Raw genomic sequence first — 126152 nt, 5'->3', positions numbered from 1 at the left:
TTAGTATATTTAAAGGCTAAAATTGAGTTCCAAGCTCCCTTATTTTAAAAATACAGTGCAAGTCACATGAGAATTCTGAATGTAAAATTGTTTTTGAAACCTTTGGATAGGGGCCACAGTGTTACCTATTTGAAGATTGTCTTCCCACATTTTAAAGCTATATATTCAGATGAAGCCTCCTATTGAATATTGTTTTCGGATAACTGCAAGGAGTGGGATTTATCTCACTTGTGGATTTTTAAAGATTCACTCATGGGATGTGAGTGTCTCCTGAGATTGTGGTGCTGAGTTACCTTCTTCAACCACTGCAATACATATACTCTAGTTGACCCACTATGCTGTAAGGGAGGGAGTTTGGGAGTTCCAGGATTTTCATTCGGTGACCTTGGGCAAATTCTGAAGCCAGGATTGTCATGCCCTAATTCAGCCATGAGCAGTGATTGTGAACCTGATGGTGGTTCTAACTTTCATTATACTAATTCCCCATGCAGTGTTTAGGTAAATAAGACACTCTGTAAGCAGTTCTGCTGGTGTTATCAAAATGAATGCCTTGAAGGAAAGATAAACTGAAAGATTTCAAGATTAAGGATAATTTTTAAAAACTATTCACAGTGGTATTTGTGTGAAGAAAGTAATGTTTGTTCTTTTAGATTTTGATAGTGACCATAATCCAGTTACGTTTAGTTTAGTGATGGAAGGGGATAGATACATACCATAGGTCAAGATTTACCGATGGGGCAAGGGCAATTATGATGCAATTAGGCAAGAATTAGGATACATAGAATGGGGTAGCAAAATGCAGCAGATGCAAACAATGGAAATGTGGAGCTGGTTTAAGGAACAGATCTTGCATGTCCTTGATAGGTATGTCCCTGTCAGGCAGGGAGGAAACGATAAGGTAAGGGAACCGTGGTTTACTACAGAAATTGCATTTCTTGTTAAGCAGAAGAAGGAGGCTTATGTGTTGATGAGGCAAGATGCTTCAGATGAGGCAATGGAGAGTTACAGATCAGCTATGAAGGATTTAAAGAGAGAGTTAAGAGCAAAGAAAGGACATGAGCAGTCTTTAGCAAATAGAATAAAGGAGAATCCTAAAGCTTTCTATAGGTATGTGAGGAATAAGAGGATAACTAGGGTAGGAATAGGGCCAATCAAAGACAGAAATGGCAAGGTGGAGATCAGAGAGGTGCTAAATGAACATTTGTCACCAGTTTTCACCCAAGAAAAAGAGAATATTATTGAGGAGAAGAATCAAGTACGAGATATTAGACTAGAAAGGATCGAGGTTAGTTATGAACAGGTGTTATCAATTCTAGAAGGAGTGAAAGTAAACAAGTCCCCTGGGCCAGATGGGATCTATTCGAGGATTCTCTGGGAAGCTAGGGAGGAGATAGCAGAGCCTTTGGCTTTGTTATTTGAGTCATCATTGTCTACAGGTTTAGTAACAGAGGACTGGAGGATTGCAAATGTGCCCTTGTTCAAGAAGGGCTGTAGAGATGACACAGGTAATTATAGACCAGTGAGCCTTACTTCTGTTATAGGAAAGGATTATAAGAGATGAGATTTATAATCATCTAGCAAGCAACAATTTGATTTCAGATAGTCAACATGGTTTCATCAAGGGCAGATCGTGTCTCACAAACCTCATTGAGTTTTTTGAGAAGGTGACCAAGCATGTAGATGGGGGTAGGGCAGTTGACATGGTATACATGGACTTCAGTAAAGCATTTGATAAGGTTCCACGTGGTAGGCTGTTGGAGAAAATGCAGAAGCACGGGATTGAGGGTAATTTAGCAGTTTGGATTAGAAACTGGCTTTCTGAAAGAAAGCAGCGAGTGGTGGTTGATAGAAAATATTCAGCCTGGAGTCTGGTTACCAGTGGTGTGGTACAAGGGTCTGTTTTGGGACCACTACTGTTTGTCATTTTTATAAATGACTTAGACACAGGCATAGGTGGACAAATTAGTAAATTTGCAGATGACACTAAAGTCAGTGGAATAGTGGACAGTTTGGAAGAATATTACAGATTGCAGGGGCCTTGGATAAACTGCAGAATTGGGCTAAAAGGTAGAAAATGGAGTTCAATGCAGCTAAATGTCAGGTGATTCACTTTGAGAAGAATAACAGGCAGGCAGAGTACTGGGTCAATGGAAAGATTCTTGGTGGTGTGGATGTGCGGAGCGATCTTGGAGTCCATGTACATTGATCCCTGAAAGTTGCCACCCAGGTTGATAGTGCTGTTAAGAAGGCATACGGTGTGTTAGGTTTCATTTGTAGAGGGATTGAGCTCCGAAGCCACAATATCATGCTGCAACTACACAAAATGCTAGTGCGGCCACACTTGGGATATTGTGTACAGTTCTGGTCGCCCCATTACAGGAAGGATGTGGAAGCATTGGAAAAGGTGCAGAGGAGATTTACCAGGATGTTGCCTGGTCTGGAGGGAAGGCGTTATGAGGAAAGGCTGAGAGACTTGGGTCTGTTCTCATTGGCAAGAAGAAGGCCAAGAGGAGATTTGATAGAGACATACAAGATGATGACGTCAGCTTGTACAAGGGGGCATAACTACAAACTGAGTGGAGATAGATTTTAGACAGATGTCAGAGGCAGGTTCTTTACTCAGAGTGGTAGGGGCGTGGAATGCCCTACCTGCCAATGTAGTTAACTCAGCCACATTAGGGAGATTTAAACAATCCTTGGATAAGCACATGGATGGGATAGTGTAGGAGGATGAGCTGAGAATAGTTCACAGATCGGCGCAACATTGACGGCTGAAGGGCCTGTTCTGCACTGTATTGTCCTATGTTCAATTTTAGAAGTAAAACTATATCTGTCTTTCCTGCAATTTCATATTTGTGTCCTCCTAATCATGTTCGTTCTTGCCAGACTATTGAAGCAGCCTTTTTCAGAGTCATAAATGGCACCCTCCTGAAACTCCAATTTGTATCTTTGTTCCTTCTGGACTTGAATATTCCAATACAGTTGTGGCTGGCCTCCAGTCTTCCATCCTACGTGTATGACCAAATGTCTGCCGGTATTCTTACTCAAATCAAGTCCAGTAAATCCCCAAATATTCATGTTCTCATTGAATTTCTTTGACTGGTGGTATGGCATTGCCTCAATTTTTGAAATTCCCCTTACCCTGTTTCAAATTCCTCCTTGACTTCCTCCTGCCCATTTTCTATTATACCCTACCACCCACCAATTCTGTCAGCCAGTACATCCCTGATTAGAATTGTTCTACGGTTGGCAGTCTTGTCTTCAGCTGCATAGGTCCTAACATCTGGAATTTCTATTGTCAATGTATCCATCTCTCCTTCCTCCTTTTAAAAATTTCCCCTTAAAACTTACTGCTTTGACAGAACATGCCAAAACTTATTACAGGGATACATTGCTTTCTTTGTGTCTTAGTATCTAATTCTGTTTGTCCCTATGAAGTGCTTTTAGATAAATATAAAGCATGATAAATGCAAGTTCTTGTTTTATTTCCATCTAATATTCCTGATTTGTATGTAGGCTCAACACCAATTTTTTTATTGGGGTTTGTATCTCAGCCAATTTCATTGTTGCAAAGGCTGTCTTAATAGTACAAAAAGCTGTTTGGGTTGTGGGTGTTTTTCTAACAGGATCATTTCCTCACTTTCTTTTCACAATAAAGCCTTGTTAGCTCCATTGGAAGCTGCTCATTTGATTGAGGGGAGATGATGATCCAATTTCTGGTGTGAACATTTTTTTAAAATTAAAGGTAACTTTTATGAAGCAGCTTCAGTAATAAAACTGTTACAGTCCCTCCATTAGCCTCTATCACATCTACGACTCATGTAAGTAATATCCAAGGACAATATTGCACTGTTTTTGGTAAATCTGTTACACTTCAAAGAAATCTAACTGTGAATGTAGTTCCTTTCAAACATTTCTCTAAAATAGTTCATGTGAAGTTGAGCACTTTCAGCTTGCTGTCAAGTTCTAATTGAAATTTTCATTTAGTCAGTCAGAAGAATACTACTTGTGTTCAGATAGATAATCGTGATGTGGGAATAGAAGCTTACTTTGAATATAAATACACTCCCTGGTTCATTCTAATACATACAAAGAAATTTGCCTTCATTTGTTGATTGTAGTGATAATGTGCTTTGGTGTTAACTTTACAAGAACATTTGTAATGCACCCCATAGCACATTATTAATTTCCAACTAGGTTATTTTTTAAACTGAGATGGGTACATTCTGGGTGGCACGGTGGCACAGTGGTTAGCACTGCTGCCTCACAGCGCCTGAGACCCGGGTTCAATTCCCGACTCAGGCGACTGTGTGGAGTTTGCATGTTCTCCCCGTGGGTTTCCTCCCACAGTCATGCTAAATTGCCCGTAGTGTTAGGTAAGGGGTAAATGTAGGGGTATGGGTGGGTTGCGCTTCGGCGGGTTGGTGTGGACTTGTTGCGCCGAAGGGCCTGTTTCCACACTGTAAGTAATCTAATCTAATCATTGAGGATGCAGTTGAGGATAACTGTGCATATTGACTTGTACCCACTTTAGAACTGGATTGAGGCAGATCACACTGACTTCATTTGTAAACTTTTACAAACTACAAGCTGGATAAACATGTCTCCGTTTGGGATTTACCAAAGATTTGCTTCAGTTAACTTTTATTACTGTTGTGTTATATAATCATGTTATATATTGGTTGACAATTATGAAAATAAATCTAGACCATTAGTGTTTTAGGGATTCCTTCAGGTCCTTTTTCAGATTTGTTTGAACAGAGAATCTGTTTCAATTGGACAAGGAGAATTACAAATGCAAGAACGTGAGAAGGGCAGTGGTACGCTACTTGGCCATTGAAGCCTACGCTGCCATTTGATAAGATCCTGATTGATTGTGGCCTCCACTCCAGTTTTCTGTCTACCCTCCATGATCCATAACTCCCTTCAAAGAGACCTGCGGAGCAACATTTTCACACAGAAGGTGGTACATGTATGGAATGAGCTGCCAGAGGAAGTGGTAGAAGGCTGGTACAATTGCAACCTTCAAGAGGCATTTGGATGGGTATATGAATAGGAAGGGTTTGGAGGGATATGGGCCGCGTGCTAGCAGCTGGGACTAGATTGTGTTGGGATATCTGGTCGGCATGAACCGAAGGGTCTTTTCCATGCTGTACATCTCTATGACTCGATGAACTCAATCTTGAATATATTCAATGATCCAGCCTCCACTACTTTCTGCCAAAGAGTCAGACTAATGACCCCTCGCCCCCAAATAAATTGGGGAATCGGCTAATTTTTAAATTGAGGTCCAGGCCCTACACTCCCCAACAAGGGGACAATATTGAGGCAATATTCTCCCAGCGTCTGTGTTGTCAAGATGCCTCAATCTTCCACGTTTCGATAAGATCACCTCTCCTTCTTCTAAATTCCAATGGGTATTTAGCCCAACCTGTTCAAATTTGCTCATACTTAAGCCCCCTCATCTCGGGAATGAGTGGAGTGAACTGTTTCTAATACAGTTATATCCTTCTTTGAATAAAGAGACCAAAATTGTACAGAGTATTCCAGATGCAGTCCAGACGAAGCCCGATAACAACTGCAGAAGCACTTCCCTTCGTTTATACTGATTCATGTTGTTTGAAATGCCACAATTCCATTTGCTTTCTAAACCACTTGGATACCCACTTGGGTGCTTCATATGGAGTCATAAAGATGTACAGCATGGAAACAGACCCTTCAGTCCAAACCGTCCATGCCGACCAGATATCCCAACACAATCTAGTCCCACCTTCCAGCACCAGACCCATATCCCTCCAAACCCTTCCTATTCATATACCCATCCAAATGCCTCTTAAATGTTGCAATTGTACCAGCCTCCTCCACATCCTCTGGCAACTCATTCCATACACGTACCACCCTCTGTGTGAAAAAGTTGCCCCTTAGGTCTCTTGTATATTTTTCTCCTCTGACCCTAAAATCTATGCCCTCTAGTTCTGGACTCCTCCACCCCAGGGAAAAGACTTTGTCTATTTACCCTATCCATGCCCCTCATAATTTTGTAAACCTCTATAAGGTCACCCCTCAGCCTCTGATGCTTCAGGGAAAACAGCCCCAGCCTTTTCAGCCTCTCCCTGTAGTTCAGACCTTCTAACCCTGGCAACATCCTTGTAAATCTTTTCTGAACCCTTTCAAGTTTCACAACATTTTTCCGATAGGAAGGAGACCAGAATTGCACCGACCATGCAGCCTCCGCGATTGCTGCCTAGGCAACCACCTCCATGATCGCCAGGAATTCCATCGCCGATAGATTCGCGGCCTCCGTGGGGTCCACGGCTACAGGGAACCACACCGTTTCTGCCGTCGCCGCACCTACTTCTGACCCCAGTGATGTCACTCACCTGTACAACGGCCACGCCGCATGCGTCTCCACCTCCACGTCGATCTCCACCCCCACGCCTAACCCCGCCCCCACGCCTAACCCTGTCCCCACACTGATCCCTGTCCCCACACCCATCCCTGCCCCCACGCCCAACTCCAGCCCCAAACCAGGTCCTAGCTCCTAGCCCTGCCGTGTTTTCACCATCCCTCCAGACCTCCCCCTCTCTGAGGATGAAAAATCAGTCCTCAGCAGAGGCCTCACCTTCATCCCTCTACACTCCCACATTAACGAGTTCAACACGCGGCGAGACGTCAAACAATTCTTCCACCGCCTTCGTCTCTGCTTCTATTTCTTCAACCAAGATTCTCGCCCACCGTCTGACGACCCCTTTTCCCGCCTTCAACATACCCCATCCACCTGCACACCCCGTGCTGGCCTCTTACCCGCCCTCGATCTCTTCATAGCCAACTGCCACTGCGCCATTAACCGCCTCAACTGTCCACCCCACTGACCCACTCCAACCTCTCACCCTCGCAACGTGCAGCCCTCCACTCCCTCTGCTCCAACTTCACTATCAAATCAGCAGACAAGGAAGGCGCAGTGGTAGTTTGGCGCACTGATCTTTACATTGCTGAGGCTAATCGCCAGCTCGCGGGCACCTCCTCCTACTGCCCCCTTGACCATGACCCCACCTCCCACCATCAAACCATAATCTCCCAGACCATTCATAACCTCATCACCTTAGGGGATCTCCCATCCACCGCCTCCAACCTCATAGTCCCACAACCCTGCACCACCCGTGTCTACCTCCTGCCCAAAATCCACAAACCTGACTGCCCCAGCTGACCCATTGTCTCAGCCTGCTTCTGCCCCACCGAACTCGTCTCTGCATACCTCGTCACGGTCCTGTCCCCCTTAGTCCAAGAACTCCCCACCTATGTTCGGGACACCCATGCCCTCCACCTCCTCCATGATTTTTGCTTCCCCGGCCGCCAACGCCTTATCTTCACCATGGACATCCAGTCCCTGTACACCTCCATCCCCCATCACGAAGACCTCAAAGCCCTCCGCTTCTTCCTTTCCCGCCATACCAACCAGTACCCTTCCACTGGCATCGTCCTTCGACTGACTGAACTGGTTCTCACTCTGAACAACTTCTCTTTCCAATCTGCCCATTTCCCCCAAACCAAAGGAGTAGCCATGGGCACCTACATGGGCCCCAGCTATGCCTGCCTCTTCGTCAGATATGTGGAACAGTCCATCTTCTGCAGCTACACTGGCACCACCCATCTTTTCCTCCACTATATTGATGACTACATCGGCGCCACCTCGTGCTCCCACGAGGAGGTTGAACAGTTCATCCACTTTACTAATACCTTCCATCCCAACCTCAAATTTACCTGGACTGTCTCAGACTCCGCCCTCCCCTTCCTAGACCTCTCCATTTCTATCTCGGGCGACCGACTCAACACGGATATTTACTATAAACCGACCGACTCCCACAGCTACCTAGATTACATCTCCTCCCACCCTGCCCCATGTAAAAACGCCATCCCATATTCCCAATTCCTTCGTCTCCGCTGCATCTGGTCCCAGGAGAACCAGTTCTAATACCGAACAACCCAGATGGACTCCTTCTTCAAAGACCGCAATTTCCCCTCAGATGTGGTTGACGATGCTCTCCACTGCATCTCCTCCACTTGCCGCTCCTCCGCCCTTGAGCCCCGCCCCTCCAATCGCCACCAGGACAGAACCCCACTGGTCCCCACCTACCACCCCACCAACCTCCAGATACATCGTATCATCTTTCGTCATTTCCACCACCTCCAAACAGACCCCACCACCAGCGTTCTGGAAAGACCACTCCCCTATCAGTGTTCTGAAAAGACCACTCCCTCCGTGACTCCCTTGTCAGGTCCACATCCCTCACCAACCCAACCTCCACTCCCGGCACCTTCCCCTGCAACTGCAAGAAATGCAAAACTTGCGCCCACACCTCCACCCTCACTTCCCTCCAAGATCCCAAGAGATCCTTCCATATCCGTCACAAATCTGTCACAAATCCGTCACCTGCACCTCCACACACATCATTTACTGCATCCTCTGCACCTGATGTGGCCTCCTCTACATTGGGGAGACAGGCCGCCTACTTGCAGTACATTTCAGAGGACACATCTGGGACACCCGCACCAACCAACCCAACCGCCCCGTGGCTGAACACTTTAACTCCCCCTCCCACTCCGCCAAGAACATGCAGGTCCTTGGTCTCCTCCACCGCCAGACCATGGCAACATGACGCCTGGAGGAAGAGCGCCTCATCTTCTGCCTAGGAACCCTCCAACCACAAGGGATGAATGCAGATTTCTCCAGCTTCCTCATTTCCCCTCCCCCCACCTTTTCTCAGTCCCAACCCTCGGACCCAGCACCGCCTTCTTGACCTGCAATCTTCTTCCTGACCTCTCCACCCCCACCCCCTCTCCGGCCTATCACCCTCACCTTAACCTCCTTCTACCTATCGCCTTCCCAATGCCTCTCCCCCAAGTCCCTCCTCCCTACCTTTTATCTTAGCCTGCTTGGCACACCGTCCTTATCCCTGAAGAAGGGCTTATGGCCGAAACCTTGATTCTCCTGCTCCTTGGATGCTGCCTGACCTGCTGCGCTTTGCCAGCAACACATTTTTCAGCTCTGATCTCCATCATCTGCAGTCCTCACTTTCTCCTCCTTGCATGCAATTTTCCAACAGTGGCTTAACCAATGTCCTGTCCAGCCACAACATGACCTCCCAACTCCTGTACTCAATACTCTGACCAATAAAGGAAAGCCTACCAAACGCCTTCTTCACTATATGCTAGCACTCCGAGCTTTCTCTGAACCACAGAGTTCTGCAGACCTTTTCCATTCAAATAAAATGCAGCCTTTCTATTCTTGGTGCCAAAGTGGACAAGTTCACATTTTAAAAATTCTGCCCATTCACTTAAACTATCTAAATCCTTCTGTAGTTTCTTTGCCCTTTTGATAACTTGCTTTCCTACCTTGCTTGGCATTATCAGCAAATTTGGCTACTATACATTTCATCCTTTCATTCTTTCTCCCAAGTCATTGGTCTCGATTATGAACAGTTGAGATGCCAGCACTGATCGGTATTGTTCCAAGATACTTTAAGTTTGTAAAGAAAACTCAAAGCAATTTAATTTTTTTTTACATGAGGTGTAACAAATATTTACACTTGAACAAAGTAGTTTTCTGCGCTTTACTGACAACATGTGAATGGGTCCCATTTACATGTACAAAGGACACAAGATTTTGCACGCAATTCATTCAGGTAATCAACTGCAACATTCTTCATTCAAGTGATACGTTACTGGACTTTATGCACTTCTCCACCAAACCTCCCCCCCCCCCCCCACTCCCCATGATTCTCTACACATTATTTTAGAGGACCATTTATTGTGATTAAACAATGGATATATAAGAACATGAGAACTAGTTTGTAGAAATACTGTTCAGAGCAATGTTTCCACTCATGCGTCTCTCAAAATCTGTTTTAGTAACCGTTCTGTTGGGCAGAAGAAAAAGCCAGCATAAATTTCTAAACTAATATATACTAACCAAGCTATTCTGTACAAACCATTCCAACAGAAAGAACAAAACAAATTGGGAGCCTTTTAAGAATTAAAAACACTTCCAGCAAACTTTTGTATATTTCATAAATCTACTGCCATTAGCTAAAGTTGAATAAAATTAAAACTAACTTTAAAGGGGCTTTCATGATGGTGTGAGTTAAAGTTCAACCATATAAATTGTCATTGTAAGTGATTGTTTTCAGGGATTTTAAGTTCAAAATAAATTAGATAGAAAGGAAACCCAGAATGTATAAATTGACTTTACTGTAAATCAACCAAGGCTTGCATTTATGTGATAATCAGTCACTGACAAATCTGGACATGCATCAGAGGCTGTGGACGTTGCTTTAAAGATTGTCAGTAAACTTTACACTTAACTTGTTGTAATTGAGCTCTAATTGCTGCTGCTACAGTCCCTCATGTTGAAGATGGATGTTTAAAAGATTTGAAAGCTTCACTGCGTGCAGTGGCCATATTGCACATTCAGCAGTCTCTATTCCGAAATGGGGAAAGAGAAGTCGGCTCAGGTGATCAGAAGGATCTGTGCTTCCAGCAGGGAGCAGCATTGAGGGAACAGCCAATGCAGCATTCTTTCTAGCTTCCCTGCCTGACAACATAGTTTCTCCACTGGCACCCATAAAATCATCCCCTTTGGTCTTCGATTTGTATTGACTTTGATCCCCTATTTTGGTTAGAATCTGCTTGATGTTGCAGAATAGCCAAGGAAAAGAAATCTATTATACACAGCCTAATGTGAACTAGAATTCAGAAAAGTGGCATTGCCGGCCATTTTTGAAGGATTTGACAATCAGGACGCTTCCCTCTTGCATTAGAGAATGTCACAGGCTTTTGTAAATACGTTTGATTACATCTCCTTCTGCCTTCTCCAGGATTCCTTTCTGGATATAGGTGTCAACTTGTTGATCAATGATGTCACGCAGCTTCTGAAGGTCATATTCTATAATAAATTATACAAAGCCCATTTTAGCCGTATGTTCACACAATGGTCTAGACCAGGGATCTGCAATCTATGGCTTCAAAGTTGCATGGTTGCTTAAGCAGTCCCTGACTTTGAACCAGTTTTAATGATAATTAAATGGCTTGTTTTGAATTATTTTTGAAGTTGTTCATGATGGAATGTGGACATCACCAGCTATTTATTGCCCATTCCCTAACTGCCCTTTAGATAGTAGTAGTGAGTAACCTTGTTGAAATGTTGCAATGCATGCAGTGTAGATAGAGCAAAAGTGCTGTTTGGGAATGACTTCCAGGATTTTGACCCTGTGGCAGTGAAGGACAAGCAATTTAATTCTAAGACAAAACATTGTATGACTTTGAGGGTGGAGGTGCTCCCAAGTCATTCCTAGTCCTTAACCTCCTTAATAGTCAAGCTAGCAGATTTGGAAAATACTGTGGTAGGAGTGATGAGTTGTCACAGTGCATCCTATGGATGGCATGCAGTGCTACTACTGCTTGAGCAGTGGAGGGTAAATGTTGTAAGTGATGGGTGGGCTGCCAGTCAGGCAAGCTGCTTTGTGCTAGATTTCTATAAAGCTTCTTGAATGCTGTTCGACTTGCATTCAAATGCTAGCAAATCCTGAGAGGCTTTGGGATGTCAGGAGGTGAGTAAATCGACACATCATTCCAAGCTAGGACTGCAGATGTTGGAGGTATGAGTCAAAAAGTGAGGTACTGGAAAAGCACAGCCAGTCAGGCAGCATCCGATGAGCAGGAGAGTCAATGTTTCAAGTAGGAGAGCTGCCTGATGAAAAGCTTATGCTTGAAACGTCAACTCTGCTGCTCCTCAGATGCTGCCTGATTGGCTGTGCTTTTTCAGACCACACGTTTTAACATAGTTCCTAGCCTCTGATCTTCTTTGTAGCCAAAGTATTTAAATGGTTTGTTCAGTTATATTTCTGGTCAATGGTAACATCCAAATAATAATGTTGATAAAACTTCTATTCAATTAACTTCTTCTTTTAAAAAAAAGTGTCCTTGAAATGTGTCGGTCTTTTTCATTATTATTAACAATTGTGTAACAGCATTATGGTTCAAGGTAATTCTTTTTGACTTTAACAAAAGGAGCCTTTTTTTAAAATTAAGGTTGCTGACCCCTGGTCTAGATGCAGAATACACAGGACTTGTGAAGATCTTAAGTAATACACACCATCATGAAGAAATGTTTATACCCAACTCTCATCTGGGGAGACAATGGCATAGTGGTGATGTCCCTAGAACAGTTATCCAGAGACCCAGGGTAAAGTTCTGGGGTTATGATTCAAAACTGGATGAAATTCAAATTCAATAAAGCTGGATTTAAAAGCTAGTCCAATTATGAGTAACTATTGTTATAAAAGTCCATCTGCCCTGTCCTTTAATGAAAGAAATCTGCCTTCCTTTCCTGGTCTAGCCTATGTCCAACTGCAGGCCCACAGCAATGTGGCTGACTCTTAACTGCCCTCTGCGCAATTAGGGATGGGCAATACATACTGGCTTAGCTAGCAATGCCCATGAAAGAATAAGGCAAGCACTTGCATTCTCTATAGTTGGGTCTAAATAATTGCAAACCAGCTGTGGCTTACCTTACACAGCTGCCTTATTGATATGTTGGCTGACATATGACCTTTAAATATGAAATGTGATTAACCATTAAAGTTATTTTAAAATACCTGAAGCTGGCCCTCAATTAGAACACATTGAGGGGTCATGCAGATTACAATTAGAAGCTTGTTAGATAGAGTGAAATTCTTTCACTTTTTCTATTTGCAAGGCTTATTTTATCTGTGGAGTGCAGTTAAACTGAAATAATTAATCCCACTGTGATCAAAGGTGAGTATGATGCTCTTTTAATTCATTCATAGGATGTGGCATCACTGGCTAGGCCAGTATTTATTGCCCATCCCTGATTACCCAGAGGGCAGTTAAGAACCAACCACATTGCTGTGGGTCCAAAGTCATATGTAGGCCAGACCAGGTAAGGATGGCAGATTTTCTTCCCTAAAAAGGATGTTGGTCGACCAGATGGGTTTTTTAAAAACAACAATCAACAATGGTTTCATGCCCATAATTAAATGGATAAATTCCAGTATTTTTTTGATTGAATTTAAATTCCATTATCTGCCATGACAGGTTTTAAACAACGGTTTCCAGAAAATTTCCTCAATCTTCAGATGAATAGACTAATGGTAATACCACCAGGGCATTGCCTTTCCTTCTGATAGGACCTAATCAAAAATGCAATTTTATTATATGCCCAGTACATCATATCCAGTACAAAATCAGTTGTGAATCTATTTTTCCATATTTGGAATTAAACATAATAAAATGGAGTCCTTTCTATCAATGAGTTTTTTTTTAAATGTAAATTACTGTCAATCTTAAAAAGGAAAGAGATTGTGTTATTTACGTACAGATAAATTAGACAGTGTGATTTTTATTTTATATTTAACTACTGAAAATGTGTTTGTTGTCCAAGACTATCAAACATACCTTCTCCATTTCCTTGCTTATTGTGTTTCTTCAACCATTCAATATTCTTTCTGATTGCTGATAAATAAGATTCAGTTTTGTCAAAATCTGTTGACCGAGGAGGGAAAAAAAGAGCCGTTGTTGCTGAGTAACAAGAATTATGTGCTGTGACTCGTGTTTAAAAGTGAAAGATTTGTGCATTTGTAAAATCTCATGATGCAGTTCGTATAAAACAATACATGGCAAGTACCACATGTTGTGCAAACAGTATAAGTGAGACTGCTCCTTCAGCTGTTCTTTTACCTATTAACCAACATGGAATTTCTTGTGCTCTGTAGTGGCAGTACATAATACTGGGCTTGAACTAATGGGGAAATGGAATTGGGTGTGACGAGTCATTCCAACCAGTATTTCAGTGTTCTTTGTCGAAATACTCATAAATAGTTATGGAGCAAAGTATAATAACATCTCTGAATGAGTTGATTAGCAAATATCTATACAATGCCACAAATACTTTACATATGAAAAGGAAAACAAAACATTGGATTGATAAATCGTATCTGCAGTTTCAATCTATATACCAGTATGTCCGATTTTTTCTTTAAAAAACTTCATTTTCAGGCTGAAGGCTGAGATGATCTTACTTTGTAATAAAAACAGAAATGGCTGGAAAAACTCAGCAGGTCTGGCAGCATCTGTGGAGAGAAATTGGAGTTAATGTTTCGAGTCCAGTGGCTCTTCTTCAGAACATCAAAGTGTCGTAGTTCAGAAGTAGGGTAATTGTACTCGAAAGGCTAACTCTATTCTCTCTCCATAGACCAGCTGAGCTTTTCCACCCATTTGTTTTTTGTTTCTGATTGCCAGCATCCGCAGTTCTTGTGGTTTTTACTTTGTAACACACTGGACAGCAATGAGAAACGAGGGGCCCATCTCTGGCATCATTCCACAGTGAAGTGGGTCATGAATGGACGTACTCGAAGATTTTAACCTACTGCGAGCATCTGCAGACCTCATTTTTTACTCGAAGATTTTAACCTACTGCGCATTTGCAGCTGTGATCTCCAGCATCTGCAGACCTCATTTTTTACTCGAAGATTTTAACCTACTGCGCATTTGCAGCTGTGATCTCCAGCATCTGCAGACCTCATTTTTTACTCGAAGATTTTAACCTACTGCGAATCCTCTTACAAGGATGCCTTCCTTGAAGAAGCTCTCTTCCTCCCTCTACAAGGATTTCAGTGAGTCCCTCTCTCACTGCACCCCCCCGGTCATCTCCTGCTTGGCTCTCTCTCTCTTATTCCTGATGAAGGGCTTATGCTCGAAACGTCGAATTCTCTATTCCTGAGATGCTGCCTGGCCTGCTGTGCTTTGACCAGCAACACATTTGCAGCATTAATATACAGAACCACATTTTCTATTTTGATTTTAGAAGAGACTAAATTAAGTATGTAATGTAAAGCAGCAATGTCCTAATGGATTGCTGGTGTAAAACTAACAAATTATCTTTCACATTGTGATTCCAGCTACTTTTAAATTATCCTGCCTGTTTTTCATTGATCAACGCTGAAGTGTTCTGTTCCACATTTTCCAATGTATAACGGGGTTCCGATGGACAGTATGCTGGGAATGTCATTCTGTCCTAAACAACTGCAGTGACCTATCTGTGACTGCAATAGAACTGATCTTGTTCATTGAGCAGCTGGTAAACTCCTCAGGGAATAAATGGAGCGCAGCCAACAGGACTGGGGCTTGGATCGGCTATAAGCAGAATTCCAAATCAGGATTAAAATGAGCATTTTTGCTTGTTGGCTACTTACAGTAGTCATACAAAAACAGCAGCCTCAAATAAATATGCAGGGAGTGTTACTTCACATCCAAAAGTAGTGATAATAAAAATTATCATTTGAAACACAACCAGTTTCACCACAATCTGTTAGAGAATGCTTAATATTCATCTTATGATTAGACAAACATCAACAAGAATGGTGATGCTTAAATGATTTTTTTGTGCATGCGTTTTTTTAAAATCATAGAATCTTTACAGCGTGGAAACGGACCATTTGGTTCAACAAGTGCACTGAAGAGCAACCCACCCAGACCCTCTTCTTCATTTCCCCTGAATAAGACACCTAACCTACACATCCCTGAACACTATGGACAATTTATCATGGCCAATTCACCTAACCTGATTGTGGGAGGAAACTGGAGCACCCAGAGGAAACCCACGCAGGCCCAGGGAGAATGTGAAAACTCCATACAAACAGTCACCCAAAGGTGGAATCGAACCTGGGTCCCTGGTGCTGTGGGGCAGCAGTGCTAACCACTGAGCCACCCCAACATTATTTTGAAACATTCCTTGATTTCTGTAAAAGAAATATTGTCACGCATGCCCTTAGGTAATCGCTCCATAATGGCCGGGATAAATTGGCACAAAATCAGAAGTTTTAAAAAATGCCAGAAAGCACCTCACATTATGAATTAGCTGATGTTTTAAATAGAGATCATCTGTCCTAGTTCTGATGCTGACTGATCTTTTGTATTTTCAGGATTTTATTTCAGCCCTTTAATTTCCAAAGAAAAAAAGTTTTATATATATATATATATATATGTTTCATAATTGAAAACTCTATTCATCTTGTTCTCAGCAAATTTCTATGACAACGAGCTGCTTGCAATCTCCTGTGAATTGTTCCTCTGTTGAGGATTTTAATGGGCGTAAGGACAGTTGTTCTCACTTATTCAGTTGCTGCGAAGAGAATGTCACCTCTAGTTCAAAGGAAAATTTGCACCTTTAGAGTTTTCGGTTTTTTCTACTTCTTTTGTGGAGTCCTCAGAACTTGCAGACTCTTTCTGCAGCTTTCCAAATTCACTCTTGGTGCTGTCTATGTCTTCACTCCAATCTGCAAAAAACAATCAATCCTTAATTAAGTAAGATGTGCTATTTGTACAGAAGTTACACTCCTGTGAGCCAATGTACTCATTTCAATTCTTTAAAATATATGCATTTAGATCTGAATGTTACCTGCTGATTCCTTACTCATTGGATAAGCCTTGGCTTTACTAAGCTTTGTCTTCGTTTGCGCAGCTATCATTGCATCGAGATTTTCTGCAGAAAAACAGAGTTAATTTTGACAAAAATACAAAGTGAATCAGAGTGTTTTCACACATTCTATAAACATTCAGTAGTAGAGAATCCGGTCGCAGCTTGGGATGGGTGATGATTATTCTCTCCATGCTTCCAGCTCACTGCCTTTATTCCTGATGAAGGGCTTTTGCCCGAAACATCAATTTCGCTGCTCATTGGATGCTGCCTAAACTGCTGTGCTCTTCCAGCACCACTGATCCAGAAGATGATTATTTTGTTTCTAGTCAAAAAACAGCCTTTTTCAAATCTTCTTTTCCCTTCTGTCCCTCAAACACACAAAGTCCTTGTATCTCTCAAGTAATATGTAAAATAAAACATTATATACCACAGGTAAATTCAGTCAACTGAATAGTTGTGTTCCCTTGTCATTCGATATAGATGTCACCTTGCTCAAGCCTTCAGAAATTACTAGCTTAGCCTTCCCCTGACAACTCATTTTTCATCAACCTGCTCAAACATGGCACATTTTTGGGGCATGCAAGACTTAAACCTGGGCTCGAGGTAGGGAACATTACCACAGTGCCACAAGACCTTTTTCCCTTCCCCCATTACTAAGCTGATTCAAATGGACATTCCGATCTCGAGATTAATATCCAAATGGTTCAAAGTGAGGACTTATTCTCTAGCCTCGGATGCACTAATTAAGTAGCAGACAAGCTTCTCCAAATAACAGATTATATTGATGTCCTTTCCCCAACAGATGTTCAAGTCTCCAGGTAGAGAGAGAATTCCAAAGTCACAGACCTCAAATATCAGTGTCTATTTCAACACTCTTTGCCTCACCTCCTTCTCCCCAGCCCAAAGATATACATCCTAGCTCTAAAGAAAGGTGATGTATTTATTTGCATAATGAGCAACAATTTTCTAGTGTTTAATCTATGTTAAAAGGATTCACATTTAACATACTATGAGTAACATAATCTAATTCAAATGTGAATACAATTAATTATAATAACTAGTTCACAGCTGTAGAGTAGCAAATAGGATGGTTACACAGCTATTCAGCTTCATCTTAACACCTCACTATTCACCTTGGGGTTAATGACAGGAATAAATCAGTTTAATTTAGAAACTGTCAGCATGAATGACATTTGCTCCAAATTAAAATTAAAGCTACTCTTTCCAAATAATCCATTTAGGGACCTGATAACAACTGAATCACATAAGTTGCTCAGCACTACTGAATTCTAAATAGCATACAGCCTGGACATAAATAGAGGCTCAGTATCCAAGCAACTGAGGTATTTATCTGCTGATTCTTGTAGAATCATACAATGCTGTGACTTTAGTTCCCATAGCAACTAGCATCCCTTGGAGAAATATGAGCATTTAGTCATTGTAGTTCTCCTCATGGCCTTGTTCAATGTATGAAAGATCTGAGTACATGTTTTTGGAATACTTTGTTTATCATGATGATAACTAATTTTGTTCCCTCACTACAATGTGTGTTTCAAAAGATTTCTAGTGTTTGTGTTCCATTTTTTTCAATCAAAATCCTTTGCACTGGTACTATTTGCTGAACTGTCTATTCATTTCAGTGGAGACATTTACACTTTGTGACTTGTGCTGAAGCTTTACTTGAATATTTTTTAAAACTCTCTTTTGGAAAATGTATGATATTTAAATTAGCTCAATATTAGGTTGCTATTTAAAATATGATTCAGTAAATCTGTATACTGGCTTAATATGTTATGACATTATAAAGGTCTATGATTTTGTTCATAGTCAGAAAATAAAATAGAATTGTTCTTTGAAGAATTATGTACCTTGCAACAAACAACTTATTTTTTCCCAATTCAATGGCCTGTTGTATCATGTTACAGGAGTCTATTAACTATGGGCAGAGATGCAAAAAGACAGAGGAGATGTTAAAAACTGTCATTCTTTCACCTCTGATCAAATCCATTTCAGATTCATGTTAACCATCTAGCTGTAAGTGTTCTAAAGGTTATTATTTAGCTTAGAATGCTAAATGTTTGAAATAAATTACAAACCAAAAATTATGGTTATTTTAAAAATCTAGATTCCATGACGAGAGCTAGTGTGCAAGAAAGAAAGGTTTGAAGGACCAATTGACCATATCCTGGATTTTCTTGTATTCTTATGAAGCACGTTTCAGCCACATTAATCAAGTTTCTAACACAAGTGGGACCACAATACAAAACTACCACAAATATGCACCAATTGGCACTAAATTGGCTACTTCACTCGGAATGGTAAAACGGTAGTTGATGTGACAGATGGCAAAATGCTATCATGTGTATTTGTGTTCAAGCTTGAGACACTTCTTTGCAAATGTGTAAATCAAAATGATTTATTGATATAAACTGTCCTCTTTCAAGATCAGTTGTGTTTAATCTGGTATTGTTGCACAAAATAGAAAGTGTTCCATTCTCCAACAATAACATCGAACACTTTGGGGCAACAAAAATTAACCTGAAAAACTTGAAAAATAAATAAAGTCCCATCACTGAGCACAAATGTTATGCAAGTGCATGTTGAACAATTAAGGAGAGACTTGCATTTATATAATGCCTTATCATATTATGCAGAACTGTTTCAAAAGGCATCATTTGTATAGAAATAAATTGACATTGCAGTACAGAAATTGCCTCTTTGTCCAAATAGTTTGCATTTGGACTTATCCTTCATTTGAGCATTTCTGCTGTGTTTCAGTATCATCTTTTCTATTCTATTCTTAAGTGTTAACATAGAGCCTGGCTCAGTCATTAACATCAATTGTGTATTTGACAACTCAGCAACCCCTTGTGAAAAGGCCAAGTTTCTTCTGCTCCATACAAACTTCCTTACATTTAGTTTCATACCTAGTAAGTCCTCATTTCAGATTCCTTACTCACTGGAAACAGGCTGGATCAATCTGCTCTGAGACTCATAATTCTATGAAGTCAGCCATTTAAGACCAACATGAGGAACTATGTCTTTACTCAATGCGAGCAGAAGGGGTCTTCAGCAGAAAATACTAACGGGCATTTTTAACCATTTCTGATCACTGTGTGAAATTGTCCTTTTCCTTTTTCATGTTTTCTAACCAATTTTTAACTCAATTTGTTGCCTTTTCTAGAATTACACAATCCTTAATCTCTTCCCTGTTTGGCACCTAATTGTTGTTATCCTGAAACTCCATCCACATTTTTAAAAAGCTCAGTCAGTAACTTTGAACAGCAGTGAAATGTGTTATAGAATAAATGTAGCAATTAGTTTGTACACTGCAATATTCTGGAAAATCACTGATTGGAGTAACCTGCAATTAATTTGTGTCTTATAGTGTAAGGTCTACAATATAAGGTGAGAAATGAAAGTTAACCAGACGAGCAATGCCGTAGGATACTTAATGTTCAACAGAACAGATACGTGGTGCGTAGGACTTCAATTGAACGTCTTTCAGAAGAATATCATCAAAGCTGGTGCTGCATCAGTGTGTCAGTACAATTATGAGCTCAAGCCTCTGGGATGAACCTCATAACCATAGTATTCCAGCTTAGTAATGGTACCATTGTAATCTGACAGAAATCAACATTTATGATGCATGTATGCTCAGGACTAAGTTCATTCTAATCTCTGTATTAACTATAGGTTAAATTAACTAACACTAAAAATGGAAACAGTCACTGGACTGATTGTTAAAGACATTTTTTGAATATGTGCATTTCTACTTTTAATGTCTTTCAGTAAATAAGTCTATAAGTCATGGACAGCATTGCAAATGTAAACATACAGTTAAAAACACTACTCTTTGTAAGTAATGATGAAGACAGGTCTATTAAAGTGCTCCATTTTAAAAGTTCAACTGCAAAGCTTTCCCATCAACAAAATTAATATTTAATGTGCACTTAATATGTTCTCCAGTAAAGTAAGTGTGCTCTATATTTACCAGTGGCACCATTCTGCTCCTGTATGCCCTTGTGATGTATAGGTGAATTTCAAAGTGATATGCTGTTAATTTATTGAATTTAATGATGAAGAAATTGCAGCTTCTATAAATTCTTTATATATAACATAGAGACCCTCTTTGTAGGATTCAATGCACTAAGTTCCTGGTATTGTCACACTATTACTTTGCAAATAAAACATTGGAGCTGTGCAAGACTTATGAATTATATCTTCTAGGAGAAAGTAAGGACTGCAGATGCTGGAGATCAGAGCCGAAAATGTGTTGCTGGAAAAGCGCAGCAGGTCAGGCAGCATCCAAGGAGCAGGAGAATCGATGTTTCGGGCATGAGCCCTTCTTCAGGAATGAGGAAAGTGTGTCCAGCAGGCTAAGATAAAAGGTAGGGAAGAGGGACTTGGGGGACTTTGGTATTGCAATAGGTGGAAGGAAGTTAAGGTGAGGGTGATAGTGGGGGTGGGGGCGGAGAGGTCAGGAAGAAGATTGCAGGTTAGGAAGGTGGTGCTGAGTTCGAGGGTTGGGACTGAGACAAGGTGGGGGGAGGGGAAATGAGGAAACTGGAGAAATCTGAGTTCATCCCTTGTGGTTGGAGGGTTCCCAGGCGGAAGATGAGGCGCTCTTCCTCCAGCTGTCGTGTTGCTATGGTCTGGCGATGGACGAGTCCAAGGACCTGCATGTCCTTGGTGGAGTGGGAAGGGGAGTTGAAGTGTTGAGCCACGGGGTGGTTGGGTTGGTTGGCCCGGATGTCCCAGAGGTGTTCTCTGAAATGTTCCGCAAGTAGGTGACCTGTCTCTCCAATATAGAGGAGGCCACATCGGATGCAGCGGATGCACTAAATGATGTGTGTGGAGGTGCAGGTGAATTTGTGACGGATATGGAAGTTTTGCATTTCTTGCGGATGCAGGGGAAGGTGCCGGGAGTGGAGGTTGGGTTGGTGGGGGGTGTGGACCTGACGAGGGAGTCACGGAGGGAGTGGTCTTTTCGGAACGCTGATAGGGGAGGGGAGGGAAATATATCCCTGGTGGTGGGGTCCGTTTTGAGGTGGCGGAAATGACGATGGATGATACGATGTATATGGAGGCTGGTGGGATGGTAGGTGAGGACCAATGGGATTCTGTCCTGGTGGCGATTGGAGGGGCGGGGCTCAAGGACGGAGGAGCGGGAAGTGGGGGAGATGCAGTGGAGGGCATTGTCGATCACGTCTGAGGGGAAATTGCAGTCTTTGAAGAAGGAGGCCATCTGGGTTGTACGGTATTGGAACTGGTCCTCCTGGGAGCAGATGTGGCTGAGACAAAAGAATTGGGAATATGGGATGGCGTTTTTACAGGGGGCAGGGTGGGAGGAGGTGTAGTCTAGGTAGCTGTGGGAGTTGGTCGGATTATAGTAAATGTCCGTGTTGATTCGGTCGCCCGAGATAGAAATGGAGAGGTCTAGGAAGGGGAGGGAGGACAAGGGAGGCGCTGTAGTAGTTTGGCGCACCAACCGTTACACCGTTGAGGCTAAATACCAACTTGCGGACACCTCCTCCTACTGCCCCCTTGACCATGACCCCCCCCTTCCCACGACAAAACCATCATCTCCCAGACCACCCATAACCTCATCACCTCAGGGATTTCCCATCCATCGCCTCCAACTTCATAGTCCCACAACCCTGCACCGCCCGTTTCTACCTCCTACCTAAAATCCACAAACCCGACTGCCCCGGCCGACCCATTGTCTCAGCCTGCTCCTGCCCCACCGAACTCATCTCTGCATACCTCGACACAGGCCTATCCCACTTAGTCCAAGAACTCCCCACCTACGTTTGGGACACCACCCACGCCCTCCACCTCCTCCATGATTTTCGCTGCCCCGGTCCCCAACGCCTTATCTTCACCATGGACATCCAGTCCCTGTACACCTCCATCCCCCATCACGAAGGACTCAAAGCCCTCCACTTCTTCCTTTCCCGCCATACCAACCAGTACCCTTCCACAGACACCCTCCTTCGACTGACTGAACTGGTCCTCACCCTGAACAACTTCTCTTTCCAATCCTCCCACTTCCTCCAAACCAAAGGAGTAGCCTTGGGCACCCTCATGGGCCCCAGCTATGCCTGCCTCTTCGTAGGGTATGTGGAACAGTCCATCTTCTGCAGCTACACTGGCACCATCCCCACCTTTTCCTCCACTACATCGATGACTGTATCAGCGCTGCCTCGTGCTCCCATGAGGAGGTTGAACAGTTCATCCACTTTACCAACACCTTCCACCCTGACCTCAGATTTACTTGGACCATCTCAGACTCCTCGCTCCCCTTCCTAGACCTCTCCATTTCTATCTCGGGTGACCGAATCAATACGGACATTTACTATAAACCGATCGACTCCCACAGCTACCGAGACTACACTTTCTCCCACCCTGCCCCCTGTAAAACGCCATCCCATATTCCCAATTCCTTTGTCTCTGCCACATCTGCTCCCAGGAGGACCAGTTCCAATACCGTACAACCCAGATGGCCTCCTTCTTCAAAGACCGCAATTTCCCCTCAGACGTGGTTGATGATGCTCTCCACCGCATCTCCTCCACTTCCCACTCCTCCGCCCTTGAGCCCCGCCCCTCCAATCGCCACCAGGTCAGAACCCCACTGGTCCTCAACTACCACCCCACCAACCTCCATATACATCGTATCATCCGTCGTCATTTCTGCCACCTCCAAACGGACCCCACCACCAGGGATATATTTCCCTCCCCTCCCTCTCAGCGTTCCGAAAAGACCACTCCCTCCGTGACTCCCTCGTCAGGTCCACACCCCTCACCAACCCAACCTCCACTCCCAGCACCTTCCCCTGCATCCGCAAGAAATGCAAAACTTGCGCCCACACCTCCCCCCTTACTTCCCTCCAAGGCCCCAAGGGATCCTTCCATCTCCGCCACAAATTCACCTGCACCTCCACACACATCATTTAGTGCATCCGCTGCACCCGATGTGGCCTCCTCTATATTGGGGAGACAGGTCACCTACTTGCAGAACGTTTCAGAGAACACCTCTGGGACACCCGGACCAACCAACCCAACCACCCTGTGGCTGAATACTTCAACTCTCCCTCCTACTCTGCCAAGGACATGCAGGTCCTTGGACTCGTCTATCGCCAGACCGTGGCAACACAACGGCTGGAGGAAGAGTGCCTCGTCTTCCACCTAGGAACCTGCCAACCACAAGGGATGAACTCAGATTGCTCCAGTTTCCTCATTTCCCCTCCCCCCACCTTGTCTCAATCCCAACCCTCGAACTCAGCACCACCTTCCTAACCTGCAATCTTCTTCCTGACCTCTCCGCGCCCACCCCCACTCCAGCCTATCACCCTCACCTTAACCTCCTTCCATCTATCGCATTTCCAAAGCCCGTCCCCCAAGTCCCTCCTCCCTACCTTTTATCTTAGCCTGCCCAGCTAAGATGATTCCTCATTCCTGAAGAAGGGCTCATGCCCGAAACGTCGATTCTCCTGCTTCTTGGATGCTGCCTGACTTGCTGCGCTTTTCCAGCAACACATTTTCAGTTCAGTTATGAATTATATCATATGCTGATTGTTGGCTCTCTCTATCACCTTCAAGTGCTACACACACTTTAATATGACGTTGATTTCTAGCTGTGCAGCATCTTATTACTGTAATCATACTTATCAGAGATTTGCCTTGATAGCTTCAAATGACTGAATTGAGAAAACATTTCAAGGGAGTGATTGCTTATCCTAAGCATGCAGTTTCAAGTTGATGACTGACAGGAAATGAAACTGTGGGTAGCATAAATGGCAACTGAGGAATTCAATCTGCCAATCTTTCAACGGCTGACATGACTATTTTATCAAGCATAATTTTCTTCTTTTCTAAGAACTGTCATTTCTAATATGTTAGAATAGTTAGAAAATAGCTCTAACTTAAAGCACGTAGATTGAGCTGAGAGAAGAAACAGTAATCAATAGCTCTTGCTGTAATATTTCAAAGTGCCTTTGGTCATATTATCTACTGGATCCTTAACAGAGTGTTATAGTGCTGGGGCTAGAATATATTATCGATGATATAAATTGATTCCTTAAGGTGTCGAATACCCACAATCTATTTTTCGCTATCATAATAATGATATCCTTTCTGTACAAGAACAGAAGAAAGGCAAAAAACTAGGAATGATCATTCAGTTCTCCAAACTTTCCTTGTCCAGCAAAATTACCCTATCATGGATTGGTTCCAAACATCCACACATATTGGTTTCCTGTTTTAAAAGACCAAAGTTCCTTTTCCTATATCACAATGAGAAACAGCAAGCAGTTCTATTGGTATCATAGCCATCAATTTATCAACATATGTTGATACAATTCATTTTTTAGAAATTGGTCATAAATAAACATTCTTCAGTAAAGAATCCCTATAGTGTGGAAGCAGGCCATTCAGTCCACACAAACCGTCTGAAGAATATCTCACCCAAATCCACACCATTCTCATAACCCCACATTTCCCATGGCCAATCCACCGAACCTCGTCCTTTTGGCGATGAGAAAAGCAGAGTCATTCTTTCATCATGCCTTGTGTTGATGAAAGACGATCAATCTGCAACATTGACAGTGTCTCTCAGCACCAACTCTGCCTGATCTGATGAGTATTTCCAGCATCTTCTGCCTTTATTTGTCTCTGACAAGATGTCTCACATATGGCATGGAATGCATTGCCTGGAAATGTGGGGGAGGTGAGTTCAGTTAAGGCATTCATGACACAATGGGTTGAATGGACTACCTCTACTTATTAACACTTCTGTGATTTTGTGAAATAAAATCATTGCTCACATGGACAAAAGTAAACTTAGTCGCACAAAACCAGTGCTTCTCAATCTTTCCAAATGTAGCTTTGTTTACTTGCCCCATGTCATGTGAACCCAGCGTTAAAATTTGGGCAATATGACAGTCATTGAGTTTGATTGGTGCAGACATCTGTCTGTTGAGTGGTAGGTTGAACCTATAGGAAGTGTTTAAAATGCAGAGTTTATATAAAAAGCTACACCAATCTTTTCACACTGTTTTTGCAGCAGCAGCAATAAAACCACAAACATCTGTCCATTAGATCATACCCACCATTAGAAAATACATCAAGTTAAATAAGCTTTCCAGCTCTTCGTGTGCTGTCTAAGCTCCACAATATTCATTGCTGCTGCAGAGTTCCTCATCCCACACTCTTGTCTCATAATAACACTGGGGTTCCAGTAGTCACTATCCAGTTTGGGAAGCCTTGCACTAGAATAAGTAATACTCAATATAGAAAACTAAAATGTCACCAAATGTAGCTTAGTTCTTCAATCTAATATTCAGGTCATGTACTAGTGTTAATACTTTCCCAAGATTATAGAAACAGACATTAATTCTGATATTCTTGGTTTTATCTGTGACATTTTATTGGCAGAGATCTTACAGCATCACTGTTATTGATATTAGATACTTCTGGAACTACAGTGAAGCATTTATCATTGTCTTGTACATTTTTCAACTTGAACAGCACCTGACACCAGACGTTACTGACTGAAGACTGCATTTATTGCTATCTAATTTCACTTTAAATTACTCGCTTTGTACTGCATTTGATGGCTGATTCTCTGACCTTTTTTAAATTCCCTGTTCTCGCTCACATTTTGTTTCAGTTTCATGTCAATGACCTTGGCAACTAATCATCCAACTCGATCCTCTTAACAAATCATTTTAGTCTACATTCATCACAGAAACTTGCCTCCAGTCCTAAATCACTATAATTTGAGCTTTTTGTTATAAAAAACATTTTTAAAAAACTTGTACTTCTTCCGATTTTTCAGACGTGTTTTATTTATATTTCTTACAAATCTATTCAAAGGCTACTGACTTCCCTTTCTGTTGTTGCTACACTTAGTATTTCTTTTCTGTCAAGAATTCACAGCTCTACTCTTGTCTGACCTCAACTGCATTTTCTTCCATTTCTAGACATCTGAGATGTTTTAATACAAACGGTTTCTTTTATTCTGGACCACACTTAACTCAACTGCACCTGAAGCTGAGGTCTAGTCAAGACTGGAATACCAATCTTGTAACTGGGAATGTTTTTCTAACACTTCTCTCACACAACTAAGACACAAAAAAAAATCATCATCTGATAGGCAATTCCTTTCTCACCTTTTGCCCTGATCTATTTCTCTTCATCATAGTGCTTTCATTTCTCTATTTTAACAATTTTGTTATGATTTGAGTGTTTCTAAGAACTTGGCCCTATTCTAAAAAGCTTCCCATACAAGCTTCTGATGCAAATGTACAGAGTCAAACACTTTCATTCACTGTGACATTTAGTTGAATACTTACTGCTTTGTTTGTTATAGTAACTTCATTTTTACCAGGATTCCTAAATTTTCACTTTATCTCCCTTAATAGTTAATTCCTTCTGCAATCTCTAAGCAGTTAAAACTTAAATTTGAACAGCTATACCATACTTGATGACTTATGCTTTTAAACTTTAACTTTGCATCTCCTCTTGCACAGTTTGTTATACCAACTTAAAAGCATCACATAAAAGAATACTATTCTGATTTTAACTCACTTGCTTATGAGCTTATAGGGTGAGTTAAATTGAGTAAAAATGTGGGAAGCCATTCTGTCACTCTTAACCTGATTATCCTTAAAAATCTCCTTGACGTCCTCATCATGTCATCTAACTGCATCTTGAATGAATCTAAGATTTTGCCTTCTACCATCCTACTTTTGTCAATTATTACAAGTGTTCATCACTCTTTATCTGCAGATGATCTTCTAAAACTCTTGTCTAAACATGTATAATATAATTTAGAAATATAATCTAACTCTCTACCTGCATGATTTAGAACATAGTTCTGGAATTCTGATATAACAAGAGGTATATCCATATATCAGTTAGAAACAAAATGAGACATTGCTGGAAAAATTCAACAGGTCTGTGGAGACAAATCAGAATTAACATTTTGGATCCAGTGACCCTTCTTCAGAACTGAATTTTTTTCAGTTTTTCCAACAATTTCTGCTTTTGTTTCTGATTTCCAACATTCACAGTTCTTTTGCTTTTTTAAAAATGATTTAGAAATAGTATCAGCTCTCTATATTTAGCTTCATAACCGCACTACTGCAATGGAGCTAGTGCACTGTTCATTAAAACACCAGCCGGATATTAAACCGTAGAGTTCATGAACATAAATACGTGATTTGAAGGAGCCGGTGTTGGACTGTGGTGGACAAAGTTAAAAATCACACAACACCAGGTGTAGTCCAACAGGTTTATTTAGAAGCACGAGCTTTCGAAACGCTGCTGCTTCATCAGGTGGTTGAACCATCTAATAAAGAAGCAGCACTTTGAAAGCTAGTGCTTCCAAATAAACCTGTTGAACTATAACCTGGTGTTCTGTGCTTTATAAATACATGAAAATGAGAAAGGACCACTCAGCTGATTGAGTCCACTGTTTTGAACCAATTCTACACTATTAACAATGTAACAATTTAATGCCTGAAAATCTTTAAGAAGAAACTGCCTGAAATTAATACCTGAACTTCAAAAACAATTGAACACAAACCAATAGGTGAAATGCTGTCTACGTATTTGTTTATCCATGCAACGTTTACAGGAACCACATTGCTGTCACAGTGAAAGGTACGGTTCATATTTGATCAGTAAATGTATCCTCACCCAAGTATGTAACACCTTCTTCAGGCGTGATTGTTCCATATTTCACCATCATCTTCACAAAATCAATTAACGTCTTCATTATGGTTATTAGTGTTTCTTTCTCCTTTGCGTCTTGTTCTGTTAACAAAAGATAATCTGATGTGTTATCTAAAACTTGTATACAGCATCGGTTTTCCACAAATCCAGACACATAATGATGAATTAACAGGCACACCTCAATATTTAAGACAGCAAAGGGATGGTCTGATTGAAGCAACAAGTTTGCTTTCGTCATTTATTTTCCTGTAGGTTAACAAGTCCCCAGATCCAGATTGATTTCATCCTAGAATCTTAAAAGAAGTGAGATAATTGATGCATTGGTTTTAATTTCTCAACTTTCCTTGGATTGTAGGAAGTTTCATTAGGATACAACTTAGAGAATGTAATTCATTTATTCAGAAAAGAGAGGAGAACAGAAAGCTGGGAACTATAGGTTAGTCAGCTTAAATCAGTCATAATGAAAATGTTAAAAGCTGTTCGTAAAGATGTTTTGGCAAGACACTCAGAAATGTTTCAGATAATCCGTCAGGTCTTTGCAAGAGGGAACTCATGTTAAACCAATTCTTTTGGAGTTCTTTTTAAAAACAGCATGCGCTCTGGATAAAGGGGAAATCAGTGGATGAAGCACGGTGGCACAGTGGTTAGCACTGCTGCCTCACAGTGCCGGGTTCAATTCCCGACTCAGGCGACAGACTGTGTGGAGTTTGCACGTTCTCCCCGTGTCTTCGTGGGTTTCCTCTGGGTGCTCCGGTTTCCTCCCACAGTCCAAAGATGTGCAGGTTAGGTGAATTGGCCATGCTAAATTGCCCATAGTGTTAGGTGAAGGGGTAAATGTAGAGGAATGGGTCTGGGTGGGTTGCTCTTTGGAGGGTTGGTGTGGACTTGTTGGACCGAGGGGCCTGTTTCCACACTGTAAGTAATCTAATCTAATCTAATGTACTTAGATTTTCAGAAAATCTTTGATAATGGGCAACATCAAAGGTTATTGCAGAAAATTGTTACGTAGGGGGTAACATAATGGATCGAGGAAATCAAATGTAAACTTGGGGAATGATTCACCGAACATCTCACCCACTCCCTTTCCGACATGACCATCCTTGGCCTCCTCCATTGTCACAATGAAGCACACCACAAATCGCAGGGACAACACCACATCTTCTGCCTAGGCAGCCTACAGCCCAGCGGACTCAACATCGAGTTCTCATATTTCAAATAACCTCCCTTCCCTTTCCCCGACTTCCTTCCCAGCCCCTCCCCCTCCCTTGCACTCCTCCCAGCCACCTACCAGATTCATTCTTCCCATTGACCAACCAGGTCAGTACCCTCTACCCATCTTCACCTATCCCCACTTCACCACCCTATCCCCATCACCCCCTTTATTTGCAGCTCCCCTTACACCCACACCCATTCCTGAAGAAGGGTTACACCCAAGATGTCAACATCTCCACCGCTGATGCTGCCTGACTTGCTGTGTTCTTCCAGCCTCCTGCTCACCTACCATGCTTGGCAAATGAATAGGACACTGAGAATCAGCATAAATGAGTCATTTTCTGATTGGGAAAATATAACAATCGGTGTGCCACACTGATCAGTGCAGGGAAACTAACTGGTTAAAACTTATAAAAATGACTTGAATTATGGGACGAAGGTATGGTCACTAGAGTTGCTGATGACACAATGGTAGGTAGGTTAGGAAGTTGTGAAGACGACATAAGAAAGCTACAAAAGGATATTGATAGATCAATTGAATGGTAAAATTCCTGCCAAATGGAGTACAATATGGGAAAATGTGAAATTAACTATTTTGGAAGGAAAAATAAAAAAGGACGCAGTATCTAAATGGTAAAATATTGCAGACTCAGATATATACACTGTATATAGGAACCTAGGTGTGCTTGTGCATGAATCACAAAGTGGACTCAGAACTAAAGGAATAAATCTTCGAGTAAAAAATTAGGTCTGCAGATGCTGGAGATCACAGCTGCAAATGTGTTGCTGGTCAAAGCACAGCAGGTTAGGCAGCATCTCTATTCCTGAGATGCTGCCTAACCTGCTGTGCTTTGACCAGCAACACATTTGCAGCTCAGAACTAAAGGAATCAAAGGATATGGGTGAAATGCAGGAACAGACTAATGAGCTGGTTGAACAGCCATGATCATAATCAATGGTAGAGCAGGCATGAGTTAAAAAAAGGCTACTCCTGCTCCTATTTTTGAAGATTCTAAAGACTTACAATGTATGTACAGCAGTTAATTTAGAGGGCTGATAGAATATTAGTGTCTCAGCCTGCTCCTGCCCCACCGAACTCATCTCTGCATACCTCAACACGGTCCTGTCCCCCTTAGTCCAAGAACTCCCCACCTACGTTTGGGACACCACCCACGCCCCTCCACCTCCTCCATGATTTTTGCTTCCCCAAACCCCAACGCCTTATCTTCACCATGGACATCCAGTCCCTGTACACCTCCATCCCCCATCATGAAGGACTCAAAGCCCTCCACTTCTTCCTTTCCCGCCGTACCAACCAGTACCCTTCCACAGACACCCTCCTTCGACTGACTGAACTGGTCCTCACCCTGAACAACTTCTCTTTCCATTCCTCCCACTTCCTCCAACCAGAGGAGTAGCCATCGGCACCCGCATGGGCCCCAGCTATACCTGCCTCTTCGTAGGATATGTGGAACAGTCCATCTTCTGCAGCTACACTGGCACCATCCCCACCTTTTCCTCCACTACATTGATGACTGTATCAGCGCTGCCTCGTGCTCCCACGAGGAGGTTGAACAGTTCATCCACTTTACCAATACCTTCCACCCCGACTTCAAATTTACCTGGACTGTCTCAGACTCCTCCCTCCCCTTCCTAGACCTCTTCATTTCTATCTCGGGCGACCAAATCAACACGGACATTTACTATAAACCGACCGATTCCCACAGCTACCTAGACTACACCTGCTCCCTGTAAAAACGCCATCCTATATTCCCAATTCCTTCGTCTCCAATGTATTTGCTCCCAGGAGGACCAGTTCCAATACCGTACAACCCAGATGGCCTCCTTCTTCAAAGACCGCAATTTCCCCCCAGATGTGATCGACGATGCTCTCCACCGCATCTCCTCCACTTCCCGCTCCTCCGCCCTTGAGCCCCGCCCCTCCAATCACCACTAGGACAGAATCCCACTGGTCCTCAACTACCACCCCACCAACCTCCATATACATCATATCATCCGTTGTCATTTCCGCCACCTCCAAACGGACCTCACCACCAGAGATATATTTCCCTCCCCTCCCTTATCAGCGTTCTGAAAAGACCACTCCCTCCGTGACTCCCTTGTCAGGTCCACACCCCCCACCAACCCGACCTCCACTCCTGGCACCTTCCCCTGCAACCGCAAGAAATGCAAAACTTGCGCCCACACCTCCCCCCTTACTTCCCTCCAAGGCCCCAAGATATCCTTCCATATCCACCACAAATTCACCTACACCTCCACACACATCATTTACTGCATCCACTGCACCCGATGTGGCCTCCTCTATATTGGGGAGACAGGCCGCCTACTTGCGGAATGTTTCAGAGAATACCTCTGGGACACCCGGACCAACCAACCCAACCACCCCGTGGCTCAACACTACAACTCCCTCTCCCACTCCACCAAGGATATGCAGGTCCTTGGACTCGTCCATCGCCAGACCATGGCAACATGACAGCTGGAGGAAGAGCGCCTCATCTTCCGCCTGGGAACCTTCCAACCACAAGGGATGAACTCAGATTTCTCCAGTTTCCTCATTTCCCCTCCCCCCACCTTGTCTCAGTCAAATACCTTGAACTCAACACCACCTTCCTAACCTGCAATCTTCTTCCTAACATCTCCGCCCCCACCCCACTCCGGCCTACCACCCTCACCTTAACCTCCTTCCACCTATCGCATTTCCAATGCCCCTCCCCCAAGTCCCTCCTCCCTACCTTTTATCTTAGCCTGCTGGGCACACTTTCCACATTCCTGAAGAAGGGCTCATGCCTGAAATGTCGATTCTCCTGCTTCTTGGATGCTGCCTGACCTGCTGCGCTTTTCCAGCAACACATTTTCAGCAGTATTAGTGTTTATTGTAAGGAAAACAAAATACAAATGGTCATGATTCAGTTATAATGGGCATTGGTAAGACCACAACTGGAGTATTGGTCCCCTTATTTAAGGAAGGAAGCATTAGGAGCAATTCAAAGAAGGTTTATTAGATCAATATCTGGAATGTGTGTGTTGACTTGTAATGAAAGATTAGACAGTTTAGGCTTGTATCTGTTTAAGTTTAGAAGACTAACAGGCATTTTTAAAAGATTCACTCAGAATCTGAGTTGCTCTGATTAGATCAGCATCTAATTGCCCAGAGGAAAGTTAAGAATCAACCACATTGCTGTGAATCTGTGGTCACATGGAGGCCAGGTAAGGATGGTAGACATTAATGAACCAGATGGGTTTTTTCCCAACGTTTGGCAATGATTTCATGGTTAACTTTAGACCTTAATTCAAATTCTAGCATCAGCCATGTCAGGATTGAATATGAGTCCTGAGAACATAAGCTGAGTTTCTGGATGAATAGACTTGTGATAATATTCATGGATCATTGCCTCCCAATTTGATTGGAACATAAAAGATAAAAGGGGTTTTGACAAGGTTGATGTGGAAAGGCTGTTTCCACTTGTGGGAACATCATGAACTAAGAGAACACAGTTTAAAAGTGAGGAGTAACCCATTTCAGACAGAGAGGAAGAGGATGTTTTTCTCAGAGGGTCATGCATCTTTGAAGACTCCATGAAAAAATGGTGGAAGAGAAGTCTTTGAATTTTTTTAAGGCAGATATTGATAGATTCTTGATATGCAAAGTGGTGGGTTCATGTGTGTGCACCAGAGTTTGATGGGAACGTGGAGTAATTACATTAGCCATGATCGTATTGAAGATAGAGGAGGTTTGACATAAGTGCTCATTCCTACTCCTAATTCACATCTTCCTTTTTATTTTGATTAACATTGCTAATGCATCTAGGATGATGTGGAACAGAAAACTATTGGTTCATATATATCAATTGCAATTTTCTTGCTACAAAAATTCATTCATGGCATGTAGCTAAACAGGTTTACCATGTTCACGTGACTATATTGATGCAAGGCTTCATTGCTGTAAAGGGATGGATTGTTAAATTCCTTCATCAAATGTGCCATTTCTACTATTTTCCATATTTAGGATGGTTTTCATTGCCAATTAGCTTTGATGAGTAGCTACGCAACAATCTGACAATAACATCCGACCATATTAATTATTGAAGTAATAATTTATTTTCTGAGACTATATAATGGGCCAGATTCTGTGGTTAGCAGCGAATGAATGGCGCCAGCCCTTTTTCCCTCTTGGCATTTGCCCATAGATTTTCTACAGATGTTATTATTGCCAGTTCCTGTCAGACAAAAGCATGGCACCTCCGGAGGTTATGTATGAAGAGCCAGCCACTGTGCATTTGATTAACCAAATCAGATTAAAGTACTGTTAAAGTGCAGCACAGAATCTGAACGAGAGAGTATCAGATGGAATATTTAAATTCAACATTAAGTCAGGTATAGAAAGCAAAAGAAAGATTAAAGAAGAGAGATAAATGAGAAAAGAAAAAAAGAAAAATCATTTTTATGTCTCCAAAAATAGTTAAAATATGAAAGAATGACACTTTACCCTTGTAAAGGTTAATTTTCTGTAGCAGGTTTTTGGTAATACTTAAGGGGAAGTGTGCCATTAAATTTCAAAACTACAAATACACTTCTCTGTTAAATGTTTCAACTGATCACAAATGAACATTATTCTCTGAAAGTCTAATTTCACATAACTGGCATGAAATTAAGTTGTTGAAAAATGTGCAAAAGCAAATTCAGTCATGCAAGGATGATTAACATTTGATAATGAAAATTACATGTCAGTATAATGAAAGACTAAAAAATTAGCATTACTGTGAAATGAGCAAGCTTTCAGGTGAAATTAATATGTATATAACAGCAAAGTGCAGCAACTTCATTTCATTCCAAATAATAGTGGGCGGCACGGTGGCACAGTGGTTAGCACTGCTGCCTCACAGCGCCTGAGACCCGGGTTCAATTCCCGACTCAGGCGACAGACTGTGTGGAGTTTGCACGTTCTCCCCGTGTCTGCGTGGGTTTCCTCCAGGTGCTCTGGTTTCCTCCCACAGTCCAAAGATGTGCAGGTCAGGTGAATTCGCCATGCCAAATTGCCCGTAGTGTTAGGTAAGGGGTAAATGTAGGGGTATGGGTAGGTTGCGCTTCGGTGGGTCGGTGTGGACTTGTTGGGCCGAAGGGCCTGTTTCCACACTGTAAATCTAATCTAATCTAATTTCAATAGCAAGGCTTTTGATAAGACATTATTCTCATGCAGTTTTTGGAGAAGTAATGGTGCCCTGGACAGCAACACCCTGCCTTACCCATTTAATTGTGAAGAAGCAGTCATTGCAAGTTACATGTTACTCTAAATGGCAAACACTGCTATTTCCACAACTAGATCTATCCCAAAATCTGAATTACCTGTGTTCAAACTCTTCAGCAGGTTGTAGAAGTTTGGGAAATACTGAAGATCACTCAGGTCATTAGCAGCAAGTGCATTGCTTTGTTGATTCATGTTATTGGTTGAGACCCGGCTGTTGCCTGGAGTACTATCACCTCCTTTCACAAGGTCCTCTTCATTCTTCTTAAGTTTTTTGATCTTCTATGAAATGCAAGAAATTAAGTAAAAGAAGTAATAAACATATGCTCATTAAAACTAGACCATTCAGCAGTGAAATTAATAACCACATAAAAAGTGGTAGAAATTTGTAACACTATCCTCCAGGAGGCTGTGGAGATGGGGTCATTTGGAGTTAACAATGGAGAGGAGTGGGCGGCACGGTGGCACAGTGGTCAGCACTGCTGCCTCACAGCGCCTGTAGGCCCGGGTTCAATTCCCGACTCAGGCGACTGTCTGTGTGGAGTTTGCACGTTCTCCCCGTGTCTGCGTGGGTTTCCTCCGGGTGCTCCGGTTTCCTCCCACAGTCACAAAGATGTGCGGGTCAGGTGAATTGGCCATGCTAAATTGCCTGTAGTGTTAGGTAAGGGGTAAATGTAGGGGTATGGGTGGGTTGCACTTCAGCGGGTCGGTGTGGACTTGTTGGGCCGAAGGGCCTGTTTCCACACTGTAAGTCTAATCTAATCTAATCTAAGGATCTGCGGTGTGTTCGGAAATTACATTCACAAATTCCACTTCAAGAGTAGAAATAATTGCTTGTGCTACCCAATCACTTGCCTGATAGACAAGCATTTGGGTAAGGAGTACAGTACAGTCAAAGAGTATTTAAAAAAAAGTTGCTTCCCCACATTGAAACCTATGCCAATATTTCATTGAGCTATTAATGGAGATCTCAGAATAGTTGATTACATAGTGTTGTTTCATTCTTGTAGTGAAATCCAAGCAAGTAAATATGTTACACACTACTAATCTTGAAATGGTAGTAAACGTGTTGGTATCAACATTTCCCATTGAACAGCCTTTACCTAATCAAATCAATCTAATTAATTAATCTAATCAAAACAGGTCAACAGTAAGGCTGACTCTCTGTTTGGACAGGAAAAGAATTGAAGGTAGAAATGCAGAAGAGAGGAATCAAGTCATTTCTACTTAGGTAACTTTTAGCGAATGGTTTAAAAAGTGAATTGGCAACATCGCAAGACAAACAAACTGCCTCATTCACTGTAATAAATTGAAAAATGACTTAGGAAGTTTAAAAATGTGAAATACCTCTAAAGTTTCAGGTTATTTTCTTTCAAATATGATAGTATTACTCTTATAATTATCAAAAAGTAATTATATATCTGCAATAGTGATGGTGCAACATGATGTTGAGCATATAAATATAGGTCATATTTCAATTAATATTGCTTTCGAAACATAGGGCATCGCACAAGTATTTTTCAGTTGTCGGATATATTTTGCCTTGCATTGAGCAAGGCAGCAAGTTTTGAAATCTCTTCCATCTGAAGATATATCAAGAAACTTGTGGACATGTGTGACTATTTCCTGCATTTCGATGAGGGAGCATTTGGTCTCTCCTTACCAACTTGCTGCAGTGTTTTGGCTGAAAGAACAAGTTCTATTGATGGACATATTTTGAACCTATATCTTAATTGTTGAAGTGTACCACAATGTAGTTGAACTGCACTTTAGACTGCAATAATTAAGAAGACAAAATAACTTGTTTTCAGGATTGTGTCACAGTCAATTATTCTTAACAGTAAACATTTTGCCCCTGAATAGTGGTCACTGATGAGGAGAAGCATGGAAGACAATTTTCACACATTAAGGTCTCACAAACAGCCTACATTACTGGATAATCTCCTTGAATGGTGTTGGTAAAGAACCACCAAGGAAGCTGCACTGCTCTTAAAAAGTATGATCGAATCTGGTACATACATCTGAAAGGTCAGATTGGATCTCAGTTTAATGTTTAATTTGAAAAACAGCACTGCTGCCTTAAGCAATCTAGAATGTATGCCCAATTACTTGAGTAGGGCTTGATTGCAACACCCTCTGACTTAGAGGTGAGAGTGTTATCCACTGAGCTATGGCTGATACCTTACATTTTATGCGATGTTAATGAACAAAGGAAAACTTCCACATAAACGTAAGAGTGATGTAGGCAATTTGAAATTCTAAATTATTACTTGTGTTCCATAAATAATAAAAATAATTAAGCAGACAGTAAGGATGATGTGATTACCACAGTGTAGTTGCTAAGGAGCCATGAATGAGAAACTCTGTGCTTTATTACCCAATCCAAGAGGGATGATGCCATTTGTCTTGTGACTAATAATATATTCCACACTTGTAGGAGCATTTTTTTCCTTAAAAAATATTTGATAAACATCAAATCACCAGAGCTTTCTGATTCCACATTCTTATTGTCATTGGAAGTGAACATCACATGTACAATGATATTTCTGTATATGTGTTGCCAACAACCCAGCAGTATTTTTTATGACAATCTCTTTTGCCCACTGCTACAAGTTCATGAATTGCTTCAGTTTGCTTTCTACTCCTTATCTTCTCAACATATTAACTCTTTAAAAGGGTATGATTCTGTGGGCACTAACTGTATTCTCTCGTAGCTCAATGTAGCCCTTGTGTGCCGCGTCTCTTTGTTATTCAATTAGATGCAGCTTACAGATGAGCATGCCCTTTTGCACATCCAACATGAATCAGCATCTAGCAATCAGGACTGAAAATACTGGGGAATGGTTCTCCTTCCTGACACAGTGTCAAGGTCAACTATAGTAACTTTAGCTTGATGCTGTTTAAGAATATGTTACCCAGCATGGACCTGGGATTTCAGTTTTACGATCAATAGGGAAATACTTAGTGATAAACTCAGATTATTGGAAAAGCCATTTCCATTCTTTAACTAGGGTTTTAAAATGATTTTAGCTATGCGTAGTCAAATATATTTCAAATAGAGCAGTGTTTCATCTGCAGATCAAGGAGTTGTCTTGTGAGCAATAATGTGGAGGTCTGGTGTTGGACTGGGGTGGACAAAATCAGAAGTCACAAAATACCAGGTTATAATCCAACAAGTGTATTTGAAATCATAAGTTTTTGAAGCACTGTTCCTTCATCAGGTGAAGTCTGACAAAGGGACAGTGCTCTGAAAGCTTGTGATTTCAAATAAACTGTTCGACTATAACCTGGTGGACATGTGATTTCTGATCTTATGAGCAAGAATGATTGGTGTTTAGCAAAATGAGCAATCTCTTTGAAACCAATGAATGATGGGGGATTTGGTAGGATAGATGTTGAAATAATATTACACTTCTGAGGAAATGTATAATTGGGGGCATAGTTTCAGAATAAGGAATCATCTGTTTAACTGGGAGATTGGGAGGATGTCTTCTCCCAGAGGTTTGGGAATCTTTGGAATTTTCCAGGATTCTCTCAAAGTAAACCTGCAAATTGAGTCAGTAGTGAGGAAGGCAAATGTAATGATGGCAATTGTTTTGGGAGGACTTGAATATAAAAGCAAGGATATACTTCTGAGGCTCTATAAGGCTCTGGTCAGACCACATTTAGGGTATTGTGTACAGTTTTGGGCCCAATATCTCAGGAAGGATATATTGACCCTGGAGCAGGTTCAGAGGATGTTCACGAGAATGGTCCCAGGAATGAAAAGCTTAACATATGAGCAATGTTTGAGGACTCTGTGTCTAGACTCAAAGGAGTTTAGAAGGACAAGGGGGATCTAATTGAAACTTACTGAATGGCCAGGACAGAGTGGATTTGGGGAGATGCTTCCGTTGGTGGGAGAGACTAGGACTCAAGGGCATAGCCTTAGTGTAATGGGAATACCTTTTAGAACAGAGATAAGGAGGAACTTCTTCAGCCTGAGAGTGGGGAATCTATGGAATTCACTGCCACAGAAAGCTTTAGAGGCCAGGTCATGGAGTGTATTTGAGGCGGTGATAGATAGGTTCTTGGTTGTCAAGAGGATCAAGGGTTATGGGGATAATGGGGTTGAGAAACTCACCAGGCATGATTGAATGGTGGAGCAGATTCGATGTGCTGAGTGGCCTAATTTCTGCTCCTATGTCTTATGGTCTTTACCCTAGAGAGCTATGGAGGCTTTATCATTGAATATATATATAAGGCTCAGTGAAATAGATTTTTGAACTTTAGAGAATTAATGATTATGGGGAATAGACAGAAAAGTCTTAAGGTCAAAATCAAAACAACATGATATAATTGAATGGAGAGGAGGCTTGAGTAACCATGTAGTATAATCCTAGTCCTATTTATTATGTACTTAAGTTTGTCCTGTCTGACTGCATATTGCTAGAGCATGCTCAGTTTGGGGATATAATACAATGGTCCCCTTGATGGAAATTACACTCAAACAATTGTATTTATTGTATAAATAATGACTGATATTGAAGCTGTTTATTGTTAAGGAAAGCAAATCCTTAGTTTGCTGTAATGAACTTGCCAGTTTCTCCTCTTCTCTTTCATTCAAGTCATCATCGACCTTCATACTTGGATAATCAATATTTCCAGCCTCCACTTCATTCTTATGAGCTTCATTGGTAATAAGTTGTTGTAGAGCTGCTGCTACTTCATCTTCCAGATTGTAAGCCTGATTTTCTGTTATCTGCAACAGGAATGATTGAACAGTGGATTAGGTTTAAACAGTAGCTGCATCAATGATGTTTCATTTTCTCTTTTGTCTGATCAAACTCCTGCCAAAAAAACACTGGCTCTGCTATAGAGTTTCACAGCCACTGGACATCTTCTAGTGCTACAGCCAAATGGGCCATCTTCATTTGTAGGGTCAATAAGATTTAAGCAGTACTTGGGCCATTGAGAGTCTGATTCTACTCTCACTGGGCAGGCACATTTACTTGGACGGCAATCAGACACCCTGACTAATCTTAAAAATAAAACGTTGGAAATAAAAAGAAACAAAAGTGCTGCAGAAACTCAGCAGGTCTTTGAACCTCTGTGGAGACAGAAACAGTTCACATTTCCTGGAGTTCCAAAAAGAGTCATATTCGACCTGAAATGTTAATTCGGTTTCTCTCACTGTTAGGGAGGGAGTTGTTCCACAGTATCTAATTTATTGTTTAAATTGTATAACCACGAAGCTTGCATTCAGACTATGTTTCATGTCTTCTCAAGTTGTTATACTAAATATAATTGCATTTGTTCGTTCTCCACTTCAGGGACACCTATAGTGTTCCAATTAGCTGTCAGGGAACCGACAATGATTCGGAAGAAAAGCTTTAAATCATTCAGTCGAATCAATGCAGTATTAATCCACCATTCAAATCATGTCACTACCTGTATGATGTCGAGACAATACATTTGTTTTCTTGTTTGATTATAGGAAATCCGTTTTTGGATTTTATGGGTTCAGGCACCTACCAGTCCCAGGTTCAAGAGTTTGGAAACGATTCTATCAAAAACCCCTCTATCGTTTTCTTCATAAATCCTGTTGGCAATTTTTTGGACAATGTCTTCCGCTGTTAAAGGTGTCCCGTCCAGTTGATGAAGGCCATCGGGGTCATCTATAAGGATAAAGGTCACTGGATTACAATAATATCTAAAGGCTTAACATTTATTTTAGAACGTATGCACAATAATGGTGGATCCAAAATATGCAAACACCGTGAACATAGAGTTGGACCAATGCCCCGGAGAGAAAGTGTCCCTTAATAGGTATAATGAAGACAACCATTTCAACTAAACTAACAAGACCTTCATTTTCGTAATCCATTGCATTTTTGGTGGAATCGCCGTAGTCCTCCGCTAGTCTTCTGTTTTTGGTTGAGTCTGTATTGGCAGAGGGAGGTGATGAACCACTCAAAAGGGGTTTTGTAGCATGGTTTCTCTTCTGACTTCTTTCTTTCTCGGCCAGGGACTTGAGCAGGAGGAAGTCATCCGCTGCCGAGTCATTCTGTTGCAGGGAATGGTTCTCTAAAAGGACATTAAATCGACATGAGGTGAAAGGTAACCGCGGAATCCCAGGCGTTTGATATCCAAAGAATGTAAGGTACAAGCATAGCAATGAATTCAGGTAGCGCCTTTAATGTCTCACATTTTCACAAAGACAGACGAGGGAGATTAAATCGAAGGACGAAGAGTGGGGTTGGGAGGGAAGACTCAACATTTGGCTGGACAGAGAGACTTGTGAAAAGCAAACTAAAAGATAGCGTGACGGTGAATTGCGCTCATAAGGGATCGGAGACAATGCTGCCTCTGCTAGGGTGAAAAGAAAGGCCAGTATTAAAGGATCAAGTAGGTCAATCTTGGTGTAGGACTGGAATGCGTAAGAGGTGGGGAAGGGTGGGCATGTTCTTTTTGCAAAAAAATGAGGGGTCCTAATTGAGAACTTCTGCTATATCATTCGGTTTGAGTGTGTGACAAACACCAGCATTTGGACCGAGTGGCCTGTTTCTCTTTGTACAGTCTATGTAAATAAAAATACCAATAAATACCAACCTGTAGTTGTCAACTGACTGGTGCGTCCGGCTTCAGCAATCTGGAGAAAAAAATAACATTTCTAAAGTGAATTTTAATATTGGTTTCTTGGTAGTTTTGCCCCAAATCCACTTAAAAACAATAAATGAAGACCGAGGTGAGAGAGAATACGTACTGACACCAGATGTTGTTTGTCCTTTATTGTCTCGAAAGGACGACGATTAAATAAGGCATTGCAGTGCAGTTCATTTTTCAATCAGATTTTAATAGAGAACACTACAGCTGGGGAACAGGTTATGAACACGTTCAATGAACTAATAAAAAGTAATACAGCGAAAATAGGAAACAACTTATCAGGTTTCATCTCTGAGACAAAGCGTTACTATTTGGAAATCATTTACCTGTTCCTCTACTGGTCTTTCCGCTGATAATTCCCGATTGTATTCAGTTTTGTCTGGAATGAATAAAACATGCATGATTGGATCATGAAATGTTAAAAACATGTTTCAATGCACAGAATGCTCCATACACCTTACAAAGACTTAGTTACCGACCGATCAGCATAACACCGAATCTCACTTAATTTGAAACGATGAGATCGTTGACGCTTAAGAACCTGATTTAAGCAAATTCCTACCAATTGTATGACAATTTGTGACCATCTTGAGTGTGAAATCCTCCCACGACCTATTACGGCGTTATTAGCAAGTGTGGCGGTTAGTTTTATTACACATTATAGGATTGAATAGTGACAGTATTATTGATGAAGGCATATACGTTTGTCAGCAGTGCTTGACAGGGGACAGTTAAGCCATTTTTCAACTATTTTCTGAGATCAAGATTTCAAAGCCCTTATTCCGAAATGCACTTATAATCCCCCATTGGCCCCTGTTCGCTTTGACGAACTAAAACACATTCCTATTTTTAAATTACAGCCTTTCATTTAGACCCTCAACTTGTGAGAGTGAAATTTACCTAAAGTAACCAGGTTCACGAGTTACCTCTCTCCCAGAGCTCGGGAAACCCCCCCAATGATATTTAGTAAGTTTGTGTGAAATATTTATGAGACGGTAACAGACTCTAATGAATTCAAGATATGTTAGTGTAATCGCAGCACACAACAGAGGGTGGAGCAGCCTGACGACATATATCCCGAAAAATTTGATAATTCGGAAATAATTGCAGCAACTCCCTCGCACAACAGCCGGACTGCAACAGAATCAGAGCTGCCTGGTTACCAGAACTGGAAAACGCAAACCCACACTGACTAGAAGCAATACTTGACCGAATAACCAAACAAAAAATAAGCTCAGCTACTCTCGTCTTAACATATGACATAATAAATATAGGCCAATCTATTGTTCGAGCGAGAATGTGATTTTAATTTTATGCGTCTGAAATTGGACTTACCTTTCGATCCTCCAGGTGTGGGGAATGCATGAATCTGGTATGACACCAGTGCAAACGCCTGGAGAAAAACTGCAAGTACTGCACATTTAAAAGTCATCATCGGGCGAGGAGAAAGTCCTTTCCCGATCTGGGAGCGCACTCGGCGTCTGTTTCAGCACCTTGGAGAGCGCAGTCCGTGCGGCGCTGGCTCCTGCACTGAGCGGCGCTGTTCTGCAGATCGGTTGGAGCTCGCTTCTGCTGGCAGCTTTCAGGAGGTGGACTCCATGCAAATCCACTCCTGTGCGTCAGCTCGCTGCCAACCTGCGTCACCCGACATAGAGACAAAAAAACCCCCAACAACCCCAAAGCAAACGATTAGATGTTTCCATTTCATCCCAGTGGTTTAACAGGAAGCAGCCTGCACTTAAACATCTTTCATTGTTTACTCCCACCCCCTCCACATAACAAAGACACCGAATGCCGAATAATTCCATGACGAAAAGTGAAATGCATAAATCAATAATTGAAAGGATTTCTTATTGAGAGCCATTTGTTCGGTCGACACTTTAGACCAACAGAACAATGATTAATGTTTATGTACCCAACTTTTCAGAAGAGAATCTTGACATTCCCTGAATGAAAGGGCTGAGCATGAATTAATGAAGGAGGCCTGGTGAGATTCTCCAGAAAGTCCTCTCTTTCATACGCGTCTCACAGTTCACTGTAATATTCCACACCATAAATTCCTTTAATACATAAGCAAGCCGACTTGTGTCCTAGAGCTGTATAATACTGTGCACAGCCCGATTTGCTGTTCATTTGTAATTCCAAAGAAGGCTGATGGAAATTCGAAGGAAAGAGAAAAACGAGAGATTGGAAGCTCTGAGCAGGTCAGGCAAGGTCCATGGGGACAGCACATCTTTCATTGGATGTTAAACATAAGCAGAGATGACTGGCGTGGGGGCGGGGCGCTGGTGGGACAAAAGCTCAGGCCTGCCAGGGGCTGGAGATATGGAGCGAGTAACAAAAGCGACGATAATGCAAGGTGATAATGGGAGATAATAGCATTGTAGAGGCTTTTAATGGTTATGTTTGTTTTGACCAAAAAAATAAATTTGTATAGATGTCCAATGAAGGGATTAAAAATGTCCACGTAAATTTTGAGGAATGGCTTTTACCAAAGAGATTCCCCCCCCCTCCAACGTGAAACAAGAATTTCGAACTCAAGTGCGTTCAACGATGGATTTAACATAAAGCATTTTCAAATCATGGAAAAGCTTGTGAGCACGCATATAATTAGTAAAGCGAATATTGTTAATATTTTGCAAAGAAAAACGAAGACACTTTCTGTAACCTAAAACGTGATTGCATAACTAAAGCTTTGCCATTGGTCAGAAAGAGAGAATTAAGTGTCTCAGTTCAGCATACGATATATATCTATATCTTACTATATTGTGCACCTTCCCAGACATTAGGATACTGTAGGTTTTACACAGATATACCGAAAGCAAAGCAAAACACATTGATAACTCTGTACAACAATGGTGAGAATACATGTGCAGTGTTGGATTGGTTAGCGTTCAAACAAAGACAAGATGGTGCTACATTTAAACTCACTGAGCTCTGTATGAGAACTATATTTGTTTTAGATGGGAAATAGACAACTCAAAGGGTCAGGAGAAGAAGTGATTGTGAATGTAATGTGTTGAGGTAGGTGAACAAAATTAGAGGAGCTAACTGACAAGTCTGAATATGGTAAACAAAGAAAGCACTATTAAGAGAAGTAGCAGTGCTGTGGACGTTATAATGAGCTTCAGCACCTTTTCATTAAGTAGATAATTCTCAAATGTAGAGCCATAGGGTCATACAGCATGGAAAAAGACCCTTTGGTCCACTAGTCCACACCAACCATATTCCCAAACTAAACTCGTCCCACTTGCCTGCATTTGGTCCATATCTGGAGGGATAAAACCTATCTTATTCATGTACTTACCCAAATGTCTTTGAAATGTTGTAACTGTATCTGCATCCACCACTTCCTCACATACAAAACCACTCTCTGTGTAAAAAAAGTTGCCCTTCATGTCCTTTTTAAAACATTCTCCTCCCAACTTAAAGCTATGCCCCCTAGTTTTGAATTCCCCTACCCTAATAAAAAGACCCCTGCTATCCAAGTATCCAAACTATGCAACCACCCCCCCCCCCCCCCCACCACCACACTAGGGTCCTCCTCAACCTCTCAGAATCTCAGTACATTTTCCCACCAAGGAGGGGCACACGGACATAATTTTCACTGTTCAACAGCTGCAGAAGAAATGCAGAGAAAATAACTTACCTCTATGCATGGCCACCTTTGACCTTATGAAGGCTTTTGACACCATGAACAGGGAGGCATAATGGAGAAAATTTCTCTGCTTTGGATACACCACGAAGTCTGTCACTATTCTCTGCCTGCTCCATGATGACATGGAAGTTGTGGTAATGGCAATGGCTCCACCACCAACTCATTCCTCGTGTCATGTAGGGTTGGGTCATTGCCCCAACGCTGTTCTTGATCTACCTCACTGCAATGCTTCACCTCACTGTCAGCAAGCTCCCCACTAGAGTGAAGCTAACCTACAGTTTCAGCACAAATTGTTCAATCTCAGGGCAAAACCAAAGTCATTGACCTGAAATACATGGATGATGTTTGCATATTTGCTATAAACCATTGTGAGCACCTTTACAGAGGCAAATGAGAGCATGGTCTCATCCTGAACATCCACAAAGCAAAGGTCCTCCACTAACCCAGCTCGGCATTGTGGAGCAAGCCCCTGATTATCAAGGTCCATGGGAGGCTTTAGAGAACGTTGACGACTTCCAATAGCTGAGGATGTTGTACAACAGTTCAGGAATGTCCTGTCAACCAAAGCAGTTATTGATAAAAAGATCCAGCACCGCCTCCAATGTGTTAGCATGCCTTCGGCCATCAGAGGAAAAGGGTGTTCAAAGACAACAACATCAGATCTGACACCAAACACATGTTATACAGAGCTGTGGTGCCTCCCACCCTCCTGAGATATGGACTGTTTACAGCAGGCACCTCAAAGTGCTGGAGTAACATCAACACAAGATCCTGCAAATCTACTGTGTAGAAAGACACAGCATTATCACTGTCCTCAAGAAGGTCAACATCCCGACATCCCGAGCTTCAAGGCACTGACCCCTGCCCCTCATTAATCGGCTACAATGTGCTGACTACATTATCCACATGACCAACACGAGTCCCCAGGCAGGTGCTCTACTCCCAGCTCCGAAATGGCAGGTGAGTCCCAGGTTGACAAAAGATTCACTTCAGTGATACCCTCAAGGTCTCATTGGCACGGCGTGGCATTCCCACTGACATCTGGGAATCACTGAGCCAAAACCGCCCAAAGTGGAAGAGGAGCAACTGGTAAAATGTCAAGCGCCTCAAGACTTGCCATCAGGATGAAGTGGAAGTCAAGGGAAAACAGTAAGAGGAATGTGTGGCCACACCAATGCCCCACCCACCTCTTCATATGTCTGCCTTCTGCCCCAAATGTGGCAGAGTCTGCGGAAGACGCATCGGGGTATACAGCCACCCACAGACTCACCATAAGAGTGGAAGAGAGTCATCCTCATTTACAAGAGTTGGCCAATAATGCCCTTCATGCTTTTATAAACTTCTATAAGGTCACCCTCTCAACCTCCTATGGTCCAGTGAAATAAATCTCAGCCTATCCCACATATTTTTATAACTCAAATACTCCATTCCCTGCAACATCCTGGTAGATCTTTTCTGAATCCTCTCCAATTTAATAATGTCCTTTCTATAGCAGGGCAACCAGAACTGTACACAGGACTCCAAATGTGGCCTCACCAATGTTCTGCACAACCTCAACATGATGTTCCAACTCTTATATTCAGTAGTCTGATCAATGAAGGCAAATGTGCTAAATGCCTTCTTAACCACCTTATCTACATGTGATGCAAATTTCAAAGAGTTATGTAACTGACCCCCTAGGTCTCCTGTTCTACAATACTACCCAGCGCCCTACCGTTAACTGTATAAGTTTGCCCTTGTTTTGTTTTACCAAAATGCAATACCGCACATTTGTTCAAATTAAACTCTGTCTGTTCTATAGTTCCCAGGCTTCTCCTTACAGCCTTTCTTAAATAAAAGCGCAATATTAGCCACCTTCCAATCCTCTAGCACCTCACCTATGGTTATAGATGATACAAATCGTACTGCTAGGGGCCCTGTAATTTCCTCCCTAACTTCCTACTGCATCCTGGGATATACCTGATTGGATCCTGGACACTTACCCAACTTTATGTTTTCTAAGACCTCCAGCACTTCGTCTCCTGTAATGCCAACTGTTTTCAAAAGATGAGTATTTATTTCCCCAAGTTCTCTAGCCTCCACTTCCTGCTTCACAGTAAAAACTGATGGGTGTCTTGATAGCTCAGTGGTTAGCACTGCTGCCTCAAAGTGCCAAGGACCCAGGTTAGATTCCAGCCTTGGGCCACTCTCAATGTAGAGTTTGTACGTTCTCCCTGGGTCTGCGTGGGTTTATGCTAGGTGCTCCTGTTTCCTCTGACAATCCAAAGATGTGCAGGTTAGGTGGATTGGACATGCTAAGTTGCCCATAGTGTTCAGGGATGCATAGGTTAGATGCATTAGCTATGGGAAATGCAGGGTTACAGGAATAGAGTAAGGAATGGGTCTGGGTGGAATGCTCTTCAGAGGGTTGGTGTGAACTTGTTGGGCTGAATGGCCTATTTCCACACTGTAGGGATTCTACATAAAGTACTCATTTAGTATCTTTCCCATCTCCTGAGGTTCAAAACACAGATAATCACATTGAAAATTTGATTACTGGTGTCCTATAATCTGGTTTGTTTTTGAATGGGTTCCGGCTCAGCTGTGACAATTTCCAAAAAACCGCTGCTAATTAATGTCCAGGATCACAAACAAAGACTTTGCTTTCTATAAAATACAAGAAAGACCCCAGCATCAATCACAGTATTTAATAAATTAGATAAGACCAAAAAGCTAGAAAGTATAACTATAGACTGGGTTGAGGCTTTGTTGAACATTTTATAAAAAAGAGGTAAGCTGATTCTTGCCTTTATTGAAGAAGGAACATAGGAAAAGTAGTATTCCACTCAGCGCATCAATCCTGCCCTGCCATTCAATACAATCATGACTGATTGAAAATTTCAAAAGCTTTTACTCATCCCATCCTTGTAACCCTGTATGTCATTGGTAATCAGTACCTTGAACACTCTGAACTGCTGGTGCCCCCTGGTCGCAGAAGTTTAGGACTCTCTGAACAAAAAAAAATTCTGACCTTCGACAGTAAGAGGTAGCCCCCTTATTTTTAAATTATGCCCCTCCCAGTTCTAGATTCCCCAACTTGGGGAAACATCTTACCTGCATTTACCTTGCCTACTGTTTTAAGTATCTTGCCAGTTTTAATGAGACCACCTCTTCTTGAAAGCGTAGTGAATACAGGCTCAGTTTGCCTAGTTTCTTTGTAGGACAGTCCCATTTCAGGAACAAATCTGGTGAACCTTCATTACATTCCTCTATGGCAATATCGTTCCTAAGATAAGGAGACCAAAACTCCAGTAGTCCAGGTATAGTTCAAGCAAGTTCCTTAATAACTGAAGCAAGACTTTACTACTCCTGTGCTGAAACCCACTGTTAATAGAGGCTTATATTCCGATTGCCTTCCTTATTGCTTGCTGCATCTGAATGTTGGCCTTCAATGACTTGCTGACAAAAACACCCAGGTCCCTTTGCACTTTCCAACACTTTAACATTTAATACCTTTCTCTGCACATCTGTATCTCCTGCCAAGGTGGTAACTTCATGTTTTTCCACATTATATTCCATCTGCCACATTCTTGTTCATTCACTCAGCCAATCCAGGTTCTCTTGAACTTATTTTACATTTTCCTCACAATTTATAAAATCTGGAAACTTTACATTTGGTCTCCACCTCCAGATCACTGACATATATTGTGAACTGTTACGTAATGATAGTGCAGAAACTGGGTAATATGTGGTATGGGGGCAACTAGACATTACACAAACAGCAGGCTGAGCTAAATGGCCAAGAACACTACATTTAGGAGAAATAAATAAAGTCAATAATTGGTCAGAAAAAAGAGAAATATGGGCAAAAGGTACATCTTATTAATTGACATTTATGGATTTTCTAATTAGAATGGACCAATTAATACCACCATGGGAGATATCTTGAAATTCACAGAAAAAAAAAGTTGCTAGGTAACCACTCTGTAGGGTTCATTGTATAGAATCCCCACAGAGTGGAAACAAGCCCAACAAGTCTATGACAATTCTCTAAAGAGTAACCCATTCCCCTACATTTATCCCCTGACTAATGCACCCAACCTACACATCCCTGAACACTGTAGGCAATTTAGCATAGCAAATTCACCCTAACCAGCACATCTTTAGATTGTGGGAGGAAACCCACACAGACATGGGGAGAATATACAAACTCTATGCAGACAGTGGTCCAAGTCTGGAATCAGACTTGGGTCCCTGGTGCTGTGAGGCAGCAGTGTTAACCGCTGAGCCACCATAAATGCAGATGGGAGCTTGTACTCAGTTTGGAATTATCAAATTTGTGAGGATTTAGAATGAGTTTGAGCATTTACCTAGATTGAGTAATGGGGAGAGTCTGCATGAAAAATAAAACATTGATCATGAATTCTGGGGTTAAAACTTCCTACTGAGAAATAGAAAGAATGGAAGTTAAACTCTTGAGAGCTAATGATACTTTGACTGGTCCCAGGATCTTGAATATTTACCTAAGAGAAAGGGTGAGGCATGGGATTTTTAGTGTGTTCTATTCTCTAATTAAAGTCGTTGATTGTAATAGTGTTTAGTTTGTTACAATAAGGCCTAAAAACACAAAATGTTGTCATGTGATCCTTTCAACAATTTACAGCAAGTTTAATTTATTTTAAATGTTGTCATAGAGTCATGGAGATATACAGCACGGAGACAGACCCTTCGGTCCAACTCGTCCATGCCGACCAGATATCCCAACCCATACTAGACCCATTTGCCAGCTCATATCTCTCTAAACCCTTCCTATTCATATAACCATAAAAATGCCATTGTTTTGATCCTTTTTTCCCAAAGTTCCAAACTTATCAGTCTCAACAGGAATCATAACATCACCCCCTTTGAAAAATGAAAAGAAGGATGTGCGTTTGTTTAATACCATTTATGACCACACAATCAACAAAAAATCTTTACTGTAGAATTAATGGCAGCCAACCTGTGCACAGCAAGATTCCACAACAATGATCAAGTAACCCCACAAGTAATGATCAAATGATCAATTTTTGAGATGTTGACAGCATAAAGAGATTCGTATTGCCCAGGACTCTGAAGGTAACTGTTCTCCTTCGAAGGAGTGCCTTGGGATCTTTTTAATATCCATTTAAAAGAAATGTTGTCAGTTTATGAAGGAATATTAACCAAGGTAGCAAAAACTCTCCCTGGATTACCAAGCCAATGTTATCTCAACTTTACAGCTTACCTCCAGGGTGGCCTTGGGAGGTTAACCCTTATTGGTATGTGCCTTCATTTATTTTCCAAAACCTTGTTTAATAAAGTTTTTTTTAAGTTAAATTCTTGTTTACTATGGGATTTCATGCTCAACAATAATTTCTCTTTGTAATTCTTTTATTGTCTTAAACAGAGGCAGAGAAAATAACCACTTTTTCCTTCGTCCTGAATATATAACATTCAGTTAGGTTCTTCAGTTTTCTCTTTCTCTGTCTATTCTTTGACTGACACAATTTAACACTTCTCTTTGATAGTTGTCTGATTTTGAAGTCTGGGCATTTTCTCCTTCCTTTCACTTTTTTTTGAGTATTAACTAAAAAGCCTGTTCATCAGTTAAATCTCAGAAGTGCATAATTTCAAAACCCGTTGACTGCTCTTTATAGTGATCCTGTCTGACATCCTGTAATTTTGAAGCTTTTCTATTTTTGATGCAGATTTTTATCACTGAATCACAGAATAGCTACAATATACAAGAGTCTTCACTGGGTGAAAATGATGATTCTTCTTGCAAGAGAATCTAGAATTGGTGGAGGGATGTCACTATTTAACAATAAGTGGTTGACCATTTAAGACAGTGACAAAGAGAATTTATTTCTCAAAGTGGATTCTGAGTCTTTGGAACTAGAGTCGCACAGCATGGAAACCAGCTCTTTGGCACAACTCGTCCATGTTGAGCAGGTTTCCTACACTGAACTAGATCCATTTGCCTGCATTGGCCTCAAATCCCTTTAAACTCTCCCTTTTCCATGTATCTGTCCAAATGTCTTTTAAGTAGTAATTGTACCTGGCTCTGCGACTTCCTCTGGCAGCTCATTCCATACACGCACCACCCTCTGTGTGAAAACTTTGCCTCTCCGATCCCTTTTAAATCTTTCCCCTCTCATCTTAAACCTATGCCCTTTAGTTTTGGAGTAGTTTTAGTTTTGGAACTCTTCCTCAGAAAGCAGAATATTTGAATATTTTTAAGGAAGGGGTAGATAGATTCTTCATAAGCAATGAGTAAAAGATTATCTATCAAGTGTAGGTGGGAATGTGGAATGATCAGATCAGCCATGATCTTATGGAATAGAGGTACAGGTTCAGACAGCTGAGTGGCCTATCCTTGCTCCTAACTCATGCATTTGTAACACAGAAGGCCGCTTGGTCCATAGTATCTGTTATGATTATTGTATGAAATAATCTTAGTGACCTATATCCAAATTTTTTCTCCTTACAGTGTCTGTGCCAAATTTTTTGCAAGAACGATGAACCTCCTGCCAATCTCTTGCCTCCTGCCCTGTAAGTTTTTCCACTTCAGATAATGATCTAGTTCTCTTATTTTTTGAAAGACGCACTCGAGTCTGCCTCAACTTCATTCTTGGGTAACCTTAACTATTCATTGTCTGAAATTGATTTTCTGCACGTGGCCATTGCTTACATAAAACATAGATACTTCTTTTGAAAATGTCCTTAAATTTGGTGTCCTCACGCTCATGATCTTCCCAAAGATGGGGAACAGTTATTGTTTATTCTGTCGAGAAGCCCCTCATGATTTTGCTTTTATTTGATTTAGTTTGTGCTCTGGAGTTTCTCTCAGCACACAGGGAACTATCGAGCAATGAGCCTGACATCAGTTGTGGGCAAGTTGTTGAAGAGAATACTGAGGGACAGGATTTACATGTATTTGGAAAGGCAAGGACTGACTAGAGATAGTCAGCATGGCTTTGTGCATGGTAAATCATATCTCACTAATTTGATTGCGTTTTTTGAAGAAGTAACAAAGAGGATTGATGAGGACAGAGAGGTGGACGTGATCTATATGGACTTTAGTAAGGCATTTGACAAGGTTCTTCGTGGTAGACTGGTTAAGCAAGGTTAGATCTCATAGAATACAGGGAGAACTAGTCATTTGGATACAGAACTGGCTTGAAGGTGAAAGGCAGAGGGTGGTGGTGGAGGCTTGCTTTTCAGGCTGGAGGCCTGTGACCTACGGTGTGCTACAAGGATCGGTGCTGGGTCCATTGCTTTTTTGTCATTTATTGAAATGATTTCAATGTGAATATAGGAGGTAAATTTAGTAAGTTTGCAGATGACACCAAAATGGGAGGTGTAGTAGACAGCAAAGAATGTCTCCTCAGAGGACAACGGGATCTTGATCAGATGAGCCAGTGGGCCAAGGAGTGGCAGATGGATTTTAATTTAGATAAATGTGAGGTGCTGCATTTTGGAAAGGCAAATCAAACAGAACTTGTACACTTAATGGTAAGGTCCTGAGGTCGTTGCTGAACAATGAGACCTTGGAGTGAAGGTTCATATTTCCTTGAAAATGGAGTCATAGGTAGGAAGGATAATGAAGAAGGTGTTTGGTATGCTTTTCTTTATTGGTCAGGGCACTGAGTTTAGGAGTTGGGCGGTCATGTTGCAGCTGTATAGGACATTGGTTAGGCCACTTTTGGAATATTGTGTGCAGTTCTGGTCTCCCTCCTATCAGAAGGATATTGTTAAAGTTGAAAGGGTTCAGAAAAGATTTATAAGGATTGGAGGTTTGGAGGTATAGGGAAGAGGCTGAATAGGCTGGGAATGTTTTCGCTGGAGCATTGAAGGCTGAGGGGTAACGTTAAAGAAATTTATAAAATCATGAGGGGCATGCATAAGGTTAATAGACATAAGGTAAATGGGGTGGAGGAGTCCAACACTAGACAGCATAGGTTTTAAGTGAGAGGGGAAAGATATAAAAGGGACCTAAGGGGTAACGTTTTCACACAGAGAGTGGTATGTATATGGAATGAGCTACTAGAGAAAGTGTTGGAAGCTGATACAATTGTAGCATTTAAAAAGCAACTTGATGGGTATATGAATAGGAAGGGTTTGGAGGGATATAGGCCGAGTGCTGGCAAATGGGACTAGGTTAATTGAGGATATTTGGTTGGCATGGACAAGTTGGACTGTTTCCCTGGTGTAAATCTGAGTGTCTCTATTTGTGTTGCAGTTTCCATTCTGATGATTTGGGGATGCCGGTGTTGGACTGGGGTGTAAAAAGTTAAAAATCACACAACACCAGGTTAAATAGTTCAACAGGTTTAATTGGAAGCACACAGAATGATGAACTCCATTCTGGTGGATGGTGTTGTACTGAGGTGCAGAGCTGGCTCAGTGCTGCACCCCCTTGGCTGATCCTGGAATGACAGTGTTCCCAGACCCGGATGTTAATAAAGTTTCCTGATTCACACCGGAAGTGACTGACTGGGGAAAGATGGCGTGAGCCAGGGCCCCGGGGAGGCAGCACCCTCACTCTGTCCCTGCTCCCTCCGGCAGGCAGCGCCATGAGCGACGTGATGGAGAAGACCCTTTCGGCGCTGCCGAGTCTCCTCTCCCTCGAGCCCGGCGCCAAACTTGCCGCCGCCTCCAGGCTCGGAGCTTTGATCAGAGGAATCACTGAGCTGGCGTCGAAGCAGGTTAGGGGAAGGGGTCAGGGGTCAGGGAGCGGCTAGGGGAGCCAGGGGTCAGGGAGAGGCTAGAGGAGTCAGGGGTCAGGGAGCGACTGGGGGGGTCAGGGGTCAGGGAGCGACTGGGGGGGTCAGGGGTCAGGGAGAGGCTAGAGGAGTCAGGGGTCAGGGAGAGGCTAGAGGAGTCAGGGGTCAGGGAGCGACTAGGGGGTCAGGTAGTGACTGGGGGGTCAGGGAGTGGCTGGGGAGTCAAGGGTCAGGGAGTGGCTAGGGGGTCAGGGGTCAGGGAGTGGCTGGGGGGGTCAGGGGTCAGGGAGTGGCTGGGGGATCAGGGGCCAGGGAGTGGCTGGGGGGTCGGGGGTCAGGGAGCTGGAGGGGTCTCGGAGACTTCACCTCCCCTTATCCCCATCAGCACCATGTCCCCTTATCTCCCTGAGCACCATGACTCCCTTACCCCCATTAACATCATGAGCCACTCTTACCTCCCTTGGCAGCATGACTCCAGCCCCCTCCCCATTACCATCTATTATCTCCAGACCCATCCCCCAATCAACATTCATTACCCCAATTCCCCTCCCCCATTAACCTCAGGTCCCATTACCTCCATCCCTCATTGCAGCCACCCCCCCAAGACCAGAATTGTACACGGTATTCCAAAGGTGGGCTGTGAAGGCTCAGTCTTTCAGTATTTTCACAACAGACATTGAGTTGGACCAAAGGGTCTATTTCCATGCTCTATGACTCTATAGTAGAATTCCAGATATTAAATATATCAAAGGGATATGGGCAAACTGCATGAAAGTGGTATAAAAGCAGAAGATCAGCCATAATCTAGTTGACTGATAGAGCAGGTTTTTCATCTATTTTCCATGTTCCTGAATTCAACCATTCAGGCAACGTATTCCCGATCATCATAGTTCTCTAAAAAAAATAAATCTTACAATCAAATTAAAACTTCCATAAGAATTTGTTGTTATATTGCTTAAGTGTATGATCATAAGATAAATGTTAATAGACATTTATCTTATGGGGAGGGTGGGCATGGTACTGATGGGGTAAGGAGGGGGTGTCATGGTGCTGATGGGGTAAGGAGGGGGGGTCATGGTGCTGATGGGGTAAGGAGGGGGGGTCATGGTGCTGATGGGGTAAGGAGGGGGTCATGGTGCTGATGGGGTTAAGGAGGGGGTCATGGTGCTGATGGAGGTAAGGATTGTCATAATTGGAAGAAACCCATAGTTCCTCAGCACACCCCGTGCAATCACGGTATCCAAAGTTTTAATTGGCGCTGCTCTGCCCAGAGTCCCTTCGAAGTGTTGATATTCTTTGCAAAAATTAGTTAGCTAACATTAAACAAACTAACATTGAACCAATTGTTAAACCAATAGCCTCTTGTTCTATTAGCATTGTAGAATTCCACGTACAGTAGTTTTCTTAATTTCTGTGTCTGTATTGCTGAACTCTGAATAGTTTCCACAGTTCCTTTCGTATTCCTTTTTTTTTGTAAAATGTAGCTTCATTTATGTGGATTTTGAAACAAATTTATGTATAAAAACGCATCTTGTCTGTTCTTGTAATATTGCATTCTGGGGTAATATCAGCTTTCATGTTTGGATTATGAACTGAACACAAGTTATTGGTATTTGTTTGAGTGCTGTCTTCGTTACTAAATCAATATGATATAGGTTGAAATTTGTTACGCTTGAATGCTACTTTTTGTTTTAACATTTAAATGTTTTTGATTTTAGGATGAGGAAAAATTAATAAAGAAGGAACTAGCTGCATTAAAAGAACAGGTTTCTGCTCCTAGCATATCACTGGTAAGAATTCGTCAACTAAAGCAAGAGATTAACTCCACCTTTTTGTAAATACAGCACAGGTATCGACCCTTCAGTCCAACCAGTCAATGCCAAAATCTAAACTAGTCCCACCTGCCTGTTCCTGGCCCATGGTAAAAATAATGACTGTAGACGCTGGAAACCAGATTCTGGATTAGAGTGGTGCTGAAAAAGCACAGCAGCATCTGAGGAGCCGGAAAATCGACGTTTTGGGATTCCTGATGAAGGGCTTTTGCCCAAAACGTTGATTTTCCTGCTCCTCAGATGCTGCCTGAACCGCTGTGCCTTTTTTAGCACCACTCTAACCCTTTCCTATTCATGTACTTATCCAAATGTCTTTTAATTGTATCCGCATCCACCAGTCCCTCAGGAAGTTCATTCCACACGCAAATCATTCTATGTAAAAAAAAAATTGCCCCTCATGTAAACCTCTCTTTTCTCACCTTAAAAATGTGCCTGTAGTTTTGAAATCCACCATCCTAGGGAAAAAAAAACAATTACCATTAACTCTACCTATACCCTCATTATTTTATAAACTTCTTCAACCTCCCAATGCTCCAGTGAAAAAAAATCCCAGCCTATCTTTATAACTCAAACCTTTCATACCTGGCAACGTCCTGGTAAATCTCTTCTGAACCCCTTCCAGCTTGTGTTATCATTTTATAGCTGGAGAGCTGTGGTATGAAACAACTGCAGTTGTCCTGCATTTATGGGGGCAGGTAAATATCGGATGTGAACAAGTACAACAATGAATGTGACTTCATATTTTTCTTTGAAATGGGAATCTATAAACATTTTTCTTGTTTGAGAGTTTGTTATTGTGAACTAATTTTTCTTTTGAACATCAGGCTTACAGGGTTTTTAGAAAAAAAAGTAAGCCCACTTGCATGACATTACATTTAGGGAGTTAAGATTAATCTTTCGGTGAAATGTGAGTGGTGGACAGTGGATAATTGTTCAAATGTACACCTCCAACACTACTGCTAATTTTCTAAAGGTCATTACAAATTACAATATCAACATTTACAATGAAAATTACCTTTGTAAACTTGTTACAGCAATTTCTCCTGCTAGTGGTCTCCCTGAAGTACACATTTGTATCAATTTGTTTGGAATTTTACTGACAAAACTTAGCTGACATTGTGGAACGTGGGAACAGCAATGTTAACTGGTGAATGGATAGATCATTTAGTTTTTAAAACTTGTTTGATTTGTGTTAGTTCGTGGGCACTCAGCATCTGACTTATGGAGGAGTGTCAAATCTTGGGCAGTTTGCTGCATTGTTCCTTCTGTTTTATGAAAGGAGGGAGCTCCCTATTTTTGAAAAGAGATTCTAATTCAGGCTCCTTTGGGAATGTGGAGCTGTGCTTCCATTCTGATAGCTTTTTCCTTAGTGCTGAACTATCAGAGGAAGTCAAACTACGCAGGTTGGAGAACCGTGAAGCCCCTCTTTGAGTCCCCAGCAGACTGGTGGGAAACAGTCAAAGGGAACATCAAGGTTCTTCATCCTCAAAAGTGTTCAGGAGGCGAGAGAGTGGTGGGGAAAACTGTCCCAGCTCCAGAAAAGTATGCAGAACCTGCTCCTGCTGCAGATAATGGGGGTCGATGTCACGGAGGACTCCTTGAGGTGCCAGCAAGCCTCGCTCTTTGCCTCGGAGGCCTCCAAGATAATCTTCTGGTCCAGGGTCCACTCGGTGGAGCAGGACGAGACGTGCTCACGTTTCCTCTTCCAGAAAGTGCACAAAGAGAGCTCCGTGCTCAGCAGCCTGAAGGAAGAAGACGGCTCGATAATGTCATCTCAGGCTGACGTCATGAGGATCAGCAAATCCTTCTATGCCAGTCTGTATGACGTGAAGCCAACTGGCAGCGTGGCCTCCCAGTCATTCCTGTCCTCTATCACGGAGGTCTTAGACAACAGAACACGGGGGAGGCTGAACCAGCCGCTATCTCTGGACGAGCTGACCAAGGCCCTCGAGTCCTTCAAAAAGAATAAAACTCCTGGAGGCGATAGCTTACTGATTGAGCTCTATTCTGCTCTGTGGGACTTGATTGGCCAGGACCTGCTGGAGGTATATGTCAGTGTGCTTCGGGCAGGTACCATGAGTGAATCCATGAGGAAAGGCATAATGACCCTCATCTACAAGTGGAAGGGGGAGAGGGAAGAAATCAGAAATTGGAGACCAATCTCATTATTGAATGCAAAATACAAAATTTTTCCAGAGGTTATCGCCAACCGGGTCAGGTCTGCTCTGGGGTTGGTGATTCACCCTGACCAAACCTGTGCTGTACCAGGCAGGAAGATCATTGAGGGCTATGATCGCCTACATGCAGCACAGAGGGTTGGACATCTGCCTCATCAGCCTGGACCAGGAGAAAGCCTTTGACAGGATATCACACAGGTATATGAGAGATGTTCTCTCCAAAATGGGCTTTGGGGAGGGAATCTGCAATTGGATCAGATTGCTCTACACCAACATTGTCAGTGCAGTCTCAATCAATGGGTGGGAATCAGATAGCTTCCCAGTCAGATCTGGAGTCTGTCTCCTGCCTTGTTTGTGGGCTGAATAGAGCCATTTGCCGAGTCCATTAGGAAGGATGCGAGCCTGAGAGGGGTGACTATTCCTGGCAGCGGGGGTGTACAGGTTAAGGCCTCCGTGTACATGGATGACGTCGCCGTTTTCTGTTCGGGTCCGCTGTCCGTGCGCAGACTCATGTGTATATGCCGACCAGTTCGAACGGGCCTCGGGGGCCAAGGTAAACCAAGGCAAGAGCGAGGCCATGCTCTTCGGGAACTGGGCCGACCAATCCTCGATCCTCTTCACTGTTCGGACCGACCACTGAAGGTGCTAGGTATTTGATTCTGGGGAGCTGGGGTGTGTGCCAAGTCTTGGGAGGAGCGTATCAGCAAGTGAGGCAGAAACCGGGCAGATGGAAGCTACGGTCGCTCTCCATCGTGGGGAAAAAACCTGGTCATCAGGTGTGAGGCACTGTCATTGCTGTTATACGTGGCACAGGTCTGGCCTATTCCCAAAACCTGTGCCGCTGCAGTCACCCGGGCCATCTTCCAATTTATATGGAGATCAAAGATGGACCGGGTCCGAATGGACTCAATGTATAAAAATCTGGGTAATGGGAGAGAAAACACACCCAATGCCACCCTCAACCTGATGGGCATCTTTGTGTGTGGCTGCATCAAGCTGTGCGTGGATCTCCGGTACGCAAACACCAAGTGTCACTACGTACTGAGGTTTTACCTGTCCCCGGTGTTGTGAAGGATGGGCCTGGCCTCGCTGCCGTGGAACGCTCCGAGTAGTTGGACTGTTCCGTATCACCTGTCCTTCGTGGAGAAGTTTATGAAGAAAAACACCTTTGACCACAAGTCCATCAGGAAGTGGTCAGCACGTAGTGTCTTGAGACCCTTTGGGAAAAGGAGAGGGCGGATCCTATCAAGCGGTTCCCTGAGCAGACTGTCAAAGTCATTTGGCAGAATGCCTCATCGCCAGAATTTTCCAACAAGCACCAAGACATGGCTTGGCTGGTGGTGAGAAGGGCTCTGCCTGTGAGATCCTTTATGCACGCCCGGACTCTCTCCCCCACCACATGCTGCCCTTGATGCGGCTGTGGGGGGGACGAGACTGTCACACACCTCCTTCTGGAATGTGCCTATGCAGAGGAAGTCTGGAGAGGAATGCAGTGGTGTTTGTCGAGGTTTGTCCCAAGCAGCATTGTGACGTGGGACTCCGTGCTCTACGGTCTGTTCCCCGGGACACACACCGAGACGAACATCAACTGTGCCTGGAGGATCATCAACTCGGTGAAGGACGCTCTCTGGGCGGTCCGAAACCTGTTGATCTTCCAGCTGAAGGAGTTGACCCCGACTGAGTGTTGCAGACTGGCACATTCCAAGGTCCAGGACTACGTGTTGAGGGAGCGCGCTGAAGCTTGGGGCAGCTGCTGCCAAGGTGCGGTGGGGAAAGACCACCGTGTGACATCTACCTGGCTAAGCACAGGGGGCCCACGCAGTCATTTGGGCTTCGCTGATGCCTCAGCAGAAGAGCTGGATAGTCAATGTACAGACTTGTATATAGGAAAAATAAATTTCAATGTCTGTATGTAAAGCAATGTAATGTGTGCACAAGAATGGCAGGACCAATTGTGAAGAGATCCAAATAATTTTATGAATAAAGTATATTTTTGAAATAAAAAAAGGAAGTCAAACCACACTCCTTTACCTAGCAATCAGCAGCTAAATTCTGAAATGTAAAGGTTTTGACAGCTGTGACTACATCTGTGAATTGGTAAGTGTAATATTAGAGTACCAGATGGATTTCATAGCAGGGTGACAGTTGGCTAAGGTGCCAACAGTAGAGTGCCAGCTGGGGAAGGTGTCGATGCTAGGGATAGGATGTCAGATGAGTAAGGGTGAGATGCACGTAATTGGACACTATCTGGATAGGGTGCCAAGTAGGAAGGGTCTAGGGTGCCAGTGTGCAAAGTGACAAAGTAAGTGATGCAGTGTTTTGGTTAGGTTTGGTGGGGCAGTAGGGAAGGTGAATGTTGGATCTAGTGACATGGTGTCAGGACTGGAGATGGTAGGGATTGGTTTCAAAATGGTTTTGGCAGCATATAGTTTGGATTGGGTCTAGTCTAGTCAGTTTTGGAAGAGCAGGGTGCAGTGTCAGGGTCTGGAGGAGGTGTAGTTGGGGATTGGTGAGATAAGTATGGCGTCAGTTTGAGTTACTCAGGAATTGGACTATATTTTTAATCATCTAACTATTCCTGACTGACTACTTTACATCATATCATTGGAACCCTTTGAATGAGGACTTTGGACGGTTCTAAGTGCAGAGGAATTGTCCAGTGGAAAATTCCATTTTCTGGCCAATTCCTTCAGGGTGTTGTGTGATGGGGCTTCCACCATTCCCCTTGTTCACCTCCAATCTTTGCTGGAGCAATAACTGCCTGTCCAGCAGAAACTTGAGATCACCATGCTGATTACTAGCCATGTTTTTGAAGCTGCACATCAGAGCTAGGGAGACAGTAACCAGACAATGATTCCAGTATTGATTTGTACCCAAGCCCTACTAGGAAGGAACAGTGTGGAGTTTGGTTGATGACAGGAGTAACTTGTTGCAATGTCCCTGCAGTGGAAGTAATTCACGTCAGTAAAACTAGCACCCAACGAGGAGTCATGTTCGGCAGGAGGAAAGTAATCCTTTGTTTAATTCTTTTTACAGAAGCAGATGCGAGAATGTCTGGTGCGACTAATCTACTGTGAAATGCTGGGGTATGAGGCCTCCTTTGGATACATTCACGCCATCAAACTAGCTCAGCAGGGCAGTCTAATGGAAAAAAGAGTTGGTATGTTTCCTTTTCAAACACATTGAGTAAATAGACAATTTTTAACTTGTAAATAGTCTGTTAAACTGTCCAGGTGGCTCAGCAGCCAGTCAATACTTGCAGGCCCAATAACTGGTCTGTGGTCCATCGATCTCAGCCATAACAAGGGTGACCCTACAATTGGCTGGATGCAGAGGGAGGAAGTGGAACAGCCTTCCTACCGTTTGTGATTAAATCATCTGTTTAAAGTGCACGTTGTCCACTGAGGACATCTTGAATTCAGTATGATCCTGCTCCATGATGAGATTATATGATACTGTGCTTGTCCAGATGATACAGCAAGAATTGTTACCTGGGCGTAGAACTATGAGTAACTTGAAAACGTATCCCCCAGTACAAAACTCTACCTTTGTGGAAGAAGGAAAACAAATATTATGCATTGTAACCCCTCTTGTCTGCAATTGTCTCAATTATAGAATGACATTAGAATGCTTAATCTCAAGCATATAAACTGGAAAAATCATAGATTTTAACATTAATTTGAAACATAAAGCAGATATAAAAGCAGTGATAAAAATTTTAGTTATCCTAATACTGTATCCTCCATTTTCTGCTCCCAAAACACTGGATGAAAATAATGATGGCAATTGATTTTACTCAAAAAAAATTCCAGTCAATTGGTATTTCTGAAGAACAGATTTTTAGAATGGAGAGCTTAGTGTACTATTAAATATTGCTTTTATTTTTATTAAAGGTAAGAAATTACAAATTCTAAACTATGCATAATTTGAATGTTGCAAGTTAATTGGAATTGCACAAGACTTATTTCCAAGTTAATATTGATTAATTTTACTGTATGAAAGCTCACAGGTCACTGCATTGCAGTTGCTTCAGGCTCCTGTTGGGAATCGCAGTATTCATGATGATAGTCTTATGGATTGTTGCATCTACAATGCTTTCACTTTCCTGAGTTTTCTTCAACTGCATGTACTTGATATAGACCTGGGATTGGAGACAGAAAAATGGTTGCACAGTTAGGCGGCTGCATCATTAGAAAATTTGTAGTTTCAGTGCACAGTCTCCGATGTTATTTTGATTTGCAAATGCCGTTATGTAGAATGTGACTTTTACAGTCTTCAGTCAGGTTAACTAGGTGGCGAAAATAGCGAAAGTGCATGCCTATGCCCACTAAATGTAACATTTGGTTTTGAGGGCTTCATGGAAATATGTGATCTACTATCCTGAAGTTGTGCATTGGAGAAACAGTGTGGAAATTAAATTAGAATAATATGAATACTTTTGTTTATTTTTGCTAGGTTACTTGGCCGTGTCTCTCTTTCTAAATGAAAGCCATCAACTGCTGCTTCTGCTGGTGAACACTGTATTAAAGGTAAGTGAGAGTATATTGAATTTATAATTAATCATAACTGCTTCACAAAAAATGCTGACTTGCGACTCTACCCCTCTTTATTTTGGCCTACTGGGATGGTACTCCATAAACACGGTCAGCAAAGATTAAAATGGGATTAAAGTCTGCTGTACAAAATAGTAATGCAGAATCATTTACTTCTCATTTTTTTCTTTCTGTCCTGTATGCCTCATTCTAAAATAAAAATTGTCACTTTTCCTTCAAGTTTCATTTCTCTTCATTTCTGATCCATGCTGATACAAATTAAGCTTCTGGTTTATGGTAACTGAATAGGTCATATTTTGCTTTTAATGTATATACGGTAATCCTGTGATTTTGTTTTTGCTGATGTTTTTGAGATGGTTTTCCACAACTGCTCACATTTTTCAGTGAAATTCCTTAGCATCATGCATTGCTTATAATTATTCAGTTTCAAATAGACTTGTGACTCACTTTTAACCTTTGAGTGAATCATCACAACTGATTCAGTATAAGTCGGAAACCCTGCAAGTAACAGCGTTGTGCAGAAAAATAGATTAAGGAAACTTCAGCAAAAATGTGACTTTACTTTAAAAGGCAGAGCTAAATAACTGAACAGTAGAAAGTAACTCTTTCTGAATTGCTACATCAAGAATATCCTAACATTAAAATAACACATTTTGTTAGTGTGTAAAACTTTGCTACAAGATCCATCTGTGGTTGGAAAGAAGCAAAGTTGAAATAAAGATCAGAATGTTGGAAATCTTGACAGATGTAACAGTGCCTATGTAGAGAGAAATGATTAATGTTTCAGGTTGATTACCTTTCAAGAAGTAATGGTGAGTCATGTTCGCTCTACTGTTGCCTTGTATTTGGTGGTGGCAAAATACCAATTGATTGATCTAAAGTGTACAAAAATAAATAGTGACAAGCCATTTAATTGTCTTACACAGTGCTAGCAATCCTATTTAATTCCCTTTTCTCAAGAAATGTTTTGCAAATTTAATTGAACCTTGTTGCATGCTGAACAGGTAGGATAATGGTGTTGTAATCATTGCTTTGTTTTTTCAGTCTGAATGTCATATGAAGTCATTGAGTAGGTAACTATAATGTTTTGAGACAAGGCTATATTCCAGCTTTAAACCATGTATGTGTACATTTTTTTGTGATAAGGCAAAAAAGCCAAAGTGTGCTTTTCTGTTGCAGATCTTTTTTGAATTTCTGCTTACTCTTAAACAGACCAAAATCTATTGGATTATTCTCCAGCACTTAAATTGAGAAAACAAATTCAGCATCTCCAACATTAAAATGTAGTGATTGTACAAAACTCCAACTATCTGCTCACATTCACAACCTTCTGACAGGCCCATTTTACTCTTAAATGTGAACTTTAAAATCTTCTCTAAGACTCTTGCGTTAAGGCTGGAGACTATGTTACCATCTATTGTTAAAGAGGACCAGACGAGCTTCATAGAGGGCTGCAGATTCTCCAATCATGTTCGGAGGCTGCTTAATATAATTTAAGCGAGTCAAAAATAGGGATTGCTGATTTGTCTAGATGCAGAGAAGGCATTTGACTGAGTTGAGTGGCCGTATCTTTTTTATACTCTGGAGCGGTTTGGCTTGGGTGAAGCCTTTATATGATGGGTTCTCCACAGTGACCCCTCACTGTGGTCATCACCAATGGGGTACAATCAAGCAATGTTAACATTTTTAGGGTCAGCCGGCCAGACTGTACCCTTTTGCCGTTGATTTTTACGTTGGTGATTGAACCATTGGTGGAGGCCAGTCGTAGGGATCTTAATATAACAGCTCTAGAAGTGGGGTCAAAGTCACATAAAATTTCGTTGTACGCGGATGATGTCTGAATTTTTTTTGTCAAATCCAGCATTTTGATGCCTCGCCTGATGTAATGTGTCAGCACGTTTGGCACAGTTTTGGGGTACAAGATTAATTTTGCAAAATCAGAGGCTACACCTATGGGTGATCTTATGAAGGTGCTAGGTCTTGAGGGCAAATCTTGATTCCCATTTAAATGGTCACAGCAGGATTTTATGTATTTGGGCATATTCATCACTCCAGCTTTTAATTGGTTGTTTAAAGCTAATTTTGTTCAATTATTTGACAAAATCAAGCAAGACCTTCAAAGATGGGAGGCACTTCTGATCTCATGATTTAGGTTGGATAACGCTTATTAAGATGAATATTCTCCCCTGTTTGTTATACCCTCTGATTTTCGATAAGCAAGCATTCAGGAGACTGACTGGCTGATTCAGCTGTTTTCTTTGGCATCGTAAGCAGCCCTTACTAAATTAGGACATCAAGATCTAAATCATTTATATATTTCAGGAAAAGCACTATGGGCAACTTATAATGCCAATTCACCTAACCTGCACATCTTTGGACTGTGGGAGGAAAGCGCAGCACCTGGAGGAAACCCACACAGACAGGGGGAGAATGTGCAAACTCCATACAGACTGTCGCCCGATGTGGGAATCGAACCCGGGTCCCTGGCGCTGTGAGGCAGCAGTGTTAACCACTGAGCCACCATGCAGCCCTTAGTGTGATACAATTTTCAATTTTCACTTAACAAATCCTTGCAGAATTTTCCAAATCAATCTGAATTATACCATGTAAATATTAACTCTATCCTGAATACTGTATATGCTTGTGTAAAAGTTGCATTTTTCAGACTATTTTTGAAGGTTAAATTTATGGGATCAACTATTACATGGACATTACCTTTGAGGGGCTGAAATTCATGCTACGGTCCAAAAAACATATCGTTAGCAGAAGTCCAATTGATCGCTAAACAATTAAAGAAAAAACATAACGAAGTACAGTTTGCTGAGCTGCACACAATGGGAGGTTGTCCCCCAACTCTGATCTGATGCATCTTAAATCTTTCCTGCCAAATTGGTGTAAATTGTACATTAAAGCATAATAGCATGAAAAAAAAACATTTCTTCTTTGTAACATTTATGTACATGATAGTACCTTGACTCACAAAGGTTGATCTGTTATATGTGAAGAACTAGGGTCGACTTTTACATGAGATGTGTGGAAAATTCCAGATGTTTTGGCCAAAAATGGGGAGTCAACATTTACACGAGATTGAGTTTTACTCGAGTTTATATGGTAATTGCTGCAAGGAGGACGAAAACAATACATGTGCGCAAGAGGCAAAGCATGCGCACAATGTTCAAAAATTCCCTTGCGTGGATAGTATTGGGAATCCTTTATCGTCATTCAGTCATGATCCAGATGGAGGCAGTAACTTAAGGAAAATGGAGGTGGACAAACTATCTCTCACTCTGAAGCACAGCATGTTGGTGCATTATTACCTTTTCCTCAAACACTATTTTTGTTGATATGCCAGGAGATATTTAAAATTTTAAATAAAATTCCCAATTGTCACACAATTAAGCTATTAAACTGTAATTGGGAAAAGCAAAGAACAACTGTCGTGATGATACAATAAGCTTGTTTAATTGAATTTGCCATTTTAAAATTTTATTCCAAGGGGGATGGATTTCCTCTATGCAAAACAAAATAGTAAACGTCTTTATAATTTTAGATCAAGGGAGTTCTTCTCTCAAAGGCCAAATGAGGTTCATGTGTTTACATTACAATTAGATTGCTAGTATATAATGAAATGAAAAATGTCATTTAAATAATATGATTAATTTTTCAAAAGGTGTAGAAGATACAAGTTGTGATGATGCTCCTTTGACGGGTTGTGTTGTCCTTGGATTTCTCTTCAGAGAGGTCATGAAAGACGCTGGTTCCTGGAGGTCTGGCCTTGGACAGGTTTTGGGGCCAGTTTGATCGTAGCTGACGGATATTGCCTCAGGAAAAAGGCTTTCAAGTTTGAGGAAGGGTACTTGTGCAGTGAGGGGGAAGTGGCCGGTTCTCCCAGCTCAGCTTTTCTCTGATTTGATTTGGTTTTTTGAAGCTGCTGCACCCAGAGAAGCAGGTCCATGCTGGCCCTCTCTCTGACTTCTCTCCTGTAAGACCTTATGTTTGATTTTATCTTTTGTGCCAAAGGCTGTTTATGGGGATTGTTGCAAGTATTTTTTTTAATATACTTTTATTGAAGAATACATTTTTAAAATATTACAACAAATATAAAATAATACAATTCAAAACAATACAAATTAAGAACACCAAAAAATATAAAAAAAAACCAAATCGCCCTCATGTACAAATGTATAAATATGTATTAAAAATATTTTTTAAAACCCCAACTAACTACTTAACTATATAAATAACGGCAAACTAATAAATAACAATAATACAGCTCATCCAAACAAAACGCTAACACTCAAATATCAAGAGCATTAATTTTCACCTGTTCATAAATTCGCAGATCCCCCTCTCTGGATATTGGACTCCTAAAGCACAATTGTCCCAGCTATATAAAAGCCCTTATTAGTGTAGTGGACAATTCTGTGTCCAGTATTCCAAAAAGGGTCACCATGGCTCATATAAATTCTCAGTTTTGTGTTGTACCATATTTGTGAGAAAATCCAAGGGGATATGCGCCATAACTATCTTCTGTCAAGCCAACAGGCTGGGAGGATTTTTGGCTAGCATCACTCATGCAAGCCACCCCCTAGCTGCCCAATGTTTGAATCCTGAATCCATCATCTCCAGTTGAAAACCCGGCATATTCACTATAGGTGTAAGAGAAGATGTTGTGCCAATATTGCCGTCCCTCTGCTGAATTGCCCTCCATGCTTTGACAGTATTGATAACTATTGGGTGAAGAAAGTATTCCCTAACTGTCCTCATTTTGTCCAAAAACAGCAAGTTTGTAAGGGGACACCTGGCCTGAGAGGTTTCGATATCTAACCATATTGAAAGAGGGTCCCCACAAACCCGATCACTCACATAAGATAAAAGCGAGCTTAGTTGATAGTTTTTAATGTCCAGGAGATCCACTCCCCCTAGCCTGTGAGGCAATTGCAATTTAGTGTGGCAGAAATCTAGGAGTGACCAAATTCCAAAATGGGGAGTTTGCAAAGTGCCAGGGAAGAGAGAACGCACATATAAAATTAAAACAAGCTCTTAAACATTTCCATTTTACATTGGACAATAACCATAGTCTTTTGGCAGAAATAAAAACCTAAATATTTTAGTGCAGTTGTTAACGATTGAAGAATTGGGGTAATTTTAATAATTTTGACTATGTCACGTGGTTGTCTCTTAACTGCCCTCTGGGCAATTTGGGATGGGCAATAAATGCTGGCCTAGCCAGTGAATGTTGTTTGTTAACCATTACCTTTACATCTCACAAAACTCAGGAGGAATAACAAAGATGACAAATGGATGGCCCAAACAACATCGATCTTTCACATTTGAAGTTTAAAAAATGTTTTAAGCACACAGACTTTGAAACTGCAGTAATTTTACAGGGTAATTATAGTGAACTATTCAAGAAATCTCATGAATCTACTCTGAGTCTATACATAGAGAATGATTGTAGAGGGTAACAAATAGAGGAACACAGTGTTGTAGGATTGGTAAGTACTTTTGTAACATGCTGTTATTTGAAGTGCTTCAGAGTCAGTGCATCTGGAGGAAATAAGCAATGGGCCAATTTGCCATGAATGAGAGAGTTTGGTTGTCGATCCGAGATGTCGTTCATTGGCTGAGTGCATTCATATGGTGTGCCCCATTTCTGAGCCAGAAGATTTGGGTTCAAGGCACACCTGCTCTGGAGTTGTCATGACATGACCAGACAATTTTAGAATACTTCGGCAGGCTGTTGGGATGTTTTGGAAGTGTCCCAACCTCTGGGCCAGAAGCTTTGGTTCAAGTCCTGCTGCCCTGGGACTCTGTCATGTCTGAACAAGTCAATTAAAACTATATTTTTATCAATGTACAGTTTCATTAACTGAAGTTTGAGTTATTAATAATGTTTGGTATCATTGTAAATGGTTAAATTTTACGCTTTGTTCGTATAATTTAGTCGAGTTGAAAAATGTAAATGTAGAGGTGAAGATAATTTTCAATTATTTCCAAACCTTTGTACGTATTTGTGCATGAAATGCTAACTGTTTTGTGATTCAATGCAATGATGAACATTTGCTATAAGTTGTTGCTTTTAATGTAATGTAATATTGTAAGATAGCACGTGTGATATAAAACGAATATGCTGTATGACCAAAACCTGGGTCAAAGGAGTGTTTTAAGGAGTGTCTTAAAGAAATGTGGTGAGGTGTAGTGGGAGGGAATTCACAGCTGAGGGCATTGACAAATGAAGACATAGTTATTGACTAGATTTGCCCTGTTTTTTGTGGACAGGGTGTACCTTGAGAATTTCAACATTGTTGATTAGATGTCAATGTTGTAGCTGTACCAGAACAGCTTTGCAATCAGCATGGCTCGTTCTCCAGCAAAGTCTCCAGGATTATGACAGGTTCCCTAGCCTGGTCTTTGAGCCATTTCTTGACCTCATGTGCAGTGAAGTGAATTTGCGAAAGAGTGACGTCTACGATGTTGAGTATATCAGTAGGGGTGAGATGAATCATGATTGCAATTACTTCAGGTTTTTTTTTGGACTGGTGTTTGGCTCCACCATCAAATAGTGATTGCAAATTTTTATTTTGGATCCATTATTTAAGTGGAAAGGTTGGTTTCACAAAGTGAACAGGTGGGCTAAAATTAAATGGATGTCTACGGAATGCATTTTACTTGAGTGCATGAATTAATAAATGTGTAACATTCTCCTTTAAGGATGACCAGACTGGGCAGAGGAATGATACTCGTTGGGTTGCTGCAGCAGAGAGCTGGCATAGACGTAATTTGCTAAATGACCGCCTCCTATCCTGTAGATGTTTAGAGTTTCACACTTTATGGATGAGCCATTTCTGTGCTTGAACTTCGATATTGTTAAGCACTTCTTTTCTGTATAGTGTTGGGTTTAATAATAAAACACTTCAGACCTACATTTGTAGGATCAGCCATGATTTCATTGAATGGCAGAGAAGACACGAGGGGCCGTTTGATCCATTCCTACTCGTATTATTTATGTTAATGCAATTGACTGAGTGTAGATGTGTGTGAAACCCAGACTTGTTATACTCTTTTCATCGATTCTGGAAACTATTTTTGTAACTTCAGGATCTGCAGAGCACTAACCTACTCGAGGTGTGCATGGCTCTGACCGTTGCGAGCCAGCTATTCCCACCAGAAATGATCCCTGCAGTTCTTCCTCTGGTTGAAGAGAAGCTTCAGCATTCTAAGTAAGTAAATATGAAGAAAACTTATTACAAAGTTGCAACATTCATTATGTATTTTGTAAGGCAAGATGAGAAATCAAGTCTGAATCTGGTCAGGGTTGTTAGATTGCAAGTTTTGTGTTTTACTAGATTTGGTCACATTTTCACCATGAGGGGAGAAGATTGACACTGTTTTTAGTTTATAATATAAACTTATTTCTCACTAATTTTTAGTGATTTGTTAAGGCTGCTGAATAAGTATTTCTTACGCTTCTTTTCCCCCTTCTCCCATGCCAACTGATAGGTTTAGAGTAGAGTTTGAAATGATCCTAATTTACAATGTATGAAGATGGACTGAACTGTGTGCATTCATACAGACAAAGAAAAGTCCAAATACTGGCTGGCTGGAAAATATTTGTTTGTCTCACTGATAATGCTGAGTAACCTGCAGCACCATGACTTGCACATACTGTCTATGGAATATTGTTGCAGCTCTACAGAGGGCTAACTCCACTGAATGAAGGCAGATATATAATATATTTGAAAATGATTTTAAAAAAATTATATGGCTTAAAATTGGAACCTTCAGTAAGTTGGGAAGAAGTCGAATATCTAAATCTAGAACCTGAGGATATTTTAATTTTATTATTCCCTGTAGCTGAGCGAGATGTCCCATTAGGAATCCATTTTCTGTGTAGTGAGTGCGCTTCAGGTGGAACAGAGTCATACAGCACGAAAACAGACCCTTCGGTCCAACTCATCCATGCTGACCATGTCCTCTAACTCAACTAGCCCCACTTGACTGCATTTGGTCCATATCCCTGCAAACCTTTCCTATTCATGTACCGATCCAAATGTCCTTTAAATGTTATAATTGTACCTGCATCTACCACTTCCCCTGGTGGTTCATTCCACATACAAGCCACGCTCTGTGTGAAAACATTGTCCTTCCAGTCTTTTAAATCTTTCACTTCTTACCTTAAAAATATACCCCCTAGTTTTGAACTCCCCCACCCAAGGGAAAAGACCTTACCTTCTCACTTATCTAAGATCATAATTTTATAAACTTTTATAAGGTCACCGCTCAACCTCCTTGCCTATAGTGTCACAAAAGTCCCAGCCTATCCAGTCTGTCCTTATAACTCAAACTCCCTAGTTCTGGCAACATCCTAATGATTATTTCTGAACCCTCTCCAATTTAATAATATCCTTACTAGAGCAGGGTGACCAGAACTATACATAGTACTCTAAATTTGGCCTCACCAATGTCCTATACAACCTTAACATGACGTCCCAACTCCTATACTCCATGGTTTAAGCAAAGAAGGCAAGTGTGCTACATGCTGCCTTAACCACTTTGTCTCCCTGTTACACAACTTTCAAAGAACCATGTACCTGCACCGCTAGATCTCTCTGTTTGACGAAACTAACCAGGGCCATACCATTAGCTGTACAAATCCTGTCTTTGTTTGTTTTACCAAAATGCAATAGCTTCCTTTTGTTAAATTAAACACCATCTGCCACTCCTCAGCCCATTGGCCCAATTGATTAAGGTCCCTTTGCAATGTTTGATAACCACGTTTACTGTCGACTATACCACCAATTTTGGTATCAACTCCAAACTTATTAACCATGCCTCCTAAATTCTCATCCAAATCGTTTACATAAATGACAGACAAAAGTGGACTCAGCATCGATTCCTATGGATTACTGCTGTTCAAAGGCCACCAGTCCAACAAAACAACCCTCCACCACACCATCCTCTATCTCTGAATATCATGCCAATTTTGTATCCAGTTGGCAAGTTCTCCCTGAATCCCACATTATTTAACTTCACTAGTTAGTCTACCATGTGGAACCTTGTCAAAGGCTTTACTCAGGTTCATGTAGACAACATCTATCACTCTGCCCTTTGATTACGTCCTCAAAAACTCAACCAAGTTTGTGAGAAACAGTTTCCCATGCCCAAAGCCATGCTGACTTTCTCTATTCAGACCTTGCCTCTCCAAATGCATGTAAATCCTATCTCTCAGTATCCTCTCCAACAATTTACCCATCACTGATGTTAGACTCACAGGTCTATAGTTCCCATGCTTTTCCTTACAGCCTTCCTTGAATAACGGCACATTAGCTACCCTCCAGTCCTCTGGCACATCACCCATGGCTGTAGATGATACAAATATTTCTGGAAGGGACCCTGCAATTTCTTCCTGAACCTCCACAATGTTCTGTGGTACACTCGACCAGGTTCGAGAGATTTATCCACCTTTATTTTTTAAGACCTCTAGCAATTCCTCTTCTGAAATGTAGACTGTTTTCAAGACTTCAGTATTGATTTTCCCGAGTTTCCACGCCTCCATCTCTTCACTGTAAAAACTGACGCAGAATATTCATTTAGTATCTCTCCCAATTCCTGTGGTTCCACACATAGATGATCTAATTGATCGTTAAGGGGCCCAATTTTATCCCTAGTGGCTTTTTTGCTCTTAATGTACTTGTAGAATCTCTTTGGATTCTCCATAATCTTGTCTGCCAAGATATGTCTTAATCCCTTTTGGCATCTTGATTTCCTTCTTAAGAATGCCCCTACGATTCAAGACATTCAGGTGATCTAACTTGATTATACCTAATATATAACTCCTCCTTATTCTTGACCAGAGCCTTAATATTTTTATTCATCCATTGTTCCTCTCTCTTGCCAACCCTATTCTTCACACTAATAGGAACACCATGCCTCTATACTCTCATTATCTCATTTTTGAAAGCGTCCCACTTGCCAGTCCCTTAACCTGCGAACAATTTATTGTATTCAGCATTTAAAAATTCCTGTCTCATACCATTTGCCTTATTCCAGTGAAGAATTTTAACTTCTATACCAGGCCTTTCCTTTTTTAAAACTAATAGAATTATGATCACTGGTTCCAAAGTGTTCCCTTACAAACAGTTCAGTCACTTGTCTGGCCTTATTTTCCAAAAGAAAGTAGGGGTTTGTTCCATCCCTAGTTGGTACATCTACAGATTGATAAAGAAATGTTTTTTGAACACATTTAACAAATTCCACACTATCTATGCCCTTAACACTATGGCAATCCCAGTCAATGTTTAGAAAGTTAAATCCCCAATTATCTTACATATATCTGAGATCTATACATATTTGCTGTTCAATTTCCCTCTGGCTATTGCAGGGCCTATATTACAATCCCATCCAGGTAATCTTGCCCTTCTTATTTCTGAGTTCCACCCATAAAGTTTCACTGGACAATCCCTCAGAAATATTCTCTCTAAGTACAGCAGGAATGTTTTCCTTAATTGCAAACACCACTCCCTATCCTCTGTTGCCTCCCTTTCTATCCTTCCTGTAGCATCTAACATTGAGGTGCCAGTTCTGTTCCTCCCTCAGCCCTCTTCCTTCCTCTTCCATCATAGCCCCGTACCCTATCCCTGTAACCTGTGGCTAACCCACCTAACCTCTACGTTTTTAGACTGTGGGAGGAAACCCATGCAGAAATTGTGAGTATGCTCAAGCTCCACACAACCAGTCACCCAAGGGTGGAATCAAACTCAGATCCCTAGAGCTGTGAAGTTGCAGTGCTAACCACTGAACCACAGTGCTGCCCCGAGTCTCTCAACCACAGAATCTCCTGTCCGTGCCCTTGACAGGAAAGTCTCCTATAACAATTGCTCTTTTGAATCTTGACAAACCCTGCTGAATAGACAATTCATTCTTGGTGCCTAAGATCTGGCTGCCCCTTCTATTTTTCTCTGAGAGACTATCCCCTCAACAGTAGCCAAAATGGTATATCTGTTTGGGGGAGGAATAGCCACAGGAGACTCCTGAACTACCTTCCTATCTCCTGACGGTCACCCATCTATCAGATTGAACCTGCAGTGTAACCACCTCTCTAAATCTACTAACCATCACACTATCTCCTGTGTGCTCCTCAGTGACTCCAATGTTGTCCCCATCCACTTCCAGAATGTTCAGCTTTGCAGTCTAACTCTTTAATATTACATTAATGTCCAGAGAGATATTCTCATTTAATCTTTTAACATTACACTAAGACCACTTAAAAAATGTAATCTATCTCATAAGGCCTAAAAGAAGAAGCTCTAAATACAGCCTTTTTTTTAAAAAAAAAGACAAACTCCCCTTCTCTTTCTCAGTATTTTATTTTAAGCATGCAAAATTGAAAAAAGAAATGTTTAAAGTCTTAAAAATGCAGCACTTAGCAAAAGCTCCCATCAACTGAAAACAGCCTCCTCCTCAAATCCTCTATCAGTCAGTTCTCAAACCTTCAGATCTGAGGAAAGGAATTTCGATCTTTGATCCTTGTCATTTTTAAACTGCTAATTTGGAAACCTTGATAACAGGTTGAAAAGGTCAATCTTCCAACTTTTATGCAAGCAGTATTATATTAAAAAAACTTTCTGAATTTGTTTGTTATTCATGAGGAGTTTCTATACTTAGTGTGGAGGAGTATTAATTCTATTAGTTTATGACGTCGATCCTGTCTTATTGGTGGTCTTGCCACCAAGAAGATTCCCTCCCCCTTTGTCTTATTAATCTTTTTAGCTATATTTGCAAATCTGGCATTTGGAGGCTGGCTGTTACAAAATTCTTAATCACGTAAGTGAACTTGGTAGGACATTTGGTTTGAGAATGAGCATATGATCAATAAAAGAGAAGTTTAGGGAGGTGTGGAAAGTTTTGTTTCTTGGAGCTGATATTATAATAGATTGTGTAGCAGAAAGAAACAGAATACTGCTTTATAAATAATGCCCTGGCTCCTGGGCTTTTCTCTAACTGTTCAGTTAAGTAATTGTGAATGCTGTGTTAAAAATGTGTTCTAACACTAAATATTGCTTCTTCACAGGGAAATAATAAGACGGAAGGCAGTGCTTGCCCTGCACAAATTTTATCTTATTGCTCCAAACCAAGTTCAGCATATTCATGACAGATTTAGGAAAGCTCTATGTGACAGGGACCCTGGAGTCATGGCTGCCTCCCTTCACATCTACCTACTGCTGATCAAGGTATTATGTTGTAACCATTAATGGAGGAGCTAAGCTGTTTATGTTGGCAATTCTCTTTTAGTAGCCAAAGCTCATGATTAATTTACAAACTTTTCAAATGCCATCAACTTACAGTTGAAGTTTAACAGTAGAATAGAACATAGAACAATACAGTACAGAACAGGCCCTTTGGCCCACGATGTTGTGCCGAACATCTATCCTAGATTAAGCACCCATCCATGTACCTATCCAATTGCCGCTTAAAGGTCGCCAATGATTCTGACTCTACCACTCCCACGGGCAGCGCATTCCATGCCCCCACCTCTCTCTGGGTAAAGAACCCACCCCTGACATCTCCCCTATACCTTCCACCCTTCACCTTAAATTTATGTCCCCTTGTAACACTCTGTTGTACCCGGGGAAAAAGTTTCTGACTGTCTACTCTATCTATTCCTCTGATCATCTTATAAACCTCTATCAAGTCACCCCTCATCCTTCGCCGTTCCAACGAGAAAAGGCAGAGAACTCTCAACCTATCTTCGCACGACCTATTCTCCATTCCAGGCAACATCCTGGTAAATCTTCTCTGCACCCTCTCCAAAGCTTCCACATCTTTCCTAAAGTGAGGCGACCAGAACTGCACACAGTACTCCAAATGTGGCCTAACCAAAGTCCTGTACAGCTGCAACATCACTTCACGACTCTTGAATTCAATCCCTCTGCTAATGAACGCTAATACACCATAGGCCTTCTTACAAGCTGTATTCACCTGAGTGGCAACTTTAAAGATTTATGTACATAGACCCCAAGATTCCTCTGTTCCTCCACCTGACTAAGAACCCTACCGTTAACCCTGTATTCAGCATTTTTATTTGTTCTTCAAAAATTGACAACCTCACACTTGGCAGGGTTGAACTCCATCCGCCACTCCTCAGCCCAGCTCTGCATCATATCTAAGTCCCTTTGCAGCCGACAACAGCCCTCCTCACTGTCCACAACTCTACCAATCTTCGTATCATCTGCAAATTTACTGACCCACCCTTCGACTCCCTCATCCAAGTCATTAATAAAAATTACAAACAGCAGAGGATCCAGAACTGATTCCTGCGGAACTCCACTTGTAACTGGGCTCCAGGCTGAATATTTACCATCTACCACCACTCTCTGACTTCGACCGGTTAGCCAGTTTTCTATCCAATTGGCCACATTTCCCTCTATCCCATGCCTCCTGACTTTCCGCATAAGCCTACCATGGGGAACCTTATCAAATGCCTTACTAAAATCCATGTACACTACATCCACTGCTCTACCCTCATCCACATGCTTGATCACCTCCTCAAAGAATTCAATAAGACTTGTAAGGCAAGACCTACCCTTCACAAATCTATGCTGGCTGTCCCTAATCAAGCAGTGTCTTTCCAGATACTCATAAATCCTATCCCTCAGTACCCTTTCCATTACTTTGCCTACCACAGAAGTAAGACTAACTGGCCTGTAATTCCCGGGGTTATCCCTATTCCCTTTTTTGAACAGGGGCACAACAATTCGCTACTCTCCAGTCCCCTGGTACCACCCCCGTTGACAGTGAAGACGAAAAGATCATTGCCAACGGTACTGCAATTTCCTCTGTTGCTTCCCACATAATCCTAGGATATATCCCGTTAGACCCGGGGGACTTGTCTATCCTCAAGTTGTTCAAAATGTCCAACACATCTTCCTTCCTAACAAGTATCTCTTCTAGCTTACCAGTCCGTTTCTCACACTCCTCTTCAACAATACGGTCTCACTCGTTCGTAAATACTGAAGAAAAGTATTGATCGGACCTACCCTCGTTCTCGTCATTCTCATGTTTCTCACATATGCATAAAATGCCTTGGGGTTATCCTTGATCCTATCCGCCAAGGATTTTTCATGCCCTCTCTTAGCTCTCCTAATCCCTTTCTTCAGGTCCCTTCTGGTTATCCTGTATCCCTCCACTGCTCTGTCTGAACCCTGTTTCCTCAACCTTATGTAAGCCTCCTTCTTCCTCTTTACTAGATATTCAACCTCCCTCGTCAACCAAGGCTCCCTCACACGACCATTTCTTTCCTGCCTGATAGGTACATACATATCAAGGACACGTCGTATCTGCTCCTTGAAAAAGTTCCACCTTTCCACCACATCCTTCCCTGACAGCCTAGGCTCCCAACTTATGCTCCTCAAATCCTGTCTTACGGCATCGTAATTTCCCTTCCCCCAATTGTAAAATCTACCCTGTTGTGCTCACCTATCTCTCTCCATAACCAAGGTGAAAGTCACAGAATTGTGGTCACCATCACCAATAATGAACTTAAATTTCTTAAATGAATTGGAAATAGTTTTTAAAATGTTCTAGCGAATTGTGGGAATCAAGTAATTGTGTGGGAACCTAGACACCAAGTGTTAATGGGCCATCTGAATTGTTCTTTTGAGCTTAGTTCATAACATATTTCTAAGCCACATTTTTTAGGCAGGAGTCATTGGCTTACATTTAGGAACAGAGCTGCTTCCTTTACCTGACAGAAATACTCAGTCACAGTGGCTAACCTAGTATTTGCTAGAAATCAAATGAAAGGTTTTTGCTTTGAATGACTTGGAGCACCAACAAGCAAAATCCTTCAGGCCGAAGGGCAGGAATGATGGTCTAGTGACCGTGGGCAGCATGGTGGCTCAGTGGTTGGCACTGTTGCCTCACAGTGCCAGGGACCCGGTTAAACTCCCTCCTCGGCTGACTGGCTGTGTGAAATTTGCACATTCTCCCTGTGTCTACGAGGGTTTCCTCTGGGTGCTCCGCTTTCCTCCCACACTGCAAAGATGTGCAGGTCAGGTCAATTGGCCATGCTAAATTGCCCATAGTGTTAGGTGTATTAGTCAGAGGGAAAATATAGAGTAAAGGAATGGGTCTGGGTGGGTAACTTTTTGGAGGGTTGGTATGGACTTGTTGGGCCAAAGGGCCTGTTTCAATACTGTCGGGAATCTTATCTAATCTAAAACTTTGTGAAGCAGTTGTCGATTTTTAAGCCTTATTGGAATTAAATGTATTAGTTTGGTTCCTCTATTTTAGGAAAATCCGGATGGCTATAAAGATTTAACTGGGAGCTTTGTAACAATTCTCAAGCAAGTAGTTGGAGGAAAACTTGCAGTGGATTTCAACTATCATAGTGTACCAGCACCTTGGCTCCAGATTCAGCTGCTGAGAATTTTGAGATTACTGGGAAAGGATGATCCTGTGTAAGTTGTTCTTGACCAAGTTTTCCTTTTCAGTTGTTGATCTTGTTGGATATGAAACTGTTATATTAGGAATCCTTGCGTTGCTCAGTGTTCCCTGGGAAAATGAGTGTGTTTGTTGCAGACAGAAGAATGTAGAAACACTGCTTGAAAGAGCAGCAGGCAGTGCCATTACTGAATTAACAGTTGATTTTAATGTGCCCATGCATTTCAACTACCAATGCAAGGATTTTGATTAATTTTAAAGTCACCTCTCAAAATGTTACGTCAAAATAAAATCATGTTCAGCTGAAAATGAGCAGAAGTCAAAAGAGATTTTGATATTTTGACCAGATGTAATTTTGTCTCCTCTTTAAAGTTGTGCACTCTGCCCTTATTTTTATTCTTATTTTGTTTGCAAGCTCTGGTGTCTATATCTATACAGCAATAGTAACTGGCTGTCTAAATTTGGTGCAATGTAAATGCGCTGTACATCCCTTTGTCAGAGTTGAATGTTTGAGGTCAGTGTTTGAAGGCAATCATGATGCAAACAACTTTTATTTTGTTAAAAATCTCACAACACCAGGTTATAGTCCAATAGGTTTAATTGGAAGCACTAGCTTTCGGAGCGCTGTTCCTTCATCAGGTGGTTGTCAACCAGATGAAGGAGCGATGCTCTGAAAGCTAGTGCTTCCAATTGCACGTGTTGGACTATAACCTGGTGTTGTGTGATTTTTAACTTTGTACACCCCAGTCCAACACCGGCATCTCCAAATCATGACTTTTATTTGGGTTTTGATTTTGAGGGGTTGGTTTACATGTTTGATTTGGGTCCAAATTAAGTACAGAAAAGACCATCTTAATGGAATAAAATGAAAACCAAAACAAACTCTTTTGTAATAATATATTTTAATTTTCCTTTCATAATCTAATAACTTCAATTTAAGTAAATAAAAACTCAGATGTATGAATGTTTTAAACATTACTTCAACAGCAATCAATTTCATTTGCATTTCTATTTTGGAATGGTACAATGGTTTCAGCACAGTGGAGGTCATTCAGCCTTTTGTGGCTGTAACAAACATTCTCCTGTGTTCTCCCTGTAGCTCCCACGTTGTTCTTTATAGTTTTAAAATAAACTTGAATCATTAACTCTTTCCAGGATTATTTGTTCCTAACAGCACTCTGGATGTACCCACACTACACTGCAGCCACTCAAGAAGGCAGCTCACAAACACCTTCTCTGGCAATTAGGAATGGGCTATAAATGCTGGTCTAAGAAGTGTGGCCCACATTTTGAAATTGATACTGAAGCTTTTGAGCTGCTTTTGATTCCTGATGTATATTTTTAAAATTTAGGACTTTAGATCAAAGGCTATAGAGATTTGACTTGAATCTTTATGGTGTCACTTTATCTTGTAGAAACTGCATGGAAATGAAAATTGCTAAATAGTCATTTAGCAAAAGTCGCATGATTTCTTTTAAACGGACTTTCTGACCTTAGTTTAAAAAAAAGACCTTCCTAGAGCTTAAAAACTAAATCCATTTATCCTGCATTATGGCACCAAAGTTTCTAAGTAATATAGTATGAGCCTTCATCACAATTATTTTAAGAAGTGAGAGCAGCACTGAGGCATTAGTACACCAAATTAAAACGATATGCAATTTCGTTAATAAGTTCTGATGTTGTTATGGTCCAGGCCAGACTCCCTCAAAACGTTTCAAAAAAGTAGCCGTAACTCTGCTATTTATTTTAAGCAGGTGTACAGTGATATTGCAGGGGGGATGCAGCTGGCCCAACCACTTTGTTTTAAACAAAACAGAATTTATTTGCAAGATTACCAAATGAAGCACAAACAAAAGAGAATAGAATATTAAATAACTTAACCTATCCAAAAACCCAATAGACTATCCCAACTTAATGATGCTGTTCCAACTTCCAGCAACAATCCCCATAAACACCCCTTGGCAAAAAAGTCAAACACAGGGTCTTATTAGGGCGTGGGGAGGGAGTGAGAGAGAGAGATGGCCGACAGATTCAACATGGAACACCTTCTTCCATGTAGCTGTTTCTTGGACCAACAGCCTCACAACTGACTGACTAGCAGCTCTGAACCCAAATCCAAACTCAGAAAAGTTGAGCTGGGAGAACTGGCCACTCCCTTTTCATTGTACAAGTGTTTCTTTTAAAACTTAAAAGTTTCCTCAAGTAGATCACACCCAGACATTTTGGAGCCTGTGCTTTTATGATTCCTGTAAAAAGATCAACTTAATCTTGTTAAAGAGTGGCAGTAGCCTCATCACAATGTGCTTAAAATTTATTTCTGAATCCTCAAATTTCACATTTCTTTGAATTGTCTGCTAATACCATGTTACAGTAGACTGTGTAACTGAAAAGTGAGTTTTATGTTAAATGCAGAGGCCAGCTAAGTTGGTGATATAATTTGATAAATAGTTGGGGTCTTTTTGAAGTTTTAACAATTTTTAATACTTTAGTGTAAAACTAGAAGGGAACATTTAAGCACCATTTCTGTCGGTGTGTGGATTTGAGCAGCGTGTTTTAGCTACCTGCTCTGGGTTTAGACAGCAATGCATTGTTTTGGAAAAAAAAGAATCTCTTTATGATTGGTGAAACTGATTACTTTGAAAATATTAGCCAGATTTGGTTCAGAAATTAATTGACTTTTCATTGATATATGAATTCAACTGTGAATTATCACAGGAAGGCAATAACTTAAAAATTTGCATTCACCTGATTGTGTAATAATCATTTGTACCACAAAATCAATAGAAATGAAACCCCTGTCTTTGATTCCTATTATTTCACCAGCTTTTGCTCGCTAGGCTTTCGTGAGATCTTTAGTTATTCGGATGACATATTAGGGAAATACCCATGCTCTGTATCAGCAAAAGGCAACATCATCAAGAAGGAAGCTAATTAAAAGGGCACATTGTACAGAAGGAAGTCCGCATTGGATGTATTAATGTAACCATCTCTACTAATAATTTAGTTGTTAGCTGTCAGTCTTAGTTCACTGACACGCGCTCATCTGAGTCACATGGCCTTGTATTCAAATTTCTCTTCGGTCACTTAAGAGCACAATCTAACTTGACACTTTGTTGTAGTGCTGATGAGACACAGTTTTGTCAGAGGTGCCCTCTTTTGGTTGAGATGTTAAACTGAGGCCTCATCTACCCCCTCAGCCAGATGTGAAAAACCCCATTTTATTTGAAGAACGGAGTTTAGATTGCATGGTGATCAATATTAATCCCTCAATGAGTATGACTAAACAAGTTTATGTAGCAGATAACCCACACTGCTGTTTAAGGGACAATTAAACCACACTGCTGTTTAAGGGACAGTTAACCTGCTTTGCTGTGTGTGGGGCCTAACTGCATATATTGGTATCCAGTTTGCCAAAAAATACTGCTGCAAAGTGCTTTCAGACATCTTGAGTTTGTGAAAAGTGATACATAATTGCAAACCTTTTGTTATTTTTCTTTCTCTCTTTCATGTATTTACCATGGCATTTATTAATCTCAGTTTGCAATCTGTCTGAAATGTGCTGTTATTCTTTTTGGGACAGAACAAGTGAACAAATGTACGATGTTCTGGACGAGTCTTTGCGAAGAGCTGAAATCAACCACAATATCACTTATGGTAACTGTTGGCAAGTGCAGCTTGTTTTATTTCTGTGTCATCTGAAGGAGCCAAATCCATGTAGATCAACTCTCAAACTAAGACATAGTGAAGAGTTATCGTTCGTATTGTTAGTATTGGTTTCCAGTGAACATATTTCCCCCAGACATACTGCGTTGTTTGGAAAGAATGTTTTGTACTCATGAGTTGCAGTTTATCCCAAAGCCCTAATTTAAAACTTACTGAACTGCTCCAGTATTTGGGGTAATTGCGCCTTCTACCCAAGAAGCTGGAAGGGCTATTCTGCTGTGGCCCAACTGTTTTGATTGCAAATCATTATTAAATTAAAAACTCAGTAGTTGGCAGTTTTGTATTTTCATTCTGGTCATTATTTTTGTTTATCAAAAATACAGTTATCTGAATCTTCTGTGTATTGTAATGAAATGCCTCATTATGTGTAATGAAATGTCGTGACTGAGAACTTACGCATAGACCAGCACCATTCTCTTTTGAAATACAGAAAAATAAACCCGCTGGCATTTTAGTTTCCTTACATGTGTGAAGTAGTTCAGTCAGTAATCTCGAATTTTAATCAATAATGAATGCAAGCTTTTCATTATTTAAAACAAGGTTGGATAACTGTGTTATATTGCTCACAGGTTGATGATGTTTGTAATTCACTTACTAGCATTGGAAAGTTGTAATTTAGGGGTGTGGTAATAGTTGGGGTAATTATCATAATCAATAGAATAGTTCAGGAGGTTTAAGATTTGTCATAAGCAAAAATTTGTGACTACAATGTGTCTGCATAGTGTTGTACCTGACCTGGAAGTGCTTGAAACTTGGTTTGTAAGAAATGGAGCATTTAATTGAAAAAAATGATTTAATTCCTCCCCCCCGCCGCATTCAGCAGTGGATCATTGGCATATTTGTAGCCTGCGAGATGTGCCTCCCTTATGATGCTCTAAATGCTTAGTCCGACATTTACATTTCACTGTTACGCAATGGACTATTTTGTAAGTCCATGTGATGCAATATGAACTATTCCACATAAGTCAACATTTGTAAAGTGAATGTCAGAAAATAGTACTATCTGCCAGTATTCCAATAACTTGTGCAAGCCTTCTCTGCACAGCAACTGGGCCTGTATTCTCTGGAGTTTAAAGGAATGAAGGCTATCACATAGAAACTTACACAATTCTTAAAGGGACTGATCGAGAAGATGCAGTGAAGTCTTTCCCTGACTATGGGGTTTAGAATCAAGGACCCACTCAGAATTAAACACAAGCCATTTAAAAAGTTCTTCATTGACAGGGTGATGAGTCTTCGGAATTCTATATACTAGAGGACTGAGGGCGTTCAATCATTAAGTAAGTTCAAGTCACAGATTGATACATTTTAGGTTAATAATGACATAAAAATATATTAAAATAGTGTAGACATATGGTGTGAGGTGGACGGTCAACTGTAGTCTAGAATGACAGAGTAACCTGAAGAGTAAGATTGCTAATATGAGATTGATTCTGAAATATTGATCTTTGTTTATTTACACTTTATTAAATTTTAAAATGTATTATCAATATTTGCTTATTTGCTTACTACAATACAGAACCACTGTTTTGAAAGTATCTGTTACTTTCGTATTGCATTAACCTCTACTTTACATCTTTTCAGCAATTTTGTTTGAGTGTATTCAAACAGTATATACTGTACATCCAAAGGCAGATCTAATGGAGAAGGCAGCCACGTGTAATGGAAAATTTATCTTATCACCTAAAAACAACTTGAAGTATCTGGGTAAGGATATTCTGTGAAATAACTGGTCATATTTTTATTTTGCATAAATATATACACACACACACATGTTGGAACGTGTATATTTTTTATTTTTGTGTTCCAGGGTTAAAAGCCCTCACATACGTAATTCAGCAAGATTTGAATCTTGTTCTTCAGCACCAAATGACAATAATTGAGTGCCTGGATCATTCTGACCCAATTATAAAGCGAGTGGTAAGAGTTACTTTGACCTAGGCTATTTGAATACTAGCGCTAATGAGATAGTGTTGTACTTGTTTAAAATTGATGTGAAGATCCATTACTATGTTACCATTGCCCATTGTATTAGTCACTGGCATTTTCTTTGGAGGGATTTTTTTTTCAAATTAACTTAACTAAGAGTCACTATAGGTTGCAAATTGCAGTTGAATATTGATTCTGGGAAGTGGGAAGTGCATGCAAACTTTGGACAATTAATGCTGCCCTATCTCTACAGTTTGCTTGAGTGTTTCCTGATTTTAATCATGCTATCTGACTGTTATATCTTCTGTGGTGTGCTCTTTCAACAGACTCTAGAATTGCTCTACCGAATCACAAATGCACAGAATGTAACTGTTATCGTCCAAAAACTGCTGGAGTACTTAAGAGAAAGCAAAGATGAATATGTCACCATCAGCTTAGTTGGCAAAGTAGCTGAACTTGCTGAAAAATATCCTTCTAACACAGCAAATCAGTCAAGACATAATGGTGTTGTATGAGCTAATAGGCAGTACTGTTTTGTTTCATAATTAGAATGAGGCGGTTGCTGAGATTGAAAATATGGCGATTGAGTAATAAAATATTCTGGCATTGGTTGAAAAGTGGTGTTTGTAATTCTGATTCTGTTGGAAATGTTTGTGAAATGTGAACTGAATTATTATTCAACCATAAGTCAAAGTAGAAAACAGTACTAGAGGCATTTATTTTGCGAATGGAAAAACGCTTTAATTCATGCAGTCATGAATGTTTTTGAGAGAGTGGGCCAAGGTAGGACAATAAATGCACAACTCATGTTTGTTCCATATTCTGTAGTTCCACCCCAATATAATGGCAAGATGAAGTTTTGCCTTGTGGTAGCCTTTAAGTTTATACATTTAGCTTCTATTTCTGCCTTACTTGTTATACACAAAGTGATAACCTGAGCCACTTTATGGCAGATTGTATTCTGCACTGAATGGAGGGGAAATAAGGGCATGAAAGCAAATAGGTATAAATTCTATTTTTGAAACAAAAGTCAGTCCTATCTTTGTTTTTCCAGTGTGATTCTGGTTGTTTATTGTATCTTTAAGAACTATTTTGCATTCCTTGATGGTTGTATGACATAGCGTAGCAAAAAAAATCCTTGAAAGTTCACACCTTGCCTAACAGTTTGCATTGTTGGCAGAAATTTGAAACATTATAAATGTCACATTTCTAAAGAAGTGTTTTATAGAGTAAATGGAAATGTTACATTTAAATAAATTTTATTGCAATTATGTTCTTGTTCAGGCTTCCCTGAAATTAAAATATATTTGTAGTTGATAGATTAATTAAAGCATCTACTTTGGAGTTGTTAATGACATCCATACGTGTGTCTGGCACAAGAATGCAGATCCACACTTATATCATTAGCTAATCTCAGTGAAAGTGTAGCTGTGAGAATGAAATGAAAACACCAACCTAATCCTATTGCTAAAAGGGAGTTGATGTAATGGTGCTGATTTCAGATTGACATTTAAAAATGTCATTTTTTAAAAGTATGCTAAATAATATCAGATTAAAATGCACCCTATTCATTTCTAACTCTCAAAATATGATGCTAAACTGGTTTCTATTTTGGTTTTGTTTTTGTCCTTGACAACCCACAAACATATGCTCCCAACAATGAGTGGTTTGTACAAACCATGAATGCAGTGTTCGCAGTTGGCGGAGATATGATACCGTCAGATATCCCAAGCAACTTCCTGAGGCTGCTGGCTGAGGGTAATTAAACAGCAAGATGCTCTATAAATAAAAATAATTAAAGATAATTTTTGGACAGTTCTAAACTGTGCTATAGTAACTTCATTTCAGTAATTGCTCTTTTAATGTCATGCCTCAATGGGAATTTTCTGAGTAATTCCATTTAGTTCATTACTGACAACTCTATAAGTACCTCTTTGATCATATTAACAAACCCATTTGAAAAATATTTTTGTACGAATGTTATTTTTCTGTCTTGGTTTGTTATTGTGAGTGTGTATGGAGTGTAAGTGTGGCTATAGACTATAATGTACGTGTTTCAATCTTAATTTATATGTTTGGCTATGTTGTAAACTAGATTATTTTTTAAAGGTGATTCTTGAAGTTTGATTTTGTCAGCAATATTTTGGGATCATGTTCTAATGTTTGAAATACAATACTTTTAAATCTGTTTAGGATTTGATGATGAAGTGGAAGACAAGCAGCTGAGGCTTTATGCAGTGAATTCATATCTTGCACTTTTGGAAAAAGATCAAGTTCAATATCCTCAGAGATTCCTACAGGTTATGAGCTGGGTAAGATTGAAACTCAAATTAATGAAGTAGGCAAGTAGCTTGGGTCGGGCTCTTTCAGGCATGTGATTTGGTATCAATCTGTTCTGAAATATTTATCAGGGAAATTGAACAGTTAGAAGTGGCTACCAATGACAATGAAATAATTACAGGTTTTGTACAGACTTACGACAGACTGTACTAGGTTTCCTGTCATCACCCATGAATCATTTAGAGTCATAGATATACAGCACGGAAACAGACCCTTTGGTCCAACCTGTCCATGCCAACCAGATATTCCAACCCAATCTAGTCCCACCTGCCAGCATCTGGCCAATATCCCTCCACACCCTTGCTATTCATATACCCACCCGGATGCCTTTTATGTTGCTATGGTACTAGCCTCCAGCAGTTCCTCTGGCAGCTCATTCCATACACATACCACCTTCTGAGTGAAAAATGTTGCTCTTAGGTCTCTTTTATATCTTTCCCCTCTCACCTTTTGTAGTTCTGGACTTCCCCCACTCCAGGGAAAAGACTTTGTCTATTTATCCTATCCATGCCCCTCATGATTTTATAAGCCTCTATAAGGTTTACCCCTCAGCCTCCGACGCTCCAGGGAAAACAGCCCCAGCCTGTTCAGGCTCTCCCTATAGCTCAAATCCTCCAACCCTGGCAACATCCTTGTAGATGTTTGGCCAAATCTTTTCTGAACCCTTCCAAGTTTCACAACATCTTTCCGATAGGAAGGAGACCAGAATTGCATGCAATATTCCAATAGTGGCCTAACCAATGTCCTGGACAGCTGCAACATGACCTCCCAACTCCAGTACTCAATACTCTGACCAATAAAGGAAAGCATACCAAACGCCGCCTTCACTATCCTATCTATCTGCGACTCCACTTTCAAGGAGCTATGAACCTGCACTTCAAGATCTCTTTGTTCAGCAACATTCCCTAGGACCTTACCATTAAGTGTATAACTCCTGCTAAGATTTGCTTTCCTTTCCTTTCCTTTTGTGATGTTTTTAAATGAAAGCTTCCACCTTTGTCCAAAAGGTGTTTGAAGTTAGAAATAAAAGCAAAAAACCGCCGAGAGTACTGAGCAAGTCGACTAACATTAATGGAAAAAGAAGCTTAATATTCCAGATATGTAGCTTTTATCAGAACTGAAATTATAGATGTAACAGGCCTTAAGCAAGTAATTGCTCCATCTTTTTACTTGTTCATAGACACTGATTGTGCATCGGGTTTGATATTCATTGCAGTGTTGGATTGAATTTGATTCTTGTTTATTATTGTTGCATTTATCTTGATGAAGGCATCATATTACTTAGACTTCAATCATGAGACTGCAGCAGAATGAACATCTGACTTTGACTCATAGTCATACAGCATAGAAACTGACCCTTCAGCACAACTTGTCCATGCTAACAAAGTTTCCTAAACTGATCTAGTCCCATATTCCACTAACCTTTCCTATCCATTTAACCTGTCTAAATGTCTTTTACATGTTATAGTTGTAATTGTACTTGCCTCTACTACATCCTCTGGCAGCTCATTCCATATACTGTACACCGTCCTCTGTGTAAAAATGTTGTCCCTCAGGTCCCTTTTTATATATTTCTCCTCTCACCTTAAACCTATGTCCTCTAGTTTTGGATTCCCCTACCTACATTGGCTATTCACCCTATCCATGCCCCTTCTGATTTTATAAACCTTTATATGATCTCAGCTTCTTGTATAACAGGGGGAAAAAAGGCCCAGTCTATCCAGTCTCTCGTTATAATTCAAAATCTCCAGTCTTTTTGGCATCTTAATTGAACCCTTTCCAGTTTAATAACATCCTTCCTGTAACAGGGCAACCAGAACTGTACGCAGTACTCCAAATGTGGCCTTACCAATGTCTTGTACAGCCATTACATAATGTTCCAAACCTGTATTCAGTTCGCTGACTGATGAAGACAAGGGTGCAAAACACCTTCTTCACCACCTTGTCTGTCTGTGACACAACTTTCAAGGAGCTATGTGCCAGCACCCTTAGATCTCTCTGTTTGACAACACTCCTCAGGACCCTACCATTAACTGTGTAAGTCTTACCATGGTTTGTCGTAACAAAATGCAACACCTCATATTTATTAAATTCCATCTGCCATTTCTCAGCCAACTGTCCCGGTTGATCAAGACCCTATTGTACTCTTAGATGATCATGTTCACTGTTCGCTATATCACCAATTTTATGGTGTGATCCGCAAACTTACTAAGCATGCCTCTTAAATTCTCATCCAAATTGGTTAAATAAATGACAAACAAAAGTGGACCCAGAATTAATCCTTACGGTACACCGCTGTCTGAATAACAACCCGCTACCACCACCCTCTGTCTCCTACCATCAAGCCAATTTTGTATTCAGTTAGCTAGCTCTTCCTGGATCCCATATGATCTAAACTTAGTAACCAGTCTACCATGCAGAACCTTGTTGAAGGCCTTGCTAAAGTTCATAGAGACCAAGTCTATCACTCTATCTTCTTGGTCACCTCTTCAAAAACTCAATCAAGTTTGTGAGACATGATTTCCCATGCACAAAGCCGTGCTGGCTGTCCCTAATTAGTCCTTGCCTTTCCAAATATATATAAATCCTGTCTCTAAGAATCCCCTCCAATAACTTAGCCACCACTGCCATCAGGCTCATCAGTCTGTAGTTCTCTGGCTTTTCCTTGCACCCTTTCTTAAATAGTGTTACAACATTAACAACACGCCAGTCTTCCAGCACCTGACCCATGGCTTTTGATGATGCAGCTTGGGAGCAGGAAAGTTGCCCCTTTCTAAACCAGATCATGTCAATGTCAGCTGTAATAATACTCTGCCTGGGATTGATTACTTCATTATATACTAGTCAGCCTTGGGCCTCCTCTGATTTCATACTTCACCCAGTATCTAGATACGATTTTTGAATAATTCTAAGTTTGTATCTTCTTTCACTGATTCTTTTGTTGTCTAACTGTTAATTATGAGCAGCTGTCAAATAAAACATGTGCATGTCCTACCTATCTTAGCTCATGCAACATGCAAGGGACATTAGTCTACAAAATTGCTGAGTCAGTTGCTGAGGATTTGAGCACAAGCTTAACACAGTCTGTGTATTTTAAACGATTTATTTGTTTTGAGATTTAAAAACTATCTATAATTAAACATTTGCAGGCCTAAAAATAAAAGCATCTTTGCTTTTTAGAAATCATGGGAATTAATTTCACATGGATGGCATTAAGTGATTGAAATATTTTCGTCTGACACATATATCAGGTGCTGGGAGAGTATTCCTACCTCAAAACAGAAACCAAATCAGAAGATATCATTGAAAAACTGCATTGTTTACTCGGGAAATGTTCTGTGAGCTCAGAGACAAAAGCCTGGATCTTGAGTGCAATTACCAAACTCTGTCGTCTAACACTGAATGTCAAAGTACTACCTGAAGTCCTGCAAAGCTATGGCAATTCAATGGATTCTTGTTTAAGACAATGCTCTTTTGAGTTGAAGCAGCTTGTTGAGAACAGAGAAATAATGAACACTGTTTTACCTCTGGATGCAAGTTGCGATGATATTGTGGTAAGTTCCGTACAGCAATTTTAATTTTCCTTTTAGAAAATTAAAATGATTTTGATAGGGCTAAAAGAATCCAGACATGGTTTAATCTTTGGAAATAAAGAATGAATGTTATATTTAAATTAAAAACTGTGTCCAGCTTCCTAATTGGCTCAATTCTTATGTGTAGTTCTTGGTGTGGAACTGAAGTACTGTAATTAGCTCATTAAGATCCCAGGTTTAGTCCCAATGTTAGCAGAAAACAATAAGGCTTTCACATGAAAAAATATTCATGTAGCACCTTTCCCCACCAAGTATGTTTCAAAGTGATCCATGGCTATGGAATTACTTTTGAAATGCCATTGTCACGTTTGTAGCCATGACAGACAATTTCTGTACATAATGAGATCAGTGCTTTCATAATCTGTTTTAGTGTTATTGATGCAGGGCTTAAGACAACAGAAAAAAATCCTGAATATGTTGGGAGGACAGCCCATTTTATGAGGCAAATCTGGCTTTGGTTTAATGTCCCAGCTGGAAGATAGCACCTCCAGTAATGCAGTGCTTGCTAAGGTTATTTCCTTATATCTTGCAGTGAGTTATGAACCCTTGGTCATCTTGTTTAAGAGGTGAAGGTGTCTATTGAGGCAAGCTACCAATATTTGCCTTCAGTTTCTGGAATAGAATTGGTTGTGGTTCATGCTCCTCGTGATTATCTGGCTATTCCTGTTGGAAGTTAAACATACTGGATAAGGGTAATGGTACCTGTGACAAGATGATTGCAGAATCAGTTGACATCAGCTTTGTAAGAATGGGATATTTAAATGTGACATTTTGAGTTTTACAATGTGAAATTCCAACCAACCCTCGATTCTATATGCAAATGTAACTTTCAATCAAAAGAGTATGGCAGTAATTCTGTGACTGAGCTTGTGTTTGCTTGTATAGGTCGATGCTTCATTATCTTTTCTTGATGGTTTTGTTGCTGAAGCTTTGGGTCATGGTGCTGCACCTTATAAGCCACACCATCAAAGACAGGAAGAGAAGTTGTTGCAAGAGAAAGGTAAAGAAAAAAATTCCACTTTAATGATGAGCTGATAGAGCATTGGGATTGACGCACAAATTTAAACATAAGAGACATGGGGCTTGTACGTTATATTAAATTCAAAATGAAAGTCCAACCTCTGGGAGCTTTTTGAAGAAGCAGTAAATCATCAGTAGGCATTTTCCCAAAGTCAGGAGGAGACATTAATAACAGCTGAGTTTTAAAACATTGGTGAAAGAAAACTTGATTTTGTATTATAGTAGTCATCAGAATCCAAGGAGACAAACTTAATGTCTACTTTCAGAGCCTTGTTTAAACTGTGTAGTAAAGCGATTATAATGATTCTCTTAAAATGATATTCGATTGGATGCTTTTCCGGATAAGGGGAAAATTACAGCAACAGGTTTTTAAAATGTCTTCTTTCCTAGAATATGGGTGTTGGTGGCAAGGTCAGTGCTTGTTACTCATCTTCCATTGCGTTTGAACTGAGTGGCTTGCTGTGCCGTTGCAGAGGGCATTTAAGTGTCAGCCATTTTGGTATGGGACTGGATTCACCTGTAGAGTCAAGAAGTGTGCGCTGGCAAAAGCACGGTAGTTCAAGCAGTTTCCAAGGAGCAGGAGAGTCAATGTTTCAGACATTAGCCCTTCAACGGTTCCTGATGAAGGGCCTTTGCCTGAAACGTCAACTCTCCAGCTCCTTGGATGCTGACTGACCTGTTGTGCCTTTCCAGCACCACGCTTTTTGGCTCTGACTGTCTAGCATCTGCAGTCCTCACTTTCTCCTGGATTCACCTGTAGGCCAGGTAAGGATGGGATACCTTCCCTGAAGCATGTTAATGAGTCAGATGGATTTTTAACACAATTGACAATGATGTTATGGCCGCCGTTACTGAGACTAGTTTTCAGTTCAAGAAATTAGTGAATTTAAATTATTCTAGCTGCCATGGTGGGATTTGCAACTATATATTGGCCTCGAGAGTACCAGTTCATTGACATTACAATGACGCACAGCCTCCCCCTACCTTCAAGTAATTGATTGATATTGCTATTGAGATTTTCCCTTGCTTTAGATTCTCATTTTTACAATATATATATAGCCTTATAATGAAATGGAATCCATACTTTGTGATATTAAATTATCCAGGGCAGCAGAACTCTCGATTCAACTGAAAATGTGCTCCTCATTTGCTATCAACAATTTGGATTGCCTCTTCAAACTTTTGTGTCCCGAAGTTATTTTCCCTCCTCTGGAAGCAAATAAAAATCCACAGTATTTTTTTTATACCAAGTATAGGAATGTTCTATGTACCCACCACTCAAGATATATGAAACTGGAACTGTTTTTGAGTCATCCGTTTTCTGAGGTTTGCTATTTTGGCATATAGGTGTTCATAGGAAATAGTGTAACAAAATCTTTTACCTTTAGAAGATTAGCAGCACTCTCTTTGTAGCAGTTTATTGATCAATCCTATGGATGATGAATGGGTGCTTCTGAAATACTGGTCAAGTTGCAGTAAAAGCGTAGAACGAATGGTTCTTTGGACTAGGATCTTTGCCACTTCTCCATTAGCAGTTTGATTATTGTTTGAAAGTGTGCAGCAGATTTTGATTTTTTTTGGCACCTGTTATAACTTACTGGGATATGATTTCCTAATGCAAAGCTGTTATTGATGCTTACACAGCTGCTGGACTGGAGAGGAAACATGGAGAAATATAATATCGTCTGGACAATCCAAGCCTTTTGCTGTGAAATATTCTTTTATGTAGTGGGAAGCAAATGTGTAAAGTATTTACTTCCTTATAATTAGAATATTTGATACTGCATCTTCATCAAACCCTGTTCAAATGGCAATAGTTAATTGAATATCTTGGGGTCTGGCAGAAACTGAACATTAGGGACTTTGTTAAATGAAGTTGGTTACTTACCCTGTTCGATTCCAATGCTCTCCCATCCTGTCTGGTCTTAACCTGCTGTTTTCAGTATGTGAACGGAAGCCTAATTTGAATTTTACTTACAAGTTTGCATTGGGCAACGGTGCTGGGGTTGTGGTCTAATTTAGCTCAGTAATGTAACCTTCACACAACAAAGTCTCGGCTGGAGATGGAAGAAGGCAATCTTGGACCTCCCAGACCCCCACAGTTGCATTCCTGCATGTGGTTGGAGCTCTCTTTGCTTCCCTCATCCCCTGACATGACTTTCTGCTCTGAACTGTTCCCCGATCTGGGATTGTGGCCCATTGTTTCTGAATTCCCCTCTGATCAGAGCTGGTAACTTTGGAAATTGGAGTAGTCTTTGATAACTACATTAGATTATTGTTTCATATTCTTTGATCTTTTATTGTTATTTTAGTTTGATCAATTGTGCAAATCAAAATTTGCTTTTTTTTCATACGTTGGAAGATGCAAACTGAAGTTGGAACATGCTGTCAACTTCAGATCATTTAATTTTGTGGGTCCCAATAAATTAAACTTGCCACATAGTCTGACTTTTTCATTTCTGGATATAGTTTATATTAAGAAGAGTGTATGTTCACCATTGCCTCACTATAGTAAGAAGTGCTATCTCTATAGTCTGCATTTACAAAATATGTGAAAGATCAAAGATCATGCCAAGTATCTGATCAGTCGATTTGGAATTTCTGTTTGACAGTTATTAGCAGCTATTATAGGAAATAAAGAATTATTGGAGATGTATTTTACTAGTTATTTATATTGATCAGTTGTGATACTGTGCATGGGTAAACTGTTGAATCATGTTGTACCTAGCTAAAGCTTTTATATAGCATCATAGAGCCATGCAGCATGGAAACAGACCCTTCAACTTATCCATGCTGACCAAGTTTCCTAAACTAAACTCGTCCTGTTTGCTCGCATTTGGCCCATATCCCTCTAAACCTTTCCTGTTGGTGTACCTGTCCAATTGTCTTTCAAATGTTGTAACTGTACCTGCATCAACCACTTCCTCTGGTAGTTCATTCCACATACTGAACCACCCTAGGTATGAAAAAGTTGTCCCTCAGGTCCCTTATAAATCTTTCTCCTCTCACCTTATATAATGGTGTTATTTTGAAAAATTAAATCAGAGATTGCTTTGAGAGGGAGGACTGACTTCTGGGGGTTAGTTATGACTCATATGAAAAGCTGATGCACAGCTAAGCTTACTAATGACATTTAATTTAATCCACTTTAATAAGTTTCTGACTTAAAACCTTTAGTCAATTATATAAGGGTCCTTGAAATCAGTATGTGACTCAGCAGTAAAGCAATCTTTTCAAACAATTATTTGTTTTAAAGAAATTGCTTAGTAGCTTAAGACCTAAACCCATCCCCAGCTAATAAATGCTTTGTCTAGATAATGGTGAAGTTTGTTTTTTGACATTTGAGTGATTTGCTTTCTTCCCAAGCCGTTTAGCCCATATTGGTGTCTTCAGTATGCAACTTAGTCACTCTTTGTTTACAACTATCCTTGGTTGTATGACATTATGCATCTGCAGACCACAGATCAACCTTTAGATGCCTGTGACCACTCAGTTTCCTTTGAGCTGGGGACAGAGAAGAACATGTATCTAAACAGCAAAATAAATGCTGTTTTTTTTTGGGACTGTTACATGTGTCAATCTAGCACCTTTTCTGTGGAACCATCATATATCTTACAGACAACACTGAGCAATAAAACTTGTTTGTTTGGTATTATTCAAAGAGGAGCAGTGTTAATTAGGTCTGCTTAATACTGTTAGTAAAATTAGACTTTTAATCTTTTTGACAGTGCAGAGATGTGCGGGTTAGATAGGCTGGCCATGCTAATTTGCTCAGTGTCCAGGTATGTGTAGGCTAGGTGGATTAGCTATGGGAAATGAAGAATTATAGGGATAGAGTAGGGGAGTGGGTTTGAGTGCGATGCTCTTTGGAGGGTCAGTGTAGACTCGATGGTCCGAAATGCCTGTTTCCACACTAAGGATTCTATGATTTTCATTCTAGGATTGGGAGATTGCTTTTATCCTGTTTTGAATAGTGCTCATTTGACAGATATTTTAAGATCCATTACCAGTTTTAACTTTGCACTCTAATGATGCCAACTTAATGCTTAACTATCTGTCGGATACAAGGCTGGAAAATGTTGAAAAATTAACAGAATGTGTCTGCTGTTAAAGATTAGTTTAACTGTCACCAAAAATGTGGGGTTCTTAAGTTTCCTTTCTTTGGATTTTGTGGTCATTTATACCAATTCTTTAATATATTGTGTGACTGTGTATTTTGTTTTGAGGCCGTATGTTAGCTTTCCCAAATTTAAATGCTCTATTGACCAAAGATCAGGATAATTCCTCCTTTTTTGCCTTAATCTAACATCCTGTTTAAAGGAAACCAAATTGGTATCATAATTATTGCGCAGACCCAGTGTGGATATATTCTCCTTGACCATATTGGTTTTATTTTATCTAATTTGAGAAGAAGAGAAATTATTAGCCTTGTTAATATTACAGCACCTTTTCATATTTGTCTTCATTCACATGAAAGGATGGTCTTACTGAAGAATAACATACTGTTTCTGTGAATCCTATTGAAATACTTCAGTAAGACTGGGACTTGGCTGTGTTTAGGGAGCTAATTATCAAATATTTGGACAAACAGACTGCACTATATCAAACTAATGGCCCAGAAATTGCTGGAAAGTAATGACAAATGGACTGTGATTGCTGTTAGTGCTTTAATTAAATAGTAATTTGTGCCCCCCCCCCAAAAAAAATTGTCCCAGTTTGCTCGGTTAGCCTTGTGAAAATCGATAAACAACATCATTCTGTGAGTCCATAGTGAGTCATAAAATTGGAGGATTTGTACCATTAATGCAAAATAATCTTATAGCTGGCAATTCAAGTTGGAAGCACTGTATTACAGAAATGACTTATAGTCCTGTCTTTCCATTCAACATTTGGAGACACCAAACTGGCAGGTCACTTCTACAGGTAGTAAGTAGATTGAGTTTTTAAAAACTTGACACATATTTTCCAAAACCTTTTGTTGTTTTCTTTATTTGATTCTTCCTTTCACTCTTTATTTGTCTTTTGGTATTTTTCTTGTCTTTAATTCAACACATTTCTTTCTCTGTTGTTGAGTCTTTCTTTATCTATCTTTAAACTTTACTGTTGAAGAGAAAGAACATTGGAGCTGGTGTTCGAGGCTCAGATTCCCCATTTATGACGCAATACATTTCATCTAGATTACATTCATTATTCAGCAAATGCATTTCACTGAGAGAGAGCACCACCAAGTGGTAAAGTGGAGCTAAAAGGGATAACATTAGAAGATATAGTTGCTTCTTTGTGACTATATTAACTAGTATTTAAATGTTTCCTGTAAGAAGAGTAAGTGTGGATTTTTGTTTGTTCTAAACAATTTAACTTAACTCAGGATTATATGTTGAAAGATTTATTACACAAAATCAAAACAACCAACTTTATTTTGCTGCAGTGTTGAACTTTGAGCCATATGGACTAGCTTTTGTTACAAGCCCACAAGCCTCCAGTGTTACTGGAAGGCAGTCACCAGCAGGATTATCCATCGGTTCTGAGATTTCTTGTAACAGCACAGAAGCTGGAATAAAAGAGTAAGTTTAAACTGTTTCAGTAGTTACCAGCCAATGAAAGCATGAATTCTACTTGTTTGATAAGTTAGATTATTAGGTCCATTGTATAGATGTAGCCTTTTCTATGGTTGTTTGCAGTGCAAAATAGATGTATTTCCAAATTTTTAGGATTGAGATACAACCAGCATGAGTTTTTGAACAAAAGCATTCTGGACTCATTCATCTTCACAGCGGCATTCATATAGTCTACAGTTATTCTTGAATAGATTGCCATAAGATACTGGAATCATCCTTTGGAATATTCTTTCCTGTTTTCCAATCTATTCTTTACTCAATTTGAAGGTACAAAGATTGTAACTAGCTGCATGTAATTTTAATCACCCACTGTTTAATTACTTGCAAACAGTTGCAACATTTTCTTGTTGGAAATCAATGAACTAGTGACATTGATTATTTAGCTCCCTTTTCCACTTCAGGATGTTTTGAAGTGCTGTACAACCAAATAAAATGCTTTTGAAATGTAGCCACTGTTAGAATGTGGGTGAATGAGGCAACCAAATCTGACACGGCGATATTGCATTAAACCGCAACAATACGATAACTAAATGACCTGTTCTAATGCTACTTGAGAGCTACACAATTGGCATACATGCCTTTCAGTTCTTGAGATAGTACAATGGGATTTTTTTGTCTGCGAGAGAGGGCTTAATGACTGCTGATGAAAGCTATCATTCCCAGCAATGCAATACTACTGCATTGAAGTGCTAATCTAGATCATGTAGTCGGTTCTCTGAAATGGTCCTGAACTCTCAGCTTTCTGATTCTAATTGCCTGTGTGTGTAAAAAAAAATGAAATTACTGTTTTGAACCTGAAGCTTACCAATACGTAGCAGTTGCAGCTGTCCTGCACAGGCTTCATGTGATTTGTTTGCAGGTGAATTGCATGTTTAAAAACAGGTTTTGAGACCATTTAATACATTTTAAGCTTTCAAAACAAACTTCACTGTTGCAATTATGTAAGTCAAGTAAGATGCAGTATGTAAGTATACACGTCGTAGAGTTATACAGCATTGAAACAGACCCTTTGGTTCAGCTCATCCGTACCGAACAAATTTCCCAAACTAAACTCGGCCCACGTGCTTTTGTTTGGTCCACATCCCTCTAAATCTTTCCTATTCATGTAGAGGTCCGAATATCTTTTAAATGTTTTAACTGTATCTCACCTCTCACTTCCTCTGGCAGTTTATTCTACATATGAACCATCATCTCTGTGGGAAATGTTGCTGCTCAGATCCCTTTTAAATCTTTCCCCTCTCACCTTAAAATATATGACCTCTAGTTTTGAGTACTTCTACCTTAGGGAAAAGACCTTTGCTATTCACTTTATCTATGCCCCTCATGATTTTATAAATCTCTCTAAGGTCATCCCTCAACCTCCTACACTCCAGTGAAAAAAAGTCCCAGCCTCTCCTCATAACTCAACCCTTCAGTCCTGCTAACATCCTTATAAGGATCTTATCTGAACCTTCACCAGTTTAATAATATCCTTCCGATAGCAGGGCAACTAGAATTGTGCACAGTACTCCAAAAGTATCTCAAATGTATAAAAAATGCCAATCTTAAGAAAAGAGGTCCTTTGATCTCATTAGCCTAATTTCTATACTTTAACAGTTACACACTGATCATTTTAAGTTATTATAAGTAAGTTAAGAATTATTTGAAGGTGAAAAGACTGCATAATAAGCAATTATAAATGCATAATAAAGGTAATTATAGCTAATTTCCATTGGAAATTCTAATTAAGTAAGGTTTTAACTAAGGTTTCATTCCCTTGATTCTGGTCTATTTCTGGTCTCCTGATTGTGGATAACTGCTGAATGAAGGACAGGCATTTGCAAATGGTAAGGTATGTAATTGTATGAAGAATTGTTACTGAGTATTGTCACACTTCTATTTGCCTTAGAAGTGATCCTGACAAAAATCTGGGAGCAATTGTTCATCTACTTTATATACCCTAAAGATGCGAAAGAGCAGTGTAAATTGAGAATGCAGTGAAAGAGAATGTACCTGTTATATGGCCTCCTGCGTTCTTTGGCTGTAAAGTGTTTTCTAAGTAATTCATTGGAATATTTCAAAGTGCAATCAGGGGCAGCACGGTGGCACAGTGGTTAGCAGTGCTGCCTCACAGCGCCAGAGACCCGGGTTCAATTCCTGCCTCCTCTTTGTGGAGTTTGCACATTCTCCCCGTGTCTGTTGGGCCGAAGGGACTGTTTCCACACTGTAAGTAATCTAATCTAATCTAACTGCATCTCATAGGTAAATATAACAGTCAGTCTATGGGAAGTGTAATTTATGTAAACATTCCACAAACTTCAGTGTGATTCACAATAGCACAGCTTATTATTTGTGATCGTGGTTGAAGGATTAGGCCAAAGCATCAGGTGAACTTTCATGCACCATTTTGAATAGTGTCTTAGGACCTTGTGTATTTGCTTTTACAAGCAGATGTATCTTGGCTTCAAGACTGATCCAAAGGACGCTGTCAATGCTGCACTTGAGTGTTCACTTAGAAGTGAGTGTTTAGGTTTCTGGAGTAGATCTTAAACCCATGACCTCCTAATAAATGCAGAAGTGCTTCCACTGAACCAAGGCTGACAAATAGCTTTCAAACAGTACTTACAAATATTAATTGTTCTCCATTATGCAAATCTGTAGTACTCTGTATAATTAAGTGTTTAAATCTTCTTGTGCAGCCACACATGTGCAACCTGTGTGTCCAACCTGTGCATAGCCCATTTTCAGTTGCTGTGTGGCAAGCTGTTTAGAAGAAACATTGTCTAAAAATGTTGAGAATTCTGTTTATTTTTAAATCAAAGCAATTAAATGCCTACAATACTGATTTCTAACATGGTTGAATAAGACAGCTTCAGCCAGTGTTTGGATAAAATGTATTGAATTGTGCACCTGTTTCATTTAGTTCAAATAGTCTTAAGCTCAATGGAGTGAAGAAAGTGTGGGGCAAGGAGGGTTACCTTCGGAAGAAGGAGTCCAAAGTAGAAGCTTTAGCAAGTCTCGGTTCTGAAAGTGAAACAACTACAGACACCTCCTCCAAAACTGAAAGAACTGCAACTGTTTCTGCAGAAGAACAGGAAAAGCAGCAGTTGGCATCCTCACTGTTTGTTGGGTTGGGATCCAACAATTTAGTCAGTCTGGTAAGTGAATGTTAACATGTTTGTCGACAGTTTCACAAGTAGAATTGTTCTCCAAGCATGAATTACAAAAGCCTCATTGGTATCACTGTTTAAAAGAATTGTCATGTGTCTGTCTCTGGGTTGCATTTTATAATGCATGGTATAAATGATCTGCACTTAAGACTTGTAGGAGGTGAATTATCAGCATTCGTACAACTTTTGAACAATATTGAATTGAATTAGCTTTGTACTCATAAGTACAGTGAAATGTTTACAAGTTGCTACTTCTGACGCCATCTTAGTAACAAGGGTACCTAGATACAAATTCTTGAGAACAAATTCTTAGGAAAACATAAATAGAAAAATAAAAACGTTCAGCAGTACAGGCCTTCAAATGTACAAATCATAGTAATAAATTAGAAAAATAAAGAAATAAGTTCAGAATAACAGTTCTTCCATGATAATATAAACAAGAAAAAAAAATTTATTAAGACAATTTAAGACAAAGTCAACTTAATCCATTTCACGGTTCTGGGCTTGAGGAGCCAATCCTATGTTGGAATCCCAGGCTGGACCCACCATGTTGCCAAAGTAAAGGCTGCATGGAGTCAGTCACCGACTGAAGCCACCACAAGGAGACCCAGACCAACCCTGACAAAAACAGCCATCCAGGTCGCCACCCAACCGCCGAAGGTCTCCCAGGCTGGACCAGACGAACCACGTCATTGTGAAGATGCTGCAAAAGCCTCAAGGAAACCTGGGCCATTGGAATCCTGGGCCTGAACCCACCTTATCTTTAGCAGCTGCTGAAGCAGCTGAGTCAAAGAACACACCAGGATGCAACCACAAGAATCGGCCAAATCCACACCACATTCTCTGTTACTGCAGCCTATTGGAACCTCTTCCTCGCAGAAAGACGTCAAAAGGCACCAAGCTGAACTTCAAGTTGAGTTGGTGCTAGGATCGCCTCAACAATGCAGAAGCTGCTGTGATCCTGAACTTGCCTCCGTCACTGCCATGGGTCTGTGCTGCTGGGCTGGCTCAGGGTCCGGAGCTTGGGGCCTGGAGCGCTGGGCCCGCTCCGCTCGGGGCCTGGAGCGCTGGGCCCGCTCCGCTCGGGGCCTGGAGCGCTGGGCCCGCTCCGCTCGGGGCCTGGAGCGCTGGGCCCGCTCCGCTCGGGGCCTGGAGCGCTGGGCCCGCTCCGCTCGGGGCCTGGAGCGCTGGGCCCGCTCCGCTCGGGGCCTGGAGCGCTGGGCCCGCTCCGCTCGGGGCCTGGAGCGCTGGGCCCGCTCCGCTCGGGGCCTGGAGCGCTGGGCCCGCTCCGCTCGGGGCCTGGAGCGCTGGGCCCGCTCCGCTCGGGGCCTGGAGCGCTGGGCCCGCTCCGCTCGGGGCCTGGAGCGCTGGGCCCGCTCCGCTCGGGGCCTGGAGCGCTGGGCCCGCTCCGCTCGGGGCCTGGAGCGCTGGGCCCGCTCCGCTCGGGGCCTGGAGCGCTGGGCCCGCTCCGCTCGGGGCCTGGAGCGCTGGGCCCGCTCCGCTCGGGGCCTGGAGCGCTGGGCCCGCTCCGCTCGGGGCCTGGAGCGCTGGGCCCGCTCCGCTCGGGGCCTGGAGCGCTGGGCCCGCTCCGCTCGGGGCCTGGAGCGCTGGGCCCGCTCCGCTCGGGGCCTGGAGCGCTGGGCCCGCTCCGCTCGGGGCCTGGAGCGCTGGGCCCGCTCCGCTCGGGGCCTGGAGCGCTGGGCCCGCTCCGCTCGGGGCCTGGAGCGCTGGGCCCGCTCGGCCCGGGGCCTGGAGCGCTGGGCCCGCTCGGCCCGGGGCCTGGAGCGCTGGGCCCGCTCGGCCCGGGGCCTGGAGCGCTGGGCCCGCTCGGCCCGGGGCCTGGAGCGCTGGGCCCGCTCGGCCCGGGGCCTGGAGCGCTGGGCCCGCTCGGCCCGGGGCCTGGAGCGCTGGGCCCGCTCGGCCCGGGGCCTGGAGCGCTGGGCCCGCTCGGCCCGGGGCCTGGAGCGCTGGGCCCGCTCGGCCCGGGGCCTGGAGCACCAGCCTGCTTGCCGATGCTGATGTCACGACTGATCTCTTCACCAAGAGGTTAGTAAAATAAAATAAGGGAGTAAAAAACGAGAAAAGAAATGCAGATGGAATGGAGCAGGCCCGGGTTCAGTGCCATCTTACTGTTTTAGTGTTGTTTTGGTGACACTCCTACATGTAGCACCTGGAGGTATTGTGGAGCAATTTTACCTGCAATTCTGTGTAGGCTGGTTATAAAGTCTATCAAAATTACAACCATTTTGTGTACTCCAGCTGCACCGTTGGATGTTGAGAATTTGATAGCCTTCACCCATTTCACAGAGCTGTTAATTTGTCTTTTAACTAGAAAGTAGATTCTTTGTGTATGTGATCTCCCAAAGTGTAAATTAGAAATAATTAATATTCTCAACACATCAAGTATGCGAACCTTGAAGTGTGATGATCGCTAGATCAGATTTTGTTGTTTGGGTTGTATTCTAAGGAAAAATCTGAATGGTCAGGCTTGCATTCACTGCAGTTTAAGAGGTGACTTGATTGAAATATATATTTATTAATTCAAACATACAACCTCGTTAGGTTCTTGACGGGGTCGATGTAGAGAAGTGTTTCTTTTCATGGGAGAAGATCATACTAGGGGTCACCATTTAAAAATCAGAGGTCATCCATTTAAATTAGAGATGGGTGTTGACAGTCTTTGAACTCTCTTCCTGAAAAGGTGGTGGAGCAGAGTCCTTGAATGCTTTTAACGCAGAGGTGGAGCGATTCTTATTAACCCAGGAGTAGAATGTTACTGGGACAGGTGGGATTGCAGATTTCAGGTTACACTCAGATTGGCCATCTTGTTATTGAATGGTGAAGCAGGCTTCAGGGGCTGAATGGCCGGCTGTTCCTAACTTGTACGATTGGATGTACCTCAAACCAATCGTTTTTTTTTTGTTCATGCTCTAGAGTTACCCCATGCTGATGATATAAGTTTGTGCCTTCTACTTCACCTCTTGAATTTCTAATGTACTCACATGTTCCCATCACTGGCCATTCTGTTCATAGCACTAGCTGTGTATTATCCTGGGGCGGTGCGGTGGCTTAGTGGTTAGCACTGCTGCCTCACAGCACCAAGGACCCGGTTTCGATTCCAGCCTCAGGCAACGGTATGGAGTTTGCATGTTCTCCCCGTGTCTGTGTGGGTTTCCTCCCACGGTCCAAAGATGTGCAGGTCAGGTGAATTGGCCATGCTAAATTGTCCATAGTGTTTAGGTGCATTAGTCAGGGGTGAGTATAGGGTAGGGGAATGGGTCTGGTTGGGTTACTCTTTGGAGGGTCGGTGTGGACTTGTTGGACCGAAGGGCCTGTCCCCTTACTGTAGGGAATCTAATCTAATCGTATGGAAAAGTGGACTTCGCAACAAGTGACTTTAGTCCCAAAGTGTAAAAAGTGAGGTCTGCAGATGCTGGAGATCAGAGCTGAAAATGTGTTGCTGGTTAAAGCACAGCAGGTTAGGCAGCATCCAAGGAACAGGAAATTCGACGTTTTGGGCCAGAGCCCTTCATCATTCCTGATGAAGGGCTCTGGCCCGAAACGTCGAATTTCCTGTTCCTTGGATGCTGCCTAACCTGCTGTGCTTTAACCAGCAACACATTTTCAGCACTTTAGTCCCAAAGTAATGCTTTGTTCTCTGGTTCCCAGGCCAAGAATGCGACTAATTGAGCCAAACTAATCACCATAGTAGTGAGGCTGATGAAATAGGACGAGTGACTTAAATTTGACTACTTAAGTAAATATGTTTTCTTTTGAGATGATCTAATATGACTTTCTGGTTGAAACTAAGAAGCTTATTTATAAGATGTGCCAAGCATAAGTGGTGATTCTTCAATATAAAATCTCTTTGTTCCAGATGAGTTACGTGCTCCTCAGCAACCCGAGCTGTAATTCCAAATAAAACCTTTAAAGGCTATTTGTGAGGATATTGGCAGAAATTAACCTGTGTAATCACTCCAGGGTCTCGCCAAAAATCTTGCTGTCACAGTTCAAGTAATTGTTAGGACTAATTGCTTAAAATTTATTGTACCTACTCAAAGGTGCTGACTGCCAAGATTTCTTTCACATTAAAACTTCAATGTTTGCGTACGCTAATAGGAGAATGTATACAGAACTTAATCCATTTTTGGATGACTACAAAATCTGAGTGCTAAATATAGTTCACGGACCCATTTGAAATTGCTGCCCGACTTTATGATCTTTCAAGTCTGTTATTAGTAACTATGCAACCAAATAACAAAAACGCTTTTTTTTCTGGAAACTAACTACGTTTAGCTCATTGAAATGCTTTAAAATGGAAAATAGTTATGCCCTTAGTCAAACTGTTCTAGCACAGCTACAACACTGGCATCTAACGAGTAATGTGGAAAATGTGCCAAGGTTATAATCCCTGTGCACAAAAGGCAGGACTAATCCAACCTGACAATCACCAGAGTACATTCTTCAGCAAAATGATGGAGGGTGTCATCACCAGCATTTTCTCAGAAACAACCTACTCACCTGATATTCAGTTCGGGTTGTGCCAGGCCCACTCAGCTCCTGACCTCATAGCAGCCTGGGTTCAGCTGCTTCATCAATGACCTTCCGTGGATCATAAGCTTAGAAGTGGGAATGTGCAAGTATCAGTGAACAATGTTCAGCACCTTTGCAACTTCTCAGAGACTGGAGCAGTCTATGTTCAAATGATTTGGAGGTACCAGTGTTGGACTGGGGTGTACAAAGTTAAAAATCACACAATACTAGGTTATATCCAACAAGTTTATTTGGAAGCACTAGCTTTCAGAGCACTGCTCTTTCATTAGGTGGTTGTGGAGTGTAAGATCATAGGACACAGAATTGATGTAACTGAAATTATATATTGAAAAAGACTTGGATTATTTATTAAGTTTCTCATCTTTTAGAATGGGTAAGTTGATTTCAGTTCTTTCGTATGTAAATTCAAGAACTCTCTTAAAGTTACATTCTCAAGTGAACTTTAACAATAGGTGCCATGTTGGCCCAGATAATGCATTAAAGGTGTGAGGTGCCCTACTCTCTAGTATCTGTCTCATTCTTGGACACATACATCTCCATCAAGGATGCACACCTCAGCACCTCACTCTACCGCAACCCACAAATAACCTCATGATGCTACACTTCTCCACCTTCCACCTGAAACATATTAAAACAATCATCCCCTCCAGACAAACTCTATGCCTACACAAGTTCTGTTCAGGTGAGGAGGAATGTCATGGCACTTGGAAGTACTCAAGGATGCCCTCATAAGAATGGGATATGATGCTCAACTCATCGACCGCCAGTTCCGATGTGCCACAGTGAGAAACTGTAATGACCTTGTGAGGAGACAGATACGAGCTGCAACTGGCAGGGTACCCTTCGTTGCCCAGTACTTCCCAGAAGCCGAAAAACTACATCATCTTCTTCACAGCCTGCACGTATTATCAGTGAGGATGAGCACCTTACCAAGACCTTCCCACGCCTCCACTTCTCGCCTTTAAACAGCCACCAAACCTCATACAGATCATTGTTCACAGCAAACTGCCCGGCTTTCAGGGCAACACCATACAACCTTGACACGGTAGATGCTGCACGACGTGTCAGAGCGTGGACATGGATACCACCATCACACGTGGGGACACCTCCCACCATATATGTGGCAGGTACTCATGTGATTCAGCCAATGTTGTCTATCTCAGGCAAGGATGTCTTGAGGAGTGGTACATTGGTGAGACCGAGCAGAATAATGGATGAATGGACACCACACAACAATCAACAGACAGGAGTGTTCCCTCCCAGTCAGAGAACACTTCAGCGGTTTGGGACATTTGACCTCGGACCTTTGGAAGACCATCCTTCAAGGTGGCTGAGCAGAGGCTGATAGCCAAGATTGGTACCCATGGGGATGGCCTCAACCACGATCTTCGGTTCATGCCACACTACAGATGACCCCCATTGCACTATCCACACACACAGACAGGGACGCACACGCACACACACTCCTACAGACCCATACACTCACGCAGACCCTCTCTCATACACAAGCTCTCTCTCATATGCTCACACACACACCCACATTCAGACACACCCTCTCACAGACCTTGTACCTCTTTACACTCACACTGTCTTTCTCTCTCCCTCACTCTCACACTCTCTCCCTCGCTCTCACACTCCCGCTCGCACACACTCCCGCTCGCACTCACTCCCGCTCGCACTCACTCCCGCTCGCACTCACTCCCGCTCGCACTCACTCCCGCTCGCACTCACTCCCGCTCGCACTCACTCCCGCTCGCACTCACTCCCGCTCGCACTCACTCCCGCTCGCACTCCCACACTCTCATACTCGCTCTCGCTCTCTCAGACACTCATACAAGCGTACACATAGGTTTGCGGGGTGAATTTGTGTTTGCAGAGTTACATTTTATTTTGCTCGAAAACTACATGAATCCATGTAAGATTCATTAAATCCCCTTTTTAGATTAGAAGCAGTCTGAACATTGGTGCACAGACAGCCTCACACAGGGCACCTCACACCTACAATGCATTATCTGGGCCAACATGGCACCTATTGTTGAAGTTCACTTCAGAACGTAACTTTAAGAAAATTCTGAAATTTACATATGAAAGAAATGAAACCAACCTGCCCATTCTAAAAGATAAGCAATTTAACAAACAATCCAGGTCTTTTTCAATATATAGTTTCAGTAACATCACACTGTAAACTTTTGCTATAAATTCTGTGTCCTACGACCTTATACTCCACAACCACCTGATGAAGGAGCAGCACTCTGAAAGCTAGTGCTTCCAAATAAACCTGTTGGACTATAACCTGGTGTTGTGTGATTTTTAACTGTGTTCAAATGGAATAATACCTGGACAACATCTAGGCTTGGGCTGAGAAGTAGTGAGAAGCATTGTGCAACACCAGTGGCAGGCAATGACTATCACCAACAAGACAGGTTCCAATCATTGCCTCCTTACATTCAGTGACATTGTCATTGTAAGAATCCTCAATATCAACATTCTGGAGTTGACTCTTGATGAGATACCAAACTGAACCAGCAACATAAATACTGTGGCTACCAAAGCAGTTTAGAGGCTGTGAATTCTGTGACAAGTAACTTGCCCCCGACCCTTCAGAGACTGTCCACTCTCAACAAGGCACAAGTCAGGTGCTCCTCCCCATTTGCCCTTCATTGTTCAGACCATTGAGTACAGATGTTGGGACGTCATGTTGTTGTTAAACAGGAAGTTGGAGAGGCCACTTTGGAGTACTACGTACCACTTTGGTCACCCTGCTATAGGAAGGATATTATTTAATTGGAGATGATGCAAAAAAAAAGATTTGCAAAGGTGTTACCAAGTTGAAGGGTTTGAGTTAGAAGGAGAGGCTGGGACTTTTTTCACTGGAGCATAGGCGATTGAAGGGTGACCTAATGAAGGTTTTTAAAATCATGTGGAGCATAGATAAAGTGAATAGTAAAGATCTTTTTTTCTAAGGTGGGGGGAGTTCAAAACTAGAGGATATATTTTTAAGGTGAGAGAAGAAAGATTTAAAAGGGGCCTGAGAGACTACCTTTCCATGCACAGGGTGGTTCATATGTGGACTGAATTGCCAAAGGAAGTGGTAGATGCAGATACAGTTACAACTTCTAAAAGATGTTTGAACAGGTACGTGAACAGGAAAGGTTTAGAGGGATATGGGCCAAACGTAGTTGAGATTGTGGTGCTGGAAAATCTATCACAGCCCATCAGGCAGCATCCGAGGAACAGGGAAATCGATGTTTTGAGCATAAAACCTTCAGGAATGTAGGAAGGTTGGACTAGTTTAGTTTGGGATACTTGGCATGGACAAGTTGAACCAAAGGATCTGTTTCCATGCTGCATAACTCTATGACTCTATGAATGCAACCCCATCAACTCTCAAGAAGTTCGACACCATCCAGGCCAAAGGAGTCCACTTGATTTCTCCCCTGTCTGACATCCATTGCATTTGTTGCAGCACTGTGTACTATCTACAAACTGCACTAAAGCAACCTCTCAAAGTTTCTTAGTACCATCCACACCTGTGATCTTGCCTAACTAGAAGGACAAGCCTAGCAAAATCATGGAACACCTACAAAGATTCCCTGCAAGTCACAAACCATCCTAAGTGGTAAATGTATTGATATTCCTTCAGTGTCACCATGACAAAAACTTGGAACCCCCACCTAAGGGCACTGTGGCTAATCTACACCATATGACTCTAGGGCTCCCTGAAGTGGGGGGTCAGAACCCGAAATGGTGTTGCCAGCTGTAATTTTGGGCTTTCAGTTTCTGCGGCGCCAGTTGCTTCTGTGAAACTCTGACCAACTTATAACTGTTGTGCTCCCTCCCCTAACAGGACTCTGAGTGTCACAGCTTTCCCCAGCCCATATCCATATCCTCAGTTCTCACTGAGTGGACTGCAACAATTTTCAAGCTTCAAAATGGGGTCACAGAGGGAAAAAGGTTGTGAAGCAGTGGCATATATTTGTGCATTCCATTCAGCTCCATAAGTGCTGTTCTGGAAGGCAGGTCCTTGGCTGAGTATCTGTTGATGCTTCATCCTGAACTGTTTGTCATTGCTGTTTTTTTTCGTCAGTGGTAGTTTCTCTTTGCCTTCCACTTGCATGGATAGGGCATGGTAAGTAGGTAGGTAGGTCCCCAGGCTACCTAGCTGGAACCAGAATTGCACCCGCACTGCTAGTGTTATTCTGAACAGCATGCTAGCAAGCTAAGCTAACTGGCCGCCATATTTATGCATGCACATCCGTAATCAACAGTTGTAGATGCTTTGGTCAGCCTGTTCAGTCATGTTATAACACACCTCTGGAGCAGGTGGGACTTGAATTTGGGTCTCCTACCTAAGAGGTAGGAACACTACCACTACCACAAGTGCCCTTAATTAACAGTTACAAGATGAATTTGGAAATTAAAGGGTAATGGGCTCAGCATTTGGAGAGTTAAGTCCCAAAGGAAAATATCAGCATAGTTTGTTGGATCTGCCGAACATTTAACGTAGCTTTCAGTATTATGAGGCTGAATGAGATCCTAAACAGGTTTATATTTTATTTTGGGATCAGTCTCATTTGAAAATAAGTGCGAGACTTAACCAGGAAGCATTTTGCATAGTCTAAAAATTGCAGATGACACACTGATTCAATGAGGTGATTAACTGTTTCTGTTAATTCAAGTACAACTTCAAACAGATTTGTATCTACTCTATTCACTCATGGTAACCAATTCTTGCTGCAAATTATTATTACATGATTTTTTTTTACTCACTTTCCATTTTTCTAGCCTTTTAGATGCATGTTCCATTATCATCAAAATCTACAAAATAATAAAAACTAAAGAGCAGTTTAAGCATTATCCCTGTAATGTCTAAGACATTTTGCAACAGAAGACTTACTAATTATCTAATTTTAAATCTTGGTAAACTGTGAAACTGGTTCTTTGCTATATTTGACTTAAAGGCAAAGATCTTTTTTATCTTGCAGCTAATGTTCATTTTAAAGTGTGTACAATGTGCATGAGTTCACCTGAATAAAAATATTTGACTGATGCTGCTTAGTGATATCAAGACCGTAAAAGTTATAATTTCTACATTTTTACAATCTTTTTAGATGGGAAAACCTCAGAGCAGTACCCAGAAAGTTTGGAGAAAATCAAAGATTGTTGAGGGACAAAATGGTCATGAGAAAGCTATGAATGCACAGAAGACAATTGTTCCACATCCCCCTCAAATTCCAAACCTCATGGATAATGTCGTAGAAAGATGTAGTCCCTTCCAAGAAAGTAAAGCAATGCCGTCAAGGGAAACATCATCTGACTCTGCAGAGGTCCTTACAGAGCAGCCTGCCCAAGGATATGACAGATCATGGACTTCAAGTAACAACTTGAAGACAATCAAAGCCATGCCTTCAGCATCAAAGGAACCCTTTTCAGGTCTATTTGCAGATGGAAATTTTGACATCATACAGCCTGCAAATTGCTGCTCTGCCTTTGAGGCTCATGACCAAATCTCCGGTCTAACTCCAAGTTTGCCAGAAGAGTTTGCTGAGCATGCTCATTCAAAGCTTGAGCTTCTTTGTGCCAATGAAAATATAGCTTTGTTTTCCTGTAAAATTTGGAAAGAGGACTGTCTGCTAATCCCTTTGTTTATTACTAACCGCAGCAGTGTGGAAGTTCATAATGCAACAGTCAACTTTGCATTAACTGACGAATTGGAGGTAAGTACAATCTAGCAGTGGTACAGTATTGAACAGTTAAAATAAGGCAACTTGCTAAAATTAAAAAAATTAATCTCATTAAAAAAATTATTGGAATTAAATATTGTCTAAAGTTTTTAAACATTATTGGGATTTGCAGTGTACATTACTTATAAAAAGAAACCCTTTAATGCTGATTATATAAAATTCTGAAATAAAACCATAATTGTATGAATATATATTTTAACATTAGAATTAGAGGTTCTCTCCCTTTGCTTGGTTTCTCTCTTAATCCCCCCTTGTCATGCGCTTTCGAAGTGCACACATTATTGCTCAGCTTTGAAATCAGACAGTCGGGCATGTGATGTGCTGTGCAGCAACTTAATGCTAGAAATCCTTTGGCTTTTGATTTGGGAAAGTTGTTTATCATCATCTCAGGCTTGCTTATGGATGGATGAGCAATAATAAAGATGGCTAACTTCAAAGGGATAGAGATAGGTTAAGTGAATGAGCAGAGATCTAGCAAATGGAGTTTCATGTGGAAAAGTGCCATTTTCCATTTTGGCAAGAAGAATGAAATTGAAGCATAATATCTAAATGATGACAGTTCTGAGATGTAGAGGGATCTGTGTGCTCCAGTGCATCAGTCACAAAGGTAGCTGGGAAAGCCAATGAGCATTATTGAATTCTAAAGTAGGGAGGTTATAGTTCATTTATTCATGACATAGGTGCGACCACATCTGGAGAACTGTGCACAATATTGTCATAGAGAGAGTCTTGGAGATGTACAGCATGGAAACAGACCCTTCGGTCCAACCCGTCCAAGCCGACCAGATATCCCAACCCAATCTAGTCCCACCTGCCAGCACCCGGCCCATATCTCTCCAAACCCTTCCTATTCATATTCCCATCCAAATTCCTGTAGAGTCATAGGGTCTCCTTATTTAAAAAGAAAATGTTGAAAGCAGTTCAGAGGACATTTAGCTGTAATAGGTGGGTTTCCCTATGAGAAAAGATTTGTCAGGCTAGGCTTGTACCTGCTGGAGTTTCAAAAAATAAGAGGTGACTTGATTCAGCATCCTAAGGGGACTTGACAGGTTGGATGTGGAAAGGATGTTTCCTCTTGTGGGCGAGTCTAAAATTTAACAATAATGTTTTTTTTAAAAAGGTCACTGTTTAAAAATAAGGGAGCACTCATTTAGGACAGATAGGAGGACTTTTTTTCTCTCTCAGATGGTTGAAAGGTTTTCTCAAAGTGGTGGAAGCAGTCTTTGAATATTTTTAAGGCAGAGGTGGATAGATTTTCGATAAAGGGGTGAAAAGTCACTGGGTGGAAGTGGGATTGTTGAGTAATTAGCTTAGCCATCATCTTATTGGATGGAGAAGTGGGTTCGAGTGGCCAAGTGGCCTCATTCATGTGTTCATATAAGGAGTTTACTTTGTGGAGGATCTCTTGCAACCTTAACCTACAGGAGGATCAAAATATGTTACCATTTTACCAGATCATATTTTTCATTGATTAAATGGGATAGTGTGGTGCATTTATAATTTCAACCTTAACGTTTCTGCTTTTAATGTTTCTGTACATAATTATGCAGACTTCTGAGAGCACGGACTTCCCTTTTCCAGTGGTGCAATCCCAAACCACAGTCAAATGTCACCTCTGTCTACAGATGGTGAAGCCATGTACCCAGGCGCTACTCACAGGACACCTTACTTATCAGCTAGAGTCCAGTCATTGTACCCAGGAGGAATTTGCACTCACTCTATTTTTAATTGATTTCATCAGGTATGAGACTAATGTACAGCAAAATAATTGGTTGGTAAACATTGCTATGAATAAGTGTGTCTGTTAGCTTGTTGAGATGGAAGATTTGTTTTCAGACGTTTTGTTAGCATACTGGGTAACAGTGAGAGTCTCCAGTGAGGCGCTGATGGTATGACCTGCCTCTCTATTTATAGGCCGTGGTTACTTAAGATGGGTGATGTCATTTCCGTATTTTTTTCCCAAGAGAAGGTAGATAGGACCTAAATCAATAAACACATTGATTTAGATCCTATCTACCTTCCCTTGAAAAACAGAACCAGAAATGACATCACCCACCTTAAGTAATCAAGACCTATAAATGGAGAGGTGGGTCATACCATCAGCGCTTCACCAGAGATGGTGTTATCCAGTATGGTAATGAAGCTGTTGAAAACAAATCATCTTGTTCAGCGAGCTAACTTACTTATTATCAAACTGAACCACAAGTCTTCTCAAAAATTGCTTTGAATTTCAGAATGAATTGCTGTATTCCAAGTTTGGTTATTACTCTTTGAATATTGAATGTTCTTTGCAGTTTTAAATATTGATGCTTTCTGTTGTGCTGTTTATAGAAAGTGTTTCTGTATATTGAAGAAATTTGCTGAAACTTATTCAAATAACTTTATTTGTAGTTTTTGGCACTTGTACATTTGCTTATCATAATGAAATATCAGGAACAAAAAGTCCAAAAGTAACTAGCTGTTAAAGGTCCTGAATAAATTGGGAATTAGTATTCTAATCTAAAGTGTATAAGAACTTTAGCTCATAACGGTGTTGTTGAGGATAACGGCCAAGTATATCTGTGTCATGTTATTCTCAAGTTCCTGTTAGCCTCCTGTGGGGAATGTGGTTGTGAACTACAACCTTTGGGCCTTCACTTTGCTTGATGGGCAATTAAAATATTTAATATCATTTGAACAGCACAGTTATGAAAAAAGCATTTACCTGAAAATACTAAGGTGTAATTTCTCTGCGTTGATTGAACTACTGGCTGTGAATGTTGATATCCTGAGGTATTTGATCACATAGTCTGTTCTGAGTGGAAGAAGGAGATGCAACTGCAGAATTAATTGGCAGGGTTGGCTATTGCCTGGGAACAATCCAACTTACTGTCTTTTTAATCCTGTAAAAGGAAGTGCAGACTCACCTGTCATCTGTGAGACAGTCGCTGGCCAAGTTTTCTAATAATTGTATTGAAAATGTGGAATATGTGGTACGGTGGCACAGTGGTTAGCACTGCTGCCTCACAGCGCCAGAGACCTGGGTTCGATTCCCGGCTCAGGCGACTGACTGTGTGGAGTTTGCACATTCTTCCCGTGTCTGCGTGGGTTTCCTCCGGGTGCTCCGGTTTCCTCCCACAGTCCAAAGATGTGCAGGTCAGTTGAATTGCCCATAATGTTAGATAAGGGGTAAATGTAGGGGTATGGGTGAGTTGCGCTTCGGTGGGTCGGTGTGGACTGTTTGGGCTGAAGGGCTTGTTTCCACACTGTAAGTAATCTAATCTAATCTAAAAAAAACTCTTGCGGAGGTGTTGAGTATAATACACTTTAGGTATTTTCCCAGATACTGATGCATTCAGTTAAGAAGAATGGATTGAAACTTGCTATATTTCAGTCTTTTTTTTTGCAGCTGATAAACCCATACTGGAAGGCAAGCAAATTCAACAGCCCTTGAAGTTTTTGGCTTGTATCCTAGTTTTTGTTGAGAGGGTGTCCTGTGCTACAGCTAGAACCTCATTATTTTCTATTAGATCACTGCCATTGAGCTTATACTGTATTCCCTGAAATGCTAAACAAATCATCTTCCTGTTGGTGAGACCATTGAAAATAAGTGGGCGTGGATTTAAGTCACTTGGCTTAAAAATCAGTGTGACATGAGGATAACCCTTTTCATGCAGTGAGTGGTTCGAATCTGAATAATACTGCTCATGTGCTGGAGGTGCAGGTTCAGTCAAGACACTCAGAATTAGATTGTTATCTGAAAAGAAAGCACAGAGCTATGGGAAGAAGTCTGGGAGGTGACACTAGGTATGATGGTCCTTTAGAGAGCTGCCACAAAAATTGTAGGCCTAATGTTGCCTTCTGTAAATAGCAGTTCTGTGAAATCGTCTCTGTTTTAGTGTGAGGAGATGCCATCTGGAGTTCAGGGTATGCCATACAGTAGCAGTCAAGAATAACTAAGAAAGAGTTTCCTTAAACTGTGTCCTAACATCTTGTAGCAGTCAATTTCGGATGAAGGTACCTGACATGTTTGCATCGTGTTCCCACATTAAATGGTAATATCTATGCATGAGGGAATAATGACAGAGTAAATTATTTTGCAAATACAAAATGTCTTTTCTTTTTCGCGTCTTGCATTAAGTGAGCTAAAGAATGCTTGGATATGGTCAAAAGTACCTTTCAGACTGTCATTATTTGACTTTTAATAACAATTTAATAGTTGTATTTCTCAGCTCTAATGTCATTGGGTGACTTGGAGAAGAGTGTCACTTATTCCTAATGCTCATTTGGAGAGTAGATGCAGACATGATGAGCTGAATGGCCTCTGTGCACTGTAACAATTCATTAATATTAGGCTGTTGGGAACAAAACTTACTCAGCGTACTCAAGTTATAACAGTGTATGTAGATGATGTCTTTTTAACTAAAAATTGCTAGGTAAAGACAAGTATACAAGGCAGTATTTACAAGACAATGAACTCCTTTGTTCCTAATCAAATTATACAACATACAAAGTGGCCATAGCGTCTCTGCTTATTAACAAGTTAGCTTCACTTGCCTGTTCTTACAACGGAAGAAAAATTTCTTTCAACAGTGAGAGAGTAAGTGCCATCCATTTTACACATTTAAAGATAAATTTTACCTTGTTTGCATTCAGAGTTATTGGAGAGCCTGATAAAGAAAAAAAATTGGCAATGATTCCAATGATGGGATAATATTTGTTGTTTTTAGCACCATCCTTGTACTAAGGTCAGAATAAGGAAATGGTCTATCTTCACAAAACAAACCCTGTGCATCTAGATTGGACCTCGCTGATTTGTTTAGCTCCTGTACCTTCTAATATGAAAAACTGGATAAAATTGGTATTATCCAATTGGTCCTCAATGCAATTGTACTGGTACTGTCCTGATGAACTCATGAGATTAAATGCAACTTTTTGACAAGTACATGGTTAGAATTATTGTTCTCATTTGATAAGACCTCTGACTTTGTTCACTTGTCTGTCTACTTCCAGGCCATTAAAACTGACCACTGAAGAATTTGGGCATCTCTGGCTTTCACTTTCCAACGACGTGAAACAAAATCTCAGCTTTGCATCAAATTCACCTGAAGCTCTGAGTTTAGCACTTCATACACTGCAGAAAGAACTGAAGCTACATATTGTGGATATTATAGGTAACATCTATTTATTATACAGCTGAAATTCTATATTAATGGAGTCAGTGCTTGTGCAAGCCTGACCTGAAAGTATTTCATTTTACTTTGCATTTTTGGTCAATTTTCCCTCTCATCTCTGCTGAATTCTTGCTGAAGAACCATGCTGAATGTGATTGTTGGCCTGATATCTTATGTTAAGTGGGGACTATTCATTTGTGAATCTTGCCCATGATTGTCAGCTGTCCAGGTGACTACAGTGGGCTTTATGGAGAAGTGTGATCCCTGACTTATTCAACACCAACATGTATTTGTTTACTATGAATCAGAAGAGCCAACTATATACAGACAGCAGATTTTAAACGATGCCCCAAAGCATGCAGTCCTAGGAGGAGCTTCCCTTAGAAGGCTTTATATTTGGAATAATTGCTCATTCTAATGAATTTTAAAACAATTTACAGCTGACTTTAATCTGTGAAAAAGCATCTAGGATATTGGCCATGACAGTATTGTGACTGGCATCACATCTGTCAAATGGCTAACAATGGGTATGGATATACCATACTTTAATCCAAAACAAAAGTGATTTTAAGCGTCATGTTTGTTTATAGAAGACATTATCACATTTGAAGAGAATGGTTTGGAACACTTTAAACATGTGCAAGAAGAATAAAACTAATAATCTCAATGTTTTGCCCTTTACTCTCTCCTAATATCCATTTTCTCAAATTCTTCCTTTTCTGTGCTTCCCTTTTCAACCGATTGATTTATAGAACTGAATAGAAAATAGTAGAATAGCACGTTAGACGTTCTCCAAATAGACCTTCCTGCTGATGTGTAATTACCTACGACTGGCCAGTTGCTGTGTTTTGGACTGACAACAGCCTAATTCCACAGATATCGTCAGTTACACAATTGGGCCAGTAGATGTCAGTGGCAAACTGTTAAAACACAGCAGTTTGTTCAGAATGCCTGCTTATAAAAGTGACTACATCTACCCAGAGAATGAAGTAAATGAGTCTGGAGAAGGAAATAGATTAAAGTTTTTGGTCTTGTTTAGAAACCTTCAAATCTTCAGTTTTTGAATGAATTTCCTATGTTATAGTTGCATGTAGCTTGAAATGGGCATGGAATCTTGTTGAGTTGGTGGGATTTTGTTGCTGGCAAGAAACCTATGCTACTTTATCCATCAAATCAAATGTCAATTTGACAATGGTGAGGTTAGAATCAAGACCCCAGGGTCAAAGGTCTTGCCTACTAAGAGTTGCTGTCTAATCAAAGGGTCCGCAGAGTGACATTGATTGTTGCTACAGTTGGAATAATAGGCATTAGAATGCTGGGAGGCACAGAGTAAATCAGGCCACTGGCAGCTAATGTGGGGGACACAGGGTGGGAGTTGGGTAAGTGTGCCGGTAACAACGGCAGAGGGATTGGTTCTCAGCTGCCCCCTATTCCAACCTGATGTGTAACCTCTTGATCAAGCAACCAAACCCCCTCCAAAAAGAAAACTGCCCACCACGATCACCAGATGACACACTGGTTGCACAGTTTTAGCTGCTGTATAGAGGCACCTCCACTTGCAGCTTGCTTACTCCTGGAAATGTTGGGATGAGGCCCTCAAGTGGACCACTTCAGAGCCTTGGTGAGCAGTGGGATGAGAAGGTCAGCCTCTGGTCTTTCCACTCCTACATAAATCTGGCAGAGGCTGGAAGGCAGTGGGATTAGGTAAGACACCACCCCATACAATTAAATGTCCCTCGCATGTCCAAACACCCCACCAGTGAAAACAGAAGATTCCATTTAGGAAGTGGGGAAAGGAACTTGATTGTGATGGCTGGCTGCCTTTCTGAGAGTTTGAATCCCTCACCTCATTAGCATTTTTAAAGTCATTGACTAAACATTGTAAGATCCCAACCGATTAGCATTAATAACTTGTTAATTCAAAGAATTTATATTAGGATTCTCAATCTGAGGTTTTTCTCTTATTATCCTGCAAGCACCTTTTTGTAAAGGAACATTCTGCTATTGACTACCTGCACACTGGAGAATGGATATTTAACATACTTTTGCTTTGTTACGCACTCATCAAACTTGTTAAACTGGTTTTAGCAAGCAAATACTTAGTTAGTTTGCATTTGTTTGCTATGCCTTCTATTTCAGTAGAGGCATTAATCCATTTCAAACACCCACAAACATTCTCAATAGTTTGAGGTGGAGGTGGGTTTGATCTTCACATTTGGTCTAGCAATATATACTTATGGTTATAAATATTGATTTACAACCTCGAGAAATGACCAGCTATGTTTGGAGAATGCTCTCATTTCAAAATGTCTCTGTTTTTGTGCTGCACGACACAGTCACCCTCCAAATGTGTTAGTGTCATGGCCCATTTTGTTGAAAAATAATTTTTCTCCTCTTATTGGATTCTCTTGAGGAATTGGTTTAGCTCAGTTGGCTGGATTGTTGGTTTACAGAGCAGTGTGATGCCAACTGCATGGGTTTAATTCCCATCACCGGTTTGAGGTTACCATGAAGGACTCTACTTCTCCACCTCTTCCCTTGCTTGAGGTCTGGTGGCCCTCAGGTTAAATCACCACCAGTCACTTCTCTCTCTCTGAGAGAGCAGCCCCTATGGTCTGTAAGACTATGGCAACACAACAATTCTTTCTCGAATTCACCTCCACTTCTGCCATTTATCTTTCTCTTTTGATTTCGTTTCAGTTGTGTAAAAAGTTTTGTTTTTTCTCTTTTTCCTTCTGTTTTCATCTCTTCTCCTCCTGCTCTAGTTTTCACTTTGTAATCCTCTTTTTTTCTTGTTTCACCTCTTATTTCAGTGTTTTCCAAACATTTTCCCGTTGTGACTCAATTTTGGTGTTCACCCATTGTCGTGACCCCAAACCCTTGAGTGTAGTTTTTTTTGCAGAGGTGAGGGACTGCAATGAGGAATGTTGGGAAGGGACCTGTGGCAGCAAGTCTTCTCCATTGGATTTGCAGCATCCAGATCTCACTATTTGGCTGAGTTAAGTTGCATCCACCTTCCAAACACATTCCAATGATTTAGAGGTGTCCCACTGCGTTTAGCACTCATCGCTAACTCACTGTTGCTGCCCTAGAGTTCATGGCCCCAGAACATCGGTTTGTAACACCTCTAGAGTTAGTTTGGGAACCTCTGTTATTTTCTGTACACTCTGCCCTATCTCTGTTGGAAACAATTTAGAAAATGTTGATGAAGAAACTTGAGTAAGAGAAAATAAAAGTGCTCAATACTGGTCTTTATTACTGTCTGTTATGTTGAGACTGGCTCCTCATTGGGTGCCTTTTTATATTGCCATATTTGAATCAATTTTGAGTAGGGAAATTTGGCGAAAACAACATGGTCAGTAGACCCTAACGGAACTAAGTGTTTAAGTAAATTACTTTCATCTGAAGCTGCATGCATGTTTGATAACTAAACAATCCATCTAATCAGTACAGACAAAAACCCAGCCTTCTCGCGCCTGATGTCTTAGTGTGAGCATCTCTCAGCTGATTTTTTTTTTGTTTCTGCCATTAGATATCTGACAATTGTCCCAGCTAGCAACCAACTTGAACTCTGACCAGGAGTTGAACCTGGAGTTTTTGCTGCTGTGCATGGCACAACCCTGGGCAATGGGTTTGACAGCGATCAGGGAGAAGCCTAATCCACTACTTTTGTAAAGTGTGGCTCTTTTGACAGGAATTTGTAAGAAATTTAGACAAATGCATTATTGCCAATAAATAAAGTTAATTAGCACCACCCAGCAGTCCAGGGGTGGTTTGTAAACTGCAGAACATGTGCAACTTGTAACAGCCTTCACTACATCCTTTGTTTCTATGGCTCTTAACTGTTCACCCTTTTCGGTAGCTCAGTCCTGACTGTCTAATTTAATGTTGTTATCAAGCAAAGTTTAATATAAGCTCTTTATTTGTTTGGATTGAGTTGGGGCGGGGGAAAGAAATGATATTGAACTAACCACCTGTGACCATTTCATGGACAGAATGCTACTTGGCTTCAGCTCATGGTGTTGTGGACACTTAGGTGGGAATGAGCATGTTCTCCCTTGTCCCTGGAATGCTGGAGCATCTCGTTCCACACTGAGCATATTTTTATGCACTGACCTCAACTGGAATGTGTTGGAATTGTCTTGGTTCAGAAACTGATCGATGGGATTCTTCTCACAGTACATAGACCTCAGTTTACATTCAGTATTGCAATGCTAGCTATAAAATGTATGTTGGTAAAAGTAAGCATTGCCCCACACTGAAGTATTTCACTGTGCTGAGTATGAAATATTTGTCCAAATTAACTTTTCCTTCCTTCCTGCAGGAACAGAAGGGATTATAGCATGCCAACTGCTTCCATCAACGCCCTGTTTATTTCACTGTCGATTTCATGGTGGGATTTTATCAGTGTGGCTGCGATCACCTTGCAGTGTCCTTCCAGACTGTATGTTATATGAATGCCAAAAGGTGATGCAAAATGTTCAACTTTAGCAAAACCTCAAGCCAAAACTAAAGTGGACTAGCTTATCTAAGCTTCATTGTGGTTTGCAGAGGTTGTTGAGTAGATTGGACTCAAGATGACTGAAGTGTTTGGTGCAAGATGTTTTGTTAATGATCAGTGAGGATTGGTTGTTCAAGAACAATGACACAACACAAAAATGGTTTACCGTGGTCAGTAATGTTTAATTGCAGAATAAGAGAGTTTTGCAATAATTAAAACAACCCGATACAGCAGCTACTTGACTGATTTTTGTAGTGTCTGCGATAAATTTGTCTTCCTGGTGGTTTCTTTGAGAGATGCTCAAATATTTCACTTTGATATCATTTCCAAAGTGTTTTTTTTAGAATGGAAGTTCCAGTTAAGACCTTGGCAATTGCCAAGATGTAGCAATGAAATTCCGAGTGTGTGCTAGTGGGAACTAGAAGAAATTAGATAAAACATATTTGAAATTTTGGAGATGTTGGGATTAATGAAATAAATGCACAGTTTCCTAGATTTTTAAATGCCAATAGCCTTTGGATGCTGTAATATATTTACAGTTTACAGGTGGGCTTAAAAGTTCTCATTTTTACAATTTCACCAAAGTGCACGCCAATTTATTCTGCCTGTGGTACAACTTGAAGTAAGTTATGTATTGGTAATCTATTCAAATACCTGAAGTATTTTGTACATATTTTTGTCTTTTTCTAAGCACTGAAATGATCAAATCTGTATTCTTTATGTTAAGCATTAATATTGAATCTTGTTTGCTGTAGTTAGAACTGAAACACAGGAGCAGTGAAGCAATGTCCTGTACTAAGCAGCAATTTACTGCTCAAGTGTTTAAGTTCTAACACTCAAATTCATTACAAGAGCTCTACTGGTTTGTTGCACTATAATTAAGTGAGTTTGCTTCTTATTTTTTGCACTGTGGACAAGATAAAAGTAAAAATCAGGGAAGACTTTTCATGGTAAAACAGGTCAACCCTGGATGTAATTTAATAGTGTTTATTGAAGACTAACCCAAAGCCTTATGTTTGTATAATAATCCAAGCTGGTTTGTACCTATGGTACAATGTCCCTATTTAATAATGGATATGTATATCATATATATAAAAATCATATTGTGCGTGATTTATTATGATTTTCTTAAGCACCTGTAGTTTAATAAATATACCATGCTTAAAAAAAAGTCTTTCATCCATATTCTGACTTCTATCCTGTTTCTCAGTACACAGCTGCTTCCCATATCATCTTCCTATGAATCGTACTTCACAACCTGGAGTTCCGTGAGTTCAGACTCATCACCGGCACTGACCAGTCAGAATTGATGGTACTGCGCCACTGTGATGTAGTCTGGTTTCTTTGTAGATACTTAATTCAGCGTGAAATATTTACTAATTCTTTTACCATTCTCTTTTCAAAGACAAAATGCATATGAACTATATATATTTCTTTAGAAAAAAAGCCTTTTAACTTGATCTGCTTTAAGTTAAATATTTTTAATTTAAATACAAAGTGACGATATTAAAGGACTTTTAATAAAGACAAGTACCAGCAAAACAAAAGATTCATTGGCTGTTTAGCTCATTTTTATTTGGTATTTTGTTGGTGTAGCATTGTTACATTTATTGGTCTAAACTTTGGTCTCCAAGTAACCCTGTGAAGAGCTTTGAGGGTCAATTTGACATGTCTGAGAGGCTATGCAAATTCAAGTCATACTTATTTTATACAACCAACCTCAGCAATTGGGACTAACAGATGGTTCCATCTTTTTGTATCTAGCTGTCAGCTTCATTATATACAGCTCATGAAATGAGTGGCAGAAATGTAATCAGATTGGCGGAAAATACTCCAAGGCTGATTATTATCGTCTTTGGCAATGTGGTCTGTCAATGTTGTGGGATTATTATTAATCTATCGGCACTGCAGTTTTTCCATGATCAACTAGCTTCTTGGACAGACTAACAATGGGTCTGAGATCTTCATGTGATAATGAATCCTGGCTGTAGGACTTCAATGTCGAACACAAAGTGGCTCAGGTGGACCATTGCTAACTGAGTTGAGTCTGAAAAGGCATATCTGAGAGACTGTGTCTACAGTAGGTGGTGAGGAAACTAAAGGGAGAGAATAAACCCACTTGAGTCAGTCATCATCAGTCTGCCTATTGCAGTATTGATAGGTGTGCTCACCACATAGCTATTGTGGAGACACAGTCCCATGTTCACATTGAAGATGTCCTCTACTGTGTTTTGTGGCACTACCGTCATATTAAGTGAGATGGATTCAGAGCTAGACAACCATGAGGATCTTTAGAACAGCAGCAGAATTATTTTCAACCATAACTAGAATATCCACACTCCTCAATCACTATCAAATTGAGGAATAAACTCTGGCTCAATGAAGACTGCAAGAGATCATGCCAGGAGCAGCACCAGGCACATCTAAAGAATGAAGTATCTGCCTAGTGGAGCTACAACACACTGTAACCTGCATGCCCAAAGCAGGAGCAGCATGCAAAAGACAGGCTAAGTGATCCCACTACCAAGGGCAGCACTGTGGCTCAGTGGTTAGCACCGCTGCCTCATAGCGCCAAGGCTAGCTGTGTGTGTGGAGTTTACACATTCTCCCCGTGTGTGTGTGGGTGGGATTAAACTGCCCAGTGTCCAGGGATGTGCAGGCTAGATTGATTAGCCATGGGAAAATGCAGGGATAAGGCAGGGGAATGGGTCTGGGTGGGATGCTTTTCGAAAGGTCGATATGGATTCAATGGGCCGAATGGCCTGCTTCCACACGAGGGATTCTATTCTATGATTAAACTGATCAGATTGAAGATCTGCAGTCCTGGTACATCCAGATTTCAATGGTGGAAAACAATCAAACAATGCACTGCAGGAGGAAATTCCACAAACATTCCCATTCTGAATGATGAGGCAGCCCAGCATATCTGTGTGAAAGACAGGGCTGAATCTCATACAACCATTTTCAACCAGAAGCGTTGAGTGGGTGATTCAACATGGCCTCCTCCTGAGGTCCCTAGCAGCATAGATGCCAGCCAGTTCAATTCACAACTGTAATGTATCTATCTACCTGTATCTATCTACAACTGAGGACTATTTAGATTTCCAGAAGGCCTTTGACAAGTGCCTCATAGGAGGCTACTAAACAAGAGATGACCCGTGGTGTAAGGGGCAAGGGACTGGCATGGATGGAGGATTGGCTGATGGGCGGAAAGCAGAGAATGGACATAAAGGGATTTTTTTCAGGATAGCTGCCAGTGACTCGTGGAGTTCTGAGAGGTGGTCAGTGTTGGGACCACAACTAATCACATTATACATTAACAATCTGAACAAAGGAACTCGGGGCTTTGTCACAATGTTTGCAGATGAGAGAAAAATAGGTGGAGGGACAGGTAGTTTTGAGGAAGCGGGGAAGCTGTCGAAGGAGAGTGGGCGAAGAAGTGGCAGGTGGAATACCATTTGGAAAGTATGAGCTTAAGAATTTTTGGTAGAAGAATAGAGGAGGAGACTATTTTCTAAGCAGGAAACAGGTAAAGGATTTGAAATTCTGAAGCACAATAGAATTCAGTCCAAGTTCAGGATTCTGTTAAGGTTAATGTGCAGGTTCATAGAACATAGAACATTACAGTGCAGCCCTCGATGTTGCACCGACCTGTCATTCCAATCTGATGTCCATCTAACCTACACTATTCCATGTACGTCCATATGCTTGTCCATTGACGACTTAAATGTACTTAAAGTTGGCGAATCTACTATTGTTGCAGGCAAAGCATTCCATACCCTTACTACTCTCTGAGTAAAGAAACTACCTCTGACATCTGTCCTATATCTATCACCCCTCAATTTAAAGTTATGCCCCCTCGTGCACGCCATCACCATACTTGGAAAAAGGCTCTCCCTGTCCACCCTATCTAACCCTCTGATTATCTTATATGTCTCTATTAAGTCACCTCTCAACCTTTTCTCTAACGAAAACAGCCTCAAGTCCCCCAGTCTTTCTTTGTAGGACCTTCCCTCCAAACCAGGCAACGTCGTAGTAAATCTCCTCTGCACCCTTTCCAAAGCTTCCACATCCTTCTTATAATGCAGTGACAAGAACTATACACAATACAACCAAATGCGGCCACACCAGAGTTTTGTACAGCTGTAGCATAACCTCATGGTTCCGGAACTCGATTCCTCTATTAATAAAAGCTAAAACACTGTATGTCTTCTTAACAACCCTGTCAACCTGGGTGGCAACTTTCAAGGGTAGTTCAGTTGGCAGTTAGGAAGGGACTAGAACACCACGGCACGGATGTACAGCTGAAGCTGCCTAAGTATTTGGTCAAGTCAGGTGAATTGACCATGCTAAATTGCCCGTAGTGTTAGGTAAGGGGTAAATGTAGGGGTATGGGTGGGTTGCGCTTCGGCGGGTCGGTGTGGACTTGTTGGGCCGAATGGCCTGTTTCCACACTGTAAGTAATCTAATCTAATCTAAAAGACCATATTTGAAATATAGTGAACAGTTTTGGGCTCTGTATCTCAGGAAGGATGTGCTGGCTTTGGAGGGAGTCCAGAAGATGTTTACAAGAATGATCTTGGGAATGAAGGGCTTGTCAAATGAGGTGCAGTTGAGGACTCTTGATTTGTACTCAGACTTTAATTGGACGGGGGGGATTGCATTGAAACTTACAAAATACTAAGAGGCCTGGAGAGAGTGGACATGAAGAAGACGTTTCCATTTGTAGGAGAGACTAGGACCCAAGGGCACAGCCTCTGAGTGAGGGACAACCCTTTAGTACTGAGATGAGGAGGCATTTCTTCAGCCATTGGGTGGTGAATCTGTGGAACCCATTGTCACAGAAAGCTGTGGAGACCAGGTCATAGATTGTCTTTAAGATGGGGAAAGATTGGTTCGTGATTAATAAGGGGATCAAAAGTTATGGGAAGAAGGCAGGAGAATTGGATTGAGAACTTACCAGCCATGATGGAATGGCCTAATTCTGCTCCTATGTGCTATGGTCTAAGACAAATGGATACCACAAAGACCTTGGGACCTTCGAGTTCTGGTCATTGTACTGAAGACCTCTGATTCAGCACTGTCCTGCCTCTATCTTGGTTTTTCAGGTACAGCTACAGTGCTGGCGTCTACTTGAATTTGTAAAAATTGTGCCAGTTATTTCCTGTCCACAAAAAGCAGGACAAATTCAACTCAACCGATTGCTGCTAAATTGGTCTACTCGCGATCATTGCAAAGTGATAGAAAGGACCAAAGACTGTGTATTAAGTGACACTCTGAATTAGTCTACTCACTGATATTCATTCTCCATTCTCCCAGGGCCACTTGATTCCTGACCTCATTATACTCCGTCCAAACATGGAAATAAGAGCTGATCTCAAAATGAGGCAAGAGTGACTGTCCTTGAAATGAAGGCAGTAGTTGACAAAGTGCAGCATCAAGGTTTCCTATTAAAAATGAAATTGATGGGAAGTGGGAGGAAACTTTCCACTAGGAATCATATCCAGCACAATAGAAGATAGCTACTGTTGTTGGAGCCCAATCAAATCAGAGCCTGGACGTTTGCAGGAGTCCTTCAGAATTGCATCCTTTCTATTCACACTTTAAGTGTTCTTTCCCGCTTCACTCACCAGAGCAATATATATCTATTAAAGTGAGGTAGCAGAGCGTTTGGTAGCTCAAGAAATATGAAGTATGAAAATAATAAAAGTATAAACTCTGGCAAAACTAAGCGTATTTAAGCTGAGACTTGCCCCTGCTTATTACTGAGCACAACTTGCGTATCAATGTAATTGTTCATGTGGGGCCATGCAGGCAAGTGGGACTGGTTTAGTTTTGGGAAGTTTGGTTGGGGTGGACAAGTTAAATTGAAGGATCTGTTTCCGTGCTGTATGACTCTATAACATATCCTTAGCAACATTGTGATCCTGTTGATGTAATCAGATGTTGAAAATGCCCTTGAGCTAGCTTTTGAATTAATGTATGTTGCTTGAACACAGCAATGAGGTCAACCGAACATATATGTTCAAATTGTTTCAATTTGTATATTTTTGAGTAAAACTAAAATTCAGGTATTGTGTTCTGTCAGGTGGACATTAAAGATCTCAGATTTTTTTTAGACAGAGAGAAACTGCTTATCACAAAGGGAGTGGCGGTCATCAGAATGGGAGATTGTTGTGTTATTGAGAATCTGTCTTCCCAGTGCACAGGGAATTGCCGCTGGGGTTCCTCAGGGTAGTGTCCTAGGCCCAACCATCTTCAGCTGCTTTATCAATGACCTTCTCGGATCCAAGATAGCGGCGACCCAGCAAGTCTGAGTCTATAGTGCTCTTCCCAAGGCAAAGTGGGCCACCTGCCTCCACCACACTCACCAAATCATTTAAAATAGTTTTTACTTAATGTAATTAGTTGCTCAGTACTGAATTTAAACAATCTAATCTCCTGTAAAAATGACTAAAGGGAAGGGAGCCCGCAGTTCTCAGCAGGCAGGAACCCCTCCCCCACCTCTCCAGCTGCAACTGAGGTGTCCGCAGCAGCCCCTGGGGACTTACCTACGGTGGCAAGCCTCGTGGAAATAATCTCCAAACTTGACACCAAGATCGACGCCTTCATCGAAGAGTCCTGGAGCCGATGGGATTCACTCTCAGCTGCGCTACAAAAGTACGACCGAGACATCAAGGAAATCAAATCGGAGGGGCGGAGCTAAAGGCCGCGTCATCCGAGACTATAGCAGAATCGGCCGTGGATCAGGTCCGGACTCTCGAACAGCGAGTCCGGACCTTAGAGAATCACATCGATGACCTCATGAAAACATATTCATTTGCTGGGCCTTCCCGAACGGGAAGAGGAAAGCCAGCTTACAGCGTTCCTCGAGCAGTGGCTTCCACAGCTGTTAAATCTGGAGGCTGGATCAGGCCAGGTAAGGGTAGAATGGGTCTACCGGGTTGCAATGCTTGGGCCTGGCTCGAACCAACGCCCCCGCCCGGTCCTGTCCTGGCTGCAGAGCTACAAGGAGAGGCAGATACTCTTAGAAGCTTCCAGAAATCTTGGGAAATATCCCCAAGCCATGATTTCTCAAGGAGCCAAG

The 126152-nt window shown here is 41.2% G+C and overlaps 2 protein-coding genes across 2 annotated transcripts; one reads left to right on the top strand and one right to left on the bottom strand.

The window, feature by feature from the left end:
- Window positions 1-9776: 9776 nt before the first annotated feature.
- Window positions 9777-42910, bottom strand: scg3 (secretogranin III). The gene is made up of 12 exons (XM_060852971.1): window positions 42690-42910; window positions 41681-41733; window positions 41301-41340; window positions 40557-40775; window positions 40224-40366; window positions 39289-39450; window positions 34811-34991; window positions 28199-28315; window positions 16475-16558; window positions 16242-16352; window positions 13474-13560; window positions 9777-10942 (listed from the first exon to the last, which is right to left on the bottom strand). Exons 1-12 carry the CDS (start codon window positions 42787-42789, stop codon window positions 10824-10826), a joined length of 1416 nt encoding a protein of 471 aa, XP_060708954.1. The 5' UTR covers window positions 42790-42910; the 3' UTR covers window positions 9777-10823.
- Window positions 42911-53502: 10592 nt separating this feature from the next.
- Window positions 53503-120508, top strand: ap4e1 (adaptor related protein complex 4 subunit epsilon 1). The gene is made up of 21 exons (XM_060852767.1): window positions 53503-53717; window positions 55454-55525; window positions 60781-60904; window positions 62200-62273; window positions 69399-69520; window positions 74371-74530; window positions 77592-77758; window positions 81322-81395; window positions 83049-83171; window positions 83275-83384; window positions 83720-83859; window positions 85039-85151; window positions 85587-85705; window positions 88985-89287; window positions 90212-90326; window positions 95775-95910; window positions 98867-99101; window positions 108779-109384; window positions 110962-111152; window positions 114404-114564; window positions 118889-120508. Exons 1-21 carry the CDS (start codon window positions 53586-53588, stop codon window positions 119053-119055), a joined length of 3444 nt encoding a protein of 1147 aa, XP_060708750.1. The 5' UTR covers window positions 53503-53585; the 3' UTR covers window positions 119056-120508.
- Window positions 120509-126152: the final 5644 nt, after the last annotated feature.

Source organism: Hemiscyllium ocellatum, chromosome 39, assembly GCF_020745735.1.
Source record: "Hemiscyllium ocellatum isolate sHemOce1 chromosome 39, sHemOce1.pat.X.cur, whole genome shotgun sequence".
NCBI lineage: Eukaryota > Metazoa > Chordata > Chondrichthyes > Orectolobiformes > Hemiscylliidae > Hemiscyllium > Hemiscyllium ocellatum.
The sequence above is the reverse complement of the archived record's forward strand: the minus strand, read 5'-3'. Positions and strand labels throughout refer to the sequence as shown.

Bases quoted from the DNA above. Each gene is read 5' to 3' on its own strand.
- ap4e1 (XM_060852767.1), top strand. From the start codon at position 53,586: ATGAGCGACGTGATGGAGAAGACCCTTTCGGCGCTGCCGAGTCTCCTC. The intron at 81,396-83,048 runs GTAACTGTTGGC...ACATCTTTTCAG, and splicing joins CAACCACAATATCACTTATG to CAATTTTGTTTGAGTGTATT. The intron at 111,153-114,403 runs GTATGAGACTAA...GTCTACTTCCAG, and splicing joins TTTTTAATTGATTTCATCAG to GCCATTAAAACTGACCACTG.
- scg3 (XM_060852971.1), bottom strand. From the start codon at position 42,789: ATGATGACTTTTAAATGTGCAGTACTTGCAGTTTTTCTCCAGGCGTTT. The intron at 41,341-41,680 runs GTAAATGATTTC...TTTTTTCTCCAG, and splicing joins AAAGACCAGTAGAGGAACAG to ATTGCTGAAGCCGGACGCAC. The intron at 40,776-41,300 runs GTTGGTATTTAT...ATGTCCTTTTAG, and splicing joins CAGTCAGTTGACAACTACAG to AGAACCATTCCCTGCAACAG.